At 43.5% G+C, this 144,179-nt stretch overlaps 1 protein-coding gene across 4 annotated transcripts; it reads left to right on the top strand.

The window, feature by feature from the left end:
• The first annotated feature begins 39,228 nt into the window (after window positions 1-39,228).
• LOC140686254 (trafficking protein particle complex subunit 9-like) lies at window positions 39,229-110,748 on the top strand. 4 transcript variants are annotated; one of them, XM_072939977.1, is made up of 4 exons: window positions 57,091-57,251; window positions 61,692-61,901; window positions 86,367-86,500; window positions 110,222-110,748. In XM_072939977.1, exons 2-4 carry the CDS (start codon window positions 61,811-61,813, stop codon window positions 110,468-110,470), a joined length of 474 nt encoding a protein of 157 aa, XP_072796078.1. In that variant the 5' UTR covers window positions 57,091-57,251; window positions 61,692-61,810; the 3' UTR covers window positions 110,471-110,748. The 4 variants fall into 4 exon arrangements, with proteins under 4 accessions (XP_072796077.1, XP_072796075.1, XP_072796078.1 ...); XM_072939976.1 differs by lacking the exons at window positions 57,091-57,251; window positions 61,692-61,901; window positions 86,367-86,500 and adding exons at window positions 39,229-39,484; window positions 42,639-42,709; XM_072939974.1 differs by lacking the exons at window positions 57,091-57,251; window positions 61,692-61,901; window positions 86,367-86,500 and adding an exon at window positions 42,391-42,709.
• The last annotated feature ends 33,431 nt before the right edge of the window (window positions 110,749-144,179 follow it).

Genomic DNA, 144,179 nt, shown 5'->3' on the forward strand with positions numbered 1-144,179 from the left:
TGCTGTATTTGCTAAGCTAATTACTCCTTTGCTCCATTACACATTTCTTTTATCTGAAAAAGAAATACAAGGAAATGGTTTAAAAAAAACTCAAACAGAGCACAAAAATACACAAGTGAAAGAAGTTTTCCCTCATCCTCTGTTCTTTCAGCCCTGTCTGGAGATGCCACTGTTTACTATCCTTTGGGTGCTTTTCCAGATATGCTTTGCACATTCCCACCTATGTATGTAAATTCCTTTAAAATTTTAGTTATTTTTAACTTAAAGGGATTTAAATCCTCAAGTGGCTTCTGGCCGGGTAATATAACAGAACAAATCTGACTCCATATTAGATTTGTTCCTTTGAATTTAACCCTGTGCTCTGTCATCTAGGCTTCATCTTGCTTGTAAAACAATGTTGCCTAGAGCCTGAAATAAACAGGAGACCCTATTCTGAAGGCTCTGACCTTTAAGGATATTTAACACTTTTTCATTCATTAAAAGATAGCAAATTGCAGAATAGAAAATAACGTTTCTTTTGTTGGAGGTTTACAGGGATCTGACCCACGCAGATAGCTGCAAGAACAAAGGATTCTAACAAGAAAGAATTCCTACACTAAGAAGTTTGCACTAACCAAGCACATAGGAAAGGAGCCTGAATTGTGACTTGGGGAGATGGTTTTCCAGGACATTAGTTTGCCATCTAGGTCTACAGAAACTTGCTATTCCATGCCCCAACATCTGGTCTCCCAACTTATTGGCCTGTCCTGCACTGAGGAGAATGAATTTGGACTTGGTAACACTCCTATCTACCTAGAAAGCTGGGCACTGGAGCTGAGTTTTATGGAAACAGGCCAGCCAAGAAACAAGCACCAATCGGAGTGTTGGAGTACTCAGAATTATTATGCCAGTGGGCTCAGAGGGGCTTCGGCTCCGAAGTTTTGAGTACCTCCAAGACGTGCACATGAGGTTTTAAAGGCTTAATTACAAGTAAGGGGGGATTAGCCAATAAGGCTCAAAGAACAAAAAGCAAGGAATAAGTACACTGGAGCTTACCAATTTGTAACAGATCACATTACTGACACTTGTTGAGCTTGGAATTACGAGTTAGGTTGTTAGGCCAATAAACTGACACTAAACTTCAGATTTACGAGATAGCCCAGCAGAATTTAGATCAGTAAACTGACACTTATCACACTTAGATTTGTGACTTAGCTTGTTAGCCCAGCTGGACTTTTCCTTCACATGAGGACAGCTCTCCCACACCCAGGGAACTACTGTGAGCCCTTGATGTTTCCACTAGGGTGGGTATGGTTTACCCAGGAGGGATGGGGACTATGCACCAACACTCAGGCAGTCTGCTCTGTCTGGGGCTCTGATCTTGTACCATCCCGCTCCCCGCCAGCCCAACACCTGGGACAGTGGAGCTAAGGCAGAGATCCTGCCTGCCTGTTTCCCAGCGTGTAAAAGGGGAATATGTGCTCTTCCCAAGGTAGTTCTGAGCTACAACACCTGCGGGTGCTTGGTTCTCAGAGCAATAGAAAACCCAGCTCCGCGTGGGGGCAACGGGTGTGATCTCCCTAGGGTTTCTGCAGAAGCATCGGACGGAGGGTTGAATCACGGTGGTAAAATTGAGCTGCGGGGCTTGAAGGGTAACAGAAGGGTACAGAGGCAGGTCTGCCGCCTAGGGGTGCCCCAGAGGTAAAGCTTTTTTTCTCCAACTCCGCTAAGACCCTCCCTTCTCCAGAGCCCTTCCTTCTCTCTGCTCATCCTGTCCATCTGTATCCCTCCAATTTTCCCGTCCTCTCCACCCGCTCCCATCTTCTCCCTCCCTCGCTGTCCCACCTTCTCTCACAGAACCCAGAGAGGATCGCTGGCCCTCCTGCGCATGCGCAGTCAGTGCCAAGTGGTCCGCTGGTTGGGAGCTCCATATCCGAGCCGGGGATCGGGCCCAAAGTCTTCTCAACTACGTCGCCCGGTAGGCCTTTGGTTCCTGCCTGGGGCCGGGGCCTCTGACTGTGGAAGTGCAAGGTGGGGGGCTCCCAGGAAAGGGGTCAGGCGGCTGCGGGAGGGCGGTCCGCCTGTCACAGACCCCAAGGGCGCTAGTCAGCCCGTGTTCAGATGAATTGCTCAGGCCAGACCCCTCTGCCAGCGCCACCTGCCCCGGCGCCCCGGCCACAGTGTCCAGGGCCTGGTGTGCACCTGCCACCTCTCACCCAGCCGGGATCCCCTCAGTCCGCGGCTGGCGTCCCATTCCCCTCTCCCTCCCGCTAGTCCTCTCCTCCCGGGCTTCCTCTCCTCGTCCGCCGGCCCGTTCACGCCCCTGGGCGGGCTGTGTCCCGGGCGGGCGGGGTCTGCGGACCCGGACGGGGGCGGGCGCCTGGGACTGGGGCTGGGGCTGTCCTCCGAGCGAGGCTGCAGCCCGCGTCCCCCTCCCCGCTTTCCCTGCCCCGCGACCCCGGGGCTGCCCTGCTCTCCCTTTCCCGCTCCCTGAGGACCAGCTCTGTGGCGTGGGCGCTGCTACCTGGGCTGAAAGCCTCCGGCTCTAACGCCCAGCTTCTCCTGGTGGAGTTGGGAAAAGGGAGCGTCACTGCTAAGCGAGGTTCTGTCTCCCCCCTCCATGTTTCTGCCGCAGGTAAGTACCTTGAACACTTTCAGGTGTTATGATGGAGGTGCTTGTTGATGTCACGTATTTTTATAGTGAGAGGGATTGCAGTGGTGAAAGCAGGGCTTGGTTCTGTTAAAAATGTGCTGAAGGCATGAAGCTGTGACATCCTCCTTCCTTCCCTCTCCCAGGGTGAAAGGAGTGATCCTCGATTTTCAAAAGATAGTTACAGTCCCTAACTAGCCCAGCCCAGCTAGTGTGTGTTAACAGGAACAGCACCACCAGAGGCCTTGGAGACCCAGGGATATTGCAGTCCTAAAGTGCTCCTGGCATAGTTTGGCTTGTTTAGGTTTTTTGTTTTTCTTAAATTGTGGGACAGACTAGTGTATAAACTGAAAAATAATTGTCAAGAAATAATTTTCATAGGACAGTTTTATTGTGATATAGTTCACACACCATGAATTCCATCCATTTAAATGGTACAATTCAGCAGCTTTTTGCATATTCACAGTGGTGCATCCATTATTATTCCAGAACGTTTTCATCACTTCAGAAAGAGCAGTGGAAATGAATGACCTATCCACCCCTCCCAAGTGGTGGTTCTAAAGAAATTTCTTGGCTATTCCTGACCATAAATTAACTTGTTATATTCCAAGAAAAATCTGGTAGGAATTCTAACCAGAATTGAAATGAATCTGTCTATCAAAACAGGAAGAATTTATACCTTTATGGCATAAACTTCTTCTACCCATGAATATATCTGGGACCCTATCTTTTCATCTGACCAGAGCCTGGCCCATGTGAAGTCCTCACTACTTTTTGGGCTTGTGAATGATGAGATTCTATACATCGTTAGTTGCAACTGTAGCCTTTCACAGAAGAGAAAAGTAACCTCAGTGAAGCAAGTGACTCTCTGATGGTCAGAAAGAGTGACAGCCAGTGCTGGAGTGATCCAGTGGACTTGGTGTTTGCAGCTAGATTTCTCGACCACCTACAGTTAAGGGGATTAGAGAGTTCATTTATTTTTTCTTAATGGCATTGCATTTATTTTTACTTATTTTTTAAAATTATTTTTTATTTAAGTGTAGTCAATTTACAATGTTAGTTTCAAGTGTACAGCAGAGATTCAGTTATAAACATATGCATATGTATATATATATGTTTTAGATTGTTTTTAGTATAAATCACTACAAGAAATTGAATATAGTTCCCTGTGTTATGTAGCAGGTCCTTGTCATTTATTTTATATTTACTAATTTGTATCTGTTAATCCCCCCTTTCCTGCCTGCTAAACACAGTTTGCTTTCTATGTCCATGAGTCCATTACTAGGAGCACTGTTTTTCCTAGTAATATATGCTCTTTTGCTGCTTTCAGTTTCAGTAATTCCATCTTATCTGTGGGCGCTTTTCTTCTGGTGGCCTTAATGTGGTTTGCACACGTGGTAATAGAGATCTGTATTTGGGAGAACCCCAGGCCTCGTGTAGTCCCTGGTAGAGAGTGCCCACTGAATTGATGCTTGAACTGGGAAAAAAGCACAGTAAATGTTGGAATTTCCACTATGGTTGAGAATTCTATAACCTCTTTTGACAAACTTAATATTGGCTGCACCCATTCTGGGTAATTTGGTGGAAATTCATGTTATGGTGGTGAAGAGACAGGGCCTTGTATGCTTCTTCTCTTTCTGTTTTCTAACACTCATTCTCCTGGGCCTTCCAGATCCTCCCCTAGAAGTGCCAGGTCTGGCTTGGTGCTGCGCTGAGGCAATATTTGTTAATAAGGCCCTTTCCTCATCTCTTCTGAGCCTCAGGTTCTTTCTCTGCACAATGAGGGCTTAGACTAGATAACTACTTTTCAGTTTCTTTTAAAGCCATGTTTCCTTTGAGAAACAGAAAATGCAAATATCTCCTCTCAAACCAACCCTTTAGATTTTGAAAAATCCTCCAAGGAGTGACATAGCTCTTTGTGGAAAATGAATGTGATTGTGATCCCAGGTGAAACAGAAAAGACTATTCAGAGATTGATTGCAGGGAGAGGGCAGGAAAGGGGCAGTATGTCACACTTTCTAGTGTGAGCACTGGAGCAGGGGCTTGGATTTAAATACGGTGTCTGACGTGGCCTCTCTCTAATCTTGTAGAATGTGATAAACTACTCTACCTCAGTTTCTTGATGTGTCAAGTTGGGGTGATAATATTTTAAGGCTTTTGTGAAACATTATGCACATAAGCCATTTGTGTATGGGTAGAAACAAGACCTGCTAGGGATTCAGGGATTTGTTTAAAAAAAAAAATCTTGTCCATAGCACTCTGTCTGTGTGTATTTAGTAGTTCCTGAAGGGTGAGGGTGAGTCTAAAGTCCATCGTGGGACAGGTGGCCCATGATTCTCTGTGCCCCTGAATGCCCCCTCCTCCCCAGTCCTCTTCCTCAGTCCAGGATGAAGTTCCCTAGTAGATTTACTCAGAGGTCTTGTGAAAATGGCTGTTCATTTTATTGTTTCACCAAGAAGGGCTGCCATCATGATCTCTGTGGTCAGGTTTTGAAGGGCTGCCATCATGATATCTGGTAAGAATTCTATGGAATTGGGTGTTTCTATTTAATGAAAAGAAAAAAATTACAAATAGAAAATTAGAACAAGGATGGTCACATGGGCTCTTGGAAGTGGACACCATTAGAAGTTGGAGGGACTAGTAGGCTCAGTGGGAATGTTAACTGAGTGTATCTCATGGGCTGGGCATTGTCCTATTTGTACTGTGTGTTCCTTATTTGAGACAGTGAGCTCACCTAACCTCGAAAACCTCTTTAAAAAGTTAGACTTTTTATTTTGAGATGTAATGTAGATTCCCATGTGGTAGTAAGAGATAATATGGAGAGAGCCTATGGACTCTTTGCCCAGTTTTCCTTAATGGTTCCATCTTGCAATATTGGGGTACAATTCATTACTGACTCACTAACAATTTGAGGTTTGTGTTATTGCCCTCATTTCTATCCACGATTAAATTGGGGCTTAGAGAAGCACACAGGCCTGCCCAGTTCACCCACATTGTTAGTGCAGAGTCTGGTGAACGTGGGCTTGGGATTTCCAGGAAGTACCATTATGATGGTCTTTGGCAGGGAGCAGCATTCACTTTGCTTGTTTATTCATTCATTCAAAAAACATTTATTGAGTAAATTCTGTGGGTCAGATGCTTTCTTAGGGTTATCTGATTCTTCAGCAGTACTGAGAACCAGGTAATGTTTATATTTTTTAAACTGAGAAAATTAGCTCTGAGAGGTTATAACTCCCCCAAAGGAAGAATAGCTCATAAAGGGGGGATAGTACATTTGTACAGTCACCACTTTTTATGCAGGTGGTACCCTAGGCATTTTACATTTGCAAACATCCGTAATCCAGATATATTCTTGCAAGGCAAGGATTTTTTTTAATTGATGTATAGTCAAGTTTACAATGTTGTGTCAATTGCAAGGTGTTTTTTGACTTTTGAATTAAAAAATACTTTTTCAGGAGGGAAATTAGGTGTATTTATTTGTTTGATTTTTTAAAATGAGGTACTGGGGTTTGAACCCAGGACCTCGTACATGCTAAGCATGTGCTCCACCAATGAACAGTACCCTCTACCCCAAGGCAAGTTTTCTTATCCATTACTATGAAGCTAAGGGGTTCAAATCAATTGAATAGAATTCCAGATCTTTTGATCCTACTGTGGTCCTTTTCTTTATATTCTGCTGAAGGGGTTTGGGGAAAGCATATCCTTTGTTCATTTCTTTATTCAACATTTTTGAGTAGTGACTTTATATCAGAGCCTTGCTAGGTGCTTGGAAATATAAAATAAGAAATGACACTTCTCTGCAGGGGCAGGAAGCCTAGACCAAAAACTGGGTAATGTGATCCGAGCTACAGTAGCCAGGTGCAGACTATGAGGACAAACTGTACCCCCGGATTTGCTTTGGCTTCCCTTGCCTTCTGTCTGGTACACACCAGGTCACCGCAACCCAGATGGGCCCATAGCACACAGCAGAGTATGTACCTCGATCTCCTCTCCTGTCTCGGCAGGGCCTGCAACATGAGCATCCCTGACTACGTGCAGTGTGCTGAGGACCACCAGACTCTTCCCGTTGTAGTCCAAACCATGGAGATCATCTCAGAGGAGAATTTCTTTTGCATCTATCAGCTACTCACCTCGGTGAGCCATATCAGCCCATGTGGCTCCCAGTGGAAACTCTGTATCCACTACAGGCACCGCTATGTGCCCGAGAATGGGTGGAGCGTCTTCCAGAAACACTGCAAGGTCGTGGGCCTTGTCACCATTACCGACTGTCTCTCTGCCAAGGCCTTGGAGAAGCTCCACGTGCAGAGGAGCTGTATGGCACCTCGATAATGACTCTCAGCTCTTTGTCTTTGTACTGCATGTGGAGGAAGTCGAGCAGCCGCGCACCGACATTGCCTTCAAATTTAGAGGACTGCAGGGTGGTGGAGAAGAGGATCGAGGACTTCACTGAGTCACTCTTCATCTTGCTGAAGTCCAAGTGGCTGGATGGTGGCCCCAAGAATTCTGGGGACAAGATTCCCCTCCTCTGCATCCTGTTTGAGAAGGAGGACTTCATGGGACTGGACACAGACAGCAGATAAGTTTACCTGGAGGCCAGTCCACCCTGGCTTTGTGCCGGATTGCTTCCCTACATCCAGAAAGGGATCAGCAAGGAAGAAGTCTGTCTTGTAGCCAAGGGGGGATGGAGATGCAGCCCGCCGGTTTACAGACATTTCAAAGTGAATCCGCCTTTGTTTCAGAGAGATCCTTTTAGGGTTAATGTGGACACTTACTCCCGCTTTACAGCCATGACCATGGTGGGACCCCTGGGGTTGCTGTCCAATAAAGTAGCCAAAGCCACTGATGCTAGGAGCACTGGGGAGGAGGCTGGACTGAGCTGAGATGTGCTGTAGGTCAAATGCACATCAGACACTGAGGCTTGTCTAGTAAAAGTATATAAACTATCTCTTTACTTCCTATATTGCTTACATGTCAAAATGATAGTATTTTACATACAGTAGATTAAGTAAGATCTGTTCTTAAAATCAGTTTCTAGTATTTGTTTTTTGTTTGTTGGTTTGTTTCTTTGTTTACCATTTTAAACGTGGCAAATGGGAAACGTTATTTACATGGCTCTCATTTCATTTCTGTTGGGCAGCCTGTCCTGGGACAGTCTCATCCCTTTGCTTATAGATGAGATGCTGAACCCCGAGAGGCGGAACGAGGAGCTGGTTGAGCTGGGGCTGGAGCCGGTGTCTCCTGCCTCCCAGGCCCAGCACCTATTCTGCTCAGGCCCTCTCTTCTTGCCCGACAGCCTCCATGCCAAGTTAGGACAGCAGAAACACCGCCGGGGACTTCCGAATGAACTCCTTATGCAGGGAAAGGCGTATCACGTTGTATGGGACAGAGCAGGGAAATGTTCATTCTCACTTTTTCCCTGTGATTAAGTCAACGGCCCCACATTGCCTCGGAAGTACAGACGAGCTCTTCTGGGCTGCCTACCCCCCCAACTTCAGCTCTGTTTCCCGGTGTATCTGTTGTGCTGTCCCTCGGGCAGAAGAGGGTGAGATGCCTTTTCCGAGACGTGGAAACCTTTGCTGGGGAGAGTGAGGGAAGCTGTGTTCCCCCGGCCTACGGCCTCTGTCCTTGAGTCTGGAGAGGGCTCATGGTGGTCCCACAGGTGACGGTCGGAGAACCTGGCACATGTTTCTGGGCCCGCTGTGAAGGAAGTGCTCTGTGACTCTTGAACTTAGGTAAGATCAGATCCTACTCTCTGGTTGTTGGTAAGTTGGAGGAGAAGATGCTAGAGAATTGATAAAAAGAATGTCTAGACCAGCCCTGTGAGTGAGAAGCACAGGGGACACGAGTCCCACCTGCGAGAGACAATGTAGCGGGCTCTGGATGAATTTTCTGTTCCTCCCAGACATACCTCTATGACTTAAGGAAGGGGAGAGGCATGCTGTAGCCATGATCTGTACTTGTCCTCTCAGGGCCCTGTGATCTACATGCCCGCACTCCCCATCTGCTTCTTAAGATGAGCTGGCATGTATAGGAGCCTGGGCACTGCTGAGGGCATAGCTGCCAGAACCGTGCTACACCAAGGCTGGCTCCGTTCACCTCTCCTGTCAACACCTGCTGAGGCCCCAGGCATTAGTCAAGGTCGGTGCATCGGTGCAACATAAGCAGGGACCACTTATCCCCCTGGACAGACTGGTGAGTGAGCAGTGGAAGCCTGGAGCCCTACCCCAGCCCCCACGCCAGTGCCTCCTCTTTTGTCATAGGAGGCACTGGTGATATTTTGCTCAACAAATGCTTGTCTCTGAGTCTGCAGCCCCACCAGAGAATGCCAGATTGTTTTTGTCTTTTGAAGTCTGCCCTTGGGACTTGGCGGAGTATCCGGATGTGTAATTAGCCCACAGTGGTTGACACTGTCCCCATTGTTTACCCAGAACCTCGTGTACCAGGCATGGCTCCCAGTATCGAAATACAGCAGCGCATTAAACCTCCCTCCTTTTGGGTCTGTCTGTTCTGGTACCATAAGGGCTCAGCCAGCTTCTGAACGTCAGTGAGATAACGCGGCCAGTGAGCTCAGGTCAAGCACATTCTCCTCCAGTCACTTTTACCCCATTGTTGCTTTTAGTATTCCACAGTCATTAATTATTTAAACAATTCTTTGGTACAGGAGCAGAGACTAATTCTCTCCTGCTACTCTTGGTGGAAGTGAGTAAAACGGTCCAGACTGAAATGCGACCACAATTTGTAGCTCAAAAGCTGCCTTGAAGCTTGTAGGTGGAATTTTGGTTAGGGGCGCTGACCACGTTGGGGTCCCCCGGCAGCGCCGCTCCCCTCAGGTCCCTGCTTTCCCTGGAGCAGGGGGTGAGGGTGGGTCTCACCATCCCCTCGTCCCTGGCCTCACACACTCACGTAAATTCTTGTACATGCTGTCAAAATCATTCTTGTTCTTGTGTGTTTCTAATATTCTCTTGTTCCTCTTTTCCTTTTTCTTTACTCCTTTTTCACTTGTACTGCACAGTGAGCATGTTGTTGCATCTGAAAATGTGGGCTGTGCACACCCTGCATTGGAAATAGCCAGATTGCCCTCCATACTGTCTCCATCGCTTTAAAAAGCAAAATCTTAATATCTGTCTTGATCCATGTATTATCCAAGTCATTTTGTATTTTCTAATGTTTTGGAATATTTGCTTTGTTAGCACATTACCCACTGGTGTTAGATACCTGTTAAAATCCTTGCTTTGAGGGACCTGTTTGGTCCTCCTTTTATTTGGTGACAAATGCGCCCTTATTAAATTTGTTTGATTGTTTTGAAGAAGTAAGATGCGAATTGATTTAGTCGGCTGCTCAGGGATTCTTTTCATGGAGTATTTAAACTTGTAAGGTCAAACTCTGCAGCATTTTGCTCGATTCCTGCTTTTACACAAACGTGCTCGGCACGCGGTTCCTGGCTGTCACTGTGTGACGTGCGTGACGGCGCTTCATGGCCGGCGGTCACTGGTGAGGAAGTGGCCGCCACGGAGGTGACAGCTGCAGGGGACGCTGTTGGAGGAAGCGGTCACCGTTTGGTTCTTTAAATTTTTTTTTTGCATTCAACTTCCCCGTGCCATTTACTTTACTTTGCCTTCATAAAGGGGCAGAATTGGGTCTAAAATCCATGACACTATTTGTTCCCTTTACGAGGCTGGTTTTTCTGGGTATCAGGACAACATGACCTTCTCCTAAGTAGCTGGCTCACCTGGATCTGTTGGACACAGGGACAGCTAAAAGGGCCGTAGCTTCCTCTCTGCTCCAGCCAGTGGGCATTCAGAGCTGGGTCTGTGGTTTGCCTCAGCAGCCGTGCAGACCTCCCTGCCCCGGCCTTTACTTTTAACCCATGTTGGCAGTAAAGAGTTGAATCCGTTTCTGTTGCAGCTGACATCCACCACTGACAGCCGTGTCGTTAGTTTGTGGTAGTCAGTCTCCAACACCCCAGACAACCGTGAAGGAAGATGATTTGGCCGACCTAGGACCCTGGATTCTCACCCTCACCATGGTTCATCTCACCCGGTGGAAGGGTTTGGCCACCACCATCATGCTGACCATGAGGCCTTGTTTCTCCTTTCATGCTCTGGTCCAAATGTGGACACTTCATTTTTCACTGAATTTGTCTCGCTTGAGACAGGCCAGAATATCTGAATGAGTCCATCACATTCTGGGTGGGGAACAGAACAGAAGTAAGTGTCGCAAGTAGATGGAGTCTAGGCTGTCCGGGTTGGCAAATGCAGGCTGGGATCTGTGATGGCTGGGCTGTACACTGGACACAGGTCTTTCCCGTGGCTCCCGAGAGCCCAGGAGTTGGAGTGATAACAGCCTTGCGTGGGTTCCCCCATCCTCATTTGCTCACTGGCAAGTGTGTCTGCTAATTAGGAGCTCCCCCAGACCTCGGGCCCTTCAAAGCTCAGACCACGGGAAAATCTTGAGTCCCTTCTCCTGGGCCTCCTGTGTGAGAATCCACTGCCTTCTGAGGTGACCAGCGGCAGGAGATGCCTCCCCCTCCAGGGAGCACCCTACGGCGGACTGTTAGTGAACCATGCTGTGAGCTTGTGTGTTTCCGGCCATGGTCCCTGCAAAACCACACTTGAGATCAGCTTATTGGCGAAAATAACAGGACTGATTTCAGGGCAGGGCCTGGGGGAGGGAACAGTGGAAATTGAATGTGACCTGAGACAACTAGGTGGGTGCTGAGGCTGTTACTAAAATGGGGAGTCTGGGAGGTACCTGCCAGGAATCGAATTCCAGAGTAAATGGTGGACATGAGGCATTTTTAAGATGCCATTTTTCATCCAAGTTAGGACTTCAAAGAGGCACTCAGCTCTATGAGACTGGGGCTCAGGTGAAGGAGCTGGACTAGAGATACAAGTTGGGAGTCGTCATTCTTAGCTGGTGTTCACAGCCTTGCATGTGAATTAGATCATCTCGAGAGCTGCAGACTGAGGCTGAGGGAGGGGAGGGCTGTGCCTCGGTTGGAGGAAAGCCCAGACCATGCAGCTTTGGTGTGTCAGCAAACGGCGTTTGTCATTTTCAGAGCAATCCCATTTATCCTTAAGGGGCCTGGGGGTCAGCAGGGCCAGCCAGAAAGAAATCCAAAGGGAGAGTCTTGGCCACGTGTGCGTCTTAGGAAGGTGCAGAGGCTGCAGGATACGGAAGGTTAGAATCCTCAGAAGCTGGAGTTGGAGTGGGGAGAAGGTATTCACAGTCACCTGTGAGGGAGGGAGGGAGGCCTAGGGAGTCCCCACCCTACCGGACTCGCTTTCCCATGAACAGGAGGCAGTCAGACAGAGGATCTGAGGTAAGAAGGATGGGCACTGGGAGGGGAGCCAACCTGGAGAATGGTGCTTGGAAAGTTCTGGAATAGTCTCCCTGAAAAATAGAGTTAAAAATACCCAGACTCTTAAGAATATTGTTAGTGACTTGGGAGGAGGCAGTTGTTTTTCTGGCCTCCTAAGTGTAAGTCATGTATCCAGGGATACACAGAAGATACGGGCAGTCTGTTCCGGGGACTTGATCCTTACCAGGGGGATCAGTGCAAGTTTAAAGGGGCAGAAGGGCAGCGGAGGGAAACTAGCCAGGCCCCGTGTCAGGTAGCAGTCGGCCGCCCTACTTGCGAGTTTCATTCACATCCATGACTCCCAGGTGGGCGCTGACAGCCCCCTTTGGGGGATTGGGAAGCCTTCTCAGAGGGGTTAAGGAATTGGTTTGTTTAGCGGTTGATAAATGCTGTAGCAGGATTCAAGCAGAGCCTTGTCAGACTTCAAGGGCATGTTCTCTCTACTGTTTCCAGTACTTCCCTGTTATACCTGGAATGGTGAAGTGGGTCAGATTTGGAGCCTTTCAGAAAAAGTATGATTTAAGTGCCTCAGGACTGTTTCACAAAGCTCAGCGTTCTTTGATGGTTCTGAAGCATGCAGTGCTTTTCGCCCCACAGAGGTAACGTCTAACTCCATTGTCGATGATGTGGTTGCAAATGATATACAGGTGTAAAACCACACTTCGCAGCTTCTAAAGGGAAACTCTCCAATTCTCCCTTGGTCGGCTTTCTTCCACGGGGTGTAACTGTGCTGCAGCATAGGCCTGAGCTTCCGTATGGAGTGAGGATTTAATATCCGATGTTAGCATAAAATGGTCAGATGAAGAAAACCGACATTGACAATTTATTTTTGGGTTTCATTAGTCAAGATATACTATCAGTTAATGGCCCATATAGCAAATGAAATTCAGTATAGGACATTGCATTTCTTCCTTTCTATTTAGAGTTCTCTTACCGAATAAGGTTGCCTGCTTTGGAACATCAGTTTCACCACCACGGCACCTATCAGTGTGTTGGTGTGATTGCATTTACAGAGTGAATCTAATCTGGTCTTCCTCAGCCCCAAACACTCCAGTGCAGAATCACGGGCTGTAGCCATCTGTTAGTCACGCAAATACTTCTAAAATTATATGATGCCAGAAAAGAAAGAAGAGAGAGAGAGAGAGATTGCCTTTATCAAAGTTCCTTTCAGTTCTAACTGCAAACTGTTGTTGAGCAGCTCTGGTTTCCTTTGGATATGAATATATACATTTCTTTGCATGTAACCTAGGTTTTGGACTAGAACACCAAGTTCTTGCTGTCCCCAAGCCACAAAAATAGTAGCCAAATTGCACACGTGTGAAATAGTTTATACTTTTTTCTGAGAAAGTATCCTTGAATTTGGGACTTGGACTGTGATTTCTGCTTTTTGCTTCCCTCAACCGTCTTGTAATGTCTCACTCCTTCCCACGTGGTTCCCAAGTGTTCGTGGTCTCAAAGGAGCGGGCAAACACCCAGTTGGTCACCATGTACTGCTGCTATAGATAGAGACCAGACAAGACCTAAAGGACATTATTGGAGAGGAATTCCTGGAAGAAATGGGCTCTACATTCAGTTGTGAGGACAGAGTAAGAGTCAGCCAGGAGAAGGAGTCAAGAATGTGTCTCAGATCGCAGGTGCAGCCCGGGCAGAGGCCTGGAGGCTTTTGGCGTGGGCACCCGTGGAGAGTGCCCTGTGCGGTCCAGGGTGGAGGGAGCCCCTGCTGGGGAGGACACTGTAGAAAGTCCGGGATGTAGGGCTTTGGAAGAAGTTGAGTTTTACTAGAACTGACACAGTAGGCAGTGAAGGGTGTCAACAGAAGTGACCCTCAGGAAAGGTACTTCTGGTTTTGCTTCTGATATTCTACAGACCGAAGGATCGGGACGGGCGAGAGCAGTTATGTCTGTCCCTTTGAGACCCAACCGGTCATTCATTTATACATTACACGTGCACTTCTGTGAGTCTAGGGGAGAGAGCGTGTAGCCACATTAGTAAGCAAAATGTATTTGCTTCTTGAGAGCTTAGCATTGTCAGAAGTTGACTTAGCCTAGAATGTTCTAGGAAGAGAGGAACAAATTGTGGAGGTTGGAGGGAGGGAAGGCTTCCTTGGGAAACAGTCAAAATGAGACTGGAGCAAGTGGGAAGTAGGAGCAGGTCAGGGGCCCCTGTGGTCACTGGGGACCTGTGTACTTAGGTGAGGATTGGCGAGCAGGGTCTGGGGTGGGGCTAGAACTCTAACAGGGAGCCTCTAAAGGGTTTGAAGTGGGGGTTGATGTAATCAAATTTGTGATTTGGGAAGGCTGCCGTGGCTCTCTGTGTTTGTATAGCGGGGAAGAGGGGGTGGGTGCCACCAACTGGGGGATCATTAGAAGACCATTCACAGGCTGGGATATGGGCATCGGGGCTACTTGGGGATGGCAGGGGCAGTGTGGATGCCGGCTTTCCTTATTGGGGGACTTGTTAGCGGGCCGACCTAGAGGCATTTTGTGGCTGGAAGAAAACTGATGGAGGCCGCCAGGTGGATTTTCCTCTTCTCTCCTTCCCTGCCTAGTGTGATGATCTTAGCTCAGCCAACATTTGGAACAAAAGAGCTAATTTCCAGGGTTGCCCAGGACTTTGTAGAGCTCCTTCGAGTGAGATCTGATAGGATTTAGGTTTGTGTTCAGATCTGGATGTTCACTTAGCTAGAAACGTCCTGTCATTTCGATTTCCATAGGGGTTTTTTACTTCATAAAGATTGCTTTCTTGGTGAGAGGAAATTTAATACAGCTGTTGTCTTTTTCAAAAAAATCATATCATTTAAGAACTTTAATATTCAAAAGAATAGAAATATATAAAATATTTAAGGAAATCTTTGGTGTAGTTTCTTTGCTTTCTGAGCTAATGTGGAGTTAGAGCCTTTGCATTACTTAATAGCACATCCTTGTCAGTATTTAAAGAGCTGATAGTGGGCGCCCCAGGCCCCACCTCTCAAAGAATCGTTAAAGTTTTCTCTGAAATAGTGAGGTCATAAAGGTCTTGTTTTCAGAAATCAAACGGTTTATAATACGCAGCATAGCCACATTTATAAAATAATAATTAGTTCATAATTAAGAAAGTGGAGGATAATTGATTTTTTTAAAGCCTATACATAAACATTCTTGTGCTAATGTTGCAACTGGAAATTTTGAAAAGAAAAATCCTACTGCAATATCATCTACATGGAATACATATATGAGTTTTACGCTTGAAAAGTAACTGCGCAGTGGTTTTCAAAGTCAGGAGCATTCCAGCTCAGATACTGGCAGTGATGGTTGCTGGTTTTCAATGAAAGAGCCTAAATTTGCCTTCTTAGCTTTTTTATTTTTGTATTGAGAGGGTTGATTAGTGCTTTGCGAGCATGATTTTGGGGCAAATTGAGGGCAGATGTCGTGTAAAAACAGTGAGATATTTCCATGCATTTTATTTTCTGGACATCACCAGGGCACATGTGGGGTTTGTGCCTGCAGGCTGGAATGCTGCAGGACTCCCTAATCCATCACCATTATGTCCTGGAGCTGCTCAGGTCATTGAATGCTTTTCTGTTGCTTGGAGGAAAGGTGGTCTGATGGAGATGATCAGATGTGCAGTTAAAGTGCTATTACTTGAAATAAGAGTAACCTAGAAACATTGCTCTAACAATACAGGATGAGGGAGGAGAATTGTCTGAGCTACTTGCAGTGGGGAGTCTTCTCATGTTTCTCCCACACCGTGACTCCTGCCAATATCCGCCACAGTCCTGCACGGTAGTCCTGCCGAAGCAAGCAAGCACTTTGCTCAGAAACAGACTGAATTTCCTTGTGCCTCTGTTTGTTGGCTTTTTTTTGAAAGCACATTTTGCCCTTTGCTTAAATGCCATCCATGCTAGTCAACTCTTACACTCATTTTTCTGGACCTCGTCCATACATAGCTGCTGAATGGATGAACAGAATGTAGTATCTCCATGTAGTGGAAGATTATTCACACGTAAGAGTGAATAAAAAAGAAAAAAAAAAGAGGAAAATGAAAAAGGCCACCTGTTTTTGGAAGTCCACCCTGACTGTTCAACCCACACTTTTCCCTTTGAAACCCAATCACTTATGCTCCACTCTACTCTTTTTGATAGTGCTTACCACCTTCTAATAATCTTTAACGTTTTCAAAAAAAAAAAAAAAAGAAAGAGATGCTGATACCACTTCAAAATATACAAGCCTTGATAACAGCTTGTTAATTGAAAGGAAGCAGACACAAACGGTCAAATATTGTTGATTTCAGTGATCTGAAATGCCCAGAAAAGGCACATGCAGAGGCAGAGAGCAGGTGATGGCTGGAAGGGGCTGGTTGGAGGGGGATTAGGGAGTGACTGCTAGTGATAGGCGGATTCTTTAGGGGTGATGAAGTGTTCTGGAAATAGAAGGTGATGGGTGCTACACAACCGTGATTGTGCAGAAGACTGCTGAGCGCTGTGTCTGGGAGTGCCTGTTGTTGGGGCATCTTTATTTTGTTCTCATCCTGCAATGTGAAGAGCCATCTTCTGCTGTGGCTGTTCTACTCCTGTGAGTGGTGAGGGTCAGAGACTTTGCAGAGTCATGTTTCTTTTTTCCCCCTGGGTGAGTGTAGGCAAAAAAAGATTTAAGCCTAAGAAAGTGCTCCATCTGCAGAAATGTCTTTTTGTTTTCATGATGTAAAAACCTTGAGAGCTTTTAATCGTTGAGGCCAGTCTGTGGGAGGAAATAGCCCGTGAAGCCTGTTTGAGCCCGGGAAGCACCGTGCATCTCTCCCAGACACGGATGGGGATTTCACCCCCGTTCAGGCAGTGAAGGGCCCAGACCCGTGAGCAGACTTGACAATCGTGAATATTTACGTGTATCCGCTGCTTCATCTTGGATATTAATTTCAAGCTGAGTCAGTTTGTGGCGGCAGCCTCATCCTACATCAGGAATTTATAGTATCTGCTCTTTGAGGTGAAGACCTGACAGACTTGATTATTTAACAGTCTGCCTTGAATTGATATCTCAGATTCCTTTGTCAAAAGCAAAACAGCAGAAATACAGACGTCCTTTAATGCCAATGTGACCTGGAACGGGATTAGCCTCTGTGCCTCAGTCGCCTTATCTGTGAGTGGGTAAGATGATAACAGTGCTTCCCTCAGAGGAGCTGGTGAGGGGAGAGTCAGAAGCACAAATGGAGGACTTACACGAGGTGCTCATGAATGACCTAGTTTAGTGCTGTCAGTCTGGTGAGGCCTCAGGGGCAGAGATGTCAGAACAGAGCAGTCCTAGCCGGAGCTCGATCCGTGATGGCAGCTGTTATGATCAGTATCACCACTGTTGATTATCAGGTAGTTTATGACTTGGTAATATGAATTCATGAATAATGTTAAAGAACTAGATATCTCAGATCCAGTTTACATAGTCCTCAAAATTTCCTCTGAGAAATAGATGGTATCTTCCCCATCTTAAATCTGAGATGAGTCTCTAAAAAAGTCTGTATTCCTCCATCTTTTTGCTTTAATTCCCCATTTCTTAAAAAACAAAGTTTTTAAATGGAGTTACTGGGGACTGAACTGAGTGCCTCATGCATGCTAAGCACATACTCTCCCACATGAGGTATAACCTCCTCCCTGATTTTTTTTTTAATTTACTTTCTTAATTTACGGAGTTTAGAGGCCTCTAATTCTTTTTCTGGAGACTTGTCCATGAACCTGTAAATCTATAATTAATGGACAAAATTTGGTTTATTAAAAAAATCAATAGAATATTGTGCAATCCATCCAAAAAGAAATGCTCATTGACTTAAAATGTTTCTCCTTTAAGGTGATTTCTCCTTTGTGGTCTAGCTTAATTTATTAACAGGCATCCTCATCATCATAATGACCAAACTCGCTGTCAGTGGACACCTACCTAAGGTTAAAATGCTTTCCTCATGTTTTAGTTCATAGCAGGTGTTTGATTGTAGGTATCAGTGTCTCCTTTTTTGCAGCTGAGGGATTGAGAGATGGAGCAGCTTGTCCCAAATTACACGCAGCAGGCTGTGGCTAGCTCGGTGCTGGAACCCAGGCTGCACAGGATGCTTTCTTAATTGCTCCTCTAATCAGCCTCCCGTTAAGTGGTTACCCAAACACCTGTGACTCCATAAATGGCCGAGTTTAGTGATCTCAGCTTGATGATGCCTTCAAAGGAGAGACACCATTGAGAAGGTGAGACAGAGTGGCAGAAATTACAATTGTTTATTTTCACAAATTTATAATTCTCAGGTAATTACTTAAAAAGTTAATTTTATATTTTAGTGCTCTGAAAGCACTAAAAACATAACATTAAAAATAATTATAGTGCAAGAGAGAAGTGGGCTCTGAAAGTCCAACCACTGCTATTGATGTTACTTGTTTTTCTCTAGTGGCCCTTATTGACAGAAATACTTACAAAGACTGAATTGGTTTTATGTAGTCTTAATATGGAAGAAAAGATTGTCAGTGAATATTGTAAGTAAAGTCTTTACTCTTTTCTTTCCTGTTGATGAATATGTAAGTTGTTTTCATGGCTTAAGTACATTTCCTCATTTGTGAAATTTTAGTAATATTGTTTAATTTGTCTGACTGTGAGAGTTAGACGCCTTGTATACAAAGAACACAAGAGGTGCTTAATAAAAGTGCTGTCACAATGAAAGATATTTTAGATTGATCAACTCTGAATACTAAAGAGTGTCGCTTATTTCTGATGCATATTTAATATGTATATGTATGATATATTTGAATATGGTTTAAAGTAACAAGGATTCATTTTTTTTTTGGTGTAGTATGAAGTTTTAATGAAATCTGTATCATTCTAGTGAGACAGGGACTAGTTAAATTGCCTTAATCAGATGACCTTGAAGATTATTTACACAGAATATGTATTGTTACAAATCAGAATTTATGTTGCCGTGTAACCATCCACTCAGACATTTAAATTCGTGGGATTCTGACCAGATCAATTAAGTTTAGTAAAATCCACATTGATCATTTTCAGGGAATAAGCTCCTCTCTTTTGTGATTAAAGAAAATTTTGATTTTTTTCTACACTCTTAACAGGTTTAAAATATCAAAACATTGATTTGACACATTACTTTTTTAATAGAGAGAATAAAGCTCATGCTGTTTTATTATGTAAATAAATATTTTTGTATGTCGACAAACTTGTATGATATCCTGGATCTTTGAGAAGTATTTTGCAAGATATTAGATAACCTACTGTTGGAAAAATACAAACGTGACTTTTATGAACATAGGCGTAGTACAGATCTGTTGGTTTTTGCTACAGTGCAAGACATGAGGCCTAGGATGCCTTTGCTGCCGATTGCCAGGAGGACACATTCCATGTCTCAGTTTCCCCTCCTGTAAAATGAAGTGGCTGAACTGGATTCTTTCCTCTTCTAAGATGAGTTTCCATGAGCCTATGTCTTCTGTTTATATTCAGGAGTATTAGCAGTATCAAATTAAATACTGAATATCCCTCCCTTCCCCCGAATCAAAGTGCAGTATATGCTACATAAGCTTTTAGTTATCTGATTCTCCTTTCTGATCCTACAGGCAATTTTTGTGTTGCATCTTTCCCGGCAACCTGGAAGGTCATTTTAGCCATAGGTGGCACTGTTGCACCTTCTTACAGTCTTAACATTCCTGTTTGTAAAAGAAGGCTTAAATAACTTTATTTTATTTTGATTTCTTTACTTAATGCTTCAGAAGAGCCCAATGTCTTTTATGTGTGTCTACCTGGAAAAGTTATTCTGCTTATATCTTAGATTTATTCTGTCATCTCACTGTGAACATTTCAGACTTGCTGTGCAAGCAATGGGAAAATCGGGCTTTTCTTCTAGTGTTAGAAACCAGTGAGCCGGGATTTTATAAAACAGCTAGAAGCGGCATCTGGACGACCTTAAAGGTGAAAAGTGTATTGAGTTCCCTGAGTTTTGACCCCGCCGCTGTGTGTTAATTGATGGTAGGAGATTTGGTACATATACGAAGGGGTGTAGTTTTTTGACTTGGGTTTGGTTGCACGTGCTGCCACTGAGCCACGTGAGCCTGAGACAGTTCGTTTTGAGTTTTTCCCTCATCTGTGAGATGGGGACATTCATATATGAATTGTAGAATTGTGAGAATTAGAAATTATGTGCAGTGTTTACCACAGTGAGTATGTCAAGAGGGCTCTTAAACTTTAGCTGATGTTTTGTGTGAAGCCATCATTTGGGAGTCTTTGGCAATTACTAAGAAACAGGAAAATAAGAAGAGCTGTTTTTATGATGAAAGATATTTGAGGAGGTTCCATAGTTCCTATACCCATAATTTAGCATCAGCAGAGTCAGGACAGTTACACAGTCGCCCTGAACCAACGTTAAGCCACAGAATTATTTGTTGCTTCATATATTTTGGGGCTTAAGGAGATCCAATACTTATACACATGTTGTCTCCAGCAGCCAACTGAGAGATGACACAAAAGAGTAGACAGGCGATAAATGTCTTCTTTGTTACTGATGAAGCCACGTTCTTCATGAACTTCAAGGCTGTGGGAAAATGCGTGTCATGATACTGTGTCCCAGAAATATAGACTCACCCTGTCCCATGTAGCTCTGGGCCACAGCGAGCCTTCCCTTGAGAGGACCTGCCCCTTCATGCACAGGGCTTTCCTGCCATGGAGCTGAGCATCCCAGGTGCTTCCCAATGGTGACCAACACTGGAGTGAAAGGAAGGGTTTCACATGCCCCGCTTGTCTCCCCGGACTCACACCTCACTCTGTTAGTGTGATGAGTGCTAGCTGTGGGCCAGGGGCCAGGGGTGTGAAGGGAGAAGCACTCTCCATGGCCCAAAAGAGTGGTTAGGAGGCATCCCCTCCCTCAGTTTAAACAGGTGGTGGGGTGGAACATAAGGGTACTCTCCAATTGTTTATAAAAGGAGAAATAAGGATGTTCTTTGGGACTTAGGCTAGCCAGGAAACACATAAGATGATTAGAGGGGAGACTTGTAAATCACTTTGATATTAAGTTGACATTTGTTGAACACCCAAAATGTGCTACATTCTTTTCTGAGCATTTTACAGAAATGAATCCTTCAGTCTTCTCAACAAGCGAGTAAGGAAGGTTTGATTGTTATCCCAGTTTTACAGTGTGGAAATTGAGGCACACAGAGGGTAATTAAGTTGGCAAAATCACAGAACTAGTAATTGGCAGAGCTGGTATTTAAACCCTGGCTGTCTGGTTTTGAGGTTCCCAGAGATGGGCTTTTTGTGTTTAGCGTTATCAGCATCCCTGAATCTTTGTACCTCTGTGCATCAGTTAGCCTATAAAGGACAGGGAAAGGAGAGTTACATGGGTGCTCATAGTCATGTCTTGCCGCTGTCCACGGAGAGTGCACCCTGATTGGCGTTAATTGTCTTCTGGGCAGTAGATGTGTTCGTATAATAGAAATTTAGTTCATTGAGTTAATCTAGAAACCCTTCCTGCTCCGTTTCTGTCCATGCTTGCCATGTGACTGCCTGCCCGTTATTGGGCAGTGGAGGAGAAAATGTACTCATGGTTGAACTCTGATATTTCAGTCTGGTTCATAGATTCACGTCTTCTGTTACATTAATAAGCTAAGTTTCTGGTTTTCTTGCATCAGTGTCTCATGACTTTGGTTAATGTGAAACCAGTCCATGGGAGCCCAGGGGTGATGACGGTATAATTTCTGAGAACGCTGTGGCACTTCTACCCATGCAGACGTGGCTGAAGGATGTCCACCTTCCTCACTGATTTCCCCCAACAGCAGGGTCCTCTCCCACCCCTGGATTTGAGGTTGGGAGCTCTCTGAGTAGGCCAGTCAGAGGCCCAGTTAACCAATCAGAAAATGATGAAGTACCTGGAAGTGGGTTTAATAGAAGAAAAGGGCTTCCAGGTAGTCAGATGGGCTGTTCGAGTCCATTTGGTGAAAAGCTGTCCACTGTCTGTGGTTTAGCTGCTTCTTTGCTATTGAAAAGTCTGGAGTAGATGAAGGGATTTTAAAAAGCAGAAAGGAATGATTTCAGGTGGTACGTCCACACTGGTGAGAAGTGATGGATGACCACCAGTGTGAGGCATAGACAGAGTCTTACAAACTTCATAAAACAGCATTAAAAGCTCTGCCATCTGAGTGCACTTCATATGGGGTCCAGATCATCACTGGTGACGCAGTGAGGGCAAGTAACTGATGATGGCAGAAAGAACATGGACGCATCAAAAAGGTCTCGTTCACGTTCCCTGTTTAAGGGATGCGGCACAGTGTAATATATTTGAGCTGGTTTTTCACTGAAAAATTTTTAGTGTTTTCTGGGACTCCCTAGTACCCCAAGGGTCCATGCAGCTGGGTGTCCCCTCAGTGCAGCACTGTCAGCGCTTGCCCTGGGCTGACGCGGTGTCACACGGAGTAGGACGGTCAGCGTCCCCGGCTCCTCTGAGCTCCGTCTCCTCATCCGCAGAGCCGGGTTTCTCATCCGTGTCTACTTAGTAGGGTTGTTGAGAATCACACGTGAAGCTTCAGGGGTGACTTGTGGTTGTCTCTGTGATTGGCATATAGTGAATATTTGATAGAAACACTTGTTTTTTTAGTATAATTGTAGTACCTAGGTTGCAGTGGTTTTTAGTCTGCGTTTTTTTATAACTTTATTCTTATTTTTTTGTTTTGCAACTTTGTTTATTTATTTTTATTTTTATTTTTTAACATTTTTTATTGATTTATAATCATTTTACAGTGTTGTGTCAAATTCCAGTGTTCAGCACAATTTTTCAGTCATTCATGGAAATATACACACTCATTGTCACATTTTTTTCTCTGTGATTTATCATAACATTTTGTGTATATTTCCCTGTGTTTATTTATTTTTTTTACATTTTTTATTGATTCATAATCATTTTACAGTGCTGTGTCAAATTCCAGTGTTCAGCACAATTTTTCAGTCATTCATGGACATATACACACTCATTGTCACATTTTTTTCTCTGTGATTTATCATAACATTTTGTGTATATTTCCCAGTGCTATACAGTGTAATCTTGTTTATTTATTCTACAATTTTGAAATCCCAGTCTATCCCTTCCCACCCTCTACCCCCCCCCGGTAACCACAAGTCTGTATTCTCGGTCCATGAGTCTATTTCTGTCCTGTATTTATGCTTTGTTTTTGTTTGTTTTTGTTTTTTAGATTCCGCATATGAGCGATCTCATATGGTATTTTTATTTCTCTTTCTGGCTTACTTCACTTAGAATGACATTCTCTAGGAGCATCCATGTTGCTGCAAATGGCATTATGTTGTCGGTTTTTATGGCTGAGAAGTATTCCATTGTATAAATATACCACATCTTCTTTATCCAGTCACCTGTTGATGGACATTTAGGTAGTTTCCATGTTTTGGCTATTGTAAATAGTGCTGCTATGAACATTGGGGTGCAGGTGTCATCCTGAAGTAGTTTTCCTTCTGGGTACAAGCCCAGGAGTGGGATTCCTGGGTCATATGGTAAGTCTATTCCTAGTCTTTTGAGGAATCTCCACACTGTCTTCCATAGTGGCTGCACTATTCTTATTTTTAAATATGCACTTAGTTTATTTATTTTTTTGGAGGTACTGGGGACTGAAGCCAGGACATTGTGCATGCTATGCAGGTGCTCTACAACTGAGTAAAACACACCCTCCTTTTCTGCACTTGAATATAAATATTGCTATACACAAAATAGCTCTTAAACACCATCATGGGACCTAGTCACTGTATAGACAATTGAACACGTATGCTATTTCAATAGGAATAAATGTTGATGAGACATACATTTCTGAATCTGTTAATGTGCTTAAAAACGATCATAGGTAGTGATAAACACGAATCTTTGATCCAGTACTTCTTAGGGTCTGTTTTGCCATCAAGGGAAATTACATTCTACAGAGAAGGCTAATTGGGTCTCTTTGATATTTGGATGGTTTAGCAGATGATGAAGACTTTCAAAAGCTGAAAGTTTTGTATTTTAAATTAACTACAAAGTTATCTTCTACAAGTTGTAAGTACTAAGCTTGTGAAGTGCTCAGTAATCCAGGGGGTATGTGTCTGTGTCTGTGTGAACGTTTGTGTGTGTGATATCAGGAAGATAGAAAGAAGTTCCATATAGACTTCTGATAACTTTCTCCTCCATTTCAAGGTGTAGGCATATATTTACATAAATAAATTGATATTCTTTTGTCATTTGGCATGTTGGGAATAAGACTTTCTCATACTTGTTTCAGAAGGGTTAGGGAGGTTGAGCTTAGGAAATGGGAGGAGATAGAGACAGGGAGGTTCTTTAAACTGTGCAGAATGAGAAATAGTAACTTTTCTCTTTTCTTCTAGAGCAAACTGGCACTGAATTGTAACATAATATTACTCAGAATTGCTTTTCTGATCAGATACAAGTACCTCAGATTTTTTAAGGCAACATGAAAGATGAAATATGTTTTAGCATTTATCTTTAAAAGAAGTTTTATTTTTCAAGTAAAAGGTTATAGCCTGTTCTTTCTTCCAGCGGTACAAGAAATTCTCACTGATCTATCTAAATGACCTCTGTGCTTAGATTCTTTGTGTTTTTTTTTTCTTTAAGTGCTTGTTTCATTGTGGTTTGAATGAATGTTTAAAATTTCTGGATTTTGATCTTTAGAACATGCTGATTTATCAAAACTGTTAAAAACCTGATTGTTCTCTGCTCCTGGTTTGGTGGGACAACCTACTGATTTCTGTTGTCTGTTCAAGAGGGAAATTCTTCCTCTAGCCTGCAGATCATTAAGTGAATGGTTTGCAGTGTGCCTTTAAAATTATTTGTATGCATTGAGCATGTTTGTCCAGTGAAATTTAAATTGACTCATTGTAATGACTTTGCTTTGATTCTGTGGTTTTGATCCTCTCCACAAGAATTTGAATTCTCTGTTGCATTTTGTATACGTGTTCTTAACAGGGGAAGAAATTTTACATTTTTTACAGAGGTGGGTTTTCCTATCCCCTCTGAATGCCTTCTAAAATTGATACATTAAAAATCTGTTATTGCAGTGCATAATTATTTCATAAATTATTTTTTGGCATAATCAGAAACAATGACCAAGAATGATAATAAAAAATACGAAAATCTTCCTTCCTTTGAAGAATAGAAATCAGGTAGTCAGGCTCCCTCATGCTTTGTGCCTGACACAATTACTCTCATGTCATTGTGTATCATGATTCGGAGATGGAGTTGCTTCAGGTTTATAGATTTTTGTTTTAAAATTTGTGTTGAATACTTTCTCCAGACTGATGTTTCCTGTTGTGTTTGTGGAAAGAGTAGAAGGGAAAAAAATACTTTGTTTTGTTTTCAGGAGGCCTGAGTTGATGAGAAAAGTGTTGAGCGTGGGCTGAGGAAAAGAGTGACACTCCCTCTCCTCCTGGCTGAAAGTGATGAACAAAGAAATCAATTAAGTATATCGATATTTGACCAATAGAATTTAGCGAGCCCATACTGGCTAGAAATGCACAACGGAAATTACTGAATTCAGCTGCAGAATGAGGTGCTTTACCAAGTAGAAGCAGCAGAGAGCAATCAGAAAAATCAGTAATATGATGAGATATAAAAGGAATATTATATCTTTTATTTCTGAAACTTTTCTACGGAAAGTTGTGTAGAGCTAAAATTAAGTTTCAAGCATCAGGAGTTAAGAGAGTGGGTGGTTCCGTAGGATCGTTATTCTCGGATGTGCGTAGACCCTGCTAGAGTGGCTGAAGATGGCAGGATGAGACCCACATCCAGGATTAGTCATCCTAGGGTGTCCTCCATAATGGTTCCATGTGGGAGCCCATGATTGCGTTAACAAATTATAACACAGCACAGTCGCCTCTGAACTTTAAGAAGAAAAAATATGCTTTGGTACTGCTTTGCAAGCAAGTTCCTGTGCATCTTCACTCCAGTCTCCTTTCCTTAAAAAGCAGAGACAATGCTTTGCTTGTGTAGTTGAGGTTTTAGGTGGCACTCTGCTGGTTGCAAAGCAAGGACCGAGACCCTCAGCTATAAACGCTGGGCTTGTGTGTTGTTAGTCTATTATCCCCAAAACAAAGACCTGGCTGGTCTGGTGGTGTGCTTTGTAATGAACATATCTAAAAGTGTATCTTGTTCCCCTCACCCCATGACTTCCCTAAACATACACTAATCCTTTGTACTCATTGTATATTCTACAATCTCTGCCTCATCCTCTCTTTCCCGAATTTCCTCCTTACTATCTCACAACTGTTAACGAATTTTTCCTTTGATTATACACAATAAATATGGGAACATTTGAGAGGCTCATGGAGATGGCTCCCTACTCCCTCTCGATTTCTTGACTTTTTCCACAGAGTCTTGAATAATCATTCCGTGTCGGTAAGACTTCTGCCAGCCAGAACCCACAGTTCCAGGTGAGAAGGATGCAGGCTTTATCTCTCCTACCGGAGGGAGAGACAGAGAGAATTGAGATATGCTCCCCCGTGATCCCTTCCTGCCCCAGGTCTACTGCAGTTCACCTGCAGCCTTCGGGCCTCTGCTCACACTGCCTCTGTCCCAGGACTAAACTCATCCTTTTCTTCCCTTGTCAACATTTCCGGTACCTTTCAGAACTTGGTCTCTTCCCTGCAATTCAACCCTGGCAGATGTGATGGTGGTCAGCGTGCTGGTGGGCACTCCTTTGGGGACCCCCAGGAGCCATGCTGATTCTCCTGAGTCTATCAATCTGGGTTACAGAACAGTCGAGCACCGAAGGAAGCCCATTCACGTGATGTCAACACAGCATTTCATCACTTTCATTTTATTTTTAAATTTTCGGTGGAGAAAATATTTGTAGCAAACTCTTCCAGATATTCGCCGCCTGCTTTCCTCACCACCATTTCCTTGTTGGCTCTGGTGCTAGTTTTATGAATCAGGATTCTTCTCTGCTCATTTCTGGCAGCAGGGCTTGCCGAATCCTTGATCTGCATTTGAAGCAGAATGCTTCTTCGTGATGTCAAGGTGATTCTCCTATTTCTGAATATTTCGTGTACACTCAGCAACTGTTTCAAGTGAAATGCTCTTGTCCAATTTCGGTTAACTCACATTTGCTGATCTCCTGCTTTCATACTGAGGGCAGTTTCTTTTTCCTCTAATAAAAGTTAGCAATTTGCATTTACTCTGGAAGGTACTGCCCCGAGATGCTTTTGTTCTTAACAGTTTTAATACAATTCACCCATTAAAATGTACATCGGTTTTTACTCTATGCCCAGAATTGTGCATCCCATTCAATCTTAGAACATTTTCATCCCCCCAACAGGATGCCCCGTATGCATAAGCAGACATTCCCATCTTCCCCATCCTCCCCCAGCCCCAAGGAGCCACTTTTCTCTCTGTGGATTTGCCTGTGCTGGACATTTCATGTAAATCGAGTCACTTCATGTAAGTGGAACCGTCTATTGTGACCGACTACTTTCACACTGAGTAACGTTTTCAATGTTTGTCCATGTTGTGGCCTGAGTCACTATTCTATGCTTTGCTATTGCTGAATAACATTCCACTGTATGGCTGGGCCCCTCTGTTTACCCATTCACCAGGTGATAGGCATTTGGGTTGTTTCTGCTTTTTGGCTGTGATGAGTAATGTCGCCGTGGACACTCATGTGGGATTTTTTATGTGGATATCTGTCTTCACTTCTCTTTCTTGTGTGCCCAGAGAGCAGAATTGCTGGGTAAGTCAGAAACGAAATGTTCAACTCTCTGAGGCCCTGCCAGGCTGTTTTCCAAAGTGGCCACGCTGTGTTACGTCCTCACCAGCAAGGGCTGTGCGCTCCACTTCCTCTGTGTCCTCATTAGTGCTTGTTACCATTATTTTTATTATAACCTATTGTTGTGAGTGTGAAGCGGCTTCTCCTAGTGGTTTTCACTTGATTTTCCTTACAGCTAATGCTATTGAACATCATTTCATTGTGCTTATTGGACATTTCTATGTTTTTCTTGAAAAATACCTTTTCAGAACATTTATTAATTTTTTAATTGAGTTGCCTTTTTATTGTTGAGTTGTAGGGTTTTTTTTTCTTCATTTGGAGATACAAATTCCTTATGAGATAAATGATTTGAAAAAATTTTCTCTAGTGTGTTGTTTTTTCACTTTCTGAATGGTGCCCTTTGAAGCAAAGTTTTAAATTTTGATGAACTCCAATTTATCTCTGTTTTCTTTGTTCCATGTGTTTTGGGGTATTATTTTAAATCTGAAGTATTTTATTTAAGCTTTTATGTATAAAATATCTAAATTTGTAGAAACAGTCTAGGAGATGGGTGCGGTTGTTTTCCCCCGTCTTTGGATAGGAGACTGAGGTGCAGAAAATTTCACTGAAATATCAGTGTCACAGCTACCCAGTGCTGTGGGAGTTCAGACCCCTCATGTTTTTCCCCAGAATATGTGATCTTCACCACCATGCTCCACTACTGCCTGGAATCATTAATGAAAACATCTTTCCTTTTTTGATTTCTTGTTAGTTTGTTTTCTCATTAGGGACCTCATCTCCTTATTTTCCTTTCGGATGTCAGTGTAGATTTATTATAGGGCTCATGTAGGCAGAAGCATTGCTATCAGTTAACTTCTATATTACTCACTCTCCAGTGATGATTGTTGCTAGTTGATCTAATCAAGTCATGCTTAAGTCTTTCCTGCTCATGACACTAAAAACAGTCATGACTTACAGAACGCTCAAAGAAGAAAGTACTTGATTGATTTTATTTTGCTACCCATTCAAACCAATCAAGTAAAAACCCTAGTGTTGACACAGACTATAAGCCCTCCAGAATAGGGTCACTGTCTTCCTTGTGTTTCATTTATTTGGTCACAGTGTCTGGATAGTGCTTTGCTGTCCAGCAGTTTTGTGAGGATACTGTGCTCGTGAATATTTGTAAGCACAGAATTTTGACAACAGACTGTGTTGTTCATTTCACAAGGGAAAAGATAATATAGAAATACTGCTCAGATCTATTTTAAAATTAAGCTTGGAAATTTGAGAAGAATTCAAGAAGCCATACAAAGCTCTTTTTCACTAATTTTAGATCTATCTTAGACACTTTATGGTTACATAGCAGAGTAACTTATCAAGTAGATTTGACAAGAGGAGTGTTATATTGATTATTTGATTTAGTTGAAATATTCTACCAGGGATAAAGTAATCAGTGCCCATAAATGAACAAATATGTTTGTATTTCTATGCAACATGGGAGCAGACTACATATGTTTCTATATAATATATATGACTGTGTGTTTTAATCTGCCTGTCAGTGTTTTTTATAGTTTTTCAGGAATGTTATAACTTCAGAATTCTTCTAAGTTATTCACTCCCGATATTACTGCAGTTTGTACTGTGTATTCTATCTTATGGATGGGATTCCAATGTCCCCTCAGTGAGGAATTTCCTCTCCTATTTCGTTAGTAGCAGAGTTAAAGGAACTGTGATTTCTAGGCCTTTGCTTTCCATGTGTTTGCAGTTGGCTGTAAATCACGAATTTCCCTTTCTTGAGTTTTCATTTTTCAATAAGAATTTTTAAAATAATTGTTAATATGTTTCACCAGTCTCCCTAGAAACTTGATGTGTTTGTGCTTTTCAGTTTTCAATTTATGAAAATTGTAAATGCACACTTGTTTTTAAGTAGTCCTTTTTCACTAGATATTTGTTTACTTCTTTAGAGTTAAAATAATTTTTTCCCAATGAATGAATCGGTGTTCATGTTTTAAAAGATAACTTACTTTTTATTTTTCTTATTCTAACAGGTATATTTGTTGTACAGAATTTAGAAAATAAGGATAAACAAAATAATAACTTAAAAATGGCCTCTCATCTCACTTGGAGATACAGATGTAAGGTTTGAAATTGAGAATTACAAGTCCTCTCACGTTGTACTTCTCTTTCAAGTACGTTTTGGTTACTGAGACCCTCGAATTCCCATATGAATTGTAGCAGCAGCTAGTCAGTTACTGCAGAGGAGCCCGCTGGGATTGTGATCGAGACCACGTTGTATGTATGCATCGCTCTGGAGAGCACTGCCATCCCAAGAATGCTGTCATCTGATCCAGGAATCTGCGTGGTGTGTCTTTCCAGGTATTTAGGTATTCTTTAATTTTTTTCAGCAATGTGTATGGTTTACATAGTATTATTTTATTTATTTTTTGCCTTTATACTGAGGACAAGTGTGCAAGGTACCAGGATTAGAATTGTATTATAGCCCCGCAACTTGCTGCCACCATGGATGCTGCGGTCTCTCTTTGCCCTTTGTAAAATCTCGCACAAAATAGGACCTAAGTAACTCTCTCTTGAAAGAATGATTATATGATTGCTGGATGACGCTTGAGAGTCCTTGTGATGATGTCTTTTTCCCAGACTTTCCTCTCTTCTTAACTATGCCCTTTCCCTTCCTTTCTTCCAGCCTGGGTTTCAGCGTGCCTGTGGCATTGATTTTTCTTGTCTGTGGACTCATCCTTTCACTAGTTCATGATAATGTTACATGTGGGCTGTGGAAACTTGCTAGATGTCAAGAAAGAGCAAATCCATTGCATGCTAGATTTTTTAGAGTGTGTTATTGTATTATCGATTGAAATTAAATCAGGCTGACCCATTGAGCCATCCCCTGAGCTCTTTTCGCCTTCCTACAGGTGATACTGCTCTCGTTGCTGCATGTGCCCTTCCCCCAGACTCGGCTTTGGAGTTGAGTAAGTCACCATCACTGGAGCTCTCTCATTAAAAATGAAGAAAACCTTTGCTCCTTCTCCCTGGTTGGGGACTTGGATGAGATGAGGTAACAGATAAAGAATGGAGCCCCACCTCATTCTGACCACCGCTCTTTCCGTTCATTTCTCCAGGGGAAGGGTACAATTCAAAAATATAAAGATTGTGAGCTAATGAGATAGACAAGACAACCGATCATTTATTAAATATCCTTTCATGCCAGAAACAAATGTATTATACACACAAAAAGCACATAAATTACGGTAGTACTGTGGTTACAAACGTGGGTCCGAGTTCGATTCCTGCTCTGGAGTGACAAGTCCTGTGAGATGGAGAAATGGTAGATCGGCTTAGCCTCTCTTGGACTTGTTTTCTGTCCTGCAGAGATGGGGTTCGCTAGGCATCCCTACCCCGTAGAGGTGCTGTGGGGTGTAAATGACGTGAGTGGGCAGCCCGAGCACACCTGCTCGTTCCTCGTAAGTGCAGGATAGCACAGCTTTTGCGGTGATGCCTTTATGACCACACCGTGTAGACTCTCAGTGCTCCGAAGGGATGCCTTGTGGATTGGAGATGGGATTCTCACTTCTGTAAATACCCAAGAATTGGGTTATTGGGCCTTGCTGATTTGAATCTATTCTTTAGAAAGTACATAATGTAGATATATTTTTCAAACATGCATGCTTTTTATCTTTTATTATTTATACTTCTACCCTCTCATCTCTTGGAGTGACATTTCATGGAATCCAGGAAACAGTCCTAAGCCACCTGCCTCTTCACACTTCTTTGTGGTGGTTTTCTTCCCTGACTAGAAGAGGGTTTTGCATAGGAAATTTTGTTTGCTCCCCTTCTCTTGGAGTCTCCCTGTTTGTCTGCCCATCTCTCACCTGTCCATCTGTCCATTTCTCTACCCACTCATTCTTCTGACTTGTTCCAAGAAGCATTTCAGGCAGCTTACAGAAGAACAGATACCAAATAAACAGGTGAGAAAATGGGGCTAATTTCAGACAGTGAGGCTTGCAGTTGAGCCTGTGTGAGATTTGCAGGCGTGAGACACACGCCTCTGCCTTGTGACTTATAAGATAGACAGCATCAATATGCCTGAGGCTCCCAGCAGACACAGGGAAACAGGGTTTGTGGGAGATGCTTACTGTCTGTGAAATAAATAAGTGGCTTAGGAGAAGCCCAGACTTTCCAACTACTAAGGCTTAGGAGAATATATTGAGTGTCTTCCAAAATCAGATTATTGCATCTTTTCTTTTTCAGAGTTTTATGTATAGTTGGTTTACATTCTATACCTGGAAATTTCTCCAAAACTGCTGCCCACGTGAGTCCCATGACTCGGGAATGGGGTGGTTCTGCTCATTGACGGGTGTTGGCCAGAAACGGAAAATGACAGCCTCAAAGGAGCCTGGGATTAAGCAGTTATGTTTTGTCAGTGCTGTAGATTTCAGAAAATGCTTTTACCGTTTCTCTCCATCTGAGGAAGCAGCGTGCTCTCTTCCCAGCATCAGGAGTTCAGGGTCTCGGGATGGTGGGGGCTGACTGCACTGCCGTCAAGACAGCTGAGCTAGTCACTGCATGTGTGGTGCTTTCACGTAGTGCATTTCATGTTTTTTAAAAGGTTTCAACATGTAGTTAATTAACTGAGTTAATTAACATTTAATAAATATGAGGCTTTTTTGAAAAGACAGTTATAGGCAGAATATAAGTTGTGAACACTTTAAAAATGGCTTCATTACTGAAATTTCAGTAAGGAAGATTCAGTTTATCTTATTTACGCCTCTCTTTAAAAGTAACAAAGAAACAAGACAGAAAAAGCAGAGGATTACTTCTGTTCTTCCTCTCGGCTTGCAGGTGCCCTCACCTCCAGTGGCATCCATCCAGACACCAGCACTGACACTGGCCGTGCTCAGAAATGCCTCAGCCCTGAAGACACAACTGACAAATGGAAGGGAGCCGCGTCCTGTTACAGCGGGTGCTCTCACTTTGTGGGTCCTTATGTAACTGCGTGGTGTTATTCAGGATCACCCATTCTGCACTGTGTGACGGTGCTTCGGTGTCTCCTAGTTATTTATTTCTGTAAGTACTCATGTATTTTTTCCAATGTGTGTTACTAGACATCTAAAAATGCATTTTTCAGATGAAAAATAATGTGTATTTAATATAAAATTCTGAAAAAAGGGTCAAAAGTGTCTATCCTGTTCCCAGTATTCAGAGATAATAATTAACACTTTAAAATCTATTTTCTGTTCTTTTCCTCAGTGTGTATTACCTCTGTCATAAAAACCAGCAAGCACTGTGTGCCTGTTTGCTGTGTGGAGACCTCCATTTTCCATTCAGCTTATGACAATTTTTTTTACAGTATTCTATCTCCGCTGGCATGATTTTTAATGACCATTATAGCATTCTGTCTTGTGGAGTCCTCGTCCATTTTACTTTGGACTTAAGTAAACTTTTATATTCCAAGTAAACTTAACTGGAATACTGAAAAGAGAACTGTGGTGGTACCGAAAGTCCCCTACTTCCCTTCCCCTTTTTTCCTGAGAGTAAAAACTGCTGACAATGTGGAGTATATATTTCATGACCTTTATGCCTATGTCATATATATATACACATACATAAACGTATATGAGAAATCTATGTATATGTGTGTGTATATATGCTTTATTGAAAAATAAGGCCATACTATATGTTTTCTGCAGCTCGGTTTATTCACTCAGGTATATATCACAGACGTCCTCTCCTTCCAGACTCACCCGGTCCTTTCAGATAGAGTAGAGTGGTCTCCTGATATGCAGGTTTGGTCTCTTGTGTAAGGACACCTTTCGTGGGAGAGAACTGTGGACAAGGCCTTGGACCACGCCGAAACACCGGAACTTTAGTGGCCACAGCTCACCGTGATTTACCGCATCATTGTCTTGATGGTGGACACTTAAGTTTTCTCCATTTTCCACTGTCAGAAAGGGTGTCTGACTGGCATCCTTCTTGTACAAACATTCCTGTGATCTTGTATAAGTATTCCTTTAGTTAAGGTTTCTGGAAATTTAGTCCTTGGATGTGACAACTACATAAATCACAGGCTCCTTTCAAGTGAATCTAGAAATTCCTTCTCCTGTGGGGAATGAAAAGATGTAGAATAACTTATGTAACCAATTCTCTATCCGTGGGTATGATTCCACTTCAGCTTTTCTTCCCACCAATGTAAACAGTGCTGTGTAAATTCTCTGATGAGTACATCTATTTGAACTGATTCTTTTTGTAAATGAAACGATTCCTAAAAGTGAAGTTCAGCCTGTGTGTACACACGTTTTCCAGGGTTTACATATCCATTGACATGTCGTCCTCCAAAAGATCGCTCACAGTTTGTTGTCTCAAAGATGGACACTAGCTAGAATATCTTTTAAAAATATTTGCCAATATGATGAGCAAAATGATTTTCATTGTTTTAGTTTGCACTTTATGACCAGTGTGCTATTGAGCATTTTTCACTCATTAGCCATCTGACTTTTAAAAAGTGAATGATCCCTTTTGTCCTTTGCAAATATTTAAGTGAGGGAGCTTCTTGTTGCTTTGTGACAGCTCTATGTATATTATGAACATTAGCCCCTTGTCTTCATCAACATGTATCACAGAGCTTTCCCTTGTCATTTTTTGCCTTTCATTTTGTTCAGTAGGTTCATTTTTGTTATGGCCCAAAATAAACTTTAGATAGTAAATGTCTTCTTTTTCGGTTTTATTCTTGATATTATTCTTAGAAATGCTTTCTTATAATGGTATAAATTTCTTCTGTAGGTTTTCTTAATCTCTAAGATGGAGATGATAATAGTGCTTGTCATAGTGAGGAGAAGCTGAATTGATATGAGCAAAGAGTTGTATTTGCTCTTATTAGTACTTTCTAATATTTACATCACTTTCTGTAATTTTTCTTGCGGTCATTTTGACCGGAATAGAATTTGTTTTTTCAAGGGGATTCTGTGATTGTCCCAAGACAATTATTGAATTCCTACTTTGCTCTTTAAATTGAAATCCCACCTGTAAATATACTTATGTACACTAGAGTCTCTTTTTGAGCTCATGATTTATTTCTGTCAATCTTACTTTCCTACACTAGCACTATATCTTACATATTGTAAAAATTTATTTAATATCTGACAGTGCAAATTTTTTGATTTGCTTTTCGATCCCTATTTTTCTTTGCTAGTATTATGACTTCATTTTTCCTGAAGAATTCTAATATAATTTTTTCAAGTTAAAAAAAAACAGATAAGTGTTGTCATGGGATTTTTTAGTAATTTTGAATTATCTTTAGGAGAACGTACATCTTTACAAAACTGTTTTCCTCCATACAAAGGTTGATGTCTCTACTTTCACACTTCTTACTTTACCCCTCAGTACAGTCCTGTACTTCCTCCATATACAACATGGGCATTGTTTTTGAGTTTATTCCAGATTATTGTTGATGTTTTTGTTAATTTTTTAAGTGAGAAATTTTTGCTATTATATTTTTTAACTATTAAAACTGACACCTAGGAAGGCAGATTCGGTTTGTAAATACTCACTTTGTAACTTCTCATTTAAAATTGTAAGTATTAAGTACTCGATACACAATCCTTTCTTTTCTGTTTTTAAAAATTTGTTTCCAAGATTCTCAAAATGGTCATAGCTAAGTAGTATAGGTGGGGAGAGAGATGGAGAGAGGTAGTGTGGCTCATGTACAAACTGTGAGCACTTTCATGGCTGCCTTTATGCTGGAAAAGCTGCTGAAGAGTCCAGGTTAGACCAGGGGTGGCTTTGTATGCACTTGAAAGCCAGCTTTCCTGCCTGTATGGTGAAGCCTGGTGGGCGTGGCAGGTAGATGATCAAGGTCGAATGGAGGTTATTGGCTGCACAGAGCGCTGTGTCTGAGAACTGGAGACCATCGCCATGGGAAATGCTTGGTGCCAGGAACAATGCAGAGGAGCTGGGGACCCTGTGTGTTAAGGATTTTCCAGCCCTCGGAGTGGGAAGTTCAGACTCTGCATTCAGATCTGAGTTTGAATTCATCCTCTTTAGTTTACTTGTCCTCTGACTTTGGTCAAGCTATATACCCTCTTTCACTTCCTGTTTCCTTGTCTCTCAAAGTAGGAGAATTACAGCCTGCTGCTAGAGTGTTTGATCAGGTTAAATAATTTGTGTCTATAAGATGTCACGTACAGTCACAAGCTCAGTGAGAAAAGGGCTGTTGCCTGTTCTTCTGCAACTCAGTGCTTGACAAGACATGGGGGAAAACCAGTCCGTAATTTGTGTGTGATGCAAGTAGGAACAAAAATAATGTCTTGCCTTTCCCTAGCAGTACTCTTACAGCTTTGCTTCATTTACATCTTTCCTCCTTTCCTTTCCTCTTTCCCATCCTCCACCAAAAGAGCCTGAGACTCTCTCAGAATAATAGATTCAAATTAATTTAAAGGTAGGCTCATTCTCACGAAATAATAGTAACATAAAAAAAAATCTGTGCACATCCCAGAATACGTTGTATTTGATTTACACACACACACGTGTGCACACACACACACACACACACAATCAGGCTACCTCCCACTTGCAGAGGGAGAAGGACCACTTTTTCTGAGTTTTCACTCACTGAGCGTGAGAACAATGTCTCTTACACAGACTTTCTCCAGGCTTCGTGCATGGTGTTTTTAATTGAATTTCGGCTTTGTAGCCATAGATATAGTCTCCTAATAGAAGAGAGAAAGTGGAGACATAGACATTCTGCTGAGATATTGGTGTTATCATATTTTAGTTGGAACGGACTTAAGACAGCATAGAGTCATAACATTTCATGGGTGAGAATCCATTATGTTGTCACTTGGACAAGAACCTGGATCTTCTGCCATCTTGTCCACGTGGGTGAAGAGGCAACTGTGCAGGGGATGGCAGGCATCCTTCTTGCTTGAGTTCCATGTTCTTGCTAGTTTTCATTGCTCAGCTGCCTTTAGTTTATGTACATGAGGCCTCACATGGGAAGGTCACTCTGTCCTGATAGAATGAGTTTCTTATCAGCAAAAAGCTCTGGACCCACTCATATTTCCCAGAGTTTTCTGATGATCTGCTGACACTTTATATAATTGAGACTTAAGAAAATACTGAATATAAAATCCTTATTGTTATTGTTTGCCCTCGAGTTCCATAGGAATGAGGTGTTGTCTCAGGCTGTCTAAAGTTAGATCTGAACAATGATAGGGTGATAGGTTGTGCTGCTTTACCTCCAAAGTCAAAGGGGATTTCCACCTTAGCTTTTAGACTCAGGCTTTTAGAATTAGATTAGTTCAAATCTTGCCTTTACCAATTATTATCTTTGTGTCTTGGGGGAGAAACTGTACTTTTTTGTGTCCAAATTTGTTTATCTGTAAATAAGTTCAGTATTTATTTTAAGGTTTCTGTTTCAGAATTGAATGAGCTAATACTCTCATTTATACCTAAAATAGTGATTGCATGGTTCTATGCTGGTGCCTTGGTAGTTGATTACTAAGGGACTCCGCAGTGAGAATGGGGGTGGGGGACTCCGGGGTAATAGAGCTTATATTCCAGGATATGCTTGTAAAAGACTGGATGTGCAGTGGATTTTTAGTAAATATCTACTCCTTTCCTAATCTGCATTGATTGTGTATATATCTTTATACTAATATATGAACAATTTTTATTGCAATTTAAATATCTTTGTAGTACTTACAATATGTAGCTTTAAAAAATACGTGAAATAAAATGATTTGACTTTTATTTTCTTTTCAATAAGCATAACAAAGCAAAATAAAAAGAAGAAAATGTTTGAAGGAGTAGAAATAATTTTATTTCTTGGAATCAGTTCCGTATAATAGGTTTTTTGTTCGTGTTGTTAAACAGCATATAAAACTGATAAGTTGTGACATTCTGGAAATGAGGAAACAGTGGAGACATACTACCTCTAATGCAGTCACTTTGTTACCAAGTCCATACTCGTTCTGCTTGCTGCATGACAGGCCAATAAATCGGGAGATGAGATGTTGGAGTAAGGAATAGTGACTTTATTTGAAAAGACGGCAGACCCAGAAAATGGCATATTGATATCCAGTAGAACTCTCTTCCCCAAGGCAGAATTCAGTCTCCTTTTATACTAAAAAGCGGCGGGGATGTGGCTGGTTGTTGCAAACTTCTTGCTGTACGAAATGTTTCTATTTGAAACCCTTTGTTCCTGCAGCTGTTCATGTGGGTCAAATTATGGTGCCCCCGTATAACCTCCAAAAAAAAGAATTTTTTTGCAACTTGCCATCTGTACATAAGTGTAGAAGAGCTAATATCCTTAAAGATCAGAGCCCGGAGAATAGGCCCTCCTGGGTATTTCAGGCTAAAGGCAACATTCTTTTACAAAAGGTGCAGAAACAGCAAGTCTGAGCCTAGAAAACAAGGTACAGGTTTAAAGTCAGACGAACACATCTAATATGGAGTGAAATTTGTTCTTTTCTATTAGAATTACTTTTTCTACCTCATAAATAATTTTAGTAAGAAACATGAGCAATTTTTTTATTTTTGCTTCTTAATAAAGGACTACAACTACACTTTAGTGAGCAGGGATGCTGTGCGTGCTTTGGGGACACAGCAAACTCTTGTTGGGGGTGCTCGACCCTGCAACATGTCTGATGCCCCGTGAGTGTTGGTGAGGGTCCCCCTAACCAGGGGCTCTCTTCAGGAACCACCATATGGGCATTGACCTCTGGAGACCTCTTTTTCAGCTGCAGGAAATTTTTTCAGAATCTGTGATGGGAAAATCACTCCAGCTGGGGATAATCAGGGAATAAAGGAAGAGGAAAAGGGCTTGAATTAGAGTAGAAGAGAAAGAGAGAAGATCAGGGAGCCTGGGGGCTTGGCAGCGGGGCCTCGGGAGAGAGAGTAGCAGAGAAATGGAAGTGACCGTCTACGGAACCAGCTCTTGCACCTTTTCCCGCACCCAAGCCACACAGCTCTTAATTGGACCCAGGAATCTCTCCTGTCTGGATGTCACCCTGGGCAGAACCTTGAGAATCGAAGGTAAGGGGTGGGCAGCACTCACCTAGCGAGTCACTGAGGACTTTGATCAAGTCCACATTGACATTCCCAGTCATATGCCTTCACCTGTTCTTTATCTCAGGATCTGAGAAGCAGGAGCAAGGAACACAGGGAGAGATCCAGGAAGACATCTGACTGTGTTAAGAGACGACAGTCACAGCGACACTGGGAGTGAAAACACTTGTAGCAAAATAAAATAACTTCACAACTATTGCATCAGAGCTGCATGTGTGAGAGAGCCTAAGCCTGTCTCAGAGTGCAGGGGAAAAGAGGAAAGGAATGGTAAAATTAACACTGATATTTGAAATTTTGTTAAATAGCCTGCTACAGTTAATTTTATCACGTGAATGTATGCAGGTTTATTTCTATGAGCATTTATAGGTTCACACAACCCCACCAGCCCGTCTTGCCCCCATCGGGGATGGGATTTCTCAAGCACAGTGCCTCTCCTGCTTGCGTGGACCACGCTGCGGGTCCTCGCCTGGGGCCGCACTGCTACAGGACACTGAGTCCCCGAGGCACGATCTGGGATACATGACAGGAACATCTGTGCTCTTGGCTGAGGGCCTCCGTTTCACCCTGCTGTGTAAGAATGCCGGTGACTCAGTTAGAAGCATGCATCCAAGCCGTCCTTCCGTGTCATCACCATGTAGAAGCAGTGTCTGAATCTTCTGAATTTCTGCAGAATGCGGTTTACAGTCACCTTCAACAAGTGAGTGTGTGTCCTCTTTCAAGTGGAGGAATTACTGCCATTTTCCTGGAACTTACTCACCACTAGTCCATCTGATTTTTCTGTGCTAGGATTCAGTATGGCCTGCTAATAACTCTGCAGTCAGATCTAGAAACCCTGATGAAGAGGATTATTTATTTTCTTTCTTTAGATGATAGAATTTTATTTTCAAAATTGTGAGTTTTCTGTTCTTGGAGGAATTTTTTCGGGGGTTGGATAAACAACTTTGCTCTTACCATCTTTGTGACCTGTTGCTATATGCGTCTCACCTGTCTTCTGTCACTTGTGAGGCGGTTCCATTTGTGACCCTGTCCTGGTTGTTCATGTAATAAAACATAAAATCTGTAAAAGTACAGTCCCTTTTACTCCGAAGACATTCCACAAATACTCCTTTAATCTGTGTGTGGTTTTAACAAGACACAATCATTAGAACATATACTTGCAGGTTGCCAGTGCAAAATCCCCAAATCAATTGTCTAGCTCAACATCTAAAATCTTTCTAATCTACGTTGGATTTGTATGGATAAGTGAAGTTGTTTGCTAAGAACTCAAGACCAGGTTTATAATACAGGCTGATTTAGCTCAGCAGGTCCTCCCAAGCTGAAGCTCTGCCAGAGGGCGGGGCCAAGGGGAGAGGGCGGGTCCTGCCCTCCCTGAGCTGACAGTTTCATGGCAAAGACCTTCACCAGGTGAAGAAATTGAAGTTTCTTCTAAGAAAATTGGGTCTGAAGAGTCCAAAAAGCGCGGGAGTGACACAATCCCATTTGTCTAAAGTAGGGAAGAGTGGCTGTGGGGCCACTTGGGAGACTCATGAGTCCAGGTGCGCAGTGTTGGTGGCTTCCACTTGAGTGGTAGGACAGTCAGTGGGTAAAAGCGAACAGATTGAAGGCATGTTTTGATGGTTAAAATGAAAGGATCAATGCTGTCTGTGAAGGTAGGATGGAGTAAGGCCCAGGTTTCTGGGTGGATTAATGAGTTAAATAATGGTCCTGCTGTGTTCTGAGGACGGAAAGCTGCAGAGGGAGTTCTGGGGGAAAACTGATGAGTTCAGCTGTGGGTAAAGTGAAAAGGTATTAGATGTGTGATCTGGGAGCTCTGGTGAGAGCCAGTAGTGAGTAGGGGGCGGGGAGAGAGACTTTCATATCATTTTGTCTTCTGAACATACATATAAGAATGAGTAATGACATAACCCCTCTATATTCTGGATTTAAAACCCAGTAACATTTTGCTATATAGGCTGCAGGGGTTCTCAATTTTTTAATAGAAATAGAATAAATTGAAACAAAACAGTGGAGTTAATGAACATCTTAGAGTTGATGTGTGTCCTTGTATGTATTTTGATTTCTCATCTGTTTATAAACATAATCTACAAAAAGTTAACTTGCTTAGCATAACTGTTAAATAGAGGGACGTGACACACTCTGTTGGTGGCTCAAGGTGATTTCTTGGGCAAATTATGTAGCCTCTCTGTGCCTTAGTTGCATCTTCTGTGACTGCCCCAGGGCCCCTCATCACAGCTGATTCCCTAGAATAGATGTTGGGAGGGAGGCTGCTGAAGGGAGTAAGAGGTGGCAACTGCTAGGGACACTGAAGAGAGAGACAAAAACAGATTAAAGCCAAGAAACTGAGTGCTAATACACTCAAAGGAGAAAGAATCCCGCAGTGTTTTGAGCCCCTTAGCATAAGGGAAACAAAATCACGTGGATCCAAACTCTTGAGCATATGAGTATTGTGGGTGGGAGGGTGTTATCAGAAAAGGGTTGAAAGAGGCCTTTTGGTTTCCCTTAACGTTTCCAGTAAGGATGGGGCACAGAAGCGAAAACCACCCGCTTCACAGTAGAAGGTGCTGTTTTGTGCAAAACTGACGAAGGTTGGAGACCAGTGATCAGTTGTGCTGGCAAATGAAGAGACTTCTGGATTGGGGCACTTGCTGTGACTTCCAGGTGACCTGCTGGCTGGGGGCTGTGAGGCGGGCAGTAGGTTTGCAGTGTGACCTGGGCATAATCCCTGGCTCTGAGGCCCCTGCAAGTTTCTGCAGCAGCTGCTCTTGCCCTGCGATGGGAGGGCATAAAAGGGCATTGTAGCACACGAGGGCAGGAAGGGGCTGCTTTAAAAGCAGACATGTAGCCTCCTGCAGCTGCAGACCTGCAGGCAGTTTGGTTCATTGTCGTGGAGTGGACTTTGGAGGCCTTAGTGTCGTCTTAAGACTTGTTTTCCCTTGGGGACCGGGTTTGCCTTTGCATATTAATATTGAAGGTTTGGGCTTCTGGCAAAGCTGTTTTCACAGATGGGTATATACGTAACATATCGTATAAAATAAAACGTTTTTATTTAATATGTGGGACTTTGCAGTTTTTGGGAACAGCTCTTTTGACCTGGTCTCCACGGAGGACACTAGCGGTCGGCAGAGCGTGCGGGAGGGCAGGCGGCCTGCAGTGCTGCTGCGGGGGGTTCTCCCCAGCATGGTGCTCTGCTGAGTTCACTCTTCTATGAGTTTGGTTGCCAGAGGAGCAGACAGCATAGTAATGAGTTCTGGTGGGATTGTATAATGACAGGAAGAAAGAGGGAGCCGTAGTTCTTCGGGACTACTACACACTTTTGGTTCCTGATCCAGTGTGTCCCATTACAGAATTGATGAGTTGTGTCTATTTTGGGACTTGATTGAAATAAACCTGCAGCCTGAATGTTAAGAGTTATGTTTTATTTGTCAGGAGGACTCGAGCCAGGATGACCGCCTCTCGGAACACTCTGAGGGACTGCTCCCAAGAGTAGGGGAGAAGCTAGGATTATATAGGAGCTTTCCAACAAAGACCAGGTAGTTAGAACAATAAAACATTGCTTGTTATCTAAAGAAAGCCAGGTATCTCACGTTCAAGAATTTAGTGCTTTTCAATATATGGGAGGAAGCCAACATTTGGGCTCACTGAATATATTCTTTAGACAAGCACCTAGCTATCTAGGGCCAGTAATCTGTCCTTTCTTATTCTGAGTCTGCTCAGAGGGCACCGTTGTGAGTGGCTGCAGGCCTGTTTTCACTGGGGTGCGGCAGCAGTCGCTGATGACTTATTTTCAGCATTCTTTGTTTAGTGACATGGTTGCAGTATTTTCATTCACATTGTAGTATTTTCGTTCACAGAAAATTATGATATTACCCTGATTATGGATAATCTGGAACCTTGGAAAGGAACCGAGATGGAATTACTGCAGGTAACTTCTACTTTAATAAGCCGTGTGCAAACATAAAAACGGAGGAAGCATACAAAAGGATTCGGTGGTGAATGGGAAGGGTTTCTGCACGTTACAGGAGAAGGCAAGGCAGAATTCCTCTTCTTTGTGGGCAGGGACGTGAGTCCAACTTTCCTTTCTGAAGTGCTTTCTGAGAACAGTTTATGGTAATTAAGGAACGTAGACAAACGGTGGCACACATTGCATTTAAGATCTGGCCGGTTTCAAACTTGGGTATTGGACAGGTGGATTTCATAGGCAAGTGGTCAGGTGGATGGGACAGAGATGGAGCCCAGGCCTGGGGCCATATTCACGTTGAAATCGCCATTACCTCACCATAGCACATTGGACTAGAATGTAACCACTCTTAACCTGTTGGTGAATCTGTGAAATGGGCATGATAATATTCGTTACTTTCTGGGATTGTTGTAAGTTCTAAAGGGTATTATAGCACACATGAAACACTTAACACACTGGCACTTAGCAGTTTACACTTTGTGCGGCCACCAAGCTTGGCGTGTGTCAGAGCCGTAAAGGCAGTATTTATCTGTTGAGGATGCACTGGTAGCCCCTTGGCTAGGTTGTGAATTTGGTGATTTCCTTTAATACTTGTAACTCTGTGTGCCATGGGCAGTTATTTTCATAGACAGATGAGGAATCTCAGGGTAAAAAAGACTGTAATTTGCCCAAGGTCAGACCATAATTTTGGGTGCAGGGGCCTCGGTTCAGCATGGGCCCCTGGGACTTGTGCCTTCTCCGTTCAGCACCAGAGCCAGATGTGGGCTCGGCTGTTTCCCTGCCCAAAATATCCGGCAGGCCGCAAGACACAACTGGCCCCGTGCTGCTTGAGCAAAATCTCCGGAGGAGAGGCAGTTACAAAAGGGATAAACATAAAAACAGACGACAGCAAACTGTGATCAGCTCTGAGAAGGAAAGGAACACGTCTCGCCGTGCAGAGCTGGGAGCTTTCCCATCGGGCTGCTCTGGGGGCGTTCATCTCAGCTTAACAAACTCTGCTGCTGCACCAAGGCAGGAAGGCAGGGCGCGTGTGGCCAGGTAGACAGGGCCTCATTGATCGTACTCATTCCCCATTAAGCGACAGCTCTCACGGGCACTTAACTAATAAACAGATGTTGGCCATAATTGTCACGCATTTTGACTGGTAGCTTTATTGGCGCCAACTTTGAGAGGAGGTCATTGAAGCTGGGGAGTTTGCTGCATGCCCGTGATTACCATGGAAATATTCCCACTGGTCTTTCAACCTAGACTGGTGTGGCTGTCATGTCCCGGCCCTGTGAATGGCATCGTGTAGCTTCTCCCAATTGCCCCAAATAACTTACATTGATATGCTTAATTCGTAGGAAATGGTATGTGGTAATAAGGGAAAAAAGGCAGTAAGAAATTGTTTGGAAAAGTAGAAAAATACCTATTCTTTCCCAGCTGGGGGAGCGTACCCTGTATCACCCACCCTAATCACTGCCTGTCACCTCCTTCCTGCCGACTCCATGTTCAGAAGCCACTCTGAGCCTTGGGAGAACATTTTGCCTCATGAAACTTTTGACTAGGACCCGTGACTTCTCTGTCCCTGGTTAACTCTCTCTTCAAAGCCAGGTAAATTTTTTGCAGGCTCCTCCACTCAGATGTAAGAATAGCCTCTTTAAACTTCTTGATGCAGCTCCTTAATGAAGATCTTGCGATGGAAACCTAGCCAAAACCTGGGAGGTATGCACATAGTGACTGCAACCACAGCACTTTGTGAGTTCAGAATCAGTGGGGTGGGTGACCCAGGAAAGGCTTTTTTAAGGTAATAAAGGGAAAGAGAAAGGACGCAGGCTATGTTGAAAGAAACATCTCGGTCACAGCCAGCAAGACACCTGTATTCAGGATGGGGTGTGGCGAGTGCAGAGTTCTCACAAAAAAAGAACTGATGTGAAGGGAGGGAGGACAGTTGGGTACTTTATTGGGGAGGAAAAAAGTGGGCTGAACATTTCCTGGTTGAACAAGAGGATTGTGACATGATGTGCTTGTATTTTGGAGAGAAGGGTTTTGTGGGGACAGGCCTAGGAGTACGCTGTCTGGCTGGGGAGTCAGCACAACAGGGAAACACAGAGAACCGGGCAGACCCCAAGACCCATGCTGGGGGAGAGGCTGCCTGCAAGCTGGAGCCCTGGAGGCTGCTTCTGTCCCTTTGCTGGGGTCTCAGACCTCCCTTCACAGACCAGTCCTGTTGATACAAGAATAAAAAACGTTGGGCATGAGAAGGGCTGTGTCCCAGGCTTTTGTTGAGTCCCTGGGATGTGCCCCACCAGATTTTGTTCCTTGACTTCATGCAGTAAAGAATTCAAGAGCAAGCCAGTGTTGAGTAAAGGTATATTTATTCAGAGAGATACATTGATAGGCAAGAGAAACTTCACGAGGTGTGGGGGTTTGATGCTCAGATTAGAAGTAGGTACACACTTCACAGACAGAGTGTGGGCCTTCACCAAAGAGGGAAAGAGTGGTGACCGCGAGGTGGCGCTGTGTTGCTTGTTTTCTTGGGCTTGGTGATTTCATATGCTAATAAGTAGAAGGACCAGCCTTAGGGCAAGGGGCTGGGATTTCCAAGGAGTTGGCCATTTCCCACCCTTTGACCTTTTGTGGCTATCATTGGGACTGCCATGGTGCCTGGGGCATGTTATTCACCACGTTACTATTACAATGGGTGTTTACTGAATCTCAAGATCTGCTAGAAGTTAAATCTCTTCATCCTGAGCCTCAAGACCTATTGGGGTTTGAATCCTTCACCATTTCTATGTTAATTGCGGTGGCCTTCCTTGAATGGCTGTGCTCTTCCCCCTTCCATCCTGTCTCACTGTGATGACACAGAGACAGCAAAGGCCAGGCCCTACCTGTGCTCCTGCATTTAAAGGCTGCAGGTTTGGGGTGGGCTTATGATGACTCTGAGTGTTGAGAAGGATGTTTCAGATTTTCCCACGTGAGACATGGGGATTTACCAGCAGCCACTGCAGATTTATCCCACGGGCATTATCCCTTGTGTTGTTATGGAAACAACAGGCCAGCCAAGAAACAAGAATCACTCAGAGGGTTGGAGTATTGAGATTTATTACGTTGGTGGGCTCTGAGGGGCTTCTTTTCCAAAGCTCTGAGCCCCTCCAAGATGTGCACATGATGTTTTATACGGTTAATTACAAGTATGGGACTATTAGCCAATAAGGCTCAAACAACAAAAAGCAAGGAATCAGTACACTGTAGCTTATCAATTTGGAACAGATCCCGTTACTGACAATTGTTCACCTTGGATTTTCGGGTTAGCTTTTTAGCCCAGTAAACTGACACTAAACTTCAGATTTACCAGGTATCCCAGCAAAACTTAGATCAGTAAACCGACACTTATCACACTTAGATTTGTGACTTAGCTTGTTAGACCAGCTGTGGTTTTCCTTCACAATGTCACTTATCTTTTCTATTTTTCTTTTTTGCTTTTTTTAAGTATTTAATCCAAATTTAATATCAGGGTTTTTTGGGAAAGAAATTTCTCTTTTTCTTTTCTTTGGTGATCTTTTATGGGGGCAGGTAATTAGACGTATTTATCTGTTAGTGGAAGCCCTGGGGCTTGAACCCAGGACCCCGTGCACGCTAAGCACACGCTCTACCACCCGCCCCATCATCTTTTCTTTTTGGTTTAGCTGCCAAGAATCCTACAACTGAATTTCTAGTCAGCCTTTAACACTTGCTCTGACTTCATGGAATCCATTTTTATGAGTTTATCTCCCCCTGGTTTCATTTAAGTATTGAATCTCCATTTTCTCTTCATTCTCAGGTTTGCCTTTTTGTTGTTAAGGTTGTTAAGCTGTTTTTAAAAGAATTGTTTAAATTCTCTTTAGCAAGAGGCTGAATGTGAATAAATATGTAAACAAACAGCACAATTAAATGCTTTTATACATTCTAAACTATTTAGTAGTTACTTAAAAACCGAATTGAATATTAAAGTGATAACATTTTAGAAATATTTTTTAATTTTTTAGAAAGATATAGCTGATTTAAAATATGATATTAGTTTCATGTGTACAATAGATGCTCCATTTATAGTTACTGTAAAACATTGTCTGTATTCCCTGTGTTGTAAGGTACATCCCTCTAGCGTGTTTACATTACATGTTGCAGTTTGTGTAAGAAAGTTGGGTAATGCAGAGTCTGGGACGTGGCTGTGTCTGACCCAGGTTCACGCTCACCCTGCCTGTCAGAGCTCAGGCCTTCACTCCTTTCTGCAGGGGAGCGAGTGGAGGCAGCTCTCATCAGTGCTGTCACCACCCTCTGAGTGGCAGTGACAGCAGTCACTGTGTGTGGACGTGCAAAGTGTTTTTCCAAGAGCTTTATATGCGTTTCTGAATTTAATAATAAAAGCCCTCCTGTGAGGAAGCGTTTTAAGCTTTTAATGTATAATACATCTTATTTTGATATTGATAGATTTCAAACCACCAGAAAATTTAAAGGAGTAGTAAAATAAAACCTTAAATACAGTTCACCTTAAAGGGCACTATTTGACTTTTTATGTCTGGCTTTTTAGCATAAAGTTTCAAGGTTCATCCATATTGTAGCCTGAATTAGTACTTTATTCTTTTTGTTTGATAATATCATTTTCCTTTTTTTCGTTTTTGGTCTATTTAAAAATATTTTCATTGAAGTCTAGTCAGTTTATAATTTTGTGTCAGTTTCTTGTGTGCAGCACAACATTTCAGTTAATTAGGAACATACCTGTATTCATTTTCATACTCTTTTTAAACACAAGATACTATGAGATATTAAATATATTCTCCTGTGCTATACAGTATAAACTTGCTGTTTATTTGTTACATACTCAGTATCTGCAAATCTTGAACTCCCAATTTATTCCTTCCCACACCCTCTCCCCTCTGGTAACCATAGTTTGGTTTCTATGACTCTGTGTCTGTTTCTGTTCTGTAGATAAGTTTATCTTTTTGTTTCTTTCTTTTTTTTTTAGATTCCACCTGTGAGCAATCTCATATGGTATTTTCCTTTCTCTTTATAGCTTACTTCACTTAGAATGACATTCTCCACGTCCATTGATGTTGCTACAAATTGCATTATTTTATTATTATTTTATGGCTGAATAGTAGTCTATTGGACAAATATGCTACAACCTTTTTATCCAGTCATCTCTCAGTGGACATTTCGGTTGTTTCCATGTCTTGCTATTGTAAATAGTGCTGCTGTGAAAATTGGGGTGTAGGTGTCTTTTTGAATTAGGGTTCCTTCTGGATATATGCCCAGGAGTGGCATTGCTAGTTCATATGGGAGGTCAATTTTTTGTCTTTAGAGGAACATCTATACACTTTTCCACAATGGCTCCACCAAACTGAATTCCCTCCACAGTGTAGGAGTGTTCCCAATTCTCCGCAGCCTCTCCAGTATTTATTGTCAGTGAACTTCTGAATGATGCCTATTCTGACTGGTGAGAGGTGATACTTGATTGCAGTTTTGATTTGCATTTCTCTGATAATGATATTGAACATTTTTTCATGTGGCTACTGGCCATTTGTACGTCTTCATTGGAGAAATGTTTCTTTAGGACTTCTGCCAATTTTTGAATTGATTGTTTGTTTTTTTTCATATTAACTGTAAAAGCTGCTTACATATTCTGGGAATTAAGCCCCTAGCAGTTTCATTTATTGCAAATATTTTCTCCCATTCCATAGGTTGGTTGTCTTTTTGTTTTGCTTACTGTTTCCATAGCTGTGCAAAAGCTTGTAAGTTTAATTAGATCCCTCTTGTGTATTTTTGGTTGTTTTTCTATTGCTTGAGTAGACTGATCTAGGAGAACATTGCTGAGATGTATGTCAGATGTTTTGCCTATGGTTGCTTCTAAGAGGTTTATAGTGTCTTGTTTACATGTTTAAGTCTTTAACAGATTTTAATTCTTTTTTGTGTATGCTGTGTGGCAGTAGTCTAGCTTCAATGATTAACATGCAGCTGTTCAGTTTTCCCTACACCATTTGCTGAAGAGGCTGTCTTTACTCCATTGTATGTTGTCACCTCCTTTGTCAAAGTTTCAATGACCAAAAGTTTGTGGGCCTATTCTTGGTAATTTTGTTTATCCGTTCATTGATGGATGGATATTGTTAGTAACTTTTGGCTACTCTGAATGATACTGCTATGAATATTGATGTGAAATTTTTTATGAGAATATGTTTTCATTCTTTTGGCTGTACATTTGGCCCGCCATATCTGTAGTTTCCACTACATGGATCTAGATGGCTGATTGTAAAGGGACTCGAACATCCTTGGATTATGGTATCCAGGGTGTGGGGTTCCTGAAACCAACCACCCAAGGGTATTGAGGGATGACTCTACATATAGGAGTGGAATTGCTGAGCCATACAACTCTAAGCTTTTGAGGAAATACCAGACTTCTCCAAAGAAGCTGCAGCATTGTCCCTTTCCCCTGGATGCATATGAGGTTTCTCTGCCTCCTGAATGACATTTGTTATTGTCCATGTTTTGGTTATAACCATCCTAGTGGGTGTAAAATGAGATCTCATTTTGTTCTTGATTTCGCTAGTGATGCTGAGCATCGTTTCATATGCTTATTGGCCATTTGTATATCTATTTAAATTCATGGTAAATTTAAAAATTGTGTCTATTTTCTTGTATTGCTCAGTTGAAAGCATTCGTTATATATCCTGGATACTACTCTCTTATTAGATACATGCTTTGCAAAATTTTTCTTCTATTCTGCAAACTGTCTTTTCACTATATTTTTTTAAACATTAAAACAATTTCTTTACAGGGGAGGTAGATAGATGAAATGATTTATTTTATTTTTCTTACTAAGCACGCCCTCTCTGACTTGAGATAACCATTTCCCCTGTCATTTCACTTTCTTGATGATGTCCTTTGTAATAAAAAGATTTTAATTTTGGTGAAGTCCAGTTTATCTGCTTTTTTCTTCTATCACTTGTGCTCTTGGTTTTGTATCTAGGAAACCAAAGCCTATCCTAGGCCCACAAAGATTTATACTGTGTCTTCTTTTAGAAATTTTATAAGTTTAATTTTTACATTTCTGTCTGTGATCTATTTTGAATTAATTTTATTTGTTATATAAAATATGGGTGTTCAGATTCCAGATTGATTCTTTTGCCTGCAGATACCCAGCTGTCCCTGCACCATTTGTTGAATAGGCTATTCTTTCAATGGAGTGTTTTTGGCCCCCAGGTGGAAAAGTGTCTGTAAATGTAAGTTTTTCGCCGTGGGTTTTTATTGTGTCTCTTAAATTTATTTATCCAAACTTATGCCAGTTTCATACTGACTTAGTACTATAGCATTTTAGTACACTTTAAAGTGAGTCCTCCAACTTTACTCTTCTTTTTCAAGGTTGTTTTTGCTGTCCTGGGCCCCTTGCACGTCCATATGAATTTTGGGTTCAGTTTTTCAATTTTTGCAATGAAGTTGGCTGGAATTTTGATAGGGATTCCACTGAATATATAGATCACTTTGAGGAGTCTTAACATTTTTAATAATAATGTCAATCATTCCATGAAAATGGAATGTCTTCCATATATGTAGATCTTTTAAAATTTATTTTGTTGATACTTCAAAAAGTTCAATGTACAAATCTTGTAAATTTTTGTTAAATGTATCTCTCACTTTATTCTTAATGCTGTTGTAAAAGGAAAGGCTGAGTTTCTTATGGGTGGTACTATATATCAATGTTCTTATTTCTAGAATTCCTTCACAGCAAATACCCTAGGTATATATTTGCTACATAAATCTATCCACAACTATTCCCCGCCCCGTGTTATAAGAAACCAAGACCCAAGGTAAGCTACTTGAAAACACCTATGTGGAAGTGAGAAATGAGACCCATGGTTGGGGCTTTGTGCAGATGATACTGAGAGCTTATTCAGAATGGCTTCTTCTTAATTACTTTTAAACAACCCTTTCAGTGTATTTAGTCAGATACATTAAGATTATGCCCTTTTGATGTGCGGAGTAGCTAAGACTATAAGTTTCAAATAAATTCTAGTGAGAGTGTTGTACTTGAAACATAATTTGCATCAATCTTTGAAGAATTATGTTTCAGGAGATTTGACTAAAGAACACCTATCTTTATTCTATAACGAGGACTAAATGCTCAAGCAACATGTAAGAGTTTGAGCAAACTGCCCCCGCCCCGTAGTGCTGGGTGGCTGCAGATGTAACTGGAGTCAGTGCTTACCTCTCCCAGTACGCTAGTGCTGATCTGCTCAAAGTGGTTCATCCAACAGTTTGTCAGTAGCCTGTTGGACAAAGTCATAAAACATTGATTGAAGATTGCTAGAATGCAATATATTCTTACTAATATTAAGTAAGCACACATTGAGTGCTTACTGTATGATGGAATTGTCCCTCAGCCTCACATGAATATTATTTCTCTTAAAACCTCATATATTTCCTTGTTATTCTCACTTTACAGATAAGGAGACTGAGAATTAGGTCTTCTCTCTTTTGGGGGGAGCTCATTATCAATGATGGGAAGTTGTAAGGAAAAAGATATTGATTCATCATGAGAAAACATTTTTGTGAGAGTCAGCAATGAAGATGAACACTGAAGAATGTGATCATTGTTCGAGTGAGACAAGCCCTGGGTTGTGTGGAGTCAGCATCCCTGTCCTGGACACGGCACGTGTAGAGCTGCGTGCTGGGTGAGGCAGCGCGGCCACGCAGGGAACGCGGATGCTGGGGTCTTAGGCTGTGCTCAAGCCCAGTGGGGCTTTCTCCTAAGGGCAGTGCACCATCATTGACAGATTTTAAGTAGGAGAATAGGCTGCTCTCGTAGTTCACATTTGTCTTGTAGAATGCTTGGAAAAGTTTAGAAGGCTTGGCAGGAGGTGATGTGCTGAGTCAGAGTAGGGTGGCTGCGAGGTGTAGCAGTGTTCAATTTTCAAGTGGTTTTCAGGCCCAGGCTTGTGGCTTAGTAGCCGTGTCAGTTTGAATGACACACACAAGGAATTGAAACAATTTATCTAATCAATTGAAGCAGTGATGTACCCAATTCCCAGGACTGTTGTGGAGATCCAGTGAGATACACTGTGCAGTGTGCAGCGTGGTCTCCAGCACAGAGTCAGTGCTGAGTGAGTGCCAGTGAGTATCTGGTAGGTCAGTTGAGGGTGGTGGTACTCTGTGACTGAGGATATCTGGTCCCTGAAGGAGGGGTCCATTCACATCTGTGAGTAATGGGCCTGAGTTGGGAGACGCAGGGAGACCTTACCCTCCGACCAGGAGCCCTGGGCAGGACGGCTATGGGAGGAGCACCGTGAAGTCAGCTCTTTGCAGGTTGAGTTGCGAGTGCCCTTGAGATATCTACGCAGAGTCACGAGCTTAAAGAGGAGGTCTGGGCCCAGGCTGTGCATTTTCCTAAAATCTCAACTCCTGAGGACACCGATGTATTGATCACTGAAAGTGAAGTCATACTTTAAAGGACAAATGAATAGTAGTATCATCACTGTCAACAAAGCTCACGTCTATTTATTCATCACTCACTTTGCTAATTGGGTACTTACAGAGCTCACTTCACCGTCCTCCCGTGGGCTCCGGCTCCACAGAGAAGAGCTTGTGTGTCTCCTTCTTTTCCAGAAGAAGACACATTTAGCTTGTAGCCTTCTGTACCTTGCCAGACTTAGGATATTAGTTTGTTGGTTTAATTGTATTTTCTGTTGGCCATGTCCTGACAGGAGAGAAATTTTACCTCATGGTCATGTTTCAATTAGCTGTTACTGAGAATTGCTGATCTGATACATAGTGTATGTATTATATTAACTTTGTAGAGTAGTTATCATTTTTCTGTCTTTGCCCTTTAATTTTGTTTGCCCCTTCAGTGTTCTATCCTTTTTGGGGCCTTATTTTTTTTTAATTAAATAATGTCTGTTAGCAGTTAAGAAAACAAAAGCAAAGAAAAAATGCACATGAGAGCTAAATTTAGAAAATGTCTAGTGTGTTTTCTGTCTCGGCAATGGAGGGTTGTATAACCTCTTGGAAACCTTCATTAGACAAGTTTCTTAAAATGCTCATTGAGAAATAAAATCTTCCTTCCTCATCTTTCAAGCTGCACAACTCATTGTCAAGAAAGGGGAAATCCTCAGAAGCCAAGACAAACGAGAAAACAGGGATTCTGGGAGATAAGTGAGCGTTAGAATCCGTGGTGTGCTGGTTGGCTCCTGAACTGATTTTCAGTTGCCTTGACAGGAGGGCAGGAGTTTAGCCCCAGGCCTCTCACACTAGGAGTTGGATGGGTGATCATATAATGGGCCTTGCCCATCCTGAGAATCTTGGTTTACTAAAGGGTGAAAGAGGAAAAAGAAAATTCCTCAAGACAAGAAAGTAAGGAAAGTCAATTTTTTGGAAGAGGGGGAAAATAACAAATCCAAAGTAAGGATATAGTTTAAAGCTGTTCTGGCATGAGAGTGACCACAAACTCCTGGCAGAAAAGCACAGCTACTCCTTGATTGATAAGTTGTGTTTTGAATGAATCAGTGAACAGCTATTCCGAAAAAGGCCTCCAGAGTCTTGTGGATCAAGATACTGGACAGCAAACACCTCTCTTCCAAGGTCTCATTCAAATAACCAGAAAGGTTTTAAAGGAAATTAGCAATAATCTGAGTTCTATTTATTGACATTACTATATGCTAAGAATTCAGAGGTGACTATGGAGTTGTCTCCTCTTTTATGGACCTTACTTTCTCTTTGGGGAGACAAAATGACATAGTTGGGTATCTTGGTGGAGGGAGGTGTTAGTCTGTTGCAATTAGCCAGGAGAGGAGATTAAGAAAACAGTGAAGGGTGGGTGAACTTTTTAGCTGAGGACAGTCTTGTTCACTTGGCTTTTAATTGCAGGCTCAATGAGCTGTCACTGGAGGGAATAGATCTTACGGAGGATGGGCTTAGCTCAGGCCTCTTTGGAATGGACAAGTGAACCTGGAGAAAGACAGTCAAATCTGTGCAGACATTAAAGTTCACTTGAACGTGTTCCATCCCTGAGCCAAAGATAGGACAAATATGGAGCACTTCTTGAGGGCAGAGGAGTGGTTTTTAAGGTTCTTCAAGAATGAATCCCAGGGAACCGAGATGGCCAGTTGTCAAATTGAGACTTTGTTCTTTGGACGGTGTACCCAGCAAGGGTATTGGCCTTTTATATGTTTCCATTTGTCTTTAATACATGTCTGTTGATGAGGACGTGGGCACAAGTGTTTGACACCTTGTCGAGGCGATTTTGGATACCTGCCTAGAAGCACAGGCACAGTTGCGGCTGCGTCATACATCTTGCAGCCCATCCCTTTCTCCGGCTCTGTAATCACGGCAGAGTGGTTCCTTGTTGACCTGTCCATCTCCTCTGTCACATCATAACCCATGAAAAGACCGGAGCATATTAACTTGGCTTTGTTAAAGTCAAAGGTACAGATCAAATATGGAGTCAGATTTGTTCTTTCCTATTTCAGTAGTGCCATGGAGAAGGCAGTTTGGGCAGCTTTTTGTAGTGTCCTGGAGGCTTTCTCTCTCAGCTTCTGGGCGCCTCTGTTGAAAACCCTTCATAGCTGTCTGGCCTGCTGGAAAAGCACTCTGCCTGTTTTACCCTGAAGATGTGTTCTGTTTATAAACTCATCTCTACTCCTTGGAAAACAACTCAAGAAAAACTCAGTTGGTTTTTCACCAGCCATGGGCAGGGGTGAGATAAACCATGTTATTATTTCATAAAATAATAGTAATAATAGTAATATTAATAGTAGTAGCAGTAGTAGTAGTAGTAATAATAATAATAGTAATAATTATATTAAAAGAATTCTTAAAACACGACTGCACATTGGAGAGAGTCAATAAATGCTTTCTGGCTTAAATCAAAAGTGATGACTCAGTGATTCCATGGCTGCTGTATTTGCTATGCTAGTTACTCCTTTGTTCCATTACACAGTTTTTTTAACTGAAAAAGAAATACAAGCAAATGGTTAAAAAAAAAACTCAAACAGAGCACAAAAATACACAAGTGAAAGAAGTTTTCCCTCATCTTCTGTTCTTTCAGCCCTCTCTGGAGATGCCACTGTTTGCTATCCTTTGGGTGCTGTTCCAGATATGCTTTGCACATTCCCACCTATGTATGTAAATTCCTTTAAAATTTTAGTTATTTTTAACTTAAACGGATTTAAATCCTCAAGTGGCTTCTGGCCGGGTAATAGAACAGAACAAATCTGACTCCATATTAGATCTGTTCCTTTGAATTGAACCCTATGCTCTGTCTCCTAGGCTTCATCTTGCTTGTAATCAATGTCGCCTGGAGCCTGAAATATACAGGAGAGCCTATTCTGAAGCCTCTGACCTTTAAGGATATTTAACACTTTTTCATTCATTTAAAGATAGCAAATTGCAGAATAGAAAATAACGTTTGTTTTGTTGGAGGTTTGCAGGGATCTGACCCACGCAGATAGCTGCAAGAACAAAGGATTCTAACAAGAAGGAATTCCTACACTAAGAAGTTTGCAACAACCAAGCACATAGGAAAGGATCCTGAATTGTGACTTGGGGAGATGGTTTTCCAGGACATTAGTTTGCCATCTAGGTCTACAGAAACTTGCTATTCCATGCCCCAACATCTGGTCTCCCAACTTATTGTCCTGTCCTGCACTGAGGAGAAAGAATTTCGACTTGGTAACACTCCTATCTACCTAGAAAGCTGGGCACTGGAGCTGAGTGTTATGGAAACAGGCCAGCCTAGAAAAGCACCAATCGGGGTGTTGGTGTACTCAGAAGTATTATGCCGGTGGGCTCAGTGGGGCTCCTGCTCTGAAGTTCTGAGCACCTCCAAGACGTGCACATGAGGTTTTAAAGGCTTAATTACAAGTAAGGGGGAATTAGCCAATAAGGCTCAAAGAACAAAAAGCAAGGAATAAGTACACTGGAGCTTATCAATTTGTAGCAGATCACATTACTGACACTTGTTGAGCTTGGAATTACGAGTTAGGTTGTTAGCCCAATAAACTGACACTAAACTTCAGATATATGAGATAGCCCAGCAGAATTTAGATCATTAAACCAACACTTATCACACTTAGATTTGTGACTTAGCTTGTTAGCCCAGCTGGACTTTTCCTTCACATGAGGACAGCTCTCCCACACCCAGGGAACTACTGTGAGCCCTTGATGTTTCCACTAGGGTTGGGTATGGTTTACCCAGGAGGGATGGGGACTATGCACCAACACTCAGGCAGTCTGCTCTGTCTGGGGCTCTGATCTTGTACCATCCCGCTCCCCACCAGCCCAACACCTGGGACAGTGGAGCTAAGGCAGTGATCCTGCCTGCCTGTTTCCCAGCGTGTAAAAGGGGATTATGTACCTTTCCAAGGTAGTTCTGAGCGACAACACCTGCGGGTGCTTGGTTCTCAGAGCAAGAGAAAACCCAGGTCCGCGTGGGGGCAATGGGTGTGATCCCCATAGAGTTTCTGCAGAAGCATCCCATGGAGGGCTGGATCAGGGAGGTAAAATTTGAGCTGCGGAACTTGAAGGGTTACAGAAGGGTACAGAGGCAGGTCTGCCGCCTAGGGGTGCCCCAGAGGTAAAGCTTTTTCTCTCCAACTCCGCTAAGACCCTCCCCTCTCCAGATCCCTCCCTACTCTATGCTCATCGTGTCCATCTGTATCCCTCCAATTTTCCCGTCCTCTCCACCCGCTCCCATCTTCTCCCTCCCTCCCTCCCTGTCCCACCTTCTCTCACAGAACCCAGAGAGGATCGCTGGCCCTCCTGCGCATGCGCAGTCAGTGCCAAGTGGTCCGCTGGTTGGAAGCTCTATATCCTAACCGGGGATCGGGCCCAAAGGTTTCTCAACTCTGTCGCCCGGTAGGACTTTGGTTCCTGTCTGGGGCCGGGGCCTCTGGCTGTGGAAGTGCAAGGTGGGGGGCTCCCGGGAAAGTGGTCAGGCGGTTGCGGGAGGGCGGTCCGCCTGTCACAGTCCCCAAGGGCGCCAGGCAGCCCGTGTTCAGATGAATTGCTCAGGCCAGACCCCTCTACCCGCGCCACCTGCCCCGGCGCCCCGGCCACAGCTGCCAAGGGCCAGGTGTGCCCCTGCCACCTCTCACGCAGCCGGGATCCCCTCAGTCCGCGGCTGGCGTCCCCTTCCCCTCTCCCGCCCGCGAGTCCTCTCCTCCCTGGCTTCCTCTCCTTGGCCGCCGGCCCGTTCACGCCCCTGGGAGGGCTGTGTCCGGGCGGGCGGGGACTGCGGACCCGGACGGGGCCGGGGGCTGGGGCTGGGGCTGGGGCTGACCTCCGAGCAGGGCTGCAGCCCGCGTCCCTCCCCTTTCCCTCCCCCCCGGGGCAGCCCTCCTCTCCCTTTCCCGCTCCCGGAGGACCAGCTCAGTGGCCTGGGCACTGCTCCCTGGGCTGAGAACCTCCGGCTGTAACGCCCTGCTTCTCCAGTTGGAGTCGGAAAAAGGGAGCCTCAGTGCTGAGCGAGCTTCTGTCTCCTCCCTCAGTTTTTCTGCTGCAGGTAAGTACTTTTAACACTTTCAGGTGTTATCATGGCTGTGCTTGTTGATGTCACGTGTTTTTATAGTGAGAGTGATTACAGTGGTGAAAGCAGGGCTTGGTTCTGTTAAAAATGAGCTGAAGGCATGAGGCTGTGACATCCTCCTTCCTTCCCTCTCCCAGGGTGAAAGGAGTGATCCTCGATTTTCAAAAGATAGTTACAGTCCCTAACTAGCACAGCCCAGCTAGTGTGTGTTAAGAGGAACAGCACCACCAGAGGCCTTGGAGACCCAGGGATATTGCAGTCCCAAAGAGCTCCTGGCACAGTTTGGTTGGTTTTGGTTTTTTGTTTTTCTTAAATTGTGTGATAGACTAGTGGTATAAACAGAAAAATAATTGTCAAGAAATATTTCTTCATGTAACAGTGTTATTGTGATATAGTTCACACACCATGAATTCCATCCATTTAAATGGTACAATTCAGCAGCTTTTAGCATATTCACAGTTGTGCAACCATTATTATTCCAGAACGTTTTCATCACTTCAGAAAGAGCAGTGGAAATGAATGACCTATCCACCCCTCCGAAGTGGTGGTTCTAAAGAAATTTCTTGGCTATTCCTGATCATAAATTAACTTGTTACATTCCAAGAAAAATCTGGTAGGAATTCTAATCAGAATTGCAATGAATCTGTCTATCAAAACTGGAAGAATTAATGTCTTTATGGCATAAACTTCTTCTACCCATGAATATATCTGGGACCCTATCTTTTCATCTGTCCAGTGACTGGCCCATGGGAAGTCCTCACTACTTGTTGTACTTGTGAATGATGAGATTCTATACATTGTTAGTTGCAACTGTAGCCTTTCACAGAAGAGAAAAGTAACCTCAGTGAAGCAAGTGACTCTCTGATGGTCAGAAAGAGTGACAGCCAGTGCTGGAGTGATCCAGTGGACTTGGTGCTTGCAACCAGAATTCTCCACCACATACAGTTAAGGGGATTAGAGTGTTCTTTTATTTTTTCTTAATGGCATTGCTTTTATTTTTACTTATTTTTTTAAATTCTTTTTTATTTAAGTTTAGTCAATTTACAATGTTAGTTTCAGGTGTACAGAAGAGATTCAGTTATAAACATATGCATATGTATATATATGTTTTAGATTGTTTTTAGTATAACTCATTACAAGAAATTGAATATAGTTCCCTGTGTTATACAGCAGGTCCTTGTCATTTATTTTATATTTACTAATTTGTATCTGTTAATCCCCCCTTCCCTGCCTGCTAAACACAGTTTACTTTCTATGTTCATGAGTCCATTTATAGGAGCACCGTTTTTCCTAGTAATATATGCTCTTTGGCTGCTTTCAGTTTCAGTAATTTCATCTTATCTGTGGGTGCTTTTATTCTGGTGGCCTTTATGTGGTTTGCACACGTGGTAATAGAGATCTGTATTTGGGACAAATTCAGGCCTCTGTAGTCCCTGGTACAGAGTGCCCACTGAATTGATGCTTGAACTGGGAAAAAGGCACAGTAAATTTTGGAATTTCAACTATGGTTGAGAATTCCAGGGTTCTATAACCTGTTTAGACAACCTTAATATTGGCTGCACCCATACTGGGTAATTTGGTGGAAATTCATGGTATGGTGGTGTAGAGACAGGGAATTGTATGCTTCTTCTCTTTCTGTTTTATTACACTCATTCTCCTGGGCCTCCCAGATCCTCCCCCAGAAGGGCCCAGGGCTGGCTTGGTGCTGCGCTGAGGCAATATTTGTTAATAAGGCCCTTTCCTCATCTCTTCTGAGCCTCCGGTTCTTTCTCTGCACAATGAGGGCTTAGACTTGATAAGTACTTTTCAGTTTCTTTATAGCCATGTTTCCTTTGAGAAACAGAAAATGCAAATCTCTCCTCTCAGCCCAACCCTTTAGATTTTGATAAGTCCTCCAAGGAGTGACATAGCTCTTTGTGGAATATGAATGTGATTGTGATCCCAGGTGAAACAGAAAAGACTCTTCAGAGATTGATTGCAGGGAGAGGGCAGGAAAGGGGCAGTATGTCACACTTTCTAGTGTGAGCACTGGAGCAGGGGCTTGGATTTAACTATGGTGACTGACGTGGCCTCTCTCTAATCTTGTAGAATGTGATAAACTTCTCTACCTCAGTTTCTTGATGTGTCAAGTTGGGGTGATAATATTTTAAGGCTTTTGTGAAACATTATACACATAAGCCATTTGTGTCTCGGTAGAAACAAGACCTGCTAGGGATTCAGGGATTTGTTTAAAAAAAATCTTGTCCATAGCAGACTGTGTGTATTTTAAGTTCCTGGAGGGTGAGGGTGAGTCTGAAGCCCATTGTGGGACAGGTGGGCCATAATTCTCTGTGCCCCAGTTTACCCCCTCCTCCCCAGTCCTCTTCCTCAGTCCAGGATGAAGTTCCCTTGTAGATTTTCTCAGAGGTCTTGTGGAAATAGCTTTTCATTTTATTGTTTCACCAAGAAGTTCTGCCATCATGATCTCTTTGGTCAGGCTTTGAAGGGCTGCCATCATGATATCTGGTAAGAATTCTATGGAATTGGGAGTTTCTATTTAATGAAAAGGAATAAAAATTACAAATAGAAAATTAGAACAAGGGTGGTTTCAGGGGCTCTTTGAAATGGACACCATTAGCTTTGTTAGCTTCAGGTGCTGTGGCCTGTTGCCACGAGGACCCATTCTCTTGCTTTGAAGTTGGAGGTACCAGTGGGTCCAGTGGGAATGATAACTGAGTGTATCTCATGGGCTGGGCATTGACCTATTTGTACTGTGTGTTCCTAATTTGAGACAGTGAGCTCACCTAACCTCAATAACCTCTTTAAAAAATTAGACTTTTTATTTTGAGATGTAATGTTGATTCCCATGTGGTAGTAAGTGATTATATGGAGAGGGCTTATGGATCCTTTTGCCCAGTTTTCCTTCATGGTTCCATCTTGCAATGGTGAGGTACAATTCATTACTGACTCACTAACAATTTGAGGTTTGTGTTATTGCCCTCATTTCTATTCATGATTAAACTGGGGCTTAGAGAAGCACACAGGCCTACCCAGGTCACCCACTTTGTTAGTGCAGAGTCAGGTGAACGTGGGCTTGGGATTTCCAGGCAGTACCATTATAATGGTCTGTGGCAGGGAGCAGCATTCACTTGCTTGTTTATTCATTCATTCAACAAACATTTATTGAGTAAACTCTGTGGGTCAGATGCTTTCATAGAGTTATCTGATTATTCATCACTACTGAGAATCAGGCAATGTTTATATTTTTTAATCTGAGAAAATTAGCTCTGAGAGGTTATAACCCTCCGAAAGGAAGTATAGCTCATTAAGGAGGGATAGTACATTTGTACAGTCACCTCTTTTTATGCAGGTGGTACCCTAGACATTTTACATTTGCAAACATCCGTAATTCAGATATATTCTTGTAAGGCAAGGATTTTTTTTTAATTGAAGTATAGTCAAGTTTACAATGTTGTGTCAATTGCAAGGTGTTTTTTGACTTTTGAATTAAAAAATACTTTTTCAGGAGGGTAATTACGTGTATTTATTTGTTTCATTTTTTAAAATGAGTTACTGGGTTTTGAACCCAGGACCTCGTACATGGTAAAAATGTGCTGTACCACTGAACTGTATCCTCTTCCCCTAGGCAAGTTTTCTTATCCATTATTATGAAGCTTAGGGGATCAAATAATTTGGATACAAATCCAGATCTTTTAATCCTACTGTGGTCCTTTTCTTTATATTCTGCTGAAGGGGTTTGGGGAAAGCATTTTCTTTGTTCATTTTTTATTCAGCATTTTTGAGCAGTGACTTTGCATCAGGGCCTTGCTAGGTGCTTGGAAATATAAAATAAGAAATGACACTTCTCTGCAGAGGCAGGAAGCCTAGACCAAAAGCTGGGTAATATGATCCGAGATACATTAGCCATGTGCAGACTCTGAGGACAAACTGTACCCCCGGATTTGCTTTGGCTTCCCTTGCCTTCTGGCTGGTACACACCAGGTCACAGCAACCCAGATGGGCCCGTAGCACACAGCAGAGTATGTACCTCGATCTCCTCCCCCCTCTCGGCAGGGCCAGCAACATGAGCATCCCTGACTACGTGCAGTGTGCTGAGGACCACCAGACTCGTCCCGTTGTGGTCCAACCAATGGAGATCATCTCAGAGGAGAATTTCTTTTGCATCTATCAGCTACTCACCTCGGTGTGCCATATCAGCCCATGCGGCTCCCAGTGGACATTCTGTATCCACTACAGGCACCACTATGTGCCCGAGAATGGGTGGAGCGTCTTCCAGACACACCACAAAGTCGTGGGCCTTGTCACCATTACCAACTGTCTCTCTGCCAAGGCCTTGGAGAAGCTGCACGTGAAGAGGGGCTGTATGGCACCGCGCTTAATGGCTCTCAGCTCTTTGTCTTTGTGCTGCATGGGGAGGTAGCCGAGCAGCCGTTCACCGACGTGTCCTTCAATCTACGAGGACTGCAGGGTGGTGGAGAAGAGGATCGAGGACTTCACTGAGTCACTCTTCATCTTGCTCAAGTCCAAGTGGCTGGATGGTGGCCCCAAGAATTCTGGGGACACGATCCCCCTCCCCTGCATCCCGTTTGAGAAGGAGGACTTCATGGGACTGGACACAGACAGCAGGTAAGTTTACCTGGAGGCCAGCCCACCCTGGCTTTGTGCCGGATTGCTTCCCTACATCCAGAAAGGGATCAGCAAGGAAGAAGTCTGTCTTGTAGCCAAGGGGGGAGGGAGGAGCAGCCCGCTGGTTTACAGACATTTCAAAGTGAATCCGCCTTTGTTTCAGAGAGATCCTTTTAGGGTTAGTGTGGACACTTACTCCCGCTTTACAGCCAGGACCATGGTGGGAACCCTGGAGTTGCTGTCCAATAAATTAGCCAAAGCCACTGATGCTAGGAGCACTGGGGATGAGGCTGGACTGAGCTGAGATATGCTGTAGGTCAAATGCACATCAGACGCTGAGGCTTGTCTAGCAAATGTATATAAACTATCTCTTTACTTCCTACATTGATTACATGTCAAAATGATAGTATTTTACATACAGTTGATTAAGTAAGATCTGTTGTTAAAATCAGTTTCTAGTATTTGTTTTTTGTTTGTTGGTTTGTTTTTTTGTTTACTATTTTATACGTGGCAACTGGGAAACTTTCATTACATGGCTCTCATTTCATTTCTGTTGGGCAGCCTGTCCTGGGACAGTCTCATTCCTTTGCTTTTGGATGAGATGCTTAACCCCGAGAGGCGGAACGGGGCACTGGTTGAGCTGGGGCTGGAGCCGGTGTCTCCTGCCTCTCAGGCCCAGCACCTGTTCGGCTCAGGCCCTCTCTTCTTGCCCGACAGCCACCATGCCAAGTTAGGACGTCAGAAACACCGCCAGGGACTCCCGAATGAACTCCTTATGCAGGGAAAGGCGTATCACGGTGTATGGGACAGAGCAGGGAAATGTTCATTCTCAGTTTGTCCCTGTGATTAAGTCAAAGTCCCCACTTTGCCTCGGAAGTACAGACGAGCTCTTTTGGGCTGCCTACCCCCCCACCTTCTGCTCTGTTTCCCGGTGTATCTATCGTGCTGTCCCTCGGGCAGAAGAGGGTGAGATGTCTTTGCCGAGAAGTGGTCCCCCTTTGCTGGGGAGAGTAAGGGAAGCTGTGTCCCCCCGTCCTATGGCCTCTGTCCTTGTGTCTGGAGAGGGCTCATGGTGGTCCCACAGGTGACGGTCCGAGAACCTGGCACATGCTGCTGGGCCCGCCGTGAAGGCAGTGCTGTGTGATTCTTGAACTTACCTAAGATCAGATCCTACTTTCTGGTTGTTGGTAAGTTGGAGGAGAAGATGCTAGAGAATTGATAAAAAGAATATCTAGACCAGCCCTGTGAGTGAGAAGAGAAGTGGACCCGAGTCCCACCTGCGAGAGCCCACCTAGCGGTCTCTGGATGAATTTTCTGTTCCTCCCAGATATACCTGTATGGCTTAAGGAAGGGGAGAGGCTTGTCGTGGCCATGATCTGTGCTTGTCCTCACAGGGCCCTGTGATCTACATGCCCGCACTCCCCTTCTGCTTCTTGGGGATATGCTGGTATGTTTAGGAGCCTGGGCACTGCTGAGGGCATAGCTCCCAGCACCGTGCTACACCGAGTCTGGCTCTGTTCACCTCACCTGTCAACACCTGCTGAGGCCCCAGGCATTAGTCAAGGTAGGTGCATCGGTGCAACATAAGCAGGGACCACCTTCTCCCCCTGGACAGACTGGTGAGTGAGCAGTTGAAGCCTTGAGCCCTGCCCCAGCCCCCACGCCAGTGCCTCCTCTTTTGCCATAGGAGTCACTGGTGACATTTTTACTCAACAAATGCTTGTCTCTGAGTCTGCAGAGCCACCAAAGAATGCCAGCTTGTTTTTGTCTTTTGAAGTCTGCCCTTGGGACTTGGCGGAGTAGCCGAATGTGTACTTAGCCCACAGTGTTTGACACTGTCACCATTGATTACCCAGAACCTCATGTACCAGGCATGGCTCCCGGCATCAAAATACAGCAGCGCATTAAATCTCCCTCCTTGTGGGTCTGTCTGTCCTGGTACCATAAGAGCTCAGCCAGCTTCTGAACGTCAGTGAGATAACGCGGCCAGTGAGCTCAGGTCAAGCACATTCTCCTCCAGTCACTTTTACCACATTGTTGCTTTTAGTATTCCACAGTCATTAGTTTTTTAAACAATGCTTTGGTGAAGGAGCAGAGCCTAATTCTCTCCTGCTACTCTTGGTGGAAGTGAGTAAAACGGTCCAGAATGAAATGCGACCACAATTTGTAGCTCAAAATCTGCCTAGACGCTTGTAGGTGGAATTTGGGTTAGGGGCGCTGACCACGTTGGGGTCGTCCGGCAGCACCGCTCCCCTCAGGCCCCTGCTTTCCCTGGAGCAAGAGGTGAGGGTGGGTTTCACCATCCCTGCGTCCCTGGCCTCACACACTCACGTAAATTCTTGTACATGCTGTCAAAATCATTTTTGTTCTTGTGTGTTTCTAATTTTCTCGTCTTCATCTTTTCCTTTTTCTTTATTCCTTTTTCACTTGTACTGCCCAGTGAGCATGTTGTTGCATCTGAAAATGTGGGCTGTGCACATCCTGCATTGGAAATAGCCAGATTGCCATCCGTGCTGTCTCAATCATTTTAAAAAGCAAAAACTTAACAGCTGTCTTGATCCATGTATTATCCTCGTCATTTTGTATTTTCTTAATTTTTGGAATATTTACTTTGTTTGCACATTACCCACTGGTTTTTGATACCTGTTAAAATCCTTGCTTTGAGGAACCTGTTTGGTCCTCTTTTTATTTGGTGACAAATGCGCCCTTATTAAATTTGTTTCATTGTTTTGAAGAAGTAAGATGCGAATTGATTTAGGCGGCTGCTGAGGGATTCTTTTCACGGAGTATTTAAACTTGTAAAGTCAAATTCTGCGGCAACTTGCACGATTCCTGCTTTTATACAAACGTGCTCGGCACGAGGTTCCTGGCTGTCGCTGTGTGACGTGCGTGACGGCGCTTCCTGGCCGGTGGTCACTGGTGAGGAAGTGGCCGGCTCGGGGGTGAGCATCTGCAGGGGACGCTGTTGGAGGAAGCAGTCACCGTTTGGTTCTTTAATTTTTTTTTTTTTTGCATTCAACTTCCCCGTGCCATTTACTTTACTTTGCCTTCATAAAGGGGCCGAATTGGGTCTAAAATCCATGCCACTATTTTGTTCCCTTTACGAGGCTGGTTTTTCTGAGTATCAGGACAACATGGCCTTCTCCTAAGTAGCTGGCTCACCTGGATCTGTTGGACACAGGGACAGCTAAAAGGGCCATAGCTTCCTCTCTGCTTCAGCCAGTGGGCATTCAGAGCTGGGTCTGTGGTTTGCCTCAGCAGCCGTGCAGACCTTCCTACCCAGGGATTTACTTTTAACCCATGTTGGTAGTAAATAGCTGAATCCGTTTCTGTTGCAGCTGACGTTCACCACTGACGGCCGTGTCATTAGTTTGTGGTAGTCAGTCTCCAACACCCCAGACAACCGTGAAGGAAGATGATTTGGCCGACCTAGGACCTTGGATTCTCACCCTCACCATGGTTCATCTCACCCGGTGGAAGGGTGTGGCCACCACCATCATGCTGACCATGAGGCCTTGTTTCTCCTTTCATGCTCTGGTCCAAATGTGGACACTTCATTTTTCACTGAATTTGTCTCACTTGAGACAGGCCAGAATATCTGAATGAGTCCATCACATTCTGGGTGGGGAACAGAACAGAAGTAAGTGTCGCAAGTAGATGGAGTCTAGGCTGTCCGGGTTGGCAATTGCAGGCTGGGATCTGTGATGGCCGGGCTGTACCCTGGACACAGGCCTTTTCCGTGGCTCCCATGAGCCCAGGAGTTGGAGTGAGAACAGCCTTGCCTGGGTTCCCACATCCTCATCTGCTCACTTTCAAGTGTGTCTGCTAATTAGGAGCTCCCCCAGACCTCGGGCCCTTCAAAGCTCAGACCACGGGAGAACCTTGAGTCCCTTCTCCTGGGCCTCCTGTGTGAGAATCCAGTGCCTTCTGAGGTGTCCAGTGGCAGGAGATGCCTCCCCCGCTGGGGAGCACCCTACGGAGGACTGTTATTCAGTGCACCATGCTGTGAGCTTGTGGGGTTCCGACCATGGTCCCTGCAGAACCACACTTGAGATGGACTTATTGTCATAAATAACAGGACTGATTCCAGGGCAGGGCCTGGGGGAGGGAAGAGTGGAAATTGAATGTGACCTCAGACAACTAGGTGGGTGCTGGGGCTGTTACTAAAATGGGGAGTCTGGGAGATACCTGCCAGGAATCGAATTCCAGAGTAAATGGTGGACATGAGGCATTTTTAAGATGCCATTTTTCATCCAAGTTAGGACTTCAAAGAGGCACTCGGTTCGATGAGCCTGGGGCTCAAGTGAAGGAGCCGGACTAGAGATACACGTTGGGAGTCGTCATTCTTAGCTGGTGTTCACAGCCTTGCATGTGAATTAGATCTTCTCGAGGGCTGCAGACTGAGGCTGAGGGGTGGCAGGGCTGTGCCTGGGTTGGAGGAAAGCCCAGACCATGCAGCTTTGGTGTGTCAGTTAGCTGCATTTGCCATTTTCAGAGCAATGCTATTTATCCTTAAGGGGCCAGGGGGTGGGCAGGGCCAACCAGGAAGAAATCTGCAGGGAGGGTCGTGGCCACATGTGCGTCTTGGGAAGGTGCAGAGGCTGCAGGGTCTGGGAGGGTAGAGTCCTCAGAAGCTGAAGTTGGAGTGGGGAGTGGGGAGAATGTAGTCACAGTCACCTGTGAGGGAGGGGGGGAGGCCTAGGGAGTCCCCACCTTACCGGACTCTCTTTCCCATGAACAGAAGGCAGTAAGACAGAGGATCTGAGGTGAGAAGGGATGGGCAAAGGGAGGGGAGCCAACCTGGAGAATGGTGCTTGGAAAGTTCTGGAGTAGTCTCCCTGAAAAATAGAGTTAAATATACCCAGACTCTTAAGAACATTGTTAGTGACTTGGGAGGAGGCAGTTGTTTTTCTGGCCTCCTAAGGGTAAGGCATGTATCCAGGGATACACAGAAGATACGGACAGTCTGTTCCGGGGGCTTGATCGTTACCGGGGGAACAGTGCAAGTTTAAAGGGGCAGAAGGGCAGCGGAGGGAAACTAGCCAGGCCCCGTGTCAGGTACCAGTCGGCCACCCTACTTGCGTGTTGCATTCACATCCATGCCTCCCAGGTGGGCAGTGGCAGCCCCCTTTTGCAGATTGGGAAGCCTTCTCAGAGGGGTTAAGGAATTGGTCTGTTTAGCGGCTAGTAAATGCTGTAGCAGGATTCAAGCAGGGCCTTGTCAGACTTCAAGGTCATGTTCTCTCTACTGTTTCCAGTACTTCCCTGTTATACCTGGAATGGTGAAGTGGGTCAGTTTTGGAGCCTTTCAGAAAAAGTATGATTTAAGTGCCTCAGGACTGTTTCACAAAGCTCAGCGTTCTTTGATGATTCTGAAGCACGCAGTGCTTTTCGCCCCACAGAGGTAACGTCTAACTCCTTTGAAGATGACGTGGTTGCAAATGATGTACAGGTGCAAAACCAGACTCTGCAGCTTCTGAACGGAAACTCTCCAGTTCTCCCTTGGTCAGCTTTCTTCCACGGGATGTGACTGTGCTGCAGCGTAAACCTGAGCTTTCCATATGGAGTGAGTGTTTAATATCCAAAGTTAGCATCAAACGGTCAGATGAAGAAAACCGACGTTGAAAATTTATTTTTGGGTTCCATTAGTCAAGATATACTATCAATTAATGACCCATATAGCAAATGAAATTCAGTATAGGACATTGCATTTCTTGCTTTCTATTTAGAGTTCTCTTACAGAATAAGGTTGCCTGCTTTGGAACATCAGCTTCACCACCACAGCACCTATCAGTGTGTTGGTGTGATTGCATTTACAGAGTGAATCTAATCTGGGCTTCCTAAGCCCCAAACACTCCTGTGCAAAATCACGGGCTGTAGCCATCTGTTAGTCACGCAAATACTTCTAAAATTATATGATTCCAGAAAAGAAAGAAGAGAGAGAGAGAGATTGCCTTTATCAAATTTCCTTTCAGTTCTAACTGCAAACTGTTGTTGAGCAGCTCTTGTTTCCTTTGGATATGAATATATACATTTCTTTGCATGTAACCTAGGTTTTGGACTAGAACACCAAGTTCTTGCTGTCCCCAAGCCACAAAAATAGTAGCCAAATTGGACCCGTGTGAAATAGTTTATACTTTTTTCTGAGAAAGTATCCTTGAATTTGGGACTTGGGCTGTGATTTTTGCTTTTTGATTCCCCCACCCGTCTTGTAATCTCTCACTCCTTCCCACGTGGCCCCCAAGGGTTCGTGGTCTTATTAGGAGCAGGCACCCAGTTGGTCTCCATATATTGCCGCTATAGATAGAGCCCAGACAAGACTTAAGGACATTATCAGAGAGGACTTCCTGGAAGAAATGGGCTCTAAATTCAGTTGTGAGGACAGAGTAAGAGTCAGCCAGGAGAAGGAGTCAAGAATGTGGCTCAGGTCGTAGGTGCAGCCCGGGCAGAGGCCTGGAGGCTTTTGGCGTTGGGACCCGGGGAGAGTGCCCTGTGCAGTCCAGGGTGGAGGGAGCCCCTGCTCAGGAGGACACTGGAGACAGTCCGTGGTGTAGGGCTTTGGAAGAAGTTGAGTTTTACTAGAACTGACACAGTAGGCAGTGAAGGGTGTCAACAGAAAGTGACCCTCAGGAAGGGTACTTCAGGTTTTGCTTCTGATATTCTACAGACAGAAGGATCGGGATGGGCGAGAGCAGGTATGTCTGTCCCTTTGAGATCCAACCCGTCATTCATTTATTCATTACACGTGCACTTCTGTGAGTATAGGGGAGAGAGGGTGTAGCCACGATAATAAGCAAAATGTATTTGCTTCTTGAGAGCTTAGCATTGTCAGAAGTTGACTTAGCCTAGAAAGCTCTAGGAAGAGAGGAACAAATTGTGGAGGTTGGAGGGAGGGAAGGCTTCCTTGGGAAACAGTCAAAATGAGCCTGGAGGCAAGTGAGAGGTAGGAGCATGTCAGGGGACCCCTGAGGTCACTGGGAACCTGTGTACTGAGGTGAGGCTGGGCAAGCAGGGTCTGGGGTGGGGCTAGAACTCTAACAGGGAGCCTCTGAAGCATTCGAAGTGGGGTTGATGTAATCAAATTTGTGATTTGGGAAGGCTGCCGTGGCTCTGTGTGTGTAGCGGGGATGAGGGGGTGGGTGCCACCAACTGGGGGATCATAAGAATACCATTCACAGGCTGGAATATGGGCATCGGGGCTACTTGGGGACGGCAGGGGCAGTGTGGATGCCGGCTTTCTTTATGGGGGGCTTGTTAGCGGGGCCGCCCTTGAGGCACCTTGTGGCTGTAAGAAAACTGATGGAGGCTGCCAGGTGGACTTTCGTCTTCTCTCTTTCCCTTCCTTGTTTGATGATCTTAGCTCAGCCAACATTTGGAACAAAAGAGCTAATTTCCAGGGTTGCCCAGGACTTTGTTGAGCTCGTTCGAGTGAGATCTGATTGGATTTAGGTTTGTGTTCAGATCTGGATGTTCACTTAGCTAGAAACGTCCTGTCATTTCGATTTCCATAGGGGTTTTTATTCTTGATAAAGATTGCTTTCTTGGTGAGAGGAAATTTAAAACAGCTGTTGTCTTTTTCAAAAAATCCTCTTTTAAGAATTTTAATATTCAAAAGAATACGAATATATAAAATATTTACGGAAGTCTTTGGTGTGGTTTCTTTGCTTTCTGAGCTAATGTGAAGTTAGAGCCTTTGCATTACTTAATAGCACATCCTTGTCAGTATTTAAAGAGCTGTTAGTGAGCGCCCCAGGTCCCACCTCTCAAAGAATCGTTAAAGTTTGCTCTGAAATAGTGAGGTCATAAAGGTCTTGTTTTCAGAAATCAAACGGTTTATAATACACAGCATAACTCCATTTATAAAATAATAATAAGTTCAAAACTAAGAAAGTGGAGGATAAATGATTTTTTTAAAGCCTAAACATAAATTTTCTTGTGCTAATGTTGCAAGTGGAAATTTTGAAAAGAAAAATCCTACTGCAATATCATCTATTTGGAATACATATATGAGTTTCACGTTTGAAAAGTATCTGCGCAGTGGTTTTCGAAGTCAGGAGCATTCCTGCTCAGATACTGGCAGTGATGGTTGCTGGTTTTCAATGGGAGAGCCTAAATTTGCCTTCTTATCTTTTTGGTTTTTTTATAGTGAGAGGGTTGAGTAGTGCTTTGCCAGCATGATTTTGGGGCAATTTGAGGGCAGATGTCGTGTGCCAGCAGTGAGAAATTTCCATGCATTTTATTTTCTGGACATCACCAGGGCACATGTGGGGTTTGTGCCTGCAGGCTGGAATGCTGCAGGACTCCCTGATCATTCACCTTTATGTCCTGGAGCTGCTCCGTTCAGTGAATGATTTTCTGTGGCTTGGAGATAATGTGGTCTGATGGAGATGATCAGATGTGCAGTTAAAATGCTATTACTTGAAATAAGAGTAACCTAGAAACATTTCTCTAACAATACAGGATGAGGGAGGAGGATTGGCTGAGCTGCTTGCAGTGGGGAGTCTTAGTTGACTCCCTCACCGTGACTCCTGCCAATATCCACCCCAGCCCTGCACGGTAGTCCTGCCGAAGCAAGCAAGCACTTTGCTCAGAAACAGACTGAATTTCCTTGTGCCTCTCTTTGTTGGATTTTTTTGAAAGCACATTTTTGCCCTTTGCTTCAATGCCATACATGCTAGTCACCTCTTACACTCATTTTTCTGGCCTCGTCCATAAATACCTGCTGAATGGATGAACAGAATGTAGTATCTCCATATAGTGGAACATTATTCACACGTAAGAGTGAATAAAAAAGACAAAAAAGAAGAGGAAAATGAAAAATGCCACCTGTTTTGGGAAGTCCACTTTGACTGTTCAACCCACACTTTTCCCTTTGAAACCCAATCACTTATGCTCCACTCTGCTCTTTTTGATAGTACTTACCACCTTCTAATAATCTTTAACGTTTTCAAAAAAAAAAAAAAGAAAGAGATGCTGATACCACTTCAAAATATACAAGACTTGATAACAGCATGTTAATTGAAAGGAAGCAGACACAAATGCCCACATATTGTTGATTTCAGTGATATGAAAAGCCCAGAATAGGCACATGCAGAGGCAGAGAGCAGGTGATGGTTGGAAGGAGCTGGTTGGAGGGGGATTAGGGAGTGACTGCTAGTGACAGGGGGATTCTTTTGGGGTGATGAAGTGTTCTGGAAATAGAAGGTGATGAGGGCTGCACAACCGTGAGTGTGCAGAAGACTGCTGAGCACTGTCTCTGGGAGTGCCTGTTGTTGGGGCATCTTTATTTTTTTCTCATCCTGCAATGTGAAGAATCATCTTCTGCTCTGGCCATTCTACTCCTGTGAGTGGTGAGGGTCAGAGACTTTGTAGAGTCATGTTTCTTTTTTCCCCCTGGCTGAGTGTAGGCAAAAAAGATTTAAGCCTGAGAAAGTGCTCCATCTGCAGAAATGTCTTTTAGATTTGCATGGTGTAAAAATCTTGAGATCTTTTAATCATTGAGGCCAGTCTGTGGGGGGAAATACCCCGTGAAGCCTGGGTGAGCCGGGGAAGAGCCGCGCTTCTCTCCCAGACACAGGTGGGGATTGCACCCCCGTTCAGGCAGTGAAGGGCCCAGACCCGTGAGCAGAGTTGACAATCGTGAATATTTACGTGTATCCGCTGCTTCATCTTGGATATTAATTTCAAGCTGAGTCAGTTTGTGGCGGCAGCCTCATCCTACATCAGGAATTTATAGTATCTGCTCTTTGAGGTGAAGACCTGACAGACTTGATTATTTAACAGTCTGCCTTGAATTGATATCTCAGATTCCTTTGTCAAAAGCAAACAGCAGAAATACAGAATTCCTTTAATGCCAATGTGACCTGGAACGAGTTTAGTCTCTGTGCCTCAGTGGCCTTATCTGTGAGTGGGAAAGATGATAACAGTGCTTCCCTCAGAGGAGCTGGTGAGGGGAGAGTCAGAAGCACAAATGGAGGACTTACAAAAGATGCTCTTGAATGACCGAATTTAGTGCTCTCAGCCTGGTGAGGCCTGAGGGGCAGAGATGTCAGAACAGAGCAGTCCTAGCCGGAGCTCGATCCGTGATGGAAGCTGTTATGATCAGTATCACCACTGTGCGTTATCAGGTAATTTTAAGACTTGGTAATATGAATTCTTGAATAATGTTAAAGGACTAGACATCTCAGATCCAGTTTACATAGTCCTCAAGATTTCTTCTGAGAAATGGATGCTTTCTTCCCCATCTTAAATCTGAGATGAGTCTCTAAAAAAATTCTGTATTCCTCCATCTTTTTGCTTTAATTTTCCATTTCCTAAAAAACCATGTTTTTAAATGGAGTTAATGGGGACTGAACTGAGTGCCTCATGCATGTTAAGCACTTACTCTCCCAAATGAGGTGTAATCTCCTCCGTGATTTTTGTTAAAATTTACTTTCTTAGTTTACAGAGGTAAGAGGCCTCTAATTCTTTTTCTGGAGACTTGTCCATGAACCTGTAAATCTATAATTAATGGACAAAATTTGGTTTATTAAAAAATCATTAGGATATTCTACAATTCATCCAAAAAGAAATGCTCATTGACTTAAAATGTTTCTCCTTTAAGGGGATTTCTCCTGTTTGGTCTAGCTTAATTTGTTAACAGCCATCCTCATCATCATAATGACCAAACTCACTGTGAGTGGACACCTACCTAAGGCTAAAATGTTTTCCTCATGTTTTAATTCATAGCAGGTGTTTGATTGTAGGTATCAGTGTCTCCTTTTTTGCAGCTGAGGGATTGAGAGATGGAGCAGCTTGTCCCAAATTACACGCAGCAGGCTGTGGCTAGCTCGGTGCTGGAACCCAGGCTGCACAGAATGCATTCTTAATTGCTCCTCTTATCAGCCTCCCGTTAAGTGGTTACCCGAACACCTGTGACTCCATAAACGGCCGAGTTTAGTGATCTCAGACTGATGAGGCCTTGAAAGGAGAGACACCATTGAGAAGTTGAGACAGAGTGGCAGAAATTAAAATTGTTTATTTTCACAAATTTTTGATTCTCAGGTAATTACATAAAAAGTTATTTTTTTTATTTTAGTGCTCTGTAAGCACTAAAAACAAAACATTAAAAATAATTATAGTGCAAAAGAGAAGTGAGCTCTTAAAGTCCAACCACTGCTAATGATGTTGCTTGTTTTTCTCTTGTGGCCCTTTTTGACAGAAATACTTACAAAGACTGAATTGGTTTTATGTAGTTTTAATATGGAAGAAAAGATTGTCAGTGAATATTGTAAGAAAAGTCTTTACTCTTTTCTTTCCTGTTGATGAATATGTACTTTATTTTCATGGCTTAAGTACATTTCCTCATTTGTGAAATTTGAGTAATATCGTTTAATTTGTCTGACTGTGAGAGGTAGATGCCTTGTATACAAAGAACCCAAGAGGTGCTTAATAAAAGTGTGCTGTCACAATGACAGATATTTTAGAAGGATCAACTCTGAATACTAAAGAGTGTCGCTTATTTCTGATACATATTCAATATATATTTGTATGATATATTTGAATATGGTTTAAAGTAACAAGGATTCATTTTTTTTTTTGGTGTAGTATGAAGTTTTAATGAAATCTGTATCATTCTAGTGAGACAGGGACTAGTTAAATTGCCTTAATCAGATGACCTTGAAGATTATTTACACAGAATATGTATTGTTACAAATCAGAATTTATGTTGCCGTGTAACCATCCACTCAGACATTTAAATTCGTGGGATTCTGACCAGATCCGTTAAGTTTAGTAAAATCCATATTGATCATTTTCAGGGAATAAGCTCCTCTATTTTGTGATTAAAGAAAATTTTGATTTTTTTCTACATTCTTAACAGGTTTAAAATATCAAAACATTGATTTGACATGTCACTTTTTTAATAGAGAGAATAAAGCTCATGCTGTTTTATTATGTAAATAAATGTTTTTGTATGGCAACAAAATTGTATGATATCCTGGCTCTTTTAGTATTTTGCAAGATACTTAGATAACCTACTGTTGGAAAAATACAAACGTGAATTTTATGAATATAGGCCTAGTACAGATCTGTTGGTTTTTGCTACAGTGCAAGACATGAGGCATAGGAGAACTTTGCTGCTGATTGCCAGGAGGACAGATCCCATGTCTCAGTTTCCCCTCCTGTAAAATGAAGTGGCTGAACTGGATTCTTTCCTCTTCTAAGATGAGTTTCCATGAGCCTATATCTTCTGTTTATATTCAGGAGTATTAGCAATATCAGATTAAATACTGAATATCCCTCCTTTCCCCCGAATCAAAGTGCAGCATGTGCTATATAAGTTTTATTTATCTGATTCTCGTTACTGATCCTACAGGCAATTTTTGTGTTGCATCTTTCCTGGTAACCTGGAAGGTCATTTTACCCATAGGTGGCACTGTTGCACCTACTTACAGTCTTAACTTTCCTGTTTGTAAAAGGAGGCTTAAACAACGTTATTTTATTTTGATTACTTTACTTAATGCTTCAGAATAGCCCAATGTCCTTTATGTCTGTCTAACTGGAAAAGTTATTCTGCTTATATCTTAGATTTATTCTGTCATCTCACTGTGAACATTTCAGACTTGCTGTGCAAGCAATGGGAAAATCGGGCTTTTCTTCTAGTGTTAGAAACCAGTGAGCCGGGATTTTATAAAACAGCTAGAAGCGGCATCTGGACGACCTTAAAGGTGAAAAGTGTATTGAGTTCCCTGAGTTTTGACCCCGCCGCTGTGTGTTAATTGGTGGTAGGAAATTTGGTACATATACGAAGGGGTGTAGTTTTTGATATGGTTTGCCTGCACGCGCTGCCACTGAGCCACTTGAGCCTGAGTCAGTTCGTTTTGAGTTTTTCCCTCGTCTATGAGATGGGGACATTCGTATCTGATTTGTAGAATTGTGAGAATTAGAAATTATGTGCAGTGTTTACCACAGTGAGTATGTCAAGAGGGCTCTTAAACTTTAGCTGCTGTTTTGTGTGAAGCCATCATTTGAGAGTCTTTGGCAATTACTAAGAAACAGGAAAATAAGAAGAGATGGTTTTATGATGAAAGATATTTGAGGAGGTTCCATAGTTCCTATACCCATAATTTAGCATCAGCAGAGTCAGAACTGTTACACAGTCGCCCTAAACCAACGTTAAGCCACAGAATTATTTGTTACTTCATATATTTTGGGGTTTAAGGAGATCCAATACTTATACATATGTTGTCTCCAGCAGCCTACTGAGAGATGACACAAAAGAGTATACAGGCAATAAATGTCTTCTTTGTTACTGATGAAGCCACGTTCTCCATGAACTTCAAGGCTGTGGGAAAATGCGTGTCATGATACTGTGTCCCAGAAATTCAGACTCACCCTGTCCCATGTAGCTCTGGGCCACAGCGAGCCTTCCCTTGAGAAGACCTGCCCTTTCATGCACAGGGCTTTCCTGACATGGAGCTGAGCATCCCGCGTGCTTCCCAATGGTGACCAACACTGGAGTGAAAGGAAGGGTTTCACATGCCCTGCTTGTCTCCCCGGACTCACACCTCACTCTGTTAGTGTAATGAGTGCTAGCTGTGGGCCAGGGGCCAGGGGTGTGAAGGGAGAAGAACCCTCCATGGCCCAGAGGAGTGGTGAGGAGACATCCACTCCCTCAGTTTAAACAGGTGGTTGGATGGAACATAAGGGTGCTCCCCAAGAGTGTGTAAAAGGAGAAATAAGGATTTTATTTGGGACTTAGGCTAGCCAGGAAACAGATAAGATGATTAGAGGGGAGACTTGTAAAACAATTTGATATTAAGTTGACATTTGTTGAACACCCAAAATGTGCTACATTCTTTTCTGAGCATTTTACAGAAATGAATCCTTCAGTCTTCTCAACAAGCGAGTAAGGAAGGTTTGATTGTTATCCCAGTTTTACAGTGTGGAAATTGAGGCACACAGAGGGTAATTAAGTTGGCAAAATCACAGAACTAGTAATTGGCAGAGCTGGTATTTAAACCCTGGCTGTCTGGTTTTGAGGTTCCCAGAGATGGGCTTTGGGTGTTTAGCATTATCGACATCCCTGAATCTTTATACCTCTGTGCATCAGTTAGCCTAGAAAGGACAGGGAAAGGAGTGTTACACAGGAGCTCATAGTCATGTCTTGCCGCTGTCCACGGAGAGTGCACCGTGATTGGCGTTAATTGACTTCTGGGCAGTAGATCTGTTCGTATAATAGAAATATAGTCCATTGAATTAATCTAGAAACCCTTCCTGCTCCGTTTCTGTCCATGCTTGCCATGTGACTGCCTGCCCGTGATTGGGCCGTGGAGGAGAAAATGTACTCATGGTTGAACTCTGATATTTCAGTCTGGTTCATAGATTCACGTCTTCGGTTACATTAAAAATTTAAGTTTCTGGTTTTCTTGCATCAGTGTCTCATGAGCTTGGTTAATGTGAAACCAGTCCATGGGAGCCCAGGGATGATGACGGTATAATTTCTGAGCACGTTGAGGCACTTCTACCCGTGCAGACGTGGCTGGAGGATGTCCAGCTTCCTCACTGATTTCCCCCAACAGCATGGTCCTCTCCCACCCCTGGATGTGAGGTTGGGAGCTCTCTGAGTAGGCCAGTCAGAGGCCGAGTCCACCAATCAGAAAATGATGAAGTACCTGGAAGTGGGTTTAATAGAAGACAAGGGCTTCCAGGTTGTCAGATGGGCTGTTCGAGTCCATTTGGTGAAAAGCTGTCCACTGTCTGTGGTTGAGCTACTTCTTTGCTGTTGAAAAGTCTGGAGTAGATGAAGGGATTTTAAAAAGCAGAAAGGAATGATTTCAGGTGGTACGTCTACACCGGTGAGAAGTGATGAATGACCGCCTTTGTGAGTCATAGACAGTCTTACAAACTTCATAAACCAGCTTTAAAAGCTCTTCCATCTGAGTGCACTTCATATGGGGTCCAGATCATCACTGGTCGCACTGTGAGGGCAAGTAACTGATAATGGCAGAAAGGACACGGAGGCATCAAAAAGGTCTCAGTCACTTTCCCTGTTTAAAGGATGCAGCACAGTGTAATATATTTTAGCTGGTTTTTCACTGAAAAGTTTTTAGTGTTTTCTGGGACTCCCCAGTGCCCCAAGGTTCCATGCAGCTGGGTGTCCCCTCAGTGCAGCTCTGTCAGCGCTTGCCCTGGGCTGATGCGGTGTCACGGGGAGCAGGACAGTCAGCGTCCCCGGCTCCTCCAAGCTCCGTCTCCTCATCCGCAGAGCCGGGTTTCTCATCCGTGTCTACTTAGTAGGGTTGCTGAGAATCACACGTGATGCTTCAGGTGTGACTTTTGGTTGTCTCTGTGATTGGCATATAGTTAATATTTGATAGAAACACTTATTTTTTTAGTATAATTGTAGCACCTAGATTGCAGTGGTTTTTAGTCTGCATTTTTTATAACTTTATTCTTATTTTTAAATATGCACTTATTTTTATTTATTTTTTTTTGGAGGTACTGGGGACTGAAGCCAGGACATTGTGCATGCTAAGCAGGTGCTCTACAACTGAGTAATACACACCCTCCTTTTCTGCACTTGAAGGTAAATATTGCTATACACAAAATAGCTCTTAAACACCATCATGGGACCTAGTCACTGTATAGACAATTGAACACGTATACTATTTCAATAGGAATAAATGTTTTTGAGACATACATTTCTGAATCTGTTAATGTGCTTAAAAACGATCATAGGTAGTGATAAACACGAATCTTTGATCCAGTACTTCTTAGAGACTGTTTTGCCATCAAGGGAAATTACATTCTACAGAGAAGGCTAATTGGGTCTCTTTGATATTTAGATGGTTTAGCAGATGATGAAGGCTTTCAAAAGCTGACAGTTTTGTATTTTAAAGTAACTACAAAGTTACCTTCTACAAGTTGTAAGTACTAAGCTTGTGAAGTGCCCAGTAATCCAGGGGGTATGTGTCTGTGTCTGTGTCTGTGTCTGTGTGAACGTTGGTGTGTGTGATTTCAGGAAGGTAGAAAGAAATTCCATATAGACTTCTGATACCTTTCTCCTCCATTTCAAGGTGTTGGCATATATTTACACTAATAAATTGATATTCAGTTGTCATTTGGCATATTGGGAATAAGACTTTCTCATACTTGTTTCAGAAGGATTAGGGAGCATGAGCTTAGGAAATGGGAGGAGATAGAGGCAGGGAGGTTCTTTAAACTTTGTGCAGAATTAGAAACAGTAACTTTTCTCTTTTCTTCTAAAGCAAACTGGCACTGAATTGTAACATACTATTACTCAGAATTGCTTTTCTGATCAGATACATGTACCTCAGATTTTTAAATGCAACATGAATGATGAAATGTGTTTTAGCAGTTATTTTTAAAAGTAGTCTCTTTTCAAGTAAAAGGCTATATCCTGTTCTTTCTTCTAGCGGTACAAGAAATTCTCATTGTTCTGTTGTAATGATCTATGTGCTTACTTTCTTTTTTTTTTTTCTTTAAGTGCTTTTTTCATTGTGGTTTGAATGAATGTTTAAAATTTCTGGATTTTGATCTTTAGAATATGCTGATTTCTCAGAACTGTTAAAAACCTGATTGTTCACTGCTCCTTGTTTGGTGGGGCACCCTATTGATTTCTGTTGTCTGTTAAAGAGTGAAATTCTTCCTCTAGCCTGCAGATCATTAAGTGAATGGTTTGCAGTGTGCCTTTAAAATTATTTGTATGCATTGAGCATGTTTGTCCAGTGAATTTTAAATTGACTCATTGTAATGACTTTGATTTGATTCTGTGTCTTTTGCTCCTCTCCACAAGAATTTGAATTCTCTGTTGCATTTTGTATACGTGTTCTTAACAGGGGAAGAAATTTTGCATTTTTTACAGAGGTGGGTTTTCCTATCCCCTCTGAATGCCTTCTAAAATTGATACAATAAAAATCAGTTATTGCAGTGCATAAATATTTCATAAATTATTTTTTGGCATAATCAGAAACAATGACCAAGAATGATAATAAAAAATACGAAAACCTTCCTTCCTTTGAAGAATAGAAATCAGGTAGTCAGGCTCCCTCATGCTTTGTGCCTGACACACTTAATCTCATGTCATTGTGTATCATGATTCGGAGATGGTATTGTTTCAGGTTTATAGATTTTTGTTTTAACATTTGTGTTGAATTCTTTCTCCAGGCTGATGTTTCCTGTTGGGTTTGTGGAAAGAGTAGAAGGGAAAAAAATACTTTGTTTTGTTTTCAGGAGGCCTGAGTTGATGGGAAAAGAGTTGAGGGTGGGCTGAGGAAAAGAGTGACACTCCCTCTCCTCCTGGTTGAAATTGATAAACAAAGAAATCAATTAAGTATATCGATATTTGACCAAAAGTAGTTAGCGAGCCCAAACTGGCTAGAAATGCACAATGGAAATTACTGAATTCAGCTTCAGAATGAGGTGCTTTACCAAGTAGAAGCAGCTTAGAGCAATCAGAAAATCAGTAATATGATGAGATATAAATGGAATATTATATCTTTTATTGCTGAAACTTTTCTACGTTAAGTTGTGTAGAGCTAAAATTAAGTTTCAATCACCAGGAGTTAAGAGAGTGAGTGGTACTGTAGGATCGTTATTCACGGATGTGCCTAGACCCTGATAGAGTGGCTGAAGATGGCAGGAAAAGACCCACATCCAGGATTTTCATCCTAGGGTGTCCTCCATAATGGTTCCATGTGGAAGCAGATGATTGGGTTAACAAATTGTAACACACCCCAGTCGCCTCTGAAATTTAAGAAGAAAAAATATGCTTTGATAGTGCTTTACAAGCAAGTTCCTGTGCATCCTCACTCCAGACTCCTTGCCTTAAAAAGCAGAGACAATGCTTTGCTTGTGTAGTTGAGGTTTTAGATAGCACTCTGCTGGTTGTAAAGCAAGGACCGAGACCCTCAGCTATAAACGCTGGGCTTGTGTGTTGTTAGATAATGTATTATCCCCAAAACAAGGACCTGGCTGGTCTGGTGGTCTGCTTTTTAATGAACATATCTAAAAATGTATCTTGTTCCCCTCACCCCATGACTTCCCTAAAGATACACTAATCCTTTGTACTCATTGTGTATTCTACAATCTCTGCCTCATCCTGTCTTTCCCGAATTTCCTCCTTACTATCTCACAACTGTTAACGAAGTTTTCCTTTGATTATACCCTATAAATATGGGAGCATTTGAGAGGCTCATGGAGATGGCTCCCTAATCCCTCTCGATTTCTTGACTTTTTCCACAGAGCCTTGAATAATCATTCCTTGTCAGTAAGACTTCTTCCAGCCAGAACCCACAGTTCCAGGTGAGAAGGATGCAGGCTTTATCTCTCCTACCGGAGGCAGAGACAGAAGAGAATTGAGATATGCTCCCCCATGATCCCTTCCTGCCCCAGGTCTACTGCAGTTCACCTGCAGCCTTCTGGCCTCTGCTCAGAGGGCCTCTGTCCCAGGACTGACCTCAGCGTTTTCTTCCCTTGTCAATATTTCCTGTGCCTTTCAGAACTTGGTCTCTTCTCTGCAATTCAAACCTGGCAGATGTGATGGTGGTCAGCGTGCTGGTGGGCAGTCCTTTGGGGACCCCCAGGAGCCATGCTGATTCTCCTGAGTCTCTCAATCGGGGTTACAGAACAGTCGAGCACCGAAGGAAGCCCATTCTCGAGATGTCAACACAGCATTTCATCACTTTCATTTTATTTTTCAATTTTTGGTGGAGAAATTATTTGTAGTGAACTGTTCCAGATATTTGCCGCCTGCTTTCCTCATCACCATTCCTTGTTGTCTCTGGTGCTAGTTTTATAAACCAGGTTTCTTCTCTGGTCATTTCTGGCAGCTGGGCTTGCCGAATCCTTGATCTGTATTTGAAACAGAATGCTTCCTCGTGATGTCAAGGTGATTTTCCTATTTCTGAATATTTCGTGTACACTCAGCAACTGTTTCAAGTGAAATGCTCTTGTCCAATTTCGGTTAACTCACATTTGCTGATCTCCTGCTTTCATGCTGAGAGCAGTTTCTTTTTCCTCTAATAAAAGTTAGCAATTTGCATTTACTATGGAAGATACTGGCCCAAGGTCCTTTTGTTCTTAAGAGTTTTAATACAATTCACCCATTAAAATGTACATCGGTTTTTACTCTATGCCCAGAATTGTGCATCCCATTCAATCTTAGAATATTTTCATCCCCCCAACAGGAAGCCCTGTACGCATAAACAGACATTCCCATCTTCCCCATCCTCCCCCAGCCCCAAGGAGCCACTTTTCTCTCTGTGGATTTGCCTGTGCTGGACATTTCATGTAAATGGAGTCACTTCATATAAGTGGAAACGTCTATTGTGACTGACTTCTTTCACACTGAGTAACGTTTTCAATATTTGCTCATGTTGTGGCCTTAGTCACTATTCTATGCTATGCTATTGCTGAATAACATTCCACTCTATGGCTGGGCCCCACTGTTTACCCATTCATCAGGTGATACGCATTTGGGTTGTTTCTGTTTTTGGCTGTGATGAGTAATGTCGCCGTGAACACTCATGTGGTATTATTTATGTGGATATTTGTTTTCAGTTCTCTTACGTGTGTGCCCAGAGAGCAGAATTGCTGGGTAAGTCAGAAACGAAATGTTCAACTCTCTGAGGCCCTGCCAGGCTGTTTTCCAAAGTGGCCACGCTGTGTTACATCCTCACCAGCAAGGGCTGCGTGCTCCGCTTCCTCTGTGTCCTCTTTAGTGCTTGTTACGCTTTTTTTTTTTATTATACCCTATTGTAGTGAGTGTGAAGCGGTTTCTCCTAGTGGTTTTGACTTGATTTCCCTTACAGCTAATGCTATTGAACATCATTACATTGTGCTTTATGGACATTTGTATATTTTCCTTGAAAAATACCTTTTCAGATACTTTATTAACCTTTTAATTGAGTTGCCTTTTTATTGTTGAGTTGTAGGGTTTTTTTTTCTTCATTTTGAGATACAAATTCCTTACCAGATAAGTGATTTGAAAAAATTTTCTCCTCTGTGTTGTTGTTTCACTTTCTGGATGGTGCCCTTTGAAGCAAAGTTTTAAATTTTGATGAACTGCAATTTGTCTCTGTTTTCTTTGTTTCTTGTGCTTTTGGGGTATTATTTAAACTCTGAGGTATTTTATTTAAGCTTTTATATATAAAATAACTTAATTCTTAGGACCGTTATAGGAGATGGGTGCAGTTGTTGTCCCCAGTCTATGGATAGGAGACTGAGATGCAGAAAATTTCACTGAAATGTCAGTGTCACATCTACCTAGTGCTGTGGGATTTCAGACCCTCATGTTTGTCCCCAGCATTTGTGATCTTCACCACCATGCTCCACTACTGCCTGGAATCGTTAATGAAGATGACTTTCATTTTTTGATTTCTTGTTAGTTTGTTTTCTCATTGGGGACCTCATCTCCTTATTTTCCTTTCGGATATCAGTGTAGATTTATTTTAGGTCTCATGTAGGCAGAAGCATTGCTATCAGTTAACTTCTTTATTACTCACTCTCCAGTGATGATTGTTGCTAGTTGACCTAACCAAGTCATGCTTAAGTCTTTCCTGCTAATGACACTAAAAACAGTCATGACTTATAGAATGCTCAAAGAAAGTACTTGATTGATTTTATTTTGCTACCCAATCAAACCAATCAAGTAAAAACCCCAGTGTTGACACAGACTATAAGCCCTCCAGAATAGGATCACTGTCTTCCTTCTGTTTCATTTATTTGGTCACAGTGTCTGGATAGTGACTTGCTGTCCAGCAGTTTTGTGAGGATATGGTGCTCGTGAATCATTGTAAGCACAGAATTTTGACAACAGACTGTGTTGTTCATTTCACAAGGGAAAAGATAATATAGAAATACTGCTCAGATCTATTTTAAAATTAAGCTTGGAATTTTGAGAAGAATTCAAGAAACCATACAAAGCTCTTTTTCACTAATTTTAGATCTATCTTAGACACATATGGTTACATAGCAGAGTAAGTTATCAAGTACATTTGACAATAGGAGTGTAATATTGATTATTTGTTTTAGTTGAAATATTCTACCTGGAATAAAGTAATCAGTGCCCATAAATGAACAAATATGTTTGTATTTCTATGCAACATGGGAGCAGAGTTCATGTTTCTATATAATATGTATGACTGTGTGTTTTAATCTGTCTGTCAGTGTTTTTATAGTTTTTCAGCAATGTTGTAACTTCAGAATTCTTCTAACATATTCACTCCCGATACTACTGCAGTTTGTACTGTGTATCCTATCCTATGCATGGGATTCCACTGTCCCCTCAGTGAGGAATTTCCTCTCCTATTGAGCTAGTAGCAGAGTTAAAGGAACAGTGATTTCAAGGCCTTTGCTCTCCACGTGTTCGCAGTTTCCTGTCAATCACGATTTTCTCTTTCTTGTGTTTTCATTGTGCAATTAGAATTTTTGAAAATAATTATTAATATGTTTCACCAGTCTCCCTAGAAATTTGATGTGTTTGTGCTTTTCAGTTTTCAATTTATGAAAATTGTAAATGCAGACTTGTTTTTAAGTAGTCCTTTTTCACTAGATATTTGTTTACCTCTTTATAGTTAAAATAATTTTCCCCAATGAATGAATCGGTGTGCATGTTTTAAAAGATACTTTAGTTTTTATTTTTCTTATTCTAACAGGTATATTCGTTGTACAGAATTTAGAAAATAAGGATAAACACAATAATACCTTAAAAATGGCCTCTAATCTCACTTGTAGATACAGTTGTAATGTTTGAAATTGAGAATTACAAGTCCTCTCACTTTGTTCTACTCTTTCAGGTACGTTTTGGTTACTGAGACCCTCGAATTCCCATATGAATTTTAGCAGAAGCTAGTCAGTTATTGCTGAGGAGCCCGCTGGGATTGTGATCAAGACCACGTTGTATGTGTGCTTCACTCTGGGGAGCACTGCCATCCCAAGAATATTGTCATGTGATCCAGGAATTTGCGTGGTTTGTCTTTCCAGGTATTTAGGTCTTCTTTAATTTATTTCAGCAATGTGTATGGTTTACATAGTATTATTTTACTTTAATTTTTGCCTTTATACTGAGGACAATTGTGCAAGGTACCAAGATTAGAATTGTATTATAGCCCCGCAACTTGCTGCCACCATGGACGCTGTGGTCTCTCTTTGCCCTTTGTAAAATCTCGCACAAAATAGGACCTAAGTAACTCTCTCTTGAAAGAATGATTATATGATTGCTGGATGATGCTTGAGAGTCCTTGTGATGATGTCTTTTTCCCAGACTTTCCCCTCTTCTTAAATATGCCCTTTCTCTTCCTTTCCTCCAGCCTGGGTTTCAGCCAGCCTGTGGCATTGATTTTCCTTGTCTGTGGACTCTTCTTTTCACTAGTTCATGATAATGTTACATGTCGGCTGTGGAAACTTGCTAGATGTCAAGAAAGAGCAAATCCATTGCATGCTAGTATTTTTAGAGTGTGTTATTGAATTATCAATTGAAATTAAATCAGGCTGACCCATTGAGCCATCCCCTGAGCTCTTTTCGCCTTCCTACAGGTGATACTGCTCTCGTTGCTGCATGTGCCCTTCCCCCAGACTTAGTTTTGGAGTTGAGTAAATCACCATCACTGGAGCCCTCTCTTTAAAAGATGAAGAGAACATTTGCTCCTTCTCCCTGTTTGGGGACTTGGATGAGATGAGGTAACAGATAAAGAATGAAGCCCCACCTCATTCTGACCACTGCTCTTTCCGTTCATTTCTCCAGGGGAAGAGTACAATTCAAAAATATAAAGATTGTGAGCTAATGAAATATACAAGACAACCGATCATTTATTAAATACACTTTCATGCCAGAAACAAATGTATTATACACACAAAAAGCACATAAATTACGGTAGTACTGTGGTTACAAACGTGGGCCGAGTTCGAGTCCTGCTCTGGAGTGACAAGTCCTGTGAAATGGAGAACTTGTAGGTCGGCTTAGCCTCTCCCGGACTTTTTTCTTTCCTGCAGAGACAGGGCTCGCTAGTCATCCCTCCCCCGTAGAGGTGCTGTGGGTTGTAAACGACGCGCGTGGGCAGGCCAAGCACAGCTGCTCGTTCCTCGTAAGTGCAGGATAGCACAGCTTTTGCGGTTACGGCTTTATGATCGCACCGTGTAGACCCTCAGTGCTCCGAAGGGATGTCTTGCGGATTGGAGATGGGATTCTCACTTCTGTAAATACCCAAAGATTGTGTTATTGAGCCTTGCTGATATAAATCTATTCTTTAGAAAGTACATAATGTAGATATATTTTTCAAACATGCATGCTTTTTTTCTTTTATTATTTATACTTCTACCCTCTCATCACGTGGTGTGACTTTTGATGGAATCCAGGAAACAGTCCTAAGCCACCTGCCTCTTCACACTTCTTCGTGATGGTTTTCTTCCCTAACTAGAAGAGGGTTTTGCATAGGAAATTTTGTTTGCTCCCCTTCTCTTGGAGTCTCCCTGTTTGTCTGCCCATCTCTCACCTGTCCATCTGTCCATTTCTCTACCCACTCATTTTTCTGACTTGTTCCAAGAAGCACTTCAGGCAGCTTACAGAAGAACAGATACCAAATAAACAGGTGAGAAAATGGGGCCAAGTTCACAAATTGAGGCTCGGAGTTGAGCCTGTGTGAGAGTTGCAGGCGTGAGACACACGCCTCTGCCTTGTGACTTATAAGATAGACAGCATCAATGTGCCTGAGGCTCCCAGCACACACAGGGAAGCAGGGTTTGTGGGAGATGCTCACTGGCTGTGAAATAAATAAGTGGCTTAGGAGAAGCCCAGCCTTTCCAAATACTAAGACTTAGGAGAATATTTTGAGTGTCTTCCAAAATCAGATTATTGCATCTTTTCTTTTTCAGAGTTTTATGTATAGTTGCTTAACATTCTATAACTGGAAATTTCTCCAAAACTGCTGCCCACGTGAGTCCCATGACTCGGGAATGGGGTGGTTCTGCTCATTGACGGGTGTTGGCCAGAAACGGAAAATGACAGCCTCAAAGGAGCCTGGGATTAAGCAGTTATGTTTTGTCAGTGCTGTAGATTTCAGAAAATGCTTTTACCGTTTCTCTCCATCTGAGGAAGCAGCGTGCTCTCTTCCCAGCATCAGGAGTTCAGGGTCTCGGGATGGTGGGGGCTGACTGCACTGCCGTCAAGACAGCTGAGCTAGTCACTGCATGTGTGGTGCTTTCACGTAGTGCATTTCATGTTTTTTAAAAGGTTTCAACATGTAGTTAATTAACTGAGTTAATTAACATTTAATAAATATGAGGCTTTTTTGAAAAGACAGTTATAGGCAGAATATAAGTTGTGAACACTTTAAAAATGGCTTCATTACTGAAATTTCAGTAAGGAAGATTCAGTTTATCTTATTTACGCCTCTCTTTAAAAGTAACAAAGAAACAAGACAGAAAAAGCAGAGGATTACTTCTGTTCTTCCTCTCGGCTTGCAGGTGCCCTCACCTCCAGTGGCATCCATCCAGACACCAGCACTGACACTGGCCGTGCTCAGAAATGCCTCAGCCCTGAAGACACAACTGACAAATGGAAGGGAGCCGCGTCCTGTTACAGCGGGTGCTCTCACTTTGTGGGTCCTTATGTAACTGCGTGGTGTTATTCAGGATCGCCCTTTCTACACTGTGTGACGGTGCTGCGGTGTCTCCTAGTTATTTGTTTCTGTAACTACTCATGTATTTTTTCCAATGTGTGGTACTAGACATCTAAAAATGCATTTTTCAGATGAAAAATAATGTGTATTTAATATAAAAGTCTGAAAAAAGAGTCAAAAGGGTCTATCCTGGTCCCAGTACTCAAAGATAATAATTAACACTTTAACATCTATTTTCTGTTCTTTTCATCAGTGTGTATCAGCTCTGTCATAAAAACCAGCGAGCACTGTGTGCCTGTTTACTGTGTGGAGACCTCCATTTTCCATTCGGCTTATTACACATTTTTCTACAACATTCTATCTCCCCTGACATGATTTTTAATGACCAGTATAGCATTCTGTTTTGTGGAGGCATCGTCCATTTTACTTTGTACTTAAGTAAATTCCAAGTATACTTAATTGAAATTCTGAAAAGAGAACTGTGGTGGTACCGAAAGTCCCCTACTTCCCTTCCCCTTTTTTCCTGAGAGTAAAAGCTGCTGACAATGTGGAGTATATATTTCATGACCTTTATGCCTTTGTCATATATATATACACACATACATACACGTATATGAGAAATCTATGTATATGTGTGTGTATATATGCTTTATTGAAAAATAAGGCCATACTATATGTTTTCTGTAGCTCGGTTTATTCACTAACGTATATATCATAGACCTCCTCCCACTCCAGACTCACCCGGTCCTTTCAGATAGAGTAAAGGGGTCTCCTGATGTGCAGGTTTGGTCTCTTGTGTAAGGACACCTTTCGTGGGAGAGTACTGTGGACAAGGCCTTGGACCACGCTGAAACGCTGCAACTTTAGTGCCCACAGCTCTCCGTGATTTACCGCATCATTGTCTTGATGGTGAACACTTAAGTTTTCTCCATTTTCCACTGTCAGAAAGGGTGTTTGACTGGCATCCTTCTTGTACAAACATTCCTGTGATCTTGTATGAGTATTCCTTTAGCTAAGGTTTCTGGAAATTTAGTCCTTGGATGTGACAACTTCATACATCACAGGATGCTTTCAAGTGAATCTTGAAATTCCTTCTCCTGTGGGGAATGAAAAGATGTAGAATAACTTATGTAACCAATTCTCTATCGCTGGATATGATTTCACTTCAGCATTTCTTCCCACCATTGTAAACAGTGCTGTGCAAATGTTCTGATGAGTACATCTTTTTGAACTGATTTTTTCTAAATGTAACGATTCCTAAAAGTGGAGTTCAGCCTGTGTGCACACACGTTTTTCAGAGTTTACATATCCATTGACATGTCATCCTCCAAAAGATCGCTCACAGTTTGTTGTCTCAAAGATGGACACTAGCTATAATATCTTTTAAACATATTTGCCAATATGACGAGCAAAATGATTTTCATTATTTTAGTTTGCACTTGATGACCAGTGAGGTTTTGAGCATTTTTCACTCATTAGCCATCTGACTTTTAAAAAGTGAATGATCCCTTTTGTCCTTTGCAAACATTTAAGTGGGGGAGCTTCTTGCTGCTTTGTGACAGCTCAATGTGTATTATGAACATTAACCCCTTGTCTTCATCAACATGTATCAGAGAGCTTTTACTTGTCATTTCTTGCCTTTCATTTTGTTCAGTAGGTTCATTATTGTTGTGGCCCAAAATAATCTTAAGATAGTAAATGTCTTCTTTTTGGGTTTTATTCTTAGAAATGCTTTCTTATAATGGTATAAATTTCTTCTGTAGGTTTTTTTAATCTCTAAGATGGAGATGATAATGGTACTTGTTACAGTGAGGAGAAGCTGAATTGATATGAGCAAAGAGTTGTATTTGCTCTTATTAGTACTTTCTAATATTTACATCATTTTCTGTAATTTTTCTTGTGGTCATTTTGACGGGAATAGAATTTGTTTTTTCCAGGTATTCTCTGATTGTAACAAGACAATTATTAAATTCATACTTTGCTTTTTAATTTGAAATCCCACCTGTAAAATATACTTATGTATACTAGAGTCTCTTTTTGAGCTCATGATTTATTTCTGTCAATCTTACTTTCTTACTCTAGCACTATATCTTACATACTGTAAAAATTTATTTAATATATTACAGTGCGAATTTTTTGATTCTTTTTTCGATCCCTAAATTTCTTGGCTTGTATTATGACTTTATTATTCCTGAAGAATTCTAATATAATTTTTTCAAGTTAAAAAAAACAGATAAGTGTTGTCATGGGATTTTTTAGTAATTTTGAATTATCTTTAGGAGAACGTACATCTTTAAAACTGCTTTCCTCCATACAAAAGGTTGATGTCTCTACTTTCACACTTTTACTTTACCCCTCAGTACAGTCCTGTACTTTCTCCATGTACAACATGGGCATTGTTTTTGAGTTTATTCCAGATTATTGTTGATGTTTTTGTTAATTTTTTAAGTGAGAAATTTTTGCTATTATATTTTTTAACTGTTAAAACTGACACCTAGGAAGGCAGATTCGGTTTGTAAATACTCACTTTGTAACTTCTCATTTAAAATTGTAAGTATTAAGTACTTGTTACAGAATCCTTTCTTTTCTGTTTTTAAAAATTTGTTTCCAAGATTCTCAAAATGGTCATAGCTAAGTAGTATAGGTGGGGAGACAGATGGAGAGAGGTAGTGTGGCTCATGTACAAACTGTGAGCACTTTCATGGCTGCCTTTATGCTGGAAAAGCTGATAAACAGTCCAGCTTAAACCAGGGTGGCTTTGTATGCACTTGAAATCCAGGTTTTCCTGCCTGTATGGTGAAGCCTGGTAGGCGTGGCAGGTAGATGATCAAGGTCGAATGGAGGTTATTGGCTGCACAGAGCACTGTGTCTGAGAATTGGAGACCATCGCCATGGGAAATGCTTGGTGCCAGGAACAATGCAGAGGAGCTGGGGAACCTTGTGTTAAGGATTTTCCAGCCCTGGGAGTGGGAATATCAGACTCTGCATTCAGATCTGAGTTTGAATTCATCCTCTTTAGTTTTCTTGTCCTCTGACTTTTGTCAAGCTATATACCGTCTTTCACTTCCTGTTTTCTTGTCTCTCAAATTAGGAGAATTACATCCTGCTGCTAGAGTGTTTGATCAGGTTAAATAATTTGTGTCTATAAGATGTCACATACAGTCACAAGCTCAGTGAGAAATGGGCTGTCGCCTGTTCTTCTGCAGCTCAGTGCTTGACAAGACATGGGGGAAAGCCAGTCCCTAATTTGTGTGTGATGCAAGTAGGAACAAAATTAATGTCTTGCCTTTCCCTAGCAGTATTCTTACAGCTTTGCTTCATTTACTTCTTTCCTCCTTTCCTTTCCCCTTTCCCATCCTCCACCAAAAGAACCTCTCAGAAAAATAGATTCAAATTACTTTAAAGGTTGGCTCATCCTCATGAAATGATAGTATCATAAAAAAAACTGTGCAAATCCCAGAATATATTTTATATGATTTACACACACACATGTGTGTGCAAACACACACACACACAAAATCAGTCTACCTCCCACTTACAGAGGGAGAAGGTCCACTTTTTCTGAGTTTTCATTCACAGAGAGTGAGAACAATGTCTCTTACACAGACTTTCACCAGGCTTCGTGCATGGTGTTTTTAATTGAATTTCTGTTTGTGGCCATAGATATAGTCTCCTAATAGAAGAGAGAAAGTGGAGACATAGACATTCCGCTGAGATATTGGTGTCATCATATTTTAGTTGTAAAGGACTTAAGACAGCATAGAGTCGCAACATTTTATGGGTGAGAATCCATGATGTTGTAACTTAGACAAGAACCTGGGTCTTCTGCCATCTTGTCCACGCGGGTGAAGAGGCAACTGGGCAGGGGATAGTAGGGATCCTTCCTGCTTCACTTCCATGTTCTTGCTAGTTTTCATTTCAGCTGCCTTTAGTTTATGTTCATGAGGCCACTCATGGGAAGGTCACTCTGTCCTGATAGATTGAGTTTCTTATCAGCGAAAAGCTCTGGACCCACTCATATTTCCCAGAGTTTTCTGCTGACCTGCTGACACTTTATATAATTGAGACCTAAGAAACTACTGAATATAAAATCCTTATTGTTATTGTTTGCCCTCGAGTTCCATAGGAAGGGGTGCTGTCTCAGGCTGTCTAAAGCCAGATCTGAACAAAGATAGGGTGATGGGCTGTGCTGCTGGACCTACACAGTCGAAGGGGATTTCCACCTTAGCTTTATAATCAGGCAGGTTAGTTCAAATCTTGCCTTTACCAATTATTATCTTTGTGTCTTGGGGGAGAAACTGTACTTTTTTGTGTCCAAATTTGTTTATCTGTAAATAAGTTCAGTATTTATTTTAAGGTTTCTGTTTTAGAATTGAATGAGCTAATTCATTCATTTATACCTAAAATAGCGATCGCATGGTTCTATGCTGGTGCCTTGGTAGTTGATTACTAAGGGAATCGGCAGTGAGAATGGGGGTGGGGGACCCCTGGATAATAGAGCTTATATTCCAGGATATGCTTGTAAAAGACTGGATGTGCAGTAGATTTTTAGTAAATATCTACTCCTTTCCTAATCTGCATTGATTGTTTATATATCTTTATACAAATATATTAACAATTTTTATTGCAATTTAAATATTTTTGTAGTATTTACATTATGTAGCTATAAAAATACATGAAATAAAATGATTTGACTTTTATTTTCTTTTCAATAAGCAAAACAAAATAAAATAGAAAAGGAAAAAGTCTTGAGGGAGTAGAAATAATTTTATTTCTGTGGAATCAATTCCGTATAATAGGTCTTTGTCATGTTGTTAAACAGCATATAAAATTGATAGGTTGTGACATACTGGAAATGAGGAAACAGTGGAGACATACTACCTCTAATGCAGTCATTTTGTTACCAAGTCCAAACTCGTTCTGCTTGCTGCATGACAGGCCAATAAATGGGGAGATGAGATGTTGGAGTAAGGAATAGTGACTTCATTTGAAAATCTGGCAGACCCAGAAAATGGCATATTGATATCCAGTAGAACTCTCTTCCCCAAAGCAGAATTCAGTCTCCTTTTATACTAAAAAGCGGCGGGGATGTGGTTGGTTGTTGCAAACTTCTCGCTGTACGAATTGTTTGTCCTTGGAATCCTTTGTTCCTGCAGCTGTCCATGGTGGGTCAAATTAAGGTGCCCCCGTAAAACCTCCAAATAAAAGAAAGGTTATTATCTATTTTGCAACTTGCCATCTGTACATAAGTGTAGAAGAGCTAATATCCTTAAAGATCAGAGCCCGGAGAATAGGCTGTCCTGGATATTTCAGGCTAAAGGCAACTTTTTTTTACAAAAGGTGCAGAGATAGCAAGTCGGAGCCTAGAAAACAAGGTACAGGTTTAAAGCCAAACGAACACATCTAACATGGAGTCAAATTTGTTCTTTTCTTTTACAATTTCTTTTTCTAACTCATAAATAATTTTAGTAAGAAACATGAGAAATTTTTTTTATTTTTGCTTCTTAATAACGGATTACAACTACACTTTAGTGAGCAGGGATGCTGTGCGTGCCTTGGGGTCACAGCAAACTCTTGTTGGGGGTGGTCGACCCTGTAACATACCTGATGTCCCGTGAGTGTTGGTGAGGGTCCCCCTAACCAGGGGCTCTCTTCAGGAACCACCATATGGGCATTGACCTCTGGAGACCTCTTTTTCAGCTGCAGGAAATTTTTTTAGATTTTGTGATGGAAAAATCTCTCCAGCTGCAGATAATCAGGGAATAAAGGAAGAGGAAAAGGGCTTGAAGTAGAGTAGAAGAGAAGGACAGAATATCAGGGAACGTGGGGGCTTGGCAGCGGGGCCTCGGGAGAGAGAGGAGCAGAGGTGTGGAGGGTCCCGGCTACGGAACTAGCTCCTGCACCTTTCCCCGCACCCAAGCCACACAGCTTTTAATTGGGCCCAGGACTCCCTCCTGTCTGGATGTCACCCTGGGCAGAACTTTGAGAACCGAAGCTAAGGGGTGGTCAACACTCACCTAGGGGGTCACTGAGGACTTTGCTCAAGTCCACATTGACTTTTCCAGTCATGTGCCTTCACCTGTTCTTTATCTCAGGATCTGAGAAGCAGGAGCAAGGAACTCATGGAGAGATCCAGGAAGATATCTGACTGTGTTAAGAGACGACAGTCACAGTGACACGTGGAGCGAAGACACTTGCAGTAAAGTAAAATAACTTCACAACTATTGCATCAGAGCTGCAAGTGTGAGAGAACCTAAGCCTGTCTCAGAGTGCAGGGGACAAGAGAAAAGGAATGGTAAAATTACCACTGACATTTGAAATTTTGTTAAAAAGAATGCTACTGTTAATTGTATCACTTGAATGTATGCAGGTGTTTTTCTATGAGCATTCATAGGTTCACAAAACCCCACCAGCCACTCTTGCTCCCATCTGGTGTGGGCTTTCTCAAGCACAGTGCCCTTCCTGCTTGGGTGGGCCACGCTGCTGGTCCTCGCCTGGGGCCCGACTGCTACAGGACACTGAGTCCCCGAGGCACGACCTGGGATACATGACAGGAACATCTCTGCTCTTGGCTGAGGGCCTCCGTTTCCCCCTGCAGTGTAAGAATGCCGGTGACTCAGTTAGAAGCATGCATCCAAGCCATCCTTCCGTGTCATCACCATCTAGAAGCGGTGCCTGAATATTCTGAATTTCTGCAGAATGTTGTTTACAATCACCTTGAACAAGTGAGTGTGTGTTCTCTTTCAAGTGGAGGAATTACTGCCGTTTTCCTGGAACTTACTCACCAGTAGTCCATCTGATTTTTCTGTGCTAGGATTCAGTATAGCCTGCTAATAACTCTGCAGTCAGATCTTGAAACCCTGATGAAGAGGATTATTTATTTTCTTTCCTTATATGATAGTATTTTACTTTCAAAATTCTGAGTTTTCTGTTCTTGGAGGAATTTTTTTGGGGTTTGGAGAAACAACTTTGCTCTTACCATCTTTGTGACCTGTTGCTATATGCATCTCACCTGTCTTCTGTCACTTGTGAGGCGGTTCCATTTGTGACCCTGTCCGGGTTATTCATGTTATAAAACATAAAATCTGTAAAAGTACAGAACCCTTTTACTCCGAAGACATTCCACAAATACTCCTTTAATCTGGGTGTGGTTTTAACAAGACACAAACATTAGAACATATACTTGCAGGTTGCCAGTGCAAAATCCCCAAATGAATAGTCTAGCTCAACATCTAAAATCTTTCTTATCTACCTTGGATATGTATGGATAAGTGAAGCAGTTTGCTAAGAACCCAAGACCAGGTTTAGGATACAGGCTGATGTAGCTCAGCGGGTCCTCCCAAGCTGATGCTCTGCCAGAGAGTGGGGTTGAGGGGAGAGGGCGTGCCCTGCCCTCCATGAGCTGACAGTTTCATGGCAAACACCTTCACAAGGTGAAGAAATTGGAGTTTCTTCTATGAACAGTGGGTCTGAAAAGAGCCCAAAAAGCATGGGAGTGACACAATCCCATTTGTCTCAAGTAGGGGAGAGTGGCTGTGGGGCCACTTGGGAGACTCGTGAGTCCAGGTGGGCAGTGTTGGTGGCTTCCACTTGAGCGGTAGGATAGTGGGTAAAAGCGAACAGATTGAAGGCATGTTTAGATGGTAAAAAGAAAGATTTAAAGCTGTCTGTGAAGGTAGGATGGAGTAAGGCCCAGGTTTCTGGGTGGATTAATGAGTTAAATGATGGTCCTGCTGTGTTCTGAGGAGGGAAAGCTGCAGAGGGATTTCTGGGGGAAAACTGATGAGTTCAGCTGTGGGTAAAGTGAAAGGTTGTTAGATGTGTGGTCTGGGATCTCAGGTGAGAGCCAGTAGTGAGTAGGGAGAGGGGAGAGAGACTTTCAAATAATTTTATCTTGTGAACATACATATAAGGATGAGTAATGACACACTTAACCCCTCTATATTCTGTATTTAAAACCCAGTAACATTTTGCTATATTGGTTGCAGGGGTTCTTAATTTTTTAATACAAATAAAATAAATAGAAACAAAATAGTGGAGTTAATGAATATCTTAGAGTTGATGTGTGTCCTTGTATGTATTTTGATTTCTCATCTTTATAAACATAATCTACAAAAAGTTAACTTGCTTAGAATAAGAGTTAAACACAGGGACATGACACACTCTGTTGGGGGTTGAAGGTGATATCTTTGGCAAATTATATAGCCTCTCTTTGCCTTTGTTGCATCTTCTGTGAATGCCCCCGTGCCCCTCATCACAGCTGATTTCCTAGACTGGAAGTTGGGAGGGAGGCTGCTGAAGAGAGTAAGAGGTGGCAACTGCTAGGAACAAAGAAGACAAAGACAAAAACAGATTAAAGCCGAGAAACTGAGTCCTAATACCCTCAAAGGAAAAATAATCCCGCAGTGTTTTGAGCCACTTATCATAAGGGAAACAAAATCACGTGGATCCAAATCTCTTGAGCATATGTGTATTGTGGGTGGGAGGGTATCTTCAGAAAAGTGTTGAGAAGAGGCTTTTTGGTTTCCCTTAACGTTTTCAGTAAGAATGGGGTGCAGAAGCAAAAACCACCCGCTACACAGTAGAAGGTGTTGTTTTGTGCGGAACTGACCAAAGTTTGGAAACCAGTCATCAGTGGTGCTGGGAAATGAAGAGGCTTCTGGATTGGGTGGGGCACTTGCTGTGACTTCCAGGTGACCTGCTGGCTGGGGTCTGTGAGGCGGGCAGTAGGTTTGCAGTGTGACCTGGGCATAATCCCTGGCTCTGAGGCTGCTGGTCTGACTAGCAGACCTGGGCAGATGCAGTCCTATTGGGGCATCTCGCGATGTGGCCTGGGACACCTGCCATGCTGAGGGCGAGAGGAGGGATCCCCTAAGGGGGTGTCCCTGTGAAGAGTAGAAACGTCCTCCTGCAGGGGAGGAAGAGCCTCTGAGCAGCGGGCCGGATGCACAGGCATATGTGTATTGCAGCCTGAGCACGGAGATTTCGGGGACCTGGAAGTCATAAAGTGGCCCGAACAGCCTTGTTCCTGAGAAACTGGAGGGAAAAGATGCTGCAAATGTAGGCTAATTTCAGACCCTGTGGTGGGTCATGAGTGATAGGAAAGAACTGGTCAGGCAGGCACGAAAGAACCCTGTGGTTGTCCCAGTTGGGGCGTCACACCAGAGGGAGGAGCAGAGTTATAGACTTTGTCACTTTTTATCTGTGTGACTTTGAACAATAACACCCCACCTCTCTCTATATATATCTTCATCTGTAAAGTGACAGAGTGACAACTCGTGTCATCAGAAGGCTTAGTTTAGCTCTGATCCTCATTGTCCAGTCCTGTCAGTGCTGCCCTGCAAGGTTCTGCAGTGGGTGCTCTTACCCTGAGATGGGAGGGCGTAGAAGGGCATTGTAGCACCCGAGGGCAGGAAGGGGTTGCTTTAAAAGCAGACATGTAGCCTCCTGCAGCTGCAGACCTACAGGCAGTTTGGTTTATGGTCGTGGAGAGGACTTTGGAGGTCTTAGCATCGTCTTAAGACTTGTTTTCCCTTGGGGACCTGATTTGCCTTTGCAGATTAATGTTGAAGATTTGGGCTTCTGGCAAAGCTGTTTTCAGAGATGGGTATATATGTAACATATAGTATAAAATGAAAGGTTTTATTTAATATTTGGGACTTTGTAGCTGTAGGGAACAGCTCTGTTGGCCTGGTTTCCACGGAGGACACTAGCAGTCGTCAGAGCGTGCGGGAGGGCAGGCAGCCTGCAGTGCTGCTGCGGGGGTTCTCCCCAGCAGGACGCTCTGCTGAGTTGACTCTTCTCTGAGTTTGGTTGCCAGAGGAGCAGACAGCAAAGTAATGAGTTCTGGTGGGATTGTATAATGACAGGAAGAAAGAGGGAGCCGTAGTTCTTAGGGACTAATACACTCTTTTGGTTCCTGATCCAGTGTGTCCCATTACACAATTGATGAGTTGTGTCTATTCTGGGACTTGATTGAAATAAACGTGCAGCCTGAATATTAAGAGTTATGTTTTATTTGTCAGAAGGACTCAAGCCAGGATGACCGCCTCTCAGAACACTCTGAGGGACTGCTCGCAAGAGTAGGGGAGAAGCTAGGATTATATAGGAGCTTTACAACAAAGACCAGGTAGTCAGAACAATAAAACATTGCTTGTTATCTAAAGAAAGCCAGGTATCTCAAGTTCATGAATTTAATGCTTTTCAATATATGGGAGGAAGCCAACATTTGGGCTGACTGAATATATACTTTAGACAAGCACCTAGCTATCTAGGGCCAGTAATCTTCCTTTCTTATTCTGAGTCTGCTCAGAGGGCACCATTGTGAATGGCTGCAGGCCTGTCTTCACTGGGGGGTGGCGGCAGCCGCTGATGACTTGTTTTCAGCATTCTTTGTTTAGTGACATGGTTGCAATATTTTCATTCAATTTGTAGTGTTTTCATTCACAGAAAATTATGGTATTTCCCTGATTATGGATAATCTGGAAGCTTGGAATGGAACCGAGATGGAATTACTGCAGGTAACTTCTACTTTAATAAGCCATGTGTAAACATGAACACGGAGGAAGCATACAAAAGGATTCGGTGGTGAATGGGAAGGGTTTCTGCACGTTACAGGAGAAGGCAAGGCAGAATTCTTCTTCTTTGTGGGAAGGTATGTGAGTCCAACTTTCCTTTCTGAAGTGCTTTCTGAGAACTGTTTATGGTAATGAACCAACATTGACAAACGGTGACACACATTGCATTTAAGAGCTGGCTGGCTTCAACTTGGGTATTGGACAGGTGGAATTCATAGGCAGTGGTCAGGTGGGTGGGACAGAGATGGAGCCCAGGCCTGGGCCCATATTCAGGTTGAAATCGCCATTTACTCACCATAGCGCCTTGGACTTGAATGTAACCTCTCTTAAACTGATGGTGAGTCTGTGAAATGGGCATGATAATATTCGTTACTTCCTGGGCTTGTTGTAAGTTCTGAAGATTATTATAGCACACATGAAGCACTTAACACACTGACACTTAGCAGTGTACACTTTGTTCGACCACCACGCTTGGTGTGTGTCAGAGTCTTAAAGGCAGCATGTGTCTGTTTAGGATGCACTGGTAGCCCCTTGGCTACTTTGTGAATTTGGTGATTTCCTTTAATACTTGTAACTCTGTGTGCCATGGGCAGTTATTTTTATGGACAGATGAGGAATCTCAGGGTAAAAAAGACTGTGTAATTTGCCCAAAGTCAGACCATAATTTTGTGTGCAGGGGCCTTGGTTCAGCATGGGCTCCTGGGCCTTCTGCTCTCTCCGTTCAGCACCAGAGCCAGATGTGGGCTCGGCTGTTTCCCAGCCCAGAATATCCGGCAGGCCACAAGACACACCTGGTCCTGTGCTGCTTGAGCAAAATCTCCGGAGGAGAGGCAGTTACAAAAGGGATAAACATAAAAACAGACGACAGCAAATTGTGATCAGCTCTGAGAAGGAAAGGAACACGTCTGGCCGTGCAGAGCTGGGAGCTTTCCCGTCGGGGCTGCTCTGGGGGCGCTCATCTCAGCTAAACAAGCTGTGCTGCTGCACCAAGGCAGGAAGGCAGGGCGCGTGTGGCCAGGTAGACAGGGCCTCGTTGATCGTACTCATTCCCTATTAAGTGGCAGGTGTCACAGGCACTTAACTAATAAACAGACAGATGTTGGCCAGAATCATCACGCATTTTGCTTGGTAGTTTTATTGGCGCCAACTTTGAGAGGAGGTCATTGAAGCTGGGGAGTTTGCTGCATGCCCGTGATTACCATGGAAATACCCCCACTGGTCTTTCAACCTAGACTGGTGTGGCTGTCATGTCCCAGCCCTGTGAATGGCATCATGCAGCTTCTCCCAAGTGGCCCAAATGACTGACATTGATATGCTTAATTCGTAGGAAATGGTATGTGGCAATAAGAGAAAAAGGTAGTAAGAAATTGGAAAACTAGAAAATAACCAATTCTTCCCCTGCTGGGGGACCGTACCCTGTGTCTCTCACCCCACTCACTGCCTGTCACCTCCTCCCTGCCGACTCCGTGTTCAGAAGCCACTCTGAGCCTTTGAAGAACATTTTGCCTCATGACACTGTTGACTAGGACCTGCGACCTCTCTGTCCCTGGTTAACTCTCTCTTCAAAGCCATTTAAATTTCTTGCAGGCTCCTCCACTCAAATGTAAGAATAGCCCCTTTAAACTTCTTGATGCAGCTCCTTAATGAAGATCTTGGGAAGGAAACCTAGCCAAAACCTGGGAGGTATTCACAGAGTGAATGTAACCTGAGCATTTTTTGACGTTCAGAATCAGAGCGGTGGGAGACACAGGAAGGCCTTTTTAAGTTAGAAAGTGGAAAGAGAAAGGACTCAGGATGTTTGAGACTGAAACATCTCGGTCCCAGCCAGCAAGGCACCTGCGTTCAGGATGGTGTGTGGGGAGTGCAGAGTTCTCAAAAAGAAAGAAGTGGTGGGATGGCAGGGAGGACATTTAGGTACTTAACTGGGGAAGGAAAAAGTTGGCTGAACAATTCATGGTTGAACAAGAGGATTGTGACATGATGTGCTTGTATTTTGGAGAGAAGGGTTTTGTGGAGCCAGGCCTAAGGAGAAATCTCTCTGACTGGGGAGTCAGCACAACAAAAAAACACAGAGAACCAGGCAGACCCCATGGCCCCTGATGGGGGAGAGGCTGCCCACCAATTGGAGACCTGGAGGCAGCTTCTGTCCCTTAGCTGGGGTCTCAGACCTCACTTCACATCCCAGTCCTGTTGATACAAGAAAAAATATGTGGGGCATGAGAAGGGCTGTGTCCCAGGCTTCCGTTGAGCCCCTGGGATGTGCCCCACCAGATTTTGTTCCTTGGCTTCATGCAGTAAAGAATTCAAGAACAAGCCAGTGTTGAGTAAAGGTAGATTTATTCAGAGAGATACATTGACAGGCATGAGAAACGTCACGAAGTATGGGGGTTTGATGCTCAGATTAAAAGTAGGCACACACTCCACAGAAATAGTGTGGGCCTTCTCCGAAGAGGTAGAGAGAGGGGTTCCTGGGATGTGGCTCTGTGTTGCTCCTTTTCTTGGGCTTCGTGGTTTCATATGCTAATAAGTAGAAGGACCAGCCTTAGGGCAAGGGGCTGGGATTCCAGGGAGTTGGCCATTTTCCACCCTTTGACCTTTTGTGGCTAGCCTTGTGACTGCCATGGTGCCTGGGGCCGTGTTATTCACCATGTTACTATTACAATGGGTGTATAATGAAGCTCAGGATCTACTAGAAGTTAAATCTCTTCATCCTGAGCCTCAAGACCTATTGGGGGTTGAATTCTTCACCATTTTGATGTTAATTGCTGTGGTCTTTCTTGAATGGCTTGCTCTGCCCCCTTCCATCCTGTCTCACTGTGATGACACAGAGAGAGCAAAGGCCGGGCCCTGCGTGTGTTCCTGCATTTAACAGCGGGAGATTTGGGGTGGGCTGAGGATGACTCTGAGTGGTGAGAAATATGTTTCAGATTTTCCCACATGAGACATGGGGACCTGCCAGCAGCCATCGCAGATTTATCTCACGGGCATTATCGCTTGTGTTGTTACGGAAACAACAGGCCAGCCAAGAAATAAGCAGCACTCAGAGGGTGGGAGTACTGAGATTTATTATGCCAGCGGGCTCAGAGGGGCTTCTGTTCCCAAGCCCTGAGCACATCCAAGACGTGCACATGAGGTTTTATAGGGTTAATTACAAGTATGGGGCTTTTAGCCAATAAGGCTCAAACAACAAAAAGCAAGGAATCAGTACACTGAAGCTTATCAATTTGGAACAGATCACGTTACTGACAATTGTTGACCTTGGATTTACGAGTTAGCTTGTTAGCCCAGTAAACTGACACTGAACTTCAGATTTACGAGTTAGCCCAGCAAAACTTAGATCAGTAAACCGACACTTATCACACTTAGATTTGTGACTTAGCTTGTTAGCCCAGCTGGGGTTTTTGTTCACAGTGTCACTCATCTTTTTTATTTTCCTTTTATTTTTAAAGTATTTAATCCAAATTTAATATCAGGATTTTTTTGGAAAGAAATTTCTCTTTTTCTTTTCTTTGGGGCTCTTTTGGGGGGTAGGAAATTAGGTATATTTATCTGTTAGTGGAGGCCCTGGGGCTTGAACCCAGGACCCTGTGCACACTAAGCACACGCTCTACCACCTGCCCCATCATCTTTTTCTTTTTGCTTTAGCTGCCAAGAATCTTACAGCTGAATTTCTAGTCGGCCTTTAACACTTGCCCTGACTTCATGGAATCCATTTTTATGAGTTTACCTCCCCCTGGTTTCATTTAAGTATTGAATCTCCATTTTCTCTTCACTCTCAGTTTTGCCTTTTTGTTGTTATGGTTGTTAAGCTGTGTTTAAAAAATTGTTTAATTTCTCTTTTAGCAGGAGGCTGAAGTAAATAAATATGTAAACAAACATCACACTTAAATGCTTTTATATATTCTAAGCTGTTTAGTTGTTAATTAAAAACCAAATTGAATATTAAAGGGATAACATTTTTAAATTATTTTTTTAATTTTTTATAAAGACATAGCTGATTTAAAATATATGTTTCAGGTGTACAATAGATGCTCCATTTATAGTTACTGTAAAACATTGTCTGTATTCCCTGTGTTGTAAGATACATCCCTCTAGAGTGTTTACATTACATGTTGCAGTTTGTATAAGAAAGTTGGGTAACGCAGAGTCTGGGACGTGGCTGTGGCTGACCCAGGTTCACGCAAACCCTGCCTGTCAAAGCTCAGGCCTTCACTGCTGTCTGCAGGGGAGCGAGTGGAGGCAGCTCTCATCAGCGCTGGCACCACACTCTGAGTGGCAGTGACAGCAGTGACTGTGTGTGGACGTGAAAATTGTTGTTCCAAGAGTTTTACATGCTTTTCTGCATTTAATAATTAAAGCCCTCCTGTGAGGAAGGGTTTTAAGTTTTTAATGAATAATACATTTTATTTTGATATTGATAGACTTCAAAACTCCGGAAAATTTACAGGAGTAGTACAATAAATGCTTAGATACAGTTCACCTTAAAGGGCACTATTTGCCCTTTTGTGACGGGCTTATTTTAGCATAAATTTTCAAAGTTCATTCATATTGTAGCCTGAATCAGTACATTATTCTTTTTGTTTGATAATATCCTTTTCCTTTTTTTTTCGTTTTTGGTCTATTTAAAAATATTTTCATTGAAGTCTAGTCAGTTTATACTGTTGCATCATTTTCTTGTTTACAGCACAAAACTTCAGTTAAATAGGAACATACCTGCATTCATTTTCATATTCTTTTTAAACATAAGTTACTATAAGTTATTAAATATATTCTCCTGTGCTATACAGTATATACTTGCTGTTTATTGTATACATACTCAGCATCTGCAAATCTTGAACTCCCAATTTATTCATTCCACACCCTCTCCCCTCTGGTAACCATAGTTTGGTTTCTATGTCTCTGTGTCTGTTTCTGTTCTGTAGATAAGTTTATCTTTTTGTTCCTTTGTTTTTGGTTTTTTTTTTTGTTTGTTTTAGATTCCACATGTGAGCGATCTCATATGGTATTTTTCTTTCTCTTTCTGGCTTATTTCACTTAGAATGTCATTCTCCTGGTCCATTCATATTGCTGCAAATGGCATTATTTTATTATTATTTTATTGCTGAATAGTAGTCTATTGGACATATATACTACAACCTCTTTATCCAGTCGTCTGTCAGTGGACATTTAGGTTGTTTCCATGTCTTGATATTGTAAATAATGCTGCTGTGAACATTGGGGTGAAAGTGTCTTTTTGAATTACGTTTCCTTTCGGATATATGCCCTGGAGTGGGATTGCTGTGTCATCTGGGCCCCCAAGGTTTTGTCTTTTGAGGAACCTCTATACAGTTTTCCACAATGGCTCCACCAAACTGCATTCCCACCACAGTGTAGGAGTGTTCCCAATTCTCCACAGCCTCTCCAGCATTTAGTGTCTATGAACTTCTGAATGATGGCTATTCTGACTGGTGAAAGGTGATTCTTGTTTGCAGTTTTGATTTGCATTTCTCTGATAATGATATTGAGCATTTTTTCATGTGCCTATTGGCCATTTGTATGTCTTCATTGGAGAAATGTTTCTTTAGGTCTTCTGCCCATTTTTGGATTGAATTGTTTGTTTTTCTTTTTTATCAAGTGTAAAAGCTGTTTACATATTCTGGGAATTAAGCCCTTGTCACTTTCATTTAATGCAACTATTTTCTCCCACTCCATAGGTTGTCTTTTTGCTTTAATTTTTGTTTTCTTTTCTGTGCAAAAGCTTGTAAGTTTAATTAGAACCCACTTGTATATTTTTGCTTGTATTTCTATTGCTTGAGTAGACTGCTCTTGGAAAATATTGTTGAGATATATGTCAGATGTTTTGCCTATGTCTTCTTCTAAGAGGTTTATAGTGTCTTGTCTACAATTTTAAGTCTTTAAGCCATTTTGAATTCATTTTTTTGTATGTTGTGAGGGGGTAGTCTAACTTCATTGATTTACATGCAGCTGTGCAGTTTTCCCTGCACCATTTGCTGAAGAGGCTGTCTTTGCTCAATTGTATGTTCTCACCTCCTTTGTCAAAGATTCAATTACCAAAAGTTTGTGGGACTATTCTTGGTAATTTTGTTTATCCATTCATTGATGGATGGATATTTTTAGTGACTTTTAGCTACTCTGAATGATACTGCTATGAATATTGATGTGCAAGTTTTTGTGAGAATACATTTCCATTCTGTTGGCTGTACAGTTGGCCCACCATATCTGTAGTTTCCACTTCATGGATCCAGATGGCTGATTGCAAAGGGACTTGATCATCCTTGGATTATGGTATCCAGGGTGGGGGGTTCCTGAAACCAACCCCCCGAGGACACTGAAGGATGACTCTACATGTAGGAGTGGAATTGCTCAGCCACATAACTCTAACCTTTTGAGGAAACATCGGGCTCTTCCAAAGAAGCTGCACCATTGCCCCTTTCCAACGGCTGCATATTGAGGGTATCCATTTCTCTGCCTCCTGACTGACACTTGTTATTGTCCATGTTTTGATTATAACCATCCTAGTGAGTTTAAAATGAGATCTCATTTTGATTTTGATTTCGCTAGTGATGCTGACCATCTTTTCAGATGCTTATTGGCCAATTGTGTATCTATTTAAATCCTTGGCAAATTAAAAAATTGGGTCGATTTTCTTTGTATTGTTCAGTTGTAAGCATTTGTTTTATATCCTGGATACTAGTGTCTTATTAGATATATGCTTTGCAAGATTTTTCTCCTATTCTGCAGATTGTCATTTCACTTTAATTTTTTTAAACATTAAAACAATTTCTTTATAGGGGAGGTAATTAGATTTATTCATTTTGTTTTTCTTCCTTAGCACGCACTCTATCATTTGAGCTACCCCTTTCCCCTTTCATTTCACACTCTTGATGTTGTCCTTTGTAACAAATGATTTTAATTTGATGAAGTCCATTTTATCTATTTTGTTTTATCACTTGTGCTCTTGGTATTGTATCTAGGAAGCCATAGCCTATCCTATGACCACAAAGATTCATACTATGTCTTCTTTTAGAAAGTTCATATATTTAGTTTTTACGTTTCTGTCTGTGATCCATTTTGAATTAATATTTGTTATATAAAATACTGGGTCCAGATTCCAGATTCATTCTTTTGCCTTCAGATACCCAGGTGTCTCTGCTCCATTTGTTGGATAGACTATACTTTCAATGGAGTGTTGTTGGCACATTTCTGGAAAACTGACTGTAAATGTAAGTTTCCCCCCAGGATTTTTTATTGTGTCTCATAGATTTCTGCATCCAAACTTATGACAGAAGCATAATGACTTGAGTGCTATAGATTTGCTGTAACCTTTGAGTGAGTCCTCCAAATTTGCTCTTCTTTTTCAAGATTGTTTTGGCTGACCTGGGTCCCTTGCTTTCAATATGAATTTTGGGATCAGTTTTTCAATTTTTGCAAAGAAGTCAGCTGGAATTTTGATAGGGATTCCATTAAATATGTAGATTACTTTGGGAAGTCTTAACATTTTTAACAATATTTTCTACCATTGCATGATCATGGGATGCCTTCCATATATGAAGATATTTTAAATTTTTTTTGGTGATACTTCAAAATATTCAATGTACAAATCTTGTAAACTTTTGTTAAATGTATCTCTCATTTTATTTTTTATGCAGTTGTAAATGGAACGGCTTAGCTTCATAAGGGTGGGACTATATATATCAATTTATTTATTTCTAGGATTCCTACATAGCAAATACACTAGGTTTATATTTGCTACATTGATCTATCCACAATTCTTCCCACCCCCGTGTCATAAGAAACCAAGACCCAGCTTAAGCCATCTGAACACCTATGTGGAAGTGAGAAATGAGACCTTTGGGTGGGGTTTGTGTAGATGATACTGAGATCTTATTCAGGATGGCTTCATCTTAATTTCTTTTAAACAATCCTTTCAGAGTACATAGTCAGATACATTAGGAAAATGCTGTTTTGATGTGCGGAGGAGCTAAGACTATAATTTTCAAGTAATTTCTAGTGAGAGTGTTGTACTTGAAACATAATTTGCATCAATCTTTGAAGATTTATGTTTCAGGAGCTTTGAGTAAATAATACCTGTCTTTATTCAATAACTACAACTAAATGCTCAAGCAACATGTAAGAGTTTGAGCAAACTGCTCCCGCCCCGTAGTGCTGGTTGGTTGCAGCTGTAACTGGAGTCAGCGCTTACCTCGCCCAGTACACTTGTGCTGATCTGCTCAAAACAGTTCGTCCAACAGTTTGTCGGTAGTCTTTTAGACAAAGCCATAAAGCATTGATTTAAGGTTGCTGGAATGTAATCTATTCTTATTAATATTAAGTAAGCACATATTGAGTACTTACTGTATGTTGGGAATTGTCCCTCAGCCTCACATGAATATTACTTCTAATAAAACCTCTCATATTTCCCTGTTATTTGCACTTTACAGATAAGGAGACTGAGGATTAGGTCTTCTCTCTTTTGGGGGGAGCTCATTATCAATGATGGGAAGTTGTAAGGAAAAAGATATTGATTCATCCAGAGAAAATATTTTTCTGAGATTCAGTATTGAAGAAGGTAACCACTGAAGAGGGTGATCATTGTTTGAGTGAGACGAGCCCCGGGTTGTACGGAGTCAGCATCCCTGTCCTGGACGCTGCACGTGTAGAGCTGCGTGGTGGGTGAGGCGGCGCGGCCGCGCAGGGAAAGCGGATGCCGGGCCGTTGGGCTGTGCTCAGGCCCAGTGGGGCTTTCTCCTAAGAGCAGTGGACCGTCATTGACAGATTTTAAGTAGGCTAGTGCGATGCTCTCGTAGATCACTTTTGTCTTGTAGAATGCTTAGAAACATTTAGAAGGCTCGGCAGGAGGTGATGTGATGAGTCAGAGTAGGGTGGCTGCAAGGTGTAGCAGTGTTCAATTTTCAAGTGATTTTCAGTCCCAGGTTTGTGGCTCAGTAGACGTGTCACTTTGGATGACACACCCAAGGAAGTGAAACAATTTATCTAATCAATAGAAGCAGTGATGTACAGAACTCCCAGGACTGCTGTGTAGATCCAGTGAGATAACGTGTGCACAGTGTGCAGCATGGTCCCCAGCACAGAGTCAGTGCTGAGGGAGTGCCAGTGAGTACCTGGTAGGACAGGTGTGGGTGGTGGATCTCGTTGACTGAGGAAATTTGCCCCTGAAGGAGGGGTCTTGTCACATCTGTGAGTGATTGGCCTGAGCTGGGAGAGGCAGGGAGACCTTGCCCCCGACCAAGGGCCCTGGGCAGGATGGCTATGGGAGGAACACCGTGAAGTTAGCTCTTTGCAGGTGGAGTTGGAGGTGCCCTTGAGACATCTAAGTGCAGTGTCACAATCACAGAAGTGGTCTGGTCCCGGGCTGTGCATTTTCCTGCTGAGATATTGATCTCTGAACGCGAAGACATACTTTACAGGACAAGTGAATAGTAGTATCATCTCTCATCAAAGCTCACATCTCTTTATTCATCACTCACTTTGCTAATTGGGTACTTACAGAACACACTTCACTGTCCTCCCCTGGGCTCAGGCTCCACAGAAAAGAGCTGGTGAGTCTCCCTCTTTTCCAGAAGAAGACACACTTAGCTGGTAGACATCTATACCTCGCCAGACTTAGAATTTTAGGTTGTTGATTTAATTCTATTTTCTGTTGGTCATCTCCTGACAGGAGAGACGTTTTACCTCATGGTCAGGTTTCAATTAGCTGTTACTGAGAATTGCTGGTCTGATCCATAGTGTATTTATTCTATTAACTTTGTAGAGTACTTATCATTTTTCTGTCTTTGCTCTTTAATTTTGTTTGCCCCTTCAATTTTCTATCTTATTTGGGACCTTATTTTATTTTTTAATTAAAAAATGTCTATTAGCAGTTAACAAAACAAAAGCAAAGAAAAAATGCACATGATAGCTAAATTTAGAAAATATCTTGTGTGTTTTCTGTCTCAACAATGGAGGGTTCTAGAAACTCGTGAAAAGCTTCATTACATAAGTTCCTTTAAATTCTGATTAAGAAATAAAACCTTCCTTCCTCATCTTTCAAGCTGCACAGCTAATTGTCAAGAAAGTGAGGGGAAATTCTCAGAAGCCAAGACAAACCAGAAAGCAGGGATTCTGGGAGATACGTGAGCCTTAGAAGCCCTGGGGTGCCGGTTGGCTCCTGAACTGAGTTTCAGTTGCCCTGGCAGGAGGGCAGGAGGTGAGCCTGTGGCCTCTCACACTGGGAGTTGGATGGCTGTTCTTATATAAGGCCAAGCACATCCTGAGAATCCTGCTTTATAAAAGGTTGAATTAGAAAGAAAAGAATAAAAGCATTCCTCAAGGCAAGGAAGTAAGGAAAGTAAAATTTTTTGGAAGCGGGAAAAAATAACATATCCAAAGTAAGGATTTAGTTTAAAGCTGTTCTGGCATGAGAGTGACCACAAACCCATGGCAGAAAATCACAGCTCCTCCCGGAAAGAGAAGGTGTGTTTTGAATGAATCAGTGGACAGCCATTCTGAAAAAGGCCTCCAGAGTCTTCTGGATCAAGATACTGGACTCAAACACCTCCCTTCCATGGTCTCATTTAAATAACCAGAAAGGTTTTAAAGGAAAGAAGCCATAATCATAGTTCTATTTATTGACATTACTTTATGCTAGGAATTCAAAGGTGACTATGGAGTTGTCTCCTCTTTTATGGACCTTACTTTCTATTTGACATAGTTGGGGAACTTGGTGGAGGGTGGTGTTAGTATGTTGCAATTAACCAGGAGAGGAGTTTAAGAAAGCAGTGAAGGGTTGGTGACATTTTTCGCTGAGGACAGTCCTGTTCAGTTGGCTTGTAATTACAGGCTCGTTGAGTTGTCACTGGAGGGAATTAATCTTAAGGAATTTGGACTTAACTCAGGCCTCTTCAGAATGGACAAGTGAACCTGGAGAAAGACAGTCAAATCTGTGCAGACATTGAAGTTCACTTCAACATGTGGTATCCATGAGCCAAAGATAGGACTAGTAGGCAGCACTTCTTGAGGACAGAGGAGTGGTTTTTAAGGTTCTTCAAGAATGAATCCCAAGGTACCGGGATGACCAGTTGTCAAACTGTGACTTTGCTCTTTGGACGGTGTATCCACCAAGGGTATTGGCCGTTTATAAGTTTCCATTTCTCCTTAATACATGTCAGGTTATGAGGACGTGGGCATAAACGTTTCACACCTTGTCAAGGTGACTTTGGGTACCTGCCTAGAATCATGGGCACAGTTGCGGCTGCATCATACATCTTGCCGCACATCCCGCTCCCCGGCTCCGTGATCACGGCAGAGTGGTTCCTTATTGAGCTGTCCATCTCCTCTGTGACATCGTAACCAAACAAAAGATTGGAGAGTATTAGCTTGGCTTTTTTCTTTTCTAACATTCCCTTCAAATTATGATGACTGATAGTGGACCCAGTTACGTTTGCAGATGATTTACAAGTAGGGCTGTCAGTACAAACCTTGTAATCCCCGCTGTGTGATCTAGAGAAGAAAGTTACACTCTTTCCAAATTGTTTTGATGCACTTATGTGGGAAAATGATGTATGTTTGAATATGTATTTCCTCTCTTTCTCATCATGGCTAGAGATGAATATTTGTAGACATGGAATGAGTACTCTGTATTTGAACTGTATGGTCCCCTAAATTCTCCCCAGCTTTTTAAAGTCATCACTGGAGTGCTACCTCCAGAGTGCCGCAAAGCATCCAACACTGCCTGCTCTTCGGACACTGTAAGTTTCCAAGTTGGAGAAGGCTGCTGGCTGGTGAGGCACTCTCTCGCACATCTCTGGTTGGGTGATGTGAGCTGAGAACACAAGAATTGGCAGACAGTAACTAACCACGATCAGGTCCATTTCTGGAACACTCATGGAGGATTTTACACCTATGGTAGTGGAATACGTTATTTCATTTAGTTTTCCCAAAAATCATAATTAGATTTTATCACCTGTATTAAAAAGGAAACTGTCAAAGAGAGTGACGTGCAGACTTTGGACTGGAACACGGGTCTTTCTGATCCCTGTCTCTGTTCCCTCCCCGGCCTATCCTTGCAAATGACCAGGAGACTCTTCCTCAGTCTTGAGTTTCCCTCTGATGTTACCGCTCTCTTTGTTTCTAAGAGAGGAAAACAAGTCTAAACTTACTTTCCAGTTGGAAATGGAATGGAGAGTTAACGTTGGAAGCCGGGAGAATCTGTCCTGTGATGAAGTGGTCTCCGAGCCACTTCCACTGGGATGTCACATCACTGTCTGGGCCCCTTGCTCAGCCTGTGCACAGGTGACAGCGCAGTTGTGCCGAGCAGTCCTCCCGGACAGGGCAGTGGGTTGGAAATGAGTTTGGGGATTTGGTTTCATTACACAAGTTCCTGAGGGCCTTGACCTGGCACTTCGAGTGGGAGCATTCCCTGTCCCACAGACTGTGCTCTGGGCCCGTGCAGACCTGACGTGGCCTCAGCCTGAGTCTCAGGGCCCGTGGTGATGAGGAGCATTTTAGCCCATGGTCTGCCGGAGGCTCTGAGACTACTGGGCTGTGGGACTTTGTCCAGGATGATAATAATTCCTCCCCGAGTTTCAGATTTCCTTGCCTGTGAGCCGGGGTAGTAGTTGTTTCTGAGATGATTGTAATGATTCAGTAATGGGTGCAGCGTGTGCTGACAGGTAGCTGGGTGCTTTAGGAGCAGAAGTCGCAGTCACTCTGTCAGCCTCTCCCTGTGCGCTCTGTGCTTTGAGAAGTTGTGTGTTTGGTGAAAGTCCCGCCCAGACCCTAGGGTCTAGATGAACTGTTGTTCCTTTACTTTCCCTTCCTTTTCCTCTTTCCCTTCTCTGTGTCCCATGTTTAGGTAGCAGATTCCTCTATTTCAGGGAATACGGGCTTTTCTAGTAAAGGGACAGGTGGAATGCGGAGAGGTGGGGCCCAGAGGGGGTCTGGAGTGTCTGCACAGTGCTGCTTCCCTGCGTTTCTGCATCCGGTCCCATCAGTGCACTAAGTCAGCCTTCCTCTTCCTTCCTGTGTCATCGGGTCTCTGTTTTAAGGGAAAACCATTTTTATGGGTCTTTTTTCACTTACGTGTTTCATTCAGATGGTTGTTGCTTTTCTCCCTGTGCTTCAGCGTTCTGAGGAGAAAATTCAGCCGTGCAGCATCCTCTCCGAGCTCTACGAGTTGATCGGCTTCCACTGCAAGTCCACCTTCTTCAAGCGGGTGGCCCCCGTGCGGCACGCGGCCCCCGGCATCCTGGAGCCTGGCGGGAAGGCCTGCTCCCGACTCCTCCTGCAGACGCTTCCTGGCTACAGTCTGTCACTGGACTTGCAGGACTTCAGCAAATGTGTTGGAACTAAAACATTGCTTCAGCCCCATTAACCATGCCTGGTTTGGGCCCTGCTGTCCTGCCTCATCAGGGTGAATCTTGATTCATTTAGAACAGGGCTCAGCAGACTTTTCCTTTCAAGGGCTTGGGGGTAAATATTTCAGGGTCTGAAAACCTCCTGATCTCTGGTGCAGCTGCTCAGCTCTACTGTTTAGATGCCAGAACAGCCAGATAGTCCACACACCCATAGAGCTTTATTAACAGCGGTGGCTGGGGCTGGATTGGGTGTATGAACTGCAGTTTGCCCCCACAGCCTCCTCAATATTGACACCTGCACCAGAGTGTACATTTGTGACAATGGGTGAACTTACACTGACATGTCATCATCACCCATAGCCCATAGTTGACACTAGGATTTACACATTGTGTTGTGCACTCTGTGGGTTTGGACAGATGTACAATGACATGTATCCACCATCACAGCATCATACAGAGTCGTCTGTCTTAGTGACCTTAAAATGCTCCGTGCTGCACCTCATTCATTGCTCTTTCCCCTCTAGCCTCTGGCAGCCACTGATCTTTCAGTCTCTGTGTTTTTCCCTTTCCCAGAACACCATACAGTTGGAATCAGACAGTTGCTGAAACTTCCCAGATTGGCTTCTTTCACTTGGTAATATGCATTTAAGGTTCCTCCATGTCTTTCCATTCCTTGATAACTCATTTCATTTTAGCACCAAATAATAGTCCATTTTCTGGCGGGACCACAGTTTATTTATCCATTCACCTACTGAAGAAGAGCTTAGTTGCTTCTGAATCCTGTTGAGTATGAATAAAGCTGCTATTAACATCTGTATGCAGATTTGTGTGTGAACATAAGTTTCCATTTCATCGAGTAAACACCAAGGAGCACAGTTGCCGGATCATATGTTAGAATTACGTCTAGCTCTGTAAAAAATTGCCAGACCGTCTTCCAAAGTACCTGGGCCATTTTTCATTCCCACCAACAATGCATTATAATTTCTGGTGCTCCACATCCTCACCAGCATTCGGTGCTGTCAGTGTTCTGCATTTTGGCAGTTCTGACAGGTGTGCAGTGGTATCTCGCTGTTTCAGTCTGCATCCCCTTGATGACAGGTGCTGTGGAGCATCTTTCCAAAGGCTTCTTTGGCATCCAGATTTCTTCTTTGATGAGGTGTGTGTTCAGGCATTTTGCTCATTTTTAATCAGGTTATTCATCCTTCTTGTTGAGTGTAAAGAAATTTTGTTATATTCTGGATTTCAGCCCTTTATCAGTGTGTCCCTGCCCTTCACCTTCAGTGCCAGAGTTGTCCTTTGGGTCTCAGTGGAGTGTCAGATCTTCAAAGAGGTTCCCTGTCTTCCCTCAGCCTAAATACTGTCCTTGTATTTTTCACTTTCATTGACTCATTTTGTTCTTTTTAAATAGCATTTCCCATAATTTGTAAGTATATTAAAGAGAAAAGGGCAATGATTGAACACCGCCTGCCCCACCAGGCTGTGTGCCCTGTGAGAGCAGAGGCCCTGTCCACACTCACCGTTTCCCATGACAGCACATGGCACATGTCCATGTAAAAGTGTGTAACGTGGGGCCAAACCTGATGAGCAGCTATGACGACATGTGTTGTCTACCATTTATTGAGTAGACTTTGTTTCTGATCTTAATTATTAAATCATATGAATGAAACTTGGTTGTTTTGAAAAATAAAACAACAAAGCACACCTCAATGTGATTGGTAATTTCTACTTAGATTTCTGACCCAGGAGGGGATGTTCACCATCATTTTGTGGAGGAGGTTGGGAAGGTAAAGTAAGAGAGTGAGATCAAATAAAGTAAAAATGATAACAGTCACTTGGCTTTATTTTCACTGAAATAAAAGTTATTTTAAACCCTATCTCAGCTGTTGTTCTGTTGTTTTAAACATTTCTCATAGAATTAAATGGAAGCCCACTAAACCCTGAAAGGGAAACTGTGTGCTCAGGCCCTGAAAATTGTTTATGTCTATTTCTTGAGATACAAATTTCCCTGCTGGTTACAGAAATTCGAGGCGGGAACACACAGTGCACTGCATGTGTCTGCCGGCTTCACGGGCTGCTCAGTGTCAATTTCATTTTCTTGGGTTGCAGTTTATACGCATTTCCATGAGAAATATTGCTCAGGCTTTTCCTGAATGAAGGATTGAATTTTTCACAGGAAATAATATGAATGAGAGTGACAAGGCACAAGGGTTTCCAATAAAGGAATAGTTGATGTAATAAACTCTCACTATGGTGAATATTTTTAATAAAAGCCAGTTGAAAATTTTATCACTAGGTCAAATGGCACAATTCCGTCTGAAGAAAAAAGATTCAAATTTGAAAGAAGAAGTGGTTTGAATCAAGTAGAAATTATGATTTCTAAACTATTTGTTGTAAGAACTTATACTCAGTCTTATCATAATTGCCAGTGGTAGGAAGTGGATCATTATTATTTATTAAAAAAAAATCCACAAGGAGCTATTTGCCCCGTTCTTGATGCGGCAGTCCTGTGGTTAGTTAAGTTGGGACATTTAGGAAACTTAGCTAGGTTTTCGGGAAATTGATTTAAGCCACTTTATCTTTACTACAATCTCTTCTTTTGTGTCGGCATATGGTCCATACATATATAAGGGGAGGAACAACCTCCAACTCGGTTTTACAGTGCAAACCGCAGGAACTTCAAAACGGCACTACGAAACAGACTGAGAAACCAGAGTAAGAGTTTCTCCTGCAACCCGTTACCTTTGTGCTGGATGAACGAATGTATCTCCACATGCTCAGATCTGAGAGATAAGTGTGTGTGAAAGCCGTCCTTCAACAAGCTTGAAGGGAACACAAAGTTCCCTTTCAGTTGCCAACGCCACTCCATACATATATATGGGGAGGTACAAGCTCCAACTCGGTTTGACAGTGAAAACGGCAGGCACTTCAAACCGGCACTAGGAAACAGACTGAGAAACCAGAGTAAGGATTTCTCCTGCAAACCGTTCCCTTAGAGCTGGATGAACGAACGTCTCTCCACATGCTCAGTTCTGAGAGATAAGTGTGTGTGAAAGCCGTCCTTCACCTAGCTTGAAGGGAACACAAAGTTTCTTTTCAGTTGCCAATTCCACTCCATACATATATATGGGGAGGTTTAAGCTCCAACGCGGTTTTACAGTGAAAACGGCAGGCACTTCAAACCGGCACTAGGAAACAGACTGAGAAACCAGAGTAAGGGTTTCTCCTGCAACCCGTTCCATTTGTGCTGGATGAACGAACGTCTCTCCACATGCTCAGTTCTGAGAGATAAGTGTGTGTGAAAGCCGTCCTTCAACTAGCTTGAAGGAAACACAAAGTTTCTTTTCAGTTGCAAACCCCACTCCATACATATATATGGGGATGTACAAGCTCCAACACGGTTTTACAGTGAAAACGGCAGGCACTTCAAACCGGCACTAGGAAACAGACTGAGAAACCAGATACAGTGATTCTCCTGCAACCCGTTCCCTTTGTGCTGGATGAACGAACGTCTCTCCACATGCTCAGTTCTGAGAGATAAGTGTGTGTGAAAGCCGTCCTTCACCTAGCTTGAAGGGAACACAAAGTTTCTTTTCAGTTGCCAACTCCACTCCATACATATATATGGGGAGGTACAAGCTCCAACACGGTTTTACAGTGAAAACGGCAGGCACTTCAAACCGGCACTAGGAAACAGACTGAGAAACCAGAGTAAGGGTTTCTCCTGCAACCCGTTCCCTTTGTGCTGGATGAACGAACGTCTCTCCACATGCTCAGTTCTGAGAGATAAGTGTGTGTGAAAACCGTCCTTCACCTAGCTTGAAGGGAACAGAAAGTTTCTTTTCAGTTGCAAACTCCACTACATGCATATATATGGGGAGGTACAAGTACCAACTCGGTTTTACAGTGAAAACGGCAGGCATTTCAGACCGGCACTAGGAAACAGACTGAGAAACAATAGTAATGGTTTCTCCTGCAACCCGTTCCCTTTGTGCTGGATGAACGAACGTCTCTCCATATGCTCAGATCTGAGAGATACGTGTGTGTGAAAGCCGTCCTTCACCTAGCTTGAAGGGAACAGAAAGTTATTTTTCAGTTGCAAACCCCACTCCATACATATATATGGGGAGGTACAAGCTCCAACTCGGTTTTACAGTGAAAACGGCAGGCACTTCAAACCGGCACTAGGATACAGACTGAGAAACCAGAGTCAGTGATTCTCCTGCAAACCGTTCCCATTGTGCTGGATGAACGAACGTCTCTTCATATACTCAGTTCTGAGAGATAAGTGTGTGTGAAAGCCATCCTTCACCTAGTTTGAAGGGAACACAAAGTTTCTTTTCAGTTGCAAACCCCACTCCATACATATATATGGGGAGGTACAAGCTCCAACTCGGTTTTACAGTGAAAACGACAGTCAATTCAAACCGGCACTAGGAAATACACTGAGAAACCAGGGTCAGTGTTTCTCCTGCAACCCGTTCCCTTTGCTGGATGAAAGAACGTCTCTCCACGTGCTCAGTTCTGAGAGATAAGTGTGTGTGAAAGCCGTCCTTCACCTAGCTTGAAGGGAACACAAAGTTTCTTTTCAGTTGCAAACTCCACTCCATAAATATATATGGGGAGTTACAAGCTCCAACTCGGTTTTACACTGAAAACGGCAGGGACTTCCAACCGGCACTAGGAAATACACTGAGAAACCAGCGTCAGTGTTTCTCCTGCAACCCGTTCCCTTTGTGCTGGATGAACGAACGTCTCTCCACATGCTCAGTTCTGAGAGATAAGTGTGTGTGAAAGCCGTCCTTCACCTAGCTTGAAGGGAACACAAAGTTTCTTTTCAGTTGCAAACTCCACTCCATACATATATATTGGGAGGTACAAGCTCCAACTCGGTTTTACAGTGAAAAGGGCAGGCCCTTCAAACCGGTACTAGGAAACACACTGAGAAACCAGAGTCAGTGTTTCCGCTGCAACCCGTTCCGTTTGTGTTGGATGAACGAACGTCTCTCCACGTGCTCAGTTCTGAGAGATAAGTGTGTGTGAAAGCCGTCCTTCACCTAGCTTGAAGGGAACACAAAGTTTCTTTTCAGTTGCAAACTCCACTCCATACATATATATGGGGAGGTACAAGCTCCAACTCGGTTTTACAGTGAAAACGGCAGGCACTTCAAACCGGCACTAGGAAACAGACTGAGAAACCAGAGTCAGTGTTTCTCCTGCAACCCGTTCCCATTGTGCTGGATGAACTAAAGTCTCTCCACATGCTCATCTCTGAGAGATAAGTGTGTGTGAAAGCCGTCCTTCACCTAGCTTGAAGGGAACACAAAGTTTCTTTTCAGGTGCAAACTCCACTCCATACATATATATTGGGAGGTACAAGCTCCAACTCGGTTTTACAGTGAAAACGGCAGGCTCTTCAAACCGGTACTAGGAAACACACTGAGAAACCAGAGTCAGTGTTTCCCCTGCAACCTGTTCCGTTTGTGCTGGATGAACGAACGTCTCTCCACGTGCTCAGTTCTGAGAGATAAGTGTGTGTGAAAGCCGTCCTTCACCTAGCTTGAAGGGAACACAAAGTTTCTTTTCAGTTGCAAACTCCACTCCATACATATATATGGGGAGGTACAAGCTCCAACTCGGTTTTACAGTAAAAACGGCAGGCACTTCAAACCGGCACTAGGAAACAGACTGAGAAACCAGAGTCAGTGTTTCTCCTGCAACTCGTTCCCATTGTGCTGGATGAACTAACGTCTCTCCACATGCTCAGCTCAGAGAGATAAGTGTGTGTGAAAGCCGTCCTTCACCTAGTTTAAAGGGAACACAAAGTTTCTTTTCAGGTGCAATCTCCACTCCATACATATATAAGGGGAGGAACAAGCTCCAACTCGGTTTTACAGTGAAAAACACAGGCACTTTAAACCGGCACTAGGAAACAGACTGAGAAACCAGAGTAAGGGTTTCTCCTGCAACCCGTTCCCTTTGTGCTGGATGAACGAACGTCTCTCCACATGCTCAGTTCTGAGAGATAAGTGTGTGTGAAAGCCGTCCTTCACCTAGCTTGAAGGAAACACAAAGTTTCTTTTCAGTTGCAAACCCCAATCCATACATATATATTGGGAGGTACAAGTTCCAAATCGGTTTTACAGTGAAAACGGCAGGCACTTCAAACCGGCACTAGGAAACAGACTGAGAAACCAGAGTAAGGGTTTCTCCTGCAAACCGTTCCGTTTGTGCTGGATGAACGAACGTCTTTCCACATGCTCAGTTCTGAGAGATATGTGTGTGTGAAAGCCGTGCTTCACCTAGCTTGAAGGGAACACAAAGTTTCTTTTCAGTTGTAAATTCCACTCCATATATATATATGGGGAGGTACAAGCTACAACACGGTTTTACAGTGAAAACGGCAGGCACTTCAAACCGGCACTAGGAAACAGACTGAGAAACCAGAGTAAGGGTTTCTCCTGCAACCCGTTCCATTTGTGCTGGATGAACGAACGTCTCTCCACATGCTCAGTTCTGAGAGATAAGTGTGTGTGAAAGCCGTCCTTCACCTAGCTTGAAGGGAACAGAAAGTTTCTTTTCAGTTGCAAACCCCACTCCATACATATATATGGGGAGGTACAAGCTCCAACTCGGTTTTACAGTGAAAACGGCAGGCACTTCAAACCGGCACTAGGAAACAGACTGAGAAACCAGAGTAAGGGTTTCTCCTGCAACCCGTTCCCTTTGTGCTGGATGAACGAACGTCTCACCACATGCTCAGTTCTGAGAGATACGTGTGTGTGAAAGCCGTCCTTCACCTAGCTTGAAGGGAACAGAAAGTTATTTTTCAGTTGCCAACTCCACTCCATACATATATATGGGGAGGTACAAGCTCCAACTCGGTTTTACAGTGAAAACGGCAGGCACTTCAAACCGGCACTAGGAAACAGACTGAGAAAGCAGAGTCAGTTTTTCTCCTCCAACCCGTTCCCTTTGTGCTGGATGAACGAACGTCTTTCCACATGCTCAGTTCTGAGACATAAGTGTGTGTGAAAGCCGTCCTTCACCTAGCTTGAAGGGAACACAAAGTTTCTTTTCAGGTGCAAACCCCACTCCATACATATATATGGGGAGGTATAAGCTCTAACTCGTCTTTACAGTGAAAACGGTAGGCACTTCAAACATGCACTAGGAAACAGACTGAGAAACCAGAGTAAGGGTTTCTCCTGTAACCAGTTCCCTTTGTGCTGGATGAACGAACGTCTCTCCACATGCTCAGTTCTGAGAGATAAGTGTGTGTGAAAGCCGTCCTTCACCTAGCTTGAAGGGAACACAAAGTTTCTTTTCAGTTGCAAACTCCACTCCATACATAAATATTTGGAGGTACAAACTCCAACTCGGTTTTACAGTGAAATCGGCAGGCACTTCAAACCGGCACTAGGAAACAGACTGAGAAACCAGAGTTAGGGTTTCCCTGCAACTCGTTCCCTTTGTGCTGGATGAACGAACGTCTCTCCACATGCTCAGTTCTGTGAGATAAGTGTGTGTGAAAGCCGTCCTTCACCTAGCTTGAAGGGAACACAAAGTTTCTTTTCAGGTGCAAACTCCACTCCATACATATATATGGGGAGGTACAAGCTCCAACTCGGTTTTACAGTGAAAACGGCAGGCACTTCAAACCGGCACTAGGAAACAGACTGAGAAACCAGAGTAAGGGTTTCTCCTGCAACCCATTCCCTTTGTGATGGATGAACGAACGTCTCTCCACATGCTCAGTTCTGAGAGATAAGTGTGTGTGAAAGCCGTCCTTCACCTAGCTTGAAGGGAACACAAAGTTTCTTTTCGGTATCAAACACCACTCCATACATATATATGGGGAGGTACAAGCTCCAACTCGGTTTTACAGTGAAAACGGCAGGCACTTCAAACCGGCACTAGGAAACAGACTGAGAAACCAGAGTAAGGGTTTCTCCTGCAACCCGTTCCCTTTGTGCTGGATGAACGAACGTCTCTCCACATGCTCAGTTCTGAGAGATAAGTGTGTGTGAAAGCCGTCCTTCACCTAGCTTGAAGAGAACACAAAGTTTCTTTTCAGTTGCAAACCCCACTCCATACATATATATGGGGAGGTACAAGCTCCAACTCGGTTTTACAGTGAAAACGGCAGGCACTTCAAACCGGTACTAGGAAACACACTGAGAAACCAGAGACAGTGTTTCCCCTGCAACCCGTTCCGTTTGTGCTGGATGAACGAACGTCTCTCCACGTGCTCTGTTCTGAGAGATAAGTGAGTGTGAAAGCCGTCCTTCACCGAGCTTGAAGGGAACACAAAGTTTCTTTACAGTTGCAAACTCCACTCCATACATATATATGGGGAGGTACAAGCTACAACACGGTTTTACAGTGAAAACGGAAGGCACTTCAAACCGGCACTAGGAAACAGACTGAGAAACCAGAGTCAGTGTTTCCTCTGCAATCCGTTCCCTTTGTGCTGGATGAACGAACGTCTCTCCACATGCTCAGTTCTGAGAGATAAGTGTGTGTGAAAGCCGTCCTTCACCTAGCTTGAAGGGAACACAAAGTTTCTTTTCAGTGGCCAACTCCACTCCATACATATATATGGGGAGGTACAAGCTCCAACTCGGTTTTACAGTGAAAACGGCAGGCACTTCAAACCGGCACTGGGAAACAGACTGAGAAACCAGAGAAAGGGTTTCTCCTGCAACCAGTTCCCTTTGTGCTGGATGAACGAACGTCTCTCCACATGCTCAGTTCTGAGAGAGAAGTGTGTGTGAAAGCCGTCCTTCACCTAGCTTGAAGGGAACACAAAGTTTCTTTTCAGTTGTAAACTCCACTCCATACATATATATGGGGAGGTACAAGCTCCAACTCGGTTTTACAGTGAAAACGGCAGGCACTTCAAACCGGCACTAGGAACCAGACTGAGAAACCAGAGTCAGTGTTTCTCCTGCAACCCGTTCCCTTTGTGCTGGATGAACGAACGTCTCTCCACATGCTCAGTTCTGAGAGAAAAGTGTGTGTGAAATTCGTCCTTCACCTAGCTTGAAGGGAACACAAAGTTTCTTTTCCGTTGCAAACTCCACTCCATACATATATATGAGGAGGTACAAGCTCCAACTCGTTTTTACACTGAAAACGGCAGGCACTTCAAACCGGCACTAGGAAACAGACTGAGAAACCAGAGTCATTGTTTCCCCTGCAAACCGTTCCCTTAGTGCTGGATGAACGAACGTCTCTCCACATGCTCAGTTCTGAGAGATAAGTGTGTGTGAAAGCCGTCCTTCACCTAGCTTGAATGGAACACAAAGATTCTTTTCAGTTGCAAACCCCACTCCATACATATATATGGGGAGGTACAAGCTCCAACTCGGTTTTACAGTGAAAACGTCAGGCACATCAAACCGGCACTAGGAAACAGACTGAGAATCACAGTCAGTGTTCCTCCTGCAACCCGTTCCCTTTGTGCTGGATGAACGAACGTCTCTCCACATGCTCAGTTCTGAGAGATAAGTGTGTGTGAAAGCCGTCCTTCACCTAGCATGAAGGGAACACAAAGTTTCTTTTCAGTTGCAAACTCCACTCCATACATATATATTGGGAGGTACAAGCTCCAAATCGGTTTTACAGTGAAAACGGCAGGCACTTCAAACCGGCACTAGGAAACAGACTGAGAAACCAGAGTCAGTGTTTCTCCTGCAACCCGTTCCTTTGTGCTGGATGAACGAACGTCTCTCCACATGCTCAGTTCTGAGAGATAAGTGTGTGTGAAAGCCGTCCTTCACCTAGCTTGAAGGGAACACAAAGTTTCTTTTCAGTTGCAAACTCCAATCCATACATATATATGGGAAGGTACAAGCTCCAACTCGGTTTTACAGTGAAAACGGCAGGCACTTCAAACCGGAACTAGGAAGCAGACTGAGAAACCAGAGTCAGTGTTTCTCCTGCAACCCGTTCCCTTTGTGGTGGATGAACGAACGTCTCTCCACATGCTCAGTTCTGAGAGATAAGTGTGTGTGAAAGCCGTCCTTCACCTAGCTTGAAGGGAACACAAAGTTTCTTTTCAGTTGCAAACCCCACTCCATACATATATAAGGGGTGGTACAAGCTCCAACTCGGGTTTACAGTGAAAACGGCAGGCACATCATACCGGCACTATGAAACAGCCTGAGAAACCAGAGTCAGTGTTCCTCCTGCAACCCGTATCTTTGTGCTGGATGAACGAACGTCTCTCCACATGCTCAGTTCTGAGAGATAAGTGTGTGTGAAAGCAGTCCTTCACCTAGCTTGAAGGGAACACAAAGTTTCTTTTCAGTTGCAAACTCCACTCCATACATATATATGGGGAGGTACAAGCTCCAACTCGGTTTTACAGTGAAAACGGCAGGCACTTCAAACCGGCACTAGGAAACAGACTGAGAATCCAGAGTAAGGGTTTCTCCTGCAACCCGTTCCCTTTGTGCTGGATGAACGAACGTCTCTCCACATGCTCAGTTCTGAGAGATAAGTGTGTGTGAGAGCCGTCCTTCAACTAGCTTGAAGGGAACACAAAGTTTCTTTTCAGTTGCAAACCCCACTCCATACATATATATGGGGAGGAACAAGCTCCAACTCGGTTTTATAGTGAAAACGGCAGGCACTTCAAACCGGCACTAGGAAACAGACTGAGAATTCAGAGTAAGGATTTCTCCTGCAACCCGTTCCATTTGTGCTGAATGAACGAACGTCTCTCCACATGCTCAGTTCTGAGAGATAAGTGTGTGTGAAAGCCGTCCTTCACCTAGTTTGAAGGGAACACAAAGTTTATTTTCAGTTGCAAACTCCACTGCATACATATATATGGGGAGGTACAAGCTCCAACTCGGTTTTACAGTGAAAACGGCAGTCAATTCAAACCGGCACTAGGAAATACACTGAGAAACCAGTGTCAGTGTTTCTCCTGCAACCCGTTCCCTTTGTGCTGGATGAAAGAACGTCTCTCCACGTGCTCAGTTCTGAGAGATAAGTGTGTGTGAAAGCCGTCCTTCACCTAGCTTGAAGGGAACACAAAGTTTCTTTTCAGTTGCAAACTCCACTCCATAAATATATATGGGGAGTTACAAGCTCCAACTCGGTTTTACAGTGAAAACGGCAGGGACTTCCAACCGGCACTAGGAAATACACTGAGAAACCAGCGTCAGTGTTTCTCCTGCAACCCGTTCCATTTGTGCTGGATGAACGAACGTCTCTCCACATGCTCAGTTCTGAGAGATAAGTGTGTGTGAAAGCCGTCCTTCACCTAGCTTGTAGGGAACAGAAAGTTTCTTTTCAGTTGCAAACCCCACTCCATACATATATATGGGGAGGTACAAGCTCCAACTCGGTTTTACAGTGAAAACGGCAGGCACTTCAAACCGGCACTAGGAAACAGACTGAGAAAGCAGAGTCAGTTTTTCTCCTTCAACCCGTTCCCTTTGTGCTGGATGAACGAACGTCTCTCCACATGCTCAGTTCTGAGAGATAAGTGTGTGTGAAAGCCGTCCTTCACATAGCTTGAAGGGAACACATGGTTTCTTTTCAGTTGCAAACCCCAGTCCGTACATATATATGGGAATGTTCAAGCTCCAACTCGGTTTTACAGTGAAAATGGCAGGCACTTCAAACGGCACTAGGAAACAGACTGAGAAACCAGAGTAAGGGTTTCTCCTGCAACCCTTTCCCTTTGTGCTGGATGAAAGAACGTCTCTCCACATGCTCAGTTCTGAGAGATACGTGTGTGTGAAAGCCGTCCTTCACCTAGCTTGAAGGGAACAGAAAGTTATTTTTCAGTTGCCAACTCCACTCCATACATATATATGGGGAGGTACAAGCTCCAACTCGGTTTTACAGTGAAAACGGCAGGCACTTCAAACCGGCACTAGGAAACAGACTGAGAAACCAGAGTCCGTGATTCTCCTGCAACCCGTTCCCATTGTGCAGGATGAACGAACGTCTCTCCATATACTCAGTTCTGAGAGATAAGTGTGTGTGAAAGCCATCCTTCACCTAGCTTGAAGGGAACACAAAGTTTCTTTTCAGTTGCAAACCCCACTCCATACATATATATGGGGAGGTACAAGCTCCAACTCGGTTTTACAGTGAAAACGGCAGGCACTTCAAACCGGCACTAGGAAACAGACTGAGAAAGCAGAGTCAGTTTTTCTCCTCCAACCCGTTCCCTTTGTGCTGGATGAACGAACGTCTTTCCACATGCTCAGTTCTGAGAGATAAGTGTGTGTGAAAGCCGTCCTTCACCTAGCTTGAAGGGAACACAAAGTTTCTTTTCAGTTGCAAACCCCACTCCATACATATATATGGGGAGGTATAAGCTCTAACTCGACTTTACAGTGAAAACGGTAGGCACTTCAAACCTGCACTAGGAAACAGACTGAGAAACCAGAGTAAGGGTTTCTCCTGTAACCAGTTCCCTTTGTGCTGGATGAACGAACGTCTCTCCACATGCTCAGTTCTGAGAGATAAGTGTGTGTGAAAGCCGTCCTTCACCTAGCTTGAAGGGAACACAAAGTTTCTTTTCAGTTGCAAACTCCACTCCATACATATATATTTGGAGGTACAAACTCCAACTCGGTTTTACAGTGAAATCGGCAGGCACTTCAAACCGGCACTAGGAAACAGACTGAGAAAACAGAGTAAGGGTTTCTCCTGCAACCTGTTCCTTTGTGCTGGATGAACGAACTTCTCTCCAGATGCTCAGTTCTGAGAGATAAGTGTGTGTGAAAGCCGTCCTTCACCTAGCTTGAAGGGAACACAAAGTTTCTTTTTAGTTACAAACTCCACTCCATACATATATATGGGGAGGTACAAGCTCCAACTCGGTTTTACAGTGAAAACGGCAGGCACTTCAAACCGGCACTAGGAAACAGACTGAGAAACCAGAGTTAGGGTTTCCCTGCAAATCGTTCCCTTTGTGCTGGATGAACGAACGTCTCTCCACATGCTCAGTTCTGTGAGATAAGTGTGTGTGAAAGCCGTCCTTCACTTAGCTTGAAGGGAACACAAAGTTTCTTTTCAGGTGCAAACTCCACTCCATACATATATATGGGGAGGTACAAGCTCCAACTCGGTTTTACAGTGAAAACGGCAGGCACTTCAAACCGGCACTAGGAAACAGACTGAGAAACCAGAGTAAGGGTTTCTCCTGCAACCCATTCCCTTTGTGATGGATGAACGAACGTCTCTCCACATGCTCAGTTCTGAGAGATAAGTGTGTGTGAAAGCCGTCCTTCACCTAGCTTGAAGGGAACACAAAGTTTCTTTTCGGTATCAAACCCCACTCCATACATATATATGGGGAGGTACAAGCTCCAACTCGGTTTTACAGTGAAAACGGCAGGCACTTCAAACCGGCACTAGGAAACAGACTGAGAAACCAGAGTAAGGGTTTCTCCTGCAACCCGTTCCCTTTGTGCTGGATGAACGAACGTCTCTCCACATGCTCAGTTCTGAGAGATAAGTGTGTGTGAAAGCCGTCCTTCACCTAGCTTGAAGGGAACACAAAGTTTCTTTTCAGTTGCAAACTCCACTCCATACATATATATGGGGAGGTACAAGCTTCAACTCGGTTTTACAGTGAAATCGGCAGGCACTTCAAACCGGCACTAGGAAACAGACTGAGAAACCAGAGTAAGGGTTTCTCCTGCAACCCGTTCCCTTTGTGCTGGATGAACGAACGTCTCTCCACATGCTCAGTTCTGAGAGATAACTGTGTGTGAAAGCCGCCCTTCACCGAGCTTGAAGGGAACACAAAGTTTCTTTTCAGTTGCAAACTCCACTCCATACATATATATGGGGAGGTACAAGCTCCAACTCGGTTTTACAGTGAAAACGGCAGGCACTTGAAACCGGCACTAGGAAACAGACTGAGAAACCAGAGTAAGGGTTTCCCGGCAACCCGTTCCCTTTGCGCTGGATGAACGAACGTCTTTCCACATGCTCAGTTCTGAGAGATAAGTGTGTGTGAAAGCCGTCCTTCACCTAGCTTGAAGGGAACACAAAGTTTCTTTTCAGTTGCAAACCCCACTCCATACATATATATGGGGTGGTACAAGCTCCAACTCGGTTTTACAGTGAAAACGGCAGGCACTTCAAACCGGTACTAGGAAACACACTGAGAAACCAGAGACAGTGTTTCCCCTGCAACCCGTTCCGTTTGTGCTGGATGAACGAACGTCTCTCCACGTGCTCTGTTCTGAGAGATAAGTGTGTGTGAAAGCCGTCCTTCACCGAGCTTGAAGGGAACACAAAGTTTCTTTACAGTTGCAAACTCCACTCCATACATATATATGGGGAGGTACAAGCTACAATACGGTTTTACAGTGAAAACGGAAGGCACTTCAAACCGGCACTAGGAAACAGACTGAGAAACCAGTGTCAGTGTTTCCTCTGCAACCCGTTCCCTTTGTGCTGGATGAACGAACGTCTCTCCACATGCTCAGTTCTGAGAGATAAGTGTGTGTGAAAGCCGTCCTTCACCTAGCTTGAAGGGAACACAAAGTTTCTTTTCAGTGGCCAACTCCACTCCATACATATATATGGGGAGGTACAAGCTCCAACTCGGTTTTACAGTGAAAACGGCAGGCACTTCAAACCGGCACTAGGAAACAGACTGAGAAACCAGAGAAAGGGTTTCTCCTGCAACCAGTTCCCTTTGTGCTGGATGAACGAACGTCTCTCCACATGCTCAGTTCTGAGAGATAAGTGTGTGTGAAAGCCGTCCTTCACCTAGCTTGAAGGGAACACAAAGTTTCTTTTCAGTTGTAAACTCCACTCCATACATATATATGGGGAGGTACAAGCTCCAACTCGGTTTTACAGTGAAAACGGCAGGCACTTCAAACCGGCACTAGGAAACAGACTGAGAAACCAGAGTCAGTGTTTCTCCTGCAACCCGTTCCCTTTGTGCTGGATGAACGAACGTCTCTCCACATGCTCAGTTCTGAGAGAAAAGTGTGTGTGAAATTCGTCCTTCACCTAGCTTGAAGGGAACACAAAGTTTCTTTTCAGTTGCAAACTCCACTCCATACATATATATGAGGAGGTACAAGCTCCAACTCGTTTTTACACTGAAAACGGCAGGCACTTCAAACCGGCACTAGGAAACAGACTGAGAAACCAGAGTCATTGTTTCCCCTGCAAACCGTTCCTTTAGTGCTGGATGAACGAACGTCTCTCCACATGCTCAGTTCTGAGAGATAAGTGTGTGTGAAAGCCGTCCTTCACCTAGCTTGAATGGAACACAAAGATTCTTTTCAGTTGCAAACCCCACTCCATACATATATATGGGGAGGTACAAGCTCCAACTCGGTTTTACAGTGAAAACGTCAGGCACATCAAACCGGCACTAGGAAACAGACTGAGAATCACAGTCAGTGTTCCTCCTGCAACCCGTTCCCTTTGTGCTGGATGAACGAACGTCTCTCCACATGCTCAGTTCTGAGAGATAAGTGTGTGTGAAAGCCGTCCTTCACCTAGCATGAAGGGAACACAAAGTTTCTTTTCAGTTGCAAACTCCACTCCATACATATATATTGGGAGGTACAAGCTCCAAATCGGTTTTACAGTGAAAACGGCAGGCACTTCAAACCGGCACTAGGAAACAGACTGAGAAACCAGAGTCAGTGTTTCTTCTGCAACCCGTTCCTTTGTGCTGGATGAACGAACGTCTCTCCACATGCTCAGTTCTGAGAGATAAGTGTGTGTGAAAGCCGTCCTTCACCTAGCTTGAAGGGAACACAAAGTTTCTTTTCAGTTGCAAACTCCAATCCATACATATATATGGGAAGGTACAAGCTCCAACTCGGTTTTACAGTGAAAACGGCAGGCACTTCAAACCGGAACTAGGAAACAGCCTGAGAAACCAGAGTCAGTGTTTCTCCTGCAACCCGTTCCCTTTGTGGTGGATGAACGAACGTCTCTCCACATGCTCAGTTCTGAGAGATAAGTGTGTGTGAAAGCCGTCCTTCACCTAGCTTGAAGGGAACACAAAGTTTCTTTTCAGTTGCAAACCCCACTCCATACATATATAAGGGGTGGTACAAGCTCCAACTCGGGTTTACAGTGAAAACGGCAGGCACATCATACCGGCACTATGAAACAGCCTGAGAAACCAGAGTCAGTGTTCCTCCTGCAACCCGTATCTTTGTGCTGGATGAACGAACGTCTCTCCACATGCTCAGTTCTGAGAGATAAGTGTGTGTGAAAGCCGTCCTTCACCTAGCTTGAAGGGAACACAAAGTTTCTTTTCAGTTGCAAACTCCACTCCATACATAAATATTTGGAGGTACAAACTCCAACTCGGTTTTACAGTGAAATCGGCAGGCACTTCAAACCGGCACTAGGAAACAGACTGAGAAACCAGAGTTAGGGTTTCCCTGCAACTCGTTCCCTTTGTGCTGGATGAACGAACGTCTCTCCACATGCTCAGTTCTGTGAGATAAGTGTGTGTGAAAGCCGTCCTTCACCTAGCTTGAAGGGAACACAAAGTTTCTTTTCAGGTGCAAACTCCACTCCATACATATATATGGGGAGGTACAAGCTCCAACTCGGTTTTACAGTGAAAACGGCAGGCACTTCAAACCGGCACTAGGAAACAGACTGAGAAACCAGAGTAAGGGTTTCTCCTGCAACCCATTCCCTTTGTGATGGATGAACGAACGTCTCTCCACATGCTCAGTTCTGAGAGATAAGTGTGTGTGAAAGCCGTCCTTCACCTAGCTTGAAGGGAACACAAAGTTTCTTTTCGGTATCAAACCCCACTCCATACATATATATGGGGAGGTACAAGCTCCAACTCGGTTTTACAGTGAAAACGGCAGGCACTTCAAACCGGCACTAGGAAACAGACTGAGAAACCAGAGTAAGGGTTTCTCCTGCAACCCGTTCCCTTTGTGCTGGATGAACGAACGTCTCTCCACATGCTCAGTTCTGAGAGATAAGTGTGTGTGAAAGCCGTCCTTCACCTAGCTTGAAGAGAACACAAAGTTTCTTTTCAGTTGCAAACCCCACTCCATACATATATATGGGGAGGTACAAGCTCCAACTCGGTTTTACAGTGAAAACGGCAGGCACTTCAAACCGGTACTAGGAAACACACTGAGAAACCAGAGACAGTGTTTCCCCTGCAATCCGTTCCGTTTGTGCTGGATGAACGAACGTCTCTCCACGTGCTCTGTTCTGAGAGATAAGTGAGTGTGAAAGCCGTCCTTCACCGAGCTTGAAGGGAACACAAAGTTTCTTTACAGTTGCAAACTCCACTCCATACATATATATGGGGAGGTACAAGCTACAACACGGTTTTACAGTGAAAACGGAAGGCACTTCAAACCGGCACTAGGAAACAGACTGAGAAACCAGAGTCAGTGTTTCCTCTGCAATCCGTTCCCTTTGTGCTGGATGAACGAACGTCTCTCCACATGCTCAGTTCTGAGAGATAAGTGTGTGTGAAAGCCGTCCTTCACCTAGCTTGAAGGGAACACAAAGTTTCTTTTCAGTGGCCAACTCCACTCCATACATATATATGGGGAGGTACAAGCTCCAACTCGGTTTTACAGTGAAAACGGCAGGCACTTCAAACCGGCACTGGGAAACAGACTGAGAAACCAGAGAAAGGGTTTCTCCTGCAACCAGTTCCCTTTGTGCTGGATGAACGAACGTCTCTCCACATGCTCAGTTCTGAGAGAGAAGTGTGTGTGAAAGCCGTCCTTCACCTAGCTTGAAGGGAACACAAAGTTTCTTTTCAGTTGTAAACTCCACTCCATACATATATATGGGGAGGTACAAGCTCCAACTCGGTTTTACAGTGAAAACGGCAGGCACTTCAAACCGGCACTAGGAACCAGACTGAGAAACCAGAGTCAGTGTTTCTCCTGCAACCCGTTCCCTTTGTGCTGGATGAACGAACGTCTCTCCACATGCTCAGTTCTGAGAGAAAAGTGTGTGTGAAATTCGTCCTTCACCTAGCTTGAAGGGAACACAAAGTTTCTTTTCCGTTGCAAACTCCACTCCATACATATATATGAGGAGGTACAAGCTCCAACTCGTTTTTACACTGAAAACGGCAGGCACTTCAAACCGGCACTAGGAAACAGACTGAGAAACCAGAGTCATTGTTTCCCCTGCAAACCGTTCCCTTAGTGCTGGATGAACGAACGTCTCTCCACATGCTCAGTTCTGAGAGATAAGTGTGTGTGAAAGCCGTCCTTCACCTAGCTTGAATGGAACACAAAGATTCTTTTCAGTTGCAAACCCCACTCCATACATATATATGGGGAGGTACAAGCTCCAACTCGGTTTTACAGTGAAAACGTCAGGCACATCAAACCGGCACTAGGAAACAGACTGAGAATCACAGTCAGTGTTCCTCCTGCAACCCGTTCCCTTTGTGCTGGATGAACGAACGTCTCTCCACATGCTCAGTTCTGAGAGATAAGTGTGTGTGAAAGCCGTCCTTCACCTAGCATGAAGGGAACACAAAGTTTCTTTTCAGTTGCAAACTCCACTCCATACATATATATTGGGAGGTACAAGCTCCAAATCGGTTTTACAGTGAAAACGGCAGGCACTTCAAACCGGCACTAGGAAACAGACTGAGAAACCAGAGTCAGTGTTTCTCCTGCAACCCGTTCCTTTGTGCTGGATGAACGAACGTCTCTCCACATGCTCAGTTCTGAGAGATAAGTGTGTGTGAAAGCCGTCCTTCACCTAGCTTGAAGGGAACACAAAGTTTCTTTTCAGTTGCAAACTCCAATCCATACATATATATGGGAAGGTACAAGCTCCAACTCGGTTTTACAGTGAAAACGGCAGGCACTTCAAACCGGAACTAGGAAGCAGACTGAGAAACCAGAGTCAGTGTTTCTCCTGCAACCCGTTCCCTTTGTGGTGGATGAACGAACGTCTCTCCACATGCTCAGTTCTGAGAGATAAGTGTGTGTGAAAGCCGTCCTTCACCTAGCTTGAAGGGAACACAAAGTTTCTTTTCAGTTGCAAACCCCACTCCATACATATATAAGGGGTGGTACAAGCTCCAACTCGGGTTTACAGTGAAAACGGCAGGCACATCATACCGGCACTATGAAACAGCCTGAGAAACCAGAGTCAGTGTTCCTCCTGCAACCCGTATCTTTGTGCTGGATGAACGAACGTCTCTCCACATGCTCAGTTCTGAGAGATAAGTGTGTGTGAAAGCAGTCCTTCACCTAGCTTGAAGGGAACACAAAGTTTCTTTTCAGTTGCAAACTCCACTCCATACATATATATGGGGAGGTACAAGCTCCAACTCGGTTTTACAGTGAAAACGGCAGGCACTTCAAACCGGCACTAGGAAACAGACTGAGAATCCAGAGTAAGGGTTTCTCCTGCAACCCGTTCCCTTTGTGCTGGATGAACGAACGTCTCTCCACATGCTCAGTTCTGAGAGATAAGTGTGTGTGAGAGCCGTCCTTCAACTAGCTTGAAGGGAACACAAAGTTTCTTTTCAGTTGCAAACCCCACTCCATACATATATATGGGGAGGAACAAGCTCCAACTCGGTTTTATAGTGAAAACGGCAGGCACTTCAAACCGGCACTAGGAAACAGACTGAGAATTCAGAGTAAGGATTTCTCCTGCAACCCGTTCCATTTGTGCTGAATGAACGAACGTCTCTCCACATGCTCAGTTCTGAGAGATAAGTGTGTGTGAAAGCCGTCCTTCACCTAGTTTGAAGGGAACACAAAGTTTATTTTCAGTTGCAAACTCCACTGCATACATATATATGGGGAGGTACAAGCTCCAACTCGGTTTTACAGTGAAAACGGCAGTCAATTCAAACCGGCACTAGGAAATACACTGAGAAACCAGTGTCAGTGTTTCTCCTGCAACCCGTTCCCTTTGTGCTGGATGAAAGAACGTCTCTCCACGTGCTCAGTTCTGAGAGATAAGTGTGTGTGAAAGCCGTCCTTCACCTAGCTTGAAGGGAACACAAAGTTTCTTTTCAGTTGCAAACTCCACTCCATAAATATATATGGGGAGTTACAAGCTCCAACTCGGTTTTACAGTGAAAACGGCAGGGACTTCCAACCGGCACTAGGAAATACACTGAGAAACCAGCGTCAGTGTTTCTCCTGCAACCCGTTCCATTTGTGCTGGATGAACGAACGTCTCTCCACATGCTCAGTTCTGAGAGATAAGTGTGTGTGAAAGCCGTCCTTCACCTAGCTTGTAGGGAACAGAAAGTTTCTTTTCAGTTGCAAACCCCACTCCATACATATATATGGGGAGGTACAAGCTCCAACTCGGTTTTACAGTGAAAACGGCAGGCACTTCAAACCGGCACTAGGAAACAGACTGAGAAAGCAGAGTCAGTTTTTCTCCTTCAACCCGTTCCCTTTGTGCTGGATGAACGAACGTCTCTCCACATGCTCAGTTCTGAGAGATAAGTGTGTGTGAAAGCCGTCCTTCACATAGCTTGAAGGGAACACATGGTTTCTTTTCAGTTGCAAACCCCAGTCCGTACATATATATGGGAATGTTCAAGCTCCAACTCGGTTTTACAGTGAAAATGGCAGGCACTTCAAACGGCACTAGGAAACAGACTGAGAAACCAGAGTAAGGGTTTCTCCTGCAACCCTTTCCCTTTGTGCTGGATGAAAGAACGTCTCTCCACATGCTCAGTTCTGAGAGATACGTGTGTGTGAAAGCCGTCCTTCACCTAGCTTGAAGGGAACAGAAAGTTATTTTTCAGTTGCCAACTCCACTCCATACATATATATGGGGAGGTACAAGCTCCAACTCGGTTTTACAGTGAAAACGGCAGGCACTTCAAACCGGCACTAGGAAACAGACTGAGAAACCAGAGTCCGTGATTCTCCTGCAACCCGTTCCCATTGTGCAGGATGAACGAACGTCTCTCCATATACTCAGTTCTGAGAGATAAGTGTGTGTGAAAGCCATCCTTCACCTAGCTTGAAGGGAACACAAAGTTTCTTTTCAGTTGCAAACCCCACTCCATACATATATATGGGGAGGTACAAGCTCCAACTCGGTTTTACAGTGAAAACGGCAGGCACTTCAAACCGGCACTAGGAAACAGACTGAGAAAGCAGAGTCAGTTTTTCTCCTCCAACCCGTTCCCTTTGTGCTGGATGAACGAACGTCTTTCCACATGCTCAGTTCTGAGAGATAAGTGTGTGTGAAAGCCGTCCTTCACCTAGCTTGAAGGGAACACAAAGTTTCTTTTCAGTTGCAAACCCCACTCCATACATATATATGGGGAGGTATAAGCTCTAACTCGACTTTACAGTGAAAACGGTAGGCACTTCAAACCTGCACTAGGAAACAGACTGAGAAACCAGAGTAAGGGTTTCTCCTGTAACCAGTTCCCTTTGTGCTGGATGAACGAACGTCTCTCCACATGCTCAGTTCTGAGAGATAAGTGTGTGTGAAAGCCGTCCTTCACCTAGCTTGAAGGGAACACAAAGTTTCTTTTCAGTTGCAAACTCCACTCCATACATATATATTTGGAGGTACAAACTCCAACTCGGTTTTACAGTGAAATCGGCAGGCACTTCAAACCGGCACTAGGAAACAGACTGAGAAAACAGAGTAAGGGTTTCTCCTGCAACCTGTTCCTTTGTGCTGGATGAACGAACTTCTCTCCAGATGCTCAGTTCTGAGAGATAAGTGTGTGTGAAAGCCGTCCTTCACCTAGCTTGAAGGGAACACAAAGTTTCTTTTTAGTTACAAACTCCACTCCATACATATATATGGGGAGGTACAAGCTCCAACTCGGTTTTACAGTGAAAACGGCAGGCACTTCAAACCGGCACTAGGAAACAGACTGAGAAACCAGAGTTAGGGTTTCCCTGCAACTCGTTCCCTTTGTGCTGGATGAACGAACGTCTCTCCACATGCTCAGTTCTGTGAGATAAGTGTGTGTGAAAGCCGTCCTTCACTTAGCTTGAAGGGAACACAAAGTTTCTTTTCAGGTGCAAACTCCACTCCATACATATATATGGGGAGGTACAAGCTCCAACTCGGTTTTACAGTGAAAACGGCAGGCACTTCAAACCGGCACTAGGAAACAGACTGAGAAACCAGAGTAAGGGTTTCTCCTGCAACCCATTCCCTTTGTGATGGATGAACGAACGTCTCTCCACATGCTCAGTTCTGAGAGATAAGTGTGTGTGAAAGCCGTCCTTCACCTAGCTTGAAGGGAACACAAAGTTTCTTTTCGGTATCAAACCCCACTCCATACATATATATGGGGAGGTACAAGCTCCAACTCGGTTTTACAGTGAAAACGGCAGGCACTTCAAACCGGCACTAGGAAACAGACTGAGAAACCAGAGTAAGGGTTTCTCCTGCAACCCGTTCCCTTTGTGCTGGATGAACGAACGTCTCTCCACATGCTCAGTTCTGAGAGATAAGTGTGTGTGAAAGCCGTCCTTCACCTAGCTTGAAGGGAACACAAAGTTTCTTTTCAGTTGCAAACTCCACTCCATACATATATATGGGGAGGTACAAGCTTCAACTCGGTTTTACAGTGAAATCGGCAGGCACTTCAAACCGGCACTAGGAAACAGACTGAGAAACCAGAGTAAGGGTTTCTCCTGCAACCCGTTCCCTTTGTGCTGGATGAACGAACGTCTCTCCACATGCTCAGTTCTGAGAGATAACTGTGTGTGAAAGCCGCCCTTCACCGAGCTTGAAGGGAACACAAAGTTTCTTTTCAGTTGCAAACTCCACTCCATACATATATATGGGGAGGTACAAGCTCCAACTCGGTTTTACAGTGAAAACGGCAGGCACTTCAAACCGGCACTAGGAAACAGACTGAGAAACCAGAGTAAGGGTTTCCCGGCAACCCGTTCCCTTTGCGCTGGATGAACGAACGTCTTTCCACATGCTCAGTTCTGAGAGATAAGTGTGTGTGAAAGCCGTCCTTCACCTAGCTTGAAGGGAACACAAAGTTTCTTTTCAGTTGCAAACCCCACTCCATACATATATATGGGGTGGTACAAGCTCCAACTCGGTTTTACAGTGAAAACGGCAGGCACTTCAAACCGGTACTAGGAAACACACTGAGAAACCAGAGACAGTGTTTCCCCTGCAACCCGTTCCGTTTGTGCTGGATGAACGAACGTCTCTCCACGTGCTCTGTTCTGAGAGATAAGTGTGTGTGAAAGCCGTCCTTCACCGAGCTTGAAGGGAACACAAAGTTTCTTTACAGTTGCAAACTCCACTCCATACATATATATGGGGAGGTACAAGCTACAATACGGTTTTACAGTGAAAACGGAAGGCACTTCAAACCGGCACTAGGAAACAGACTGAGAAACCAGTGTCAGTGTTTCCTCTGCAACCCGTTCCCTTTGTGCTGGATGAACGAACGTCTCTCCACATGCTCAGTTCTGAGAGATAAGTGTGTGTGAAAGCCGTCCTTCACCTAGCTTGAAGGGAACACAAAGTTTCTTTTCAGTGGCCAACTCCACTCCATACATATATATGGGGAGGTACAAGCTCCAACTCGGTTTTACAGTGAAAACGGCAGGCACTTCAAACCGGCACTAGGAAACAGACTGAGAAACCAGAGAAAGGGTTTCTCCTGCAACCAGTTCCCTTTGTGCTGGATGAACGAACGTCTCTCCACATGCTCAGTTCTGAGAGATAAGTGTGTGTGAAAGCCGTCCTTCACCTAGCTTGAAGGGAACACAAAGTTTCTTTTCAGTTGTAAACTCCACTCCATACATATATATGGGGAGGTACAAGCTCCAACTCGGTTTTACAGTGAAAACGGCAGGCACTTCAAACCGGCACTAGGAAACAGACTGAGAAACCAGAGTCAGTGTTTCTCCTGCAACCCGTTCCCTTTGTGCTGGATGAACGAACGTCTCTCCACATGCTCAGTTCTGAGAGAAAAGTGTGTGTGAAATTCGTCCTTCACCTAGCTTGAAGGGAACACAAAGTTTCTTTTCAGTTGCAAACTCCACTCCATACATATATATGAGGAGGTACAAGCTCCAACTCGTTTTTACACTGAAAACGGCAGGCACTTCAAACCGGCACTAGGAAACAGACTGAGAAACCAGAGTCATTGTTTCCCCTGCAAACCGTTCCTTTAGTGCTGGATGAACGAACGTCTCTCCACATGCTCAGTTCTGAGAGATAAGTGTGTGTGAAAGCCGTCCTTCACCTAGCTTGAATGGAACACAAAGATTCTTTTCAGTTGCAAACCCCACTCCATACATATATATGGGGAGGTACAAGCTCCAACTCGGTTTTACAGTGAAAACGTCAGGCACATCAAACCGGCACTAGGAAACAGACTGAGAATCACAGTCAGTGTTCCTCCTGCAACCCGTTCCCTTTGTGCTGGATGAACGAACGTCTCTCCACATGCTCAGTTCTGAGAGATAAGTGTGTGTGAAAGCCGTCCTTCACCTAGCATGAAGGGAACACAAAGTTTCTTTTCAGTTGCAAACTCCACTCCATACATATATATTGGGAGGTACAAGCTCCAAATCGGTTTTACAGTGAAAACGGCAGGCACTTCAAACCGGCACTAGGAAACAGACTGAGAAACCAGAGTCAGTGTTTCTTCTGCAACCCGTTCCTTTGTGCTGGATGAACGAACGTCTCTCCACATGCTCAGTTCTGAGAGATAAGTGTGTGTGAAAGCCGTCCTTCACCTAGCTTGAAGGGAACACAAAGTTTCTTTTCAGTTGCAAACTCCAATCCATACATATATATGGGAAGGTACAAGCTCCAACTCGGTTTTACAGTGAAAACGGCAGGCACTTCAAACCGGAACTAGGAAACAGACTGAGAAACCAGAGTCAGTGTTTCTCCTGCAACCCGTTCCCTTTGTGGTGGATGAACGAACGTCTCTCCACATGCTCAGTTCTGAGAGATAAGTGTGTGTGAAAGCCGTCCTTCACCTAGCTTGAAGGGAACACAAAGTTTCTTTTCAGTTGCAAACCCCACTCCATACATATATAAGGGGTGGTACAAGCTCCAACTCGGGTTTACAGTGAAAACGGCAGGCACATCATACCGGCACTATGAAACAGCCTGAGAAACCAGAGTCAGTGTTCCTCCTGCAACCCGTATCTTTGTGCTGGATGAACGAACGTCTCTCCACATGCTCAGTTCTGAGAGATAAGTGTGTGTGAAAGCAGTCCTTCACCTAGCTTGAAGGGAACACAAAGTTTCTTTTCAGTTGCAAACTCCACTCCATACATATATATGGGGAGGTACAAGCTCCAACTCGGTTTACAGTGAAAACGGCAGGCACTTCAAACCGGCACTAGGAAACAGACTGAGAATCCAGAGTAAGGGTTTCTCCTGCAACCCGTTCCCTTTGTGCTGGATGAACGAACGTCTCTCCACATGCTCAGTTCTGAGAGATAAGTGTGTGTGAGAGCCGTAATTCAACTAGCTTGAAGGGAACACAAAGTTTCTTTTCAGTTGCAAACCCCACTCCATACATATATATGGGGAGGAACAAGCTCCAACTCGGTTTTATAGTGAAAACGGCAGGCACTTCAAACCGGCACTAGGAAACAGACTGAGAAACCAGAGTCAGTGTTTCCCCTGCAACCCGTTCCGTTTGTGCTGGATGAACGAACGTCTCCCCACGTGCTCAGTTCTGAGAGATAAGTGTGTGTGAAAGCCGTCCTTCACCTAGCTTGAAGGGAACACAAAGTTTCTTTTCAGTTGCAAACTCCACTCCATACATATATATGGGGAGGTACAAGTTCCAACTCGGTTTTACAGTGAAAACGGCAGGCACTTCAAACCGGCACTAGGAAACAGACTGAGAAACCAGAGTCAGTGTTTCTCCTGCAACCCGTTCCCATTGTGCTGGATGAACTAAAGTCTCTCCACATGCTCAGCTCTGAGAGATAAGTGTGTGTGAAAGCCGTCCTTCACCTAGCTTGAAGGGAACACAAAGTTTCTTTTCAGGTGCAAACTCCACTCCATACATATATATTGGGAGGTACAAGCTCCAACTCGGTTTTACAGTGAAAACGGCAGGCCCTTCAAACCGGTACTAGGAAACACACTGAGAAACCAGAGTCAGTGTTTCCCCTGCAACCCGTTCCGTTTGTGCTGGATGAACGAACGTCTCTCCACGTGCTCAGTTCTGAGAGATAAGTGTGTGTGAAAGCCGTCCTTCACCTAGCTTGAAGGGAACACAAAGTTTCTTTTCAGTTGCAAATTCCACTCCATACATATATATGGGGAGGTACAAGCTCCAACTCGGTTTTACAGTGAAAACGGCAGGCACTTCAAACCGGCACTAGGAAACAGACTGAGAAACCAGAGTCAGTGTTTCTCCAGCAACCCGTTCCCATTGTGCTGGATGAACTAACGTCTCTCCACATGCTCAGCTCAGAGAGATAAGTGTGTGTGAAAGCCGTCCTTCACCTAGTTTAAAGGGAACACAAAGTTTCTTTTCAGGTGCAATCTCCACTCCATACATATATAAGGGGAGGAACAAGCTCCAACTCGGTTTTACAGTGAAAACGACAGGCACTTTAAACCGGCACTAGGAAACAGACTGAGAAACCAGAGTAAGGGTTTCTCCTGCAACCCGTTCCCTTTGTGCTGGATGAACGAACGTCTCTCCACATGCTCAGTTCTGAGAGATAAGTGTGTGTGAAAGCCGTCCTTCACCTAGCTTGAAGGAAACACAAAGTTTCTTTTCAGTTGCAAACCCCAATCCATACATATATATTGGGAGGTACAAGTTCCAAATCGGTTTTACAGTGAAAACGGCAGGCACTTCAAACCGGCACTAGGAAACAGACTGAGAAACCAGAGTAAGGGTTTCTCCTACAAACCGTTCCGTTTGTGCTGGATGAACGAACGTCTTTCCACATGCTCAGTTCTGAGAGATATGTGTGTGTGAAAGCCGTGCTTCACCTAGCTTGAAGGGAACACAAAGTTTCTTTTCAGTTGCAAACTCCACTCCATACATATATATGGGGAGGTACAAGCTCCAACTCGGTTTTAAAGTGAAAACGGCAGGCACTTCAAACCGGCACTAGGAAACAGACTGAGAAAGCAGAGTCAGTTTTTCTCCTTCAACCCGTTCCCTTTGTGCTGGATGAACGAACGTCTCTCCACATGCTCAGTTCTGAGAGATAAGTGTGTGTGAAAGCCGTCCTTCACATAGCTTGAAGGGAACACATGGTTTCTTTTCAGTTGCAAACCCCAGTCCGTACATATATATGGGAATGTTCAAGCTCCAACTCGGTTTTACAGTGAAAATGGCAGGCACTTCAAACGGCACTAGGAAACAGACTGAGAAACCAGAGTAAGGGTTTCTCCTGCAACCCGTTCCCTTTGTGCTGGATGAAAGAACGTCTATCCACATGCTCAGTTCTGAGAGATACGTGTGTGTGAAAGCCGTCCTTCACCTAGCTTGAAGGGAACAGAAAGTTATTTTTCAGTTGCCAACTCCACTCCATACATATATATGGGGAGGTACAAGCTCCAACTCGGTTTTACAGTGAAAACGGCAGGCACTTCAAACCGGCACTAGGAAACAGACTGAGAAACCAGAGTCCGTGATTCTCCTGCAACCCGTTCCCATTGTGCAGGATGAACGAACGTCTCTCCATATACTCAGTTCTGAGAGATAAGTGTGTGTGAAAGCCATCCTTCACCTAGCTTGAAGGGAACACAAAGTTTCTTTTCAGTTGCAAACCCCACTCCATACATATATATGGGGAGGTACAAGCTCCAACTCGGTTTTACAGTGAAAACGGCAGGCACTTCAAACCGGCACTAGGAAACAGACTGAGAAAGCAGAGTCAGTTTTTCTCCTCCAACCCGTTCCCTTTGTGCTGGATGAACGAACGTCTTTCCACATGCTCAGTTCTGAGAGATAAGTGTGTGTGAAAGCCGTCCTTCACCTAGCTTGAAGGGAACACAAAGTTTCTTTTCAGTTGCAAACCCCACTCCATACATATATATGGGGAGGTATAAGCTCTAACTCAGCTTTACAGTGAAAACGGTAGGCACTTCAAACCTGCACTAGGAAACAGACTGAGAAACCAGAGTAAGGGTTTCTCCTGTAACCAGTTCCCTTTGTGCTGGATGAACGAACGTCTCTCCACATGCTCAGTTCTGAGAGATAAGTGTGTGTGAAAGCCGTCCTTCACCTAGCTTGAAGGGAACACAAAGTTTCTTTTCAGTTGCAAACTCCACTCCATACATATATATTTGGAGGTACAAACTCCAACTCGGTTTTACAGTGAAATCGGCAGGCACTTCAAACCGGCACTAGGAAACAGACTGAGAAAACAGAGTAAGGGTTTCTCCTGCAACCCGTTCCCTTTGTGCTGGATGAACGAACTTCTCTCCAGATGCTCAGTTCTGAGAGATAAGTGTGTGTGAAAGCCGTCCTTCACCTAGCTTGAAGGGAACACAAAGTTTCTTTTTAGTTGCAAACTCCACTCCATACATATATATGGGGAGGTACAAGCTCCAACTCGGTTTTACAGTGAAAACGGCAGGCACTTCAAACCGGCACTAGGAAACAGACTGAGAAACCAGAGTTAGGGTTTCCCTGCAACTCGTTCCCTTTGTGCTGGATGAACGAACGTCTCTCCACATGCTCAGTTCTGTGAGATAAGTGTGTGTGAAAGCCGTCCTTCACCTAGCTTGAAGGGAACACAAAGTTTCTTTTCAGGTGCAAACTCCACTCCATACATATATATGGGGAGGTACAAGCTCCAACTCGGTTTTACAGTGAAAACGGCAGGCACTTCAAACCGGCACTAGGAAACAGACTGAGAAACCAGAGTAAGGGTTTCTCCTGCAACCCATTCCCTTTGTGATGGATGAACGAACGTCTCTCCACATGCTCAGTTCTGAGAGATAAGTGTGTGTGAAAGCCGTCCTTCACCTAGCTTGAAGGGAACACAAAGTTTCTTTTCGGTATCAAACCCCACTCCATACATATATATGGGGAGGTACAAGCTCCAACTCGGTTTTACAGTGAAAACGGCAGGCACTTCAAACCGGCACTAGGAAACAGACTGAGAAACCAGAGTAAGGGTTTCTCCTGCAACCCGTTCCCTTTGTGCTGGATGAACGAACGTCTCTCCACATGCTCAGTTCTGAGAGAAAAGTGTGTGTGAAAGCCGTCCTTCACCTAGCTTGAAGGGAACACAAAGTTTCTTTTCAGTTGCAAATTCCACTCCATACATATATATGGGGAGGTACAAGCTTCAACTCGGTTTTACAGTGAAATCGGCAGGCACTTCAAACCGGCACTAGGAAACAGACTGAGAAACCAGAGTAAGGGTTTCTCCTGCAACCCGTTCCATTTGTGCTGGATGAACGAACTTCTCTCCACATGCTCAGTTCTGAGAGATAAGTGTGTGTGAAAGCCGCCCTTCACCGAGCTTGAAGGGAACACAAAGTTTCTTTTCAGTTGCAAACTCCACTCCATACATATATATGGGGAGGTACAAGCTCCAACTCGGTTTTACAGTGAAAACGACAGGCACTTCAAACCGGCACTAGGAAACAGACTGAGAAACCAGAGTAAGGGTTTCCCGGCAACCCGTTCCCTTTGCGCTGGATGAACGAACGTCTTTCCACATGCTCAGTTCTGAGAGATAAGTGTGTGTGAATGCCGTCCTTCACCTAGCTTGAAGGGAACACAAAGTTTCTTTTCAGTTGCAAACCCCACTCCATACATATATATGGGGAGGTACAAGCTCCAACTCGGTTTTACAGTGAAAACGGCAGGCACTTCAAACCGGTACTAGGAAACACACTGAGAAACCAGAGACAGTGTTTCCCCTGCAACCCGTTCCGTTTGTGCTGGATGAACGAACGTCTCTCCACGTGCTCTGTTCTGAGAGATAAGTGTGTGTGAAAGCCGTCCTTCACCGAGCTTGAAGGGAACACAAAGTTTCTTTACAGTTGCAAACTCCACTCCATACATATATATGGGGAGGTACAAGCTACAACACGGTTTTACAGTGAAAACGGAAGGCACTTCAAACCGGCACTAGGAAACAGACTGAGAAACCAGAGTCAGTGTTTCCTCTGCAACCCGTTCCCTTTGTGCTGGATGAACGAACGTCTCTCCACATGCTCAGTTCTGAGAGATAAGTGTGTGTGAAAGCCGTCCTTCACCTAGCTTGAAGGGAACACAAAGTTTCTTTTCAGTGGCCAACTCCACTTCATACATATATATGGGGAGGTACAAGCTCCAACTCGGTTTTACAGTGAAAACGGCAGGCACTTCAAACCGGCACTAGGAAACAGACTGAGAAACCAGAGAAAGGGTTTCTCCTGCAACCAGTTCCCTTTGTGCTGGATGAACGAACGTCTCTCCACATGCTCAGTTCTGAGAGATAAGTGTGTGTGAAAGCCGTCCTTCACCTAGCTTGAAGGGAACACAAAGTTTCTTTTCAGTTGTAAACTCCACTCCATACATATATATGGGGAGTTACAAGCTTCAACTCGGTTTTACAGTGAAAACGGCAGGCACTTCAAACCGGTACTAGGAAACAGACTGAGAAACCAGAGTCAGTGTTTCTCCTGCAACCCGTTCCCTTTGTGCTGGATGAACGAACGTCTCTCCACATGCTCAGTTCTGAGAGAAAACTGTGTGTGAAATTCGTCCTTCACCTAGCTTGAAGGGAACACAAAGTTTCTTTTCAGTTGCAAACTCCACTCCATACATATATATGAGGAGGTACAAGCTCCAACTCGTTTTTACACTGAAAACGGCAGGCACTTCAAACCGGAACTAGGAAACAGACTGAGAAACCAGAGTCAGTGTTTCTCCTGCAACCCGTTCCCTTTGTGGTGGATGAACGAACGTCTCTCCACATGCTCAGTTCTGAGAGATAAGTGTGTGTGAAAGCCGTCCTTCACCTAGCTTGAAGGGAACACAAAGTTTCTTTTCAGTTGCAAACCCCACTCCATACATATATAAGGGGTGGTACAAGCTCCAACTCGGGTTTACAGTGAAAACGGCAGGCACATCATACCGGCACTATGAAACAGCCTGAGAAACCAGAGTCAGTGTTCCTCCTGCAACCCGTATCTTTGTGCTGGATGAACGAACGTCTCTCCACATGCTCAGTTCTGAGAGATAAGTGTGTGTGAAAGCAGTCCTTCACCTAGCTTGAAGGGAACACAAAGTTTCTTTTCAGTTGCAAACTCCACTCCATACATATATATGGGGAGGTACAAGCTCCAACTCGGTTTTACAGTGAAAACGGCAGGCACTTCAAACCGGCACTAGGAAACAGACTGAGAATCCAGAGTAAGGGTTTCTCCTGCAACCCGTTCCCTTTGTGCTGGATGAACGAACGTCTCTCCACATGCTCAGTTCTGAGAGATAAGTGTGTGTGAGAGCCGTCCTTCAACTAGCTTGAAGGGAACACAAAGTTTCTTTTCAGTTGCAAACCCCACTCCATACATATATATGGGGAGGAACAAGCTCCAACTCGGTTTTATAGTGAAAACGGCAGGCACTTCAAACCGGCACTAGGAAACAGACTGAGAAATCAGAGTAAGGATTTCTCCTGCAACCCGTTCCATTTGTGCTGAATGAACGAACGTCTCTCCACATGCTCAGTTCTGAGAGATAAGTGTGTGTGAAAGCCGTACTTCACCTAGCTTGAAGGGAACACAAAGTTTATTTTCAGTTGCAAACTCCACTGCATACATATATATGGGGAGGTTCAAGCTCAAACTCGTTTTTATAGTGAAAACGGCAGGCAGTTCAAACCGGCACTAGGAAACAGACTGAGAAACCAGAGTAAGGGTTTCTCCTGCAACCCGTTCCCTTTGTGCTGGATGAACGAACGTCTCTCCACATGCTCAGTTCTGAGAGATAAGTGTGTGTGAAAGCCGTCCTTCACCTAGCTTGAAGGGAACACAAAGTTTCTTTTCAGTTGGAAACTCCACTCCATACATATATATGGGGAGGTACAAGCTTCAACTCGGTTTTACAGTGAAATCGGCAGGCACTTCAAACCGGCACTAGGAAACAGACTGAGAAACCAGAGTAAGGGTTTCTCCTGCAACCCGTTCCATTTGTGCTGGATGAACGAACTTCTCCCCACATGCTCAGTTCTGAGAGATAAGTGTGTGTGAAAGCCCCCCTTCACCGAGCTTGAAGGGAACACAAAGTTTCTTTTCAGTTGCAAACTCCACTCCATACATATATATGGGGAGGTACAAGCTCCAACTCGGTTTTACAGTGAAAACGGCAGGCACTTCAAACCGGTACTACGAAACAGACTGAGAAACCAGAGTAAGGGTTTCCCGGCAACCCGTTCCCTTTGCGCTGGATGAACGAACGTCTTTCCACATGCTCAGTTCTGAGAGATAAGTGTGTGTGAAAGCCGTCCTTCACCTAGCTTGAAGGGAACACAAAGTTTCTTTTCAGTTGCAAACACCACTCCATACATATATATGGGGAAGAACAAGCTCCAACTCGGTTTTATAGTGAAAACGGCAGGCACTTCAAACCGGCACTAGGAAACAGACTGAGAAACCAGAGAAAGGGTTTCTCCTGCAACACTTTACCTTTGTGCTGGATGAACGAACGTCTCTCAACATGCTCAGTTCTGAGAGATAAGTGTGTGTGAAAGCACCCCTTCACCGAGCTTGAAGGGAAAACAAAGTTCCTTTTCAGTTGCAAACTCCACTCCATACATATATATGGGGAGGTACAAGCTCCAACTCGGTTTTACAGTGAAAACGGTAGGCACTTCAAACCGGCACTAGGAAACAGACTGAGAAACCAGATACAGTGATTCTCCTGCAACCCGTTCCCTTTGTGCTGGATGAACGATCGTCTCTACACATGCTCAGTTCTGAGAGATAAGTGTGTGTGAAAGCCGTCCTTCACCTAGCTTGAAGGGAACACAAAGTTTCTTTTCAGTTGCCAACTCCACTCCATACATATATATGGGGAGGTACAAGCTCCAACTCGGTTTTACAGTGAAAACGGCAGGCACTTCAAACCGGCACTAGGAAACAGACTGAGAAACCAGAGTAAGGGTTTCTCCTGCAACCCGTTCCCTTTGTACTGAATGAACGAACGTCTCTCCACATGCTCAGTTCTGAGAGATACGTGTGTGTGAAAGCCGTCCTTCACCTAGCTTGAAGGGAACACAAAGGTTCTTTTCCGTTGCAAATCCCACTCCATACATATATATGGGGAGGTACAAGCTCCAACTCGGTTTTACACTGAAAACGGCAGGAAGATCAAACCGGCACTAGGAAACAGACTGAGAAACCAGAGTCAGTGTTCCTCCTGCAACCCGTTTCCTTTGTGCTGGATGAACGAACGTCTCTCCACATGCTCAGTTCTGAAAGAAAAGTGTGTGTGAAATTCGTCCTTCACCTAGCTTGAAGGGAACACAAAGTTTCTTTTCAGTTGCATACTCCACTCCATACATATATATGAGGAGGTACAAGCTCCAACTCGTTTTTACACTGAAAACGGCAGGCACTTCAAACCGGCACTAGGAAACAGACTGAGAAACCAGAGTCATTGTTTCCCCTGCAAACCGTTCCCTTAGTGCTGGATGAACGAACGTCTCTCCACATGCTCAGTTCTGAGAGATAAGTGTGTGTGAAAGCCGTCCTTCACCTAGCTTGAATGGAACACAAAGATTCTTTCAGTTGCAAACCCCACTCCATACATATATATGGGGA

Source organism: Vicugna pacos, chromosome 16, assembly GCF_048564905.1.
Source record: "Vicugna pacos chromosome 16, VicPac4, whole genome shotgun sequence".
NCBI lineage: Eukaryota > Metazoa > Chordata > Mammalia > Artiodactyla > Camelidae > Vicugna > Vicugna pacos.

Excerpts from the sequence above, each read along its gene's own strand:
- LOC140686254 (XM_072939977.1), top strand. The coding sequence starts at position 61,811 with ATGGTGGCCCCAAGAATTCTGGGGACACGATCCCCCTCCCCTGCATCC. Across the intron at positions 61,902-86,366 it reads GGACTGGACACAGACAGCAG|GTGCCCTCACCTCCAGTGGC; the intron begins GTAAGTTTACCT and ends CTCGGCTTGCAG. Across the intron at positions 86,501-110,221 it reads ACAGCGGGTGCTCTCACTTT|CGTTCTGAGGAGAAAATTCA; the intron begins GTGGGTCCTTAT and ends CCTGTGCTTCAG.